This window comes from Calypte anna, chromosome 2 (genome assembly GCF_003957555.1).
Source record: "Calypte anna isolate BGI_N300 chromosome 2, bCalAnn1_v1.p, whole genome shotgun sequence".
Lineage (NCBI taxonomy): Eukaryota > Metazoa > Chordata > Aves > Apodiformes > Trochilidae > Calypte > Calypte anna.
In genome coordinates this window covers 17813189-17917520 of record NC_044245.1, presented here as the reverse complement: position 1 = coordinate 17917520, position 104332 = coordinate 17813189, and the positions used below count along the sequence as shown (strand labels likewise).

General features: G+C 38.7%; 3 protein-coding genes and 1 long non-coding RNA gene across 6 annotated transcripts; 2 read left to right on the top strand and 2 right to left on the bottom strand.

Annotated features, from left to right (window-relative positions):
• The first annotated feature begins 318 nt into the window (after nt 1-318).
• LOC115597852 lies at nt 319-47867 on the top strand. Its single transcript, XR_003987196.1, has 3 exons — nt 319-713; nt 20180-20232; nt 47790-47867. It is a non-coding gene; the product is annotated as an uncharacterized LOC115597852 (long non-coding RNA).
• Nucleotides 27017-69839, bottom strand: PRTFDC1 (phosphoribosyl transferase domain containing 1). Its single transcript, XM_030445024.1, has 9 exons — nt 69741-69839; nt 65578-65684; nt 63170-63353; nt 44249-44314; nt 32454-32471; nt 30576-30658; nt 30120-30166; nt 28210-28286; nt 27017-27593 (listed from the first exon to the last, which is right to left on the bottom strand). Exons 1-9 carry the CDS (start codon nt 69798-69800, stop codon nt 27546-27548), a joined length of 690 nt encoding a protein of 229 aa, XP_030300884.1. The 5' UTR covers nt 69801-69839; the 3' UTR covers nt 27017-27545.
• A 9864-nt stretch (nt 69840-79703) lies between these two features.
• Nucleotides 79704-91435, bottom strand: ENKUR (enkurin, TRPC channel interacting protein). 2 transcript variants are annotated; one of them, XM_008492709.2, is made up of 5 exons: nt 91291-91435; nt 86880-87061; nt 84696-84922; nt 82734-82880; nt 79704-79877 (listed from the first exon to the last, which is right to left on the bottom strand). In XM_008492709.2, exons 1-5 carry the CDS (start codon nt 91368-91370, stop codon nt 79704-79706), a joined length of 810 nt encoding a protein of 269 aa, XP_008490931.1. In that variant the 5' UTR covers nt 91371-91435. The 2 variants fall into 2 exon arrangements, with proteins under 2 accessions (XP_008490931.1, XP_008490932.1); XM_008492710.2 differs by having other exon boundaries at nt 86916-87061.
• A 465-nt stretch (nt 91436-91900) lies between these two features.
• THNSL1 (threonine synthase like 1) lies at nt 91901-100572 on the top strand. 2 transcript variants are annotated; one of them, XM_030446050.1, is made up of 3 exons: nt 91901-92175; nt 93229-93329; nt 93845-100572. In XM_030446050.1, the coding sequence occupies exon 3, from the start codon at nt 93901-93903 to the stop codon at nt 96112-96114; it is 2214 nt and encodes a 737-aa protein (XP_030301910.1). In that variant the 5' UTR covers nt 91901-92175; nt 93229-93329; nt 93845-93900; the 3' UTR covers nt 96115-100572. The 2 variants fall into 2 exon arrangements, with proteins under 2 accessions (XP_030301910.1, XP_030301909.1); XM_030446049.1 differs by having other exon boundaries at nt 91932-92175; nt 93848-96944.
• Nucleotides 100573-104332: the final 3760 nt, after the last annotated feature.

The window sequence follows — 104332 nt, the reverse complement described above, 5'->3', positions numbered from 1 at the left end:
GCCGGCGACCGCTGTAACTGGCCCTGTGCTAGACCTCCTTGTTGTCCGCGGTCTCCGCGGCCAAGCACGGCTCCCCTTTTCCCCCGTTCTGTTAGCCCGCCGCCCCGAGAAGGCCCGACCGTCCGCACCAGCGCTTCACGGCTGCCCCCGCCCCTACAGGAGTGGGGGAGGCCACCCCCGCCAGCCCGGCCGAGACCGCGGCGGGTCCTGGCGCTCTGATCCCCTCTTACTCAGCGGCCCGCGGGGCTCGAGCCCCTCAGCCCCGTGGCTGCGATGAGACCCTCCTGGCGCTAGCAGCTCCCAGTGCTGGGGCCGGCGGGGAATCCGTCCCAGTCCCCTTCACCCGCCTCCAGGCTGGCGGTTTCTGTTCCCTCCAAAAATCCACCCGCCTCTTCAGACGACACCACGAGGGCAGGAACTGGCTCCCGGCTGCTTTCCAGGGCACCCGCCCTGCGGCCGAGGAGCCCCGCGGGGCCCGTACCCCGCCGGAGGCCTCCGCCCGGCAGCACGCCCTGAGGCGGCAGGCGTTGGCCTTTTCGGGATTGGGGAGGGGGGGAGAGCGTGTGAGGGCCACGGAGAAATAATCTCACTTTCCGCTCAAACTCAAAATTTACTGCTCCTGTCTTTCACCTGCACCACCTGGCCTCGTGAGGCCCTGGAAGGATCTGGGACGGGGCCAGGCTGAAATCCTGAGGCCCCACCTCGGCATGTGGGTAGGTTAGTTTTGTTGTCTCAGTGAAGGTGGTAAACGGAAATGTTTTTCTTTGCTTCATCAGTCTTTATTGGAATGTGCAATTTAGGTTTTTTCCCCTTTTCTAAAATGGTTATTTTCAGTATAGGAGCTTGACAAGTAACATTTATCTGAAAGGAAAGGAAGAGAAAGCATTTGTAAGAAGTGGTAAAGGTCTTGTGTGACATGAAAGGTCATATCTTGTTTGTGCTCTCAAAACAATGGTGATGTTATGGGTTGTGGGTTTTTTACTATGCTACTCTAAGTGGTTTCTGAAAAGAGATGACTGGCCTGGTTATCCATCAGCTACTCACATCAGCATCAGGATTGAATATTCAATATATAATTGGGTTAGAGCAAGGCTGGACTAGATGATCTTGAAGGTCTTTCCAGCCTGAGCAATTCTATGAATCTATGATTCATATCCAGAGAAAACAGGGAAAAAGCTTACCTACAGTAGCTGGAGAAGTCTTGAGGTCCAAACGCTGATCCTTATCAACAAAGGTCACACCAGCAAGTTCAAGAGGGTCTCAAAACTTGAGGCTTGTAACACTGACTTAGGTGCTTACCAGCAATTCTGTGTGCTGCCATGGCTTTCAGTAGGCATATGTAGTTGAAAACCTGTATTAGTTTCTGAAAAAATTAGTTCTTCATAAATTTTTAATGTGAAAGACTACTTTGTGACTGCACCTGACCTGGATCACAGGTTATATATGCATATTTTAAGTAAGCATACTGCTCTCCATCTGGCAATCTACAAGATGGTTCTGTCCAGCTTCCTAGTTGTTTCTCACTGTTATACAACAGTTAAAGATTTACTTGCCATCCAGTCCCTCAGCCAACTGTTTTAATGTTGTCTGGTCTGTGGTTGTCAAGAAATTGAAAAGACCAGAATTAAAATCACTTTGGAATTTTGAAAGGTGGAGAAGAGGAACAGTCTGGGCACCTTTCCTGTTTAGAAGCTTTTACCAAACATAACCAAGAAGTGTAGTTGTGTGCTCAGCTGCATATTGCTCACTGTAATGTAGTCATCATGTCAATCTGCAGAACACTGTCAGAAATCTCTGATGTCTTTAAAACCAGTTTCACGTATTGATAATGATAATTAAGAGCCACAGTACTGACTCAAAATTTAAATTAGCATCGTAACTAATATCCCTGTAGAAAACTGTCACATTTTTACAATATCTCAGAGAGATTAAACCACAAGTAGCCTCCGAGTGATCATTAAGTATCTATCAAATCTCTATTTATATCAGCACAACTACATCAGCACAATGACAAATCTTCCATTTTTACTTTTCTTATATTGTAAAACAATTAGAGTAGCTTTAGCTTTCATCTCCCTGTTACGGTCAGAAAATATCACAGAGGAAAATGTGATCCTTGAGTCACAAATTACTTCATAGCATGACTTAGGAAATAGATCTTACTGTTAACTCTGAGAAGGTTTTATGTAATTATCAAAAGAATATTTACACCAGCAAATCTTTATTAAACTGTGTACTTCGTTTTCTTCCTCTTAATCACAGTGTTCTATTTTGTTGTAACAGTTGTTTTTGTTTGGGACACTGGGGTGTTTTTAGGACTTCCATGTGTAAGGCTATGCTGCTGTAATTTTTCATTCTCAATATAGTGTCATAGTTACAACAGAAAAAGTTAAAGGAGAAGGCAAACTTTCAGAAATATGTTGTTATCTTGGATTCTTAAGATGCAAGCAAAAACTCAGAGTGCCTTAACCACTCTTGAAAGTGATTTAATAAAAGAGGTTGCAAAATCAGAATTAGAGTAACAGAACTATAATTTCACTTTCTCACCTTCCAGCCTGAAGGTGTTGACACATTCACTTAGCAGACAGCTGCAGCAGCTTAAAGTGTTAGCACCATCCTACTGTTTATTATCACTCCGTCCTAAAGAGTATCATTCCCACAGGAGAGCTACTGCAGACATCTTTGAGCACATCTCAGCCACGCTAGTGTGAAGTCTAGCAGCTGAATTTAAATTGCTGAGGTAGGTAAAACTAAGCCTGCACTTGCAGTCCAGGGGCTGAGGTGTGCTTAATCATTAGTTTCAAAATTAATTTGACCAGGTAGACTGGAGGACTGAAATTTATTATAGTAAATATGTTTTAGGTACATTCTTCCTTCTCACAGGACCCGAGTTTGGGGAAAAAAGGAAGAGTGACTGGGAGAAAGTATGCCTTCAAGCAAGTAGATGTTTGAACTGGTGTTGGCACTCAGAAATTGTCACTTGTAGGAGCTGTTGAGGCAATTATCATTCTGATAACACTTCCTACCACAGACCCCACCTGCGCAGATCTGACCATCACAGCCTGCTTTGCACGGCCTGTATCAGGCTGAACACAGACACCTCTGGACTCTCCTCTATTTTGGAGGTAGTGAATCCTATATGCTCCCTCAAAGTGTCTGTGAACACCCTGTGAGCACAGACTTTTCAGCGTGCGGCCAGAGAACCAGTTGGCATCAGTCTAACAGCTTCCCTGCACCTGTTGACAGGTGCCCTGCATGAGAGCAGTTCATTAGGTTCTCTCCAGAATGGAAGATCTAGAAGTGGATGACACACATAGTTTTCATTAATTGCTATTTCCAAGATACTACATCTAGTAGACACTAGTGAGGTGTGCATCTTGAGAGCATTAGTGTGTCATTTATGAGCTGGGAACAGTGGTGAGCTTAGGATCACTGATCAGAGATGTCCAGAGATCCTGTGAACAGAGAGGTAGCAACAGAAAGTAGAAGTCTTTGCAAAACTTGGCCATCAAGGCACGAGAAATAAAACAGGACACAAGAGGACTACACTTCACACATTCAGAGAAGGATTAATCATTTGGAGCAAAATTCAGATGAAAAAGAAAATTGATATGCTACAAAAAGAAAAATGTATTGCAGGCATGGAAAAATATATAGCAGAGGCTCCAATCTGAGATATGAGATATTGTCATTAGTGCCTCTGGATAACAAGATGTGCAGAACAGGTACAGGGCAAACCTGCAGGCAAGTATTGGGTTTGAGCAAAGGGGAAGCAGAGTCTCCTGTGAGTGCCTGGGCACTGAGGCAGACCAGAGCCAGCATCATCAGGCTCCCTGAATAGAGGTGAGATGGAGAGAAAGATTTTCTGTAAGACCATAAGTGTGTCACTGCTTACTAGTGTGTCCTCCAGCACTTAGCTGGGCAAAGCAGCCTCTTGCCTTACCCTGTGATCTTCCTTCTTGCCATAGCTGTCAAGTACTCGGGGCAGTGAGACAGTTTGAGTGTGACATTGCATTGATGCATGACAGGTCCAGGGCCATGAGGTGAAGATCACTACCGGGTGTGCTCAGTGAGGCTGTGAGGATTTCTTCCTATACCCTCCTTAGACTTCCCATGTGCATGGGAAGATAGCTTTTCCTTCCATGTAGGAGCTTCTAGGGTGTATATCCTGTTCTGTGCCAGGACAGCTTCAGCACCCCCTGCTTTGAGAACACCTCAGCATCTTTCCAGTAGCATCATAAGACCACAAAACTTATCCCACGAGGTGAGTAATGGCCCCAGTGTCCTGACCTGAAATGTCTGTAGAAATAATCAGGCTGTCCTGTATCAGCTGCAGGATGGAGATTGTAGATGAGAGGAACAGTTGATTTTGGATCAGCTTTCTCTGAGGTTGGAAACTGGGTCTTGCCTTTCAGTGCTACCTGGGAGAGATTTATTTTTAATCCAGAATGGGTGTTGCTGTTGTTCTCCTTAGAGACAGAGGAAAATTGTGTGTGTGTGCCTGTGTCCGTGCATTTGCATACATAAGCCTGCAGTGTCTTTGCAAAGAAGAGGTGTTACGTGACCATCACATCAGAGGAGTATATCTGTGCACACACTGAAGCCCATGGTTTGGAATAGGAGACAGTGAACTGCGTAGTCTCAAAATACTTAGTGGGTTTGAGGGTACTAGCAAAGATTAACATTATAGCTTGGGTGAACTTAAGCACATGTAGTTCTTATCCTGCTGTATTTTAGGTAAAAATGCGCCATTTGTCTTCTGGCAGTCATCTGCTTTTTGGGAACTAGCTTGAAAACAAATGTCTTGGCTGATGTGCCACTCTTCAGTGTAGTCTTCTCAGATAAAGCTGAGGTGTGAAGGGAGAGCTGTGTCTGTAAGTATGTTGCTCCTCATGCACTCAGGATGACAATGTCCAAAGTGCAAAGAGAAACCAGGAGCTGACAGTGAGATGGCTCTTCCTCCTGGACAGAATCACTGATCAAGCAAGGAAGCTGTGTTTGGGTAGGAGGCCCTTTTTCCTCAGAGCAAGGATGACCAAGTAGAGCAGTTGGTTGTTCTTCCATGAGAAAAGTGTCCAAAACAGAGATATTGCTGATGTTTTGTGAATTCACAACCTATTTTGGTGTTATTAATGCTTCTCTGTGTGTCTGCTTATAGTCTCCCTAAGAAAAACATGGAGGTGTTTGTGTGAGGCTGATGCACTACTTTCACAGCATTCAATCTCAGTGGTTCACACCAACCATCCCTGATATTCTGAGTCTGGGGTTTGATACATTTTGGTGTGTTTAGAGTATTAGTATATCAACTCTGACAGCAAACTTGGTACTCTGTAAAGAAATATGAAATTGCTCATGCTTGCAGGAATTTACCATCATCCAGCCAAAGACAAAAATGATTTCAAGAATAATTCAGTGAGCCCAGGGGAATGAGTTGCACTGTAAAATTTAAGCAAGTAGGATTATAGTAGCTAGGAGGAGCCCAGCAGAACTCACTTTACTTTTAAATTGTATTATTCTCAATGAAAAGCCTCTGAAACACCCTGTCGCCATAAGGAAAGCAAAACTCTTGTTTTTCATCTTTTGCTGTTGGAAACTATCACTGTGGAATAACAACTTGTTTCTGAAAATGCCATGCCTGTTTACAGCAAGATTTCTTAATTTTGTAAAGGTCTAGAGGAAAAAGAGTATCACTCCCATCTCATCTGCATTCATTTAAATTATATACACTTTCATTTGTTTTAAATTAGGGAAGTCAGAGTCTAACAGCTAAAGTCATCAGCCTCAGCTCTGCTGAGGGTTTATTCACTTTAGGTCAAACAATATTAACTTGTTTTAGAAAGTCAGCAAGGACCATTAGATGTGTATCATTTTCCCTCAGAAACCCTCTTGTCCCCCACACACAATGTTTAAAGCAGTTCAACACAATAAATATCCAATCTATTTAAAACTGGCCATGACAGAAAAGCTTAAGTGCTTGAACGGCAGAGAAAAGTGAAATTACTATTTGGGTTATCTTAGCTCCTCTACTGAAACAAAAACTCTGGTTCTGTGTCTGGTTCTGTGTTGTTGACTGGGAGGTGATAAATCAGACCTATTTTGCAAAACGTTTAGTTTGACTACTGAACAGAAAATTTAGGTGAAAGTAGTTGGTGATGGATTGACAACAGCGTTATCACTCCTTGCTTTATCACATAGTCAGCAGCTTTATCCACCACTTAGTAAAATGGTGTTTCAGTAGCACACAGGTGCTAACAGTCATCTCCAAAATTCAGGCTACCTATCCCGAATTTCTTTTCATTATCCACAGCTTCCCTCTAGATGGACAAGTGTGACACCTTTCTCCTGAGCCCTGCCATTTAACAGATCTTCCTCTATAGCTGGAGCTGGATTAAGGTAGCTTTCAGGCATTAAGAAAAATCTCAAGGGTAAAAATGATGTATTTTTGTCATATGAATATACTGATTTTGGAACCCTCCCTCATTCCAACAATGACATGCTCCACCCAAAGGCAATGCATCCGTTTCTTTTTTGCCTACCTCATCCAAAGAGCTTTTACTTCACTTTGAGCTCATCAGAGCCTCCCTACCAGATACCCTGCAGAAACCAGGTACTCATCTCTTGCTGCCTTCTAAACCTGACTCCATGTGCTGCTACTTATGCTGACCGACCACTGCTCAGCTCTCTTTTCACTGAAGAGACACAAGAGATGCTCTCTGGGACAGCAGGAGCCATCCAAAGGCCAGAAGGTCTCTAAACCAGTAAGCTGATTAGTGTTTATGGGGACTAGGCTCTGAAAGTGATATTACACTGTTCTGTCCTTTCCCTTTTCTTCTTTTCTTTTCTTTTTTTTTTTTTTTTTTCTTTTCTTCCCACTGCTTTCCCACCACCCATCTTCCTGCTGTGGCTTTTAAAAAGTGAGATAAAAAACGGGGAGACAGTATCCAGGAAAACATGACCCCCCCAAAAAACCCTGTGAGGCAAGCTGCTTTCTATTTATGTCTGTATGGTATGAATTTTCCAGAAGAGGTTGGATTAGGATTATGTGTGGTGTTTTAAGAGCTAAACTGTCACCATAGCTTCCTGGAGTGATATTATAGCAGAAGTATTATAAATTCCATAGCAAGCTACAATACTGCTTCCAGAGAAAGGATTGTATATGAATGCTTCTTTCAAGGAGAATAAAATATTGAATTCATTCTTTTTCAGTGATTTACAAACCTTTTGAACAAATTTCAAATGCTACAGAAGATGCTGGCTGATCAAAGTTAGAGATACTATCTAAAGAAGGATTCTGTTCCAGTTTTAGGGACTGAGAGAGACAACTGTGGAAATTAGGGGTATGTGCAGTTGGGTCAGGTTCAAAGTGGTTCATCTGCCAGTACAAAAAAAAAACCAATGTAGAAATCCAGTCATGTAAATTACTACTAATAACAAACATGAATGCTCATTAATTTTCTGTAAACAGGCTATGTTGTCTGACTATGAAAATGGTAGTATATAAAAAAGAAACATGCTTTGGAATAGACTGAATAAAGCATTTGAATATAACATATTTCTAGTGGGATTAAATTAATTGTTAGCACCCTCCACCTGTTTTTCTCTTTTCAACAGCAGTCTAAGAATTGCAAATCTAGACAAAAATCAATCCAGAAATCAGATCTGCAATATCTTAATTCTGGGAGAAGTCAAAATGAAAGTAATGAGATGAGGAACAAAGCCACGTTTACAGAATATTTTCAGTCCAGTCTTTTGCTGAGACATCCTCAGATGCTGATTTCAGAACTGCTTTCCCAGAAGAAAGCAGCGGCCAAATATTTTAACTCATGAGATATACTTGAACTTTTTGCTGCAGTATTGTGCTGTTTCACAGGCACCAGACTCCAAATGGCTCCATGTGGATGTAAAGTATGTCCACACAAAGGTCATTTGCAGGGTTAGACCAAAGCTTTACAAGGGAGGCAAGGGGAAATAGTCCAAGTTAATTTAATTCTCAAGGCAGTCCTTAAACCCTAAGCAAAATACAGAACAAATTCTGAGCGCAGTAACACAAAGCATTTTTCCTCAAAGGATAGGGATTAAACTTTTTTTGATACAGCAAGAGTAATCATTCCCTTTGATCAGATGGGACTATGCAACTGCGTGACATGAGGGCCACAAGTACTATACACCTGCTATCAAGGTGCCTTAATAACTGCAACTGATTAATATAAAAAAGAACCCTAAAAGGAACACTTTCCTCCTTGATATGCTATATTCCTCTTTGCTCTTCTCATTCCCAGAGCTTTAGAACCAGCTGCAGGAGAGCCAGGTTCTGTTCTAGGTGTAATGCACCAAGCTCCTTTTTTTGAGACATCCTTAAGTTTTAGAGAAATCTTAATGAAAGCCAGAGAAAAAGCAAAGCTTTCCAGCAGTCATAGTTTGTCCAGCTTCACTGTTTACTAAGATTTTTTGTCTTAGTTTATAGCTTCTGTGTTCATCTAATCTGCTCTCCCCTGTTTATTGCTTTTCTTTTACAAAGAAACAGTTGTTAAAACAGTAACAGCACAACAGTTTTCTCAAAATGTAGTCATATTGCCTTTTGGACTGCGGGATAACTTCCCAACCACAAAAGAGTTAAAGAAAAATAAACAGATTACCACAACTTTCTGTATTTCAAAACAGAGGTAAATAACAGCTGTGTAGAGCTCAAGTCCCCTTCCAATTGTTGGTTGCTTTAACAAAGAGGATGAAGCAAGTGGAAACACTGCAGCAGTCATCTTCTGTTTTTTCCTCCTGCAGGATGTTTTCTGATTCCAGCTTGGTGGATTGTGCTCTTTTTGATCATGACAATATTGTTCTTACAAAAACAGGGAGGGCAGAGAGTGAGGCATGCTGCTTGGATCACTGGGAAAGGACTGTCTCCATTAGTGTCTCTTGAAGAGAGCTACCTCAAACATCTTTAGCTACAGCTGGAGCCAAATGGTTATTTCACAGACTGCTGGGTTGCCCTGCCTTTATGCTACTCTGCACTGAGGGAAGGTAGAGAAACAACTGACTTAGCCTGAGGTTATACCTGCTACTGGGACTTGTTGGACTTCATGATCTTAAAGGTCTTTTACAACCCAAACAGTTTTATGGACACTGGCACTTCTGGGCAAGGTGATTTTGCTGGTCTGTGATACCAGTCACTCCTCACAGCATCCTCTGCAGCAGTGTTGTTGGAACACCTTATCACTGTCAAATCTGGCACTTGAGGCAGAGCAGACTGGCAGGCTGCTCTTAAACTGTATCAGAGCTCACTTAGAATCATAAAGTCATAGAATGGTTTAGGTTGAAAGGGACCTTAAAAATTTTCTAGTTCCAACAGCCCTGCATGGGGCTAGATCTCCCTCTTGTCCTGTCCTTGAACTCTTCCAGGAAGGGGTCATCCATAGCTTCCCTGGGCAGCCTGTGCCAGTGTCTCACCACCCTCATAGTGAAAAATTTCTTCTTAATATCTAATCTAAATCTACCCTCTTCCAATTTAAAGCCATTAGCCCTGGTCCTATCACCCCATGTCCTTGCAAAAAGTCCCTTGCCAGCTTTCTTATAGCACCCCTTCAGATACTGGAAGGTGCTCTAAGGTGTCTCCAGAGCCGCCTTTTCTCTAGGCTGAACAACCTGAACATCTCACTCTGTCTTCATAAGATGGCTGCTCCAGCCCTCTTGCCACTCTTCAACAGACAAGGGGTCCACTTAGTAGCTAAATAATTTTTTTATTCTCTCATAAATGCCAGAACCTTAGTCTTGTCATCTATGGTCTAGGCTTGGAGTCTTTACTCATTTTACATTAGCTTCCTCCAAGCTTTTTCAGTCTCTGCTCTGCTTTCCATTGACAATGCATAAGGTGCAGAATCTAAACGTTCCTTAGCATATTGACTGGAAGTGTCTTAATTAAATGGATCTCATACTCCCTTTCTCTTTCTGGCTTTTAATGAAAAGCCTTTCTTTTGGTTCCAATTCAGAGCAGGAGCACTGCTGAAATACTGAAAACATTAATGGATTAGCATAGTGTATGCTGGGTACTCTCTTTTAAAAATATGAATATCTGATGCACATTAGCTCACTGTGAAGATAAGATTAAGGGTCTCTTGTTGCAAATAAAGGTGGTCCACCATGGCCACTGTAGCTAACTGCAGGTGCAAGCAAATCCTTACAGATCTGTCTGCAATAAAACTCCTTCTGAGCAAACAGGGAGTCTGATAATACAACCCCCTAACACTCTGAGGCAAAGGAAATTTTCTGCCTGGCTTGTGCTCTCCAAGACCACTAGGTACTGAGGATGGCATTCATGACATCTGATTTTACCCATCTATGAATTATTAATTTGATTAAGCTAATTAGCTAGGCTCTCTCAGTAGTCCATGAAGATACAGAGAAGCTGACCAGATGTGTTCACACCACTCTTTAAGGTGGCTTGCATCAGTTTCTTAGGTTTATTACTTCACTGACTTCTGGGAGAGCCCAGATTACTGTAATTGTAGTGATATAATACTAGTCCATTTCCTTTTTGTAGAGCCTTATATTGTGAGAAGTACAATAAACATAACACTTTATTCCTGTGTATAAAACAGCATCCCTTTGATGACTAGCAGGGGGGAAGCTCTGTAATTCTGCTATATATAACCCCACGTATACAAATATTAATTATTTCTGTATTAAGAAATAAGTATGACATGCATGAGTTAACAGTAAGGCTTTCAACCAAGTGTGTAGGGGGATTTTTCTCCTGGTAGCATTGCTGTTAGAACTGAGTATATCAGCTGAGACATTTAAATTATGTTAATTTGTTATTTCCTATTATTATTTTGGCTTCTCACTTTATATATTGCCATGCCATTTTGCAGGGTGAGAGCAACAATGTGACTGTGCTACAGGATCTGTATTACTGGAGATTTGCTTTTAGTAAGGAAGGATTTTCTGCTCTGAGCATGGGACCAGGACTTGTATTTTGAAAGCTTCTGTTAAAGTTAATGCTTGATTTTCAGTTTGGTTTCATTCATCGTGTTAGAAAACTTATTAGTCTGTCATGGAGTATACCAGGAATAGTCGTGACTCTGGAAACAATACGCCTACTGCATTTAATTTTTACTGACATAGAAGTTTGATCCATTTAATAGTAATAAAGAAAATAAAGAATTGAGCAGTCATGTCTACTGCCATAAGAAATTATTAGACGATCTTTCACAACTGGCTTGTGTGTAAGTCCAGAGAAAGATAAAATATTAAGACATTATATAATTGACCTCTCTTGAGATGAAGAGTTAAGCATCATGTACTATGTACCAAATGCATTGAAACTTAATTCAAATCTTGCCTTTTCACAGTATGCACTCTAGCAGGATTAGATTAGATTAGGTTTTTTGTTCACTGGAGGTCTGTTCTCTATGTCAACATCATAGAAAGCTTTTCGATACAGGTATTCTCTAAATTATTCTCTAGCAAGGAGTGACTAAATCACCCTGTTCACTGCTGGACAAGGTAATAGTTGGAGATGTGTCCATTTCATGGAACTGAGAGACCCTTCAGCAGTTTATTTTTCAGTCCTTGTTGCTGTAAAATGGCCTTCGGTGTGTGACTGAACTGGGACCACTGCAATTACTCTCCTGATGCTGCCAGCAAACAGCATGAAACAATAACTTTGTTATCCAAGAACTGCCACATTTATCACAGCTGGGATATTAATCCAGAGAACAAATGCAATTTAGGGTTTTATGAGTATGTCCTTAAGGTTGAGTATATGGGAAGGTACACCAGAGGTCTAAGGTGCCATTGACCACTGTTGTGGACTAAAGACTAAGAAAAGGAGTTTTGGAAAGGAGCTGCCACTATAATCAAAAGTAGACTTAATTTTGTGAGTGCTAGCACTGCAGAAACTAAGATTCAGAGACCCGTCTAATACATACGAAAACAATTTGGTACTGAAAAAGGCCTTCAGGAGAAACTGTAATATTTCAAAAGGTGCCAGAAAGTGTAAGCAGCTGGGTACAGCCTCTGTGGATCACTTGGTAGCAGCTCCTGCAAAGAGCTCCAAAGCCTGTGCATCTCTGACTGTATGTTATCCTTTATTTACTTGCCTTTGATGTGAAGAAACAGACTCCCATGGGTTCCTGGTACCAAAATTACAGCTGCACACTCTCTCATTTATAAACCCCTTCAGTTCTTCTGTGACAGCCACTGGAATGGAGCAGTGGTGGGCAAGAGTCCTGCAGCCTACTGACAGCCAACATGCATGAAAGCAGCATGAGGACTGAAAGATAATCTGTACTGGATAATATACTGTTGAATATACTGGGTATTTTCCTTCTTGATTGTAAGAATCCCCTTTTGCATCTTTCTGTGAGGTTGGCATTAAAATGCTCCTGTGTCACAGGACCTGCAAACCCCACAATTTCTTTTTTTTAAAGACACTACATCCTGATAAACAGGATTTCTGGTAGTATAACTATGACAAGGAAGTCAAACAAGCAAGCCATCTCACACAGTCTTGTACTAGCCCATGGGCACATCAGGCTTCATTACTGCTTTCACAAAGCTACAGTGATATGATCTCCACTATAAAGACCTGAGGGCCTTAGGGATATTAGTAATGTGTTAGATACCCTACCCTATGTTCTTTATGAACTTCAGAGGTTTTTTGTAATTTTCATTTTCTGTGGAGAAATCCCTGGGAGCCAATTTCTAGTCATCTAACTGGTCATACATATAACCCATAATTACAGAATCTGTATTCACTGACTGACACAATATTTATTTTACTGACTGTATAACTGGATGGAAGTACATGGCTCCATACTTATTTCAGACTAAAAGCATGCAGTGTTTAGCACTGAACCAGAGAATATCTTTTCCTGTTTTACCTCCAGAGTAGTTCTCTCATGAAGTTCTATTCCTAAACTAGCACATAGATGTCACTTAGAGACAGGTTGTAATGGGAAACATTTGCTGTTTGACTAGATTAGTGCATTTAAATGGATCAGTGATGAGATGCAGATGTAGGGTGGAGGCTCTTTAAAAGCTGCACTTCTCAGTGCCAAATGTAATGAAATACGGATGACTCCCAGCTAACTTATTGTTGATCTTTATATGAGGGGAAATTTTGCAACATGAGTATTTGATACTGTGAAGCCATACTGTGGAAAATCAAAAAAGATGTACAGTGATTAGAAAGATAAGAAAGATAAAGCAAGGAAGCAAAAACTCACAAAATAGGTAAAGTAAATATTAAATGTTCTGGAGACAATCAGAGATGAGTAACAAATTAAAAATGGTAAAACTACTAGCAAAAAAAGAGATTAAAATAATAGAAAGTATAAGAAATAGAAGTAATAAGGAAATCATTAATAAAAGCCTGGGTGCATGCAGAATAACTATTATATAAGAAGAAAATTCCTCAGGAAAAAACTGTAAAGCTGTACAAATTCAGAGTTAAGAAGGCTAGCCTGATTCTGGACTGATAACTTAACCAACCAAGGCAAAATAATTTTTTTTTTTTTTTTTGCTATGCTATACTCACAGATTTTGATTTGAATTGTATTAGTTACCTAAATTTACATATTCAGACATGTAAGAAAAAGGGACTCTTGAAGTAATTCAGATCAATCTTCTTGCTTCCCAAATAATTTCCTTTTCCCCTCTGAATATCTACTACAGCCACTATCAGTTTATTTGCTTTGTCTCTGCCTTGAAGATGGGAAATTCTCAGGCATTTCATGCCAATCCAACAACAGTTCAAAGAAAATGAAGTCTTTTGCCAGCTGAGAACTGCAACACAGCACAGGGAGCTGCTGAGCTGAAAAAGAAATGACACACAAATAAAGCCCCTGACCTGTTGTCCTCTTCTGCAAACTGTAGAAAATGGAAACAATTCTGGAAGTAACATACTTGAAACACTTTTTATCAGAGCTTTAAACTTACAGAAGGTTGTCTGTGTGATTTCCAATAAAATCCTCAAAATGTGACCCAGTTTGGGTTCACCTTTCTTCAGCACTTCAACATGGAAAGACTTCAACTTAAGCATTGCAGTAGAATTCAATTAGCAGTAAAAACATCTGTGTGCGGACAGAAAGGAAAACCATGTGGACTAATGCTGCTAATGGGATAACCTGTGGTGTTATGTAACAGAAGGCTTGAAAAGTGTAAGTGGACAGGAAGGTGGGTCACGTGCAGCTTCTCTGAACTTGCCTCATCACGTTCATTGCTTCTTTTTTCACAACTGTATCAAGGCTGATGTTTTTTGAAAAGTCAGGGCAGCTGGACCACGGGGATTTGCTAAGTGAGTTGTTTTCTTGGCCTGCTGTTTTTGAGAACTGGAAACTTGAATTGCTCATGTGAAACAATATCCTTTTGGGGCCAAATCCTAACTGCATTAACTGTACGTGGAGTTGGACCGTGTCTCACGTGCAGCGGAGTGACCCATGACAACAGAAGCTGTTTCTAGCAAGTAGCTCAAGAAATCAGTGGGCTGTCTATGGCAGTCCCTGTTACAGCGAGGCTGCATAAAGCATTTGGCATTTTAAATTGCTTCAGCTCTGCCATCTAGGGGAGCTCAGCCCAACAAGGTACGTGGTAGAGGAAATAATGAGGAATCGGTCAAAAACAAAGGAGCGTTTTGGCAGAAGGATCCTAGGACAGTCCCCAGCCGGGTCTGTAGTGTGGGGAGGAGGAGGGCCCGTGGGGGACTCCTCTGGTTATGCTAGCAGGTTGGAGCTGTAACATTACCACAACACAGAAAAATGATCAGTTGGAGCCACATTTGCATTTCAACCTGACTGTAATGAGAACACAGTGCAGCTGCAGGTTTGGCAGTCCTGCCTTAACAGACCCTAAACAAGGCATATTATGTAATTTCAGAATGAGAGAAACCGAGACTAAAACCATCTTTTGAAGCCATCTAGTTCGGCCCTTTCCAATTCCAAATGGGTTGTTCCCAGACCTCTGGTTTTTTTGTGATTTATCTGGTCTATTTTAAATTACTCGAAATGGAGTTTCCACCACTTCCCGTGGGAAATTAGTCCATGGTCTGATAGACACGGCCAGGATATTTTCCTGATGTTCAACCTTCAGTGGTTTTTCTTTGTTCAGTTTAATCTCATTACTCCCAGTTATTCCCCATCGGTCAGTGCTAAGCACTCAGCCCCTCTCTTTTGTGTTTACACTTTCACAGTTGTTTTCAGAAAAATCTGGTAGGCTTAATTATATATTCACATTTGCAAATGCAGAGATTAAAAAAATACAAGGAAAGGATAGTACAAGTTCATCTTAAAGGATGTTTTCAAGATGTAATCTACTGTTCACCAAACCTAGTTGAAAGCTGCTCAGGTTTTTTGTAGGGTACAGTGACAAACCTACTGCCTCTTTCCTACCTGTATCAGACCTATGGGAACACAAGTTATGCAAGGTGGGAATAACAGATGGGGAAACTAATATCATGGTTCTATATTAAGAGGACACAGAAGCTAAAGAGTTGCAAGAAAATGTGTTCAGAATAGTGGCATTAAAAAAAGATTACCAAAAATATCTCAATGTGGGTGCTGCACTAGCTCAGCTTAGGAAATACCAGACTGTAGCATGGCAATGAATGCCAGGGAGACAAGACAAAATTTTCACTTGGAAAGAATATGACAGCTCTGAAGTAGAAAGGCTGGTGAATCATAAGCATGGAGAAAGCTCCTGAAATGGTATTTATGGTAAGATGTTTTAGAGGCAAACTACAGAGAGGGAAGAAAGGGTTATTGATCACAGCTATTTCTTGACTTTGCAGAAAATGCTGAAAAGAGAATGTGGATCCCTTAACATCTTGGAAGAAAGATTAAAGATGCAGAAGCTGAAATAGAACTGTGGAAGCAAAATGAAGGAATCAAGAGTAACCGGAACAAATCTCTTGAAAATAGGAGGCAGATGAGAGGAGGGAGCAGTAGTATTTGCTAGAAAGAAATCAGTAGAAGCTTTTGTGGGACCCCTAGGAGATAAATGGGCCTTCCAGAAGCTTGGGCTGACATGCAGCATCAATGGAACAGTCTGTTCCTTGTTAGCCTTCATCATAAGGAAGCTGCTGAGGTAGATGCACTATTCCTCCTGCTTCCCTCACAAGCTCTTGTTTTTAAAATAACTGAGTTTTACAAGTAACAATTTAAAATTACAATTTAGAATTAGAACGATATACTCGTTTTACCTCCAGTTCTGCACTTCATGGAAGTCATGAGCTAAGCACCCTGATTCCGTGTGGCACATGTGGCAGAAGCTAAATCAGAGAAGATCTAGGGCAGAACTGAAGAAAAACTATGAGCAATGATTGTAAATGTTCTGCTTAAGGAACAGACACACAGCAAGGAGGAGAGAGCACCTGGATGGGCGATGGGAGCCAAGGACAGGTTTCTTTATGGCAGGAGAGACTAATGTATCCTTGGGGAACATTTCTGCTTGCACCTGAGATACGCTATTTCCTCTTTCACAGTGAAACCACTGAGGAGACAATGAGAGAACACTTTTATCAGGGGTAATGACTATGATGACTGTGGCATTGACATTATCAAGGGCCACTCAAATCACATGTGCACAAGCTCCACGTTCTTGTTCTTCACACACAACCAAAAACATAAAGAATATTCAGATACTAAGTAGGACAAAAAAACAGTTGTTACAGGCTCAGGCACAACTACTCTGGGACCCTGCATTGCCTTCCAGCCCATCTGGACTGCAGCGAGGTGCAGAAGAGGATTCTCTGGCATATCTTCATGAGCTAAGTGTAAAGTTATTGTTGTTATGTGATGGGCTGGTGATAGAAACTGGATGAACTCGTCTGGAGACAGCAGAATCTCCTTTCAACTAGCTCAGTCCAGATAACACCAAATAGATTGGCCCTAGCCAAAGACATTAAAACCCAGAGCTGTATTTTAAAATGTCTTAATACATCCAGGTTCTGAATTTTAGATGTTTAAATCTGATATTCTCTTTTACTGTAGATAAACTTCTGTAATATGTGTTTAAAAAGAAAATTTCTCTATGATCTCCTGCTTTTTTTCCTTATCTTTTTTACTCTTTTGGGAGATCATAAAGTGAAGCATGGTATGTTTTCAGTTTGACTTTATACGGTGTGGAACAAGCTGAGGGGACTGGTGGCTGGCTGGGATTGCCAGCACTCCATGCAGGAGTAAAGAAGGATTGCAAATTGGCAAATAGGATTTCAAGTTTAACTTTCTGATAAAGAAAATTAATAGAGGGTTATGCTGATACACATAGGGAGATTTTAAGCACTGCCTTAGGAGTTGCTATGTAGGTTTTATTTCATCTGGAAAGCAAGAGTACAAATATAGAAATATTGTACAGCCCAAAATCTAGTGTTCTTTTTTTAATTCTGCATTTTGCAGTGACTCCACCTAAGCCATTTGTCTAGATAGAATTTTGCTGGGCTGTAGTGGTGTGGAATGCAGTTTTACTTAGTTATCCATTTTAAGGATCAGCCTTCAACTCAATAAGATAAGAGAAATGTCAGGACAAAAAGCAAGAATCAGTGATTCACAAGATGTCACATGCTTTGGTTTCTTGACTGCAGTTTCTCAAATGAGAACCACCTGCTCCTGGTAGTAGTGCAGCATCTCTTATTGGAAAGTCAAACAGCTATTTCAGTAGAGTCTGGGGGAAAAAAGCTACAAGAAATAAATTTTGCCAGAACCTTCAGCAGCAGTCCTGTGAGACCAGAAAGGAAGTACAGCTGATCCTTCAGAGTCTGAGAGCCCAGCAAAAGGCTGATGGTTCCAGTGAAATTAAGACAAAGGAGAATTAAAAATACAACAAAAGATGAAGGAAGACAGTAAAAGAAATGTATCCAGGAAAAATGGGGGTGGTATTAGGAAGAGGCCAGAGTGCAGCAAGCAGTGCATGACCTAGCAGTTGATCTGCTGGCCAAGGGGTCAAGCAGCACAGCTGGCCAGTGCTGTGACAAGGGTGTCCCCTCAAGATGATGCCGCTGAACAGGACACTGCCATGTGCAGTGCCACAGCTGGATATGAAAAAGCACAAATACTATGCCTCCTGCAGCAGTTTGTTTTCATTTGTTGTGGCACACTTCCTTATAGCTTGAAAATAAAGCTGATGCATATCTCTAAAATCAGGGACTGTAATTTCTCCAGAAATTACAGAAAATCTAAGATTGTGCTTGCCCACATCACGTATTTGTGCTGTGAAAGCCAGCCTAGTAATATCTGCAAAGAGATAGCTTGTAACACTCTTATCTGGAGAAGCACTTTGCTCTTGGATGTCACTACACTTGGCTGCCCATTTGATTAGATGAACTTCCATGCTGTTCAAGAACAATTTGAAAATATGAATAATAGAAGGAAAGGTGATATCCAGAAAGAGGGAGGAGGGGTAGATTCTGGCCTTGAGTGATATGCAATATTTGGATGGGAGGTGCTGAAAACATTCAACTGCTGCTTTCAAATTTGATTGCAAAGGAATTTAAAGGAATTGTAACTCATATGATATGAAAGCTCAGATGGAACGTCCAGGCATAAACCAAGCCTGTGGTTAGTTTAAACATCTATCATGCTGACCATTTGTAAATCAGGGTCAGGAAACAATGAGAGGGCAGGCGAGTGTTTGAGCTGTTGTTTGCTGACTGGCTGTTCAAAGGAATGCTGGAAGAATGTGCCAAGAATCTGGCTTTGTCAGGAAAAAAAAGATTTTGTTTTTTAAAAGACTGACGGATCTCTAGAGACACAGGTGAAGAAGACTAAAACCAGAATCAAGACTTCTAGTACTTTCTCCAGGTGTTGCAAATAATAAAAAATAGTAGGAGAGGCTCAAGGCATCAGACTGTAATCCTGCATCATGTTGTGCCTGTGTGTGAAACAAGCAGGGAGGGTGGGAGTGAGGTGGGGTTTACAGCATCTTGGCACCAGGCAAGGCCTGTGCAGCAGCCTGCCCAGTTCAGAGCCAGGGAAAGCAAACCCAGGGTTGCTGATGGAACTCTGGATCACAAGGCACTGAGAAAAGCAGAGCAGAGCTGCAGTTCCACTTGCACTGACACTGCCACAGGAATCTGGGCCAGGAACTAAGATAAGGCACACTACTGTCATGCCTAGAAGAGCTCAAAAGATGGAGGATATTTCTTTGAAGCCAGTTGTCCTCACTTTAAGGCTGCTGTATTGTGCCATAAAATGTCACTGCAGTAAGAGTAAGCAATTTCTTGATTGCTGAAATAATTCAGCATTTAAACAGAGCACTGTGATGTGTATCAACACACAAAAGATGCATCAGAAGAAATACAGTGAGTAGACCTGCTGCAGAAAGCACAAGGAAGGGAAAAAAAATAAATTGAACAAGCTGGATGACACCTTTAAAACATACTGGTTGATTTTCAAAATATTCCTCACCCACCCAATTATTTTAGTTGAAGCCATGGGCTGGCAAGGGAATGGTAATTCAGGAAGAGTATTTTTGGACTGTAAAATACACATTTATGGAGCCATCTGGGGCAAGAGTGAGAGCCAGCAGAGAATGAGAAAAACTTGTTCTTCAAAGAAGATGAATAAAGGTAACACTGGCAGTCAGGAGCACAAACCCTCAGGATAAGGGCAGGGATGTTTAAAGAAGTTAACTTGATGGCGTTTTTTATTTAGAGCTTGTTCTCAGTGAAAAGCTAACTCCTACATCTTTACAGTTATAAACTATGGTCCCATCTGCTCCCACATAGAGAGCTCAGCTCTGAAAATACCAGGAGACATTGGCAGGATGCTGGAGCTGACACTGGTAGCTGTTACCATGTTTTCTCTGCCACAAGAGCCTCCCAAGTCCTGAGGAAGCACTGTGCTTTTACATGGTTTAGGGTTTAGGTTGGGGAAGGGTTTCTATTCACAAATTAAAGTGGAAGATGTAGAGGTTCTGTCTGTTCTCTCAGGCTAATTGCTTGTATTCAGGGGTGGATGAAGCTTAGGCAGAGCCTCAAGGAAGGATGCTTTGGCATTTATGAGCAGATGAACTACAAAGCAGAAAAAAGCAGATGTGCTCCATGTTGATTGTTATGATTCATAAACAAGATTTTATATTCTACTTTTTTTTTTTCCTTCTAGAAATGGAACTCATAAGTTTTTATTATGAACTTCAGACAGTCTGTGTAATGAGGGCTGAGAACAGCTGTGATGTGCCTTTCTCTCCTCAGGTAATGAAGATTTACCTCAGCAGCTGTGACTCCACATTGGGAATAGATGTTTGGTGAGTCTTACCACAAACTGCACAAACGTGTTTCCATGCTATTTAGTAATGTGTTGAATGTCATACAAAAGGTTCAACTTCTTGTACTGGACAATATTACAAGCATTCCTATTTTTACACCAATGCCATGCAACTAAAGGAAGCTAAATAATGGACTGTGTGGAATAACATCCACATGGGAAATTATACTGTTTTCATGCTTACACCTATATTAACTAAAAGCTGTGGCTCCAGTCTTGCTAAGACTCAGTAGTGGTGTTCAGTTGGTCTGTGTTTCTCTCTAGGAATGGAGCCCATAGGCTATGGCATTAGTTTGCTATTCAGATACAGAGAACATGCACTCCAGTAGCTTTACACATTTTCCACAATCTATTTTGACTTCACAGAATGTTATTGTCCTCCTGCATAAAGTAATTTACATCTCTCTGAGACTGCTGAAGTTGAGACAGTCTAAACAAAGTCCAGGGGATGGAAAATAGCTACAGTAAGTCTGTGCCCAACTAAAGACTTCAGATCAGCCCTAGGCAGGGCCATGACATGCCTTGACTTCCTTCTTCCCTTCTGCACAGGAAATGTGTTCTTAAATTTGATTCTTTTTCTATAAATAAATGGAATATAATCAGGAAAATACTCACTAGGACTCCAGTTTGTGACCTGTGTGGGGAAAATATCAAAATACTTTGAGGCATATTTTGGCAAGGCTGCTGCAAGGTATGGCTGAGGCCTCACAGATCATGCCAGATCTGACCTGGAGAAACCCTCTCCTGTGCTTGTCTGATTACTGGAGCTAGAAAGACTGCAGCAAAGCAGGGTGGTTGTCGTGCTGGTTTGTGTCTCAATAGCCAGATCCCTCCTCCAGGGCAGCTGCTGCTCCAGGAGCAAACAAACCCACATTTGGGCAAATTCAGTGGCAGACAGAGCCCTTTCTCCTTGCCTTGCAAGCCAGCCAGCTTCTGGACTCTGATACTTTTGGACAGAAAACAGAGATTCTCCCCCCCCCCCCCCCCCCCCCCCACTTAAAAAATATTTGCTACTTTCCTTGAAATCTCTCATGGAAGACCAGTATCTGCCACCCAGCACAGTGTCTCAGTGATTCATGGGATTTGTTTTCTCTAAGGGTTGAGAACTCACCCAGTGTTTGTGCCATGTGTTTGTGCCATGTCTCCAGATTATCCTTCTTCACCTTGCTCCAGCACTTGCTGAACTTCTAAATTTGTTTCTGCCCAACTAAGAGGAATCAGGAGAAATGGAAATAAAGATATAAGGAAGAGGGTAGAGCCTGAAATGAATGAAAGACCTAAAACCCTTAGAAAATAAGACAAAGAGACTGTTAGTAACTGCTATCTGGTCAGATGGAGTAACATAGGTGTCCAGTGTGGTCTCTCACAGAGAGACTCAGAGTGACTTCAGAGAGCTGAGACCTCCTTATACACATCTTAGGCAATAAAGTACTGGAAGCTTAAATTGGGTGTTTGTAATTAAAAGCTTGAATACAGTTATGAGCAACATGTTTTTATGCAAAATGCCTTCTGGGGCAAAATAAACAATTTATCTTAGTATGGATTTCTTTCCCATATGGCACAAATGGGCCCAGGACCAAACAGGCTCTCAGCAGAAAGCCTTCCATCTCTGCACTCATTCAGCAATTCATATTTACCAGTTTCAGTGCCCTTCCTGTACACAATAGGGCATCCATTCCAATCAACATCTGAAGTTAAACTTTTTAATGACACTTCATATTTTTACCCTTCCTGACTTTCTGCTGCTTGTGCTATTTTTTAATATTCACTTACATTTGGTCTGTTCTGTGTCTCTCAGTGCTAGTGTTTATGCCAAGCTATTATTTCCAAAAGCTAAATTTGGAGCAATCTCACCTCCTTCCAAATTTCCTAGGAAAAAGCAGAAATGCGACTACAACAATTCTCATGAAAAAACAAAAAAATAAACCAATTGAACAACACTTGCATGATTCAGAAAGACAAAGATATAGTCATGCCCACATCAAAGAATGACACAATTGTACATGCCTCTCTTTTTCATTCTGATACCTCATGTTTTCATTCCAAGTTACATTATTGCATGTTTTTCTAGTCTACCCAGATTAGGTAAGAAACACATTTGAAAAGGTGTATAATCAACGAAGGAATCAGACAGGCAACCACCCAAGCAGGTGAAATCCCATAAAATTTTCTTGGATGCCTAAGCACCTTCTAAATCTTTCCCTGAATGTTTCAGAACAAGGGCTTACCTTTCCTACCAAAAAACCTACAAAAAAAGTTACAAAAAACTACAGGACTATCGAGAATTTGGCTAAAAGACACCAGGATAGAACACAAGGTAAAAATACGGTATAAATGTAGAAAAACTGAAGAAAAGAGATTAATACTTAAAATAGTTTAGGAAAATGGAAAGTTACCAAGAAAAGGGACTACAAGAAAACAGTGTTTTCTGGTATTAGTTCCAAAACATCTTAGCTAAATTCCAGTGTTTTTTTATGCAAATCCAATAGCTATTAAGGCATCAGATATATCTTCCAACAAGAGTTGTCCCTTGTATAACCTCATGACTTAACAGTACTGACAAGTGTACAAAGCTTTACTAACAGTAAGACCAATGGATTTTGGAACATGCAGTAATGATTTAATGTAATGAAATTTTGCATCATGAATACAAAAGATATTTTCTTGCCATTATCAGAGGCTAAATCATGCAGGTCTAAGAAAAACTGCTAGATCACAATACTGCAAGTTAATTTTTGTATCTTTCTCGTATGGAAAAAAAAAGGGGGAAACCTTTCATGGCACTCCTGAAACACAGTAAAGGTCAGCCTTTGAATGGTATCCAAACCTTTTTCTCTCTTACTATTACAAATAATTTGCTGTACTGCAAACTGCAATAGTTTGTCATTAGTTTGTTGCTCTGTGCAGCAGCAGAAGGAACAAGCCATGACAGCAAAGGATTTAACAGAGTCTTAAGTTTTTGCAGGTTTGGAACCCCCTTCATGTTCCAAAACAACCACTGGCAACAGTGAAAAGTTCATCTGGGGATACATGTGTTCCTGTGAAGGTACAAAGAAACCAAGCACTGGTTTATCCACAGCAAGGAAGGCAGTGTCAGCCAGTGCTTCAGCACAAGTGCAGCTGCCTTCCAGGGGCTTACAGAGCCTCACACAGAACTGATGGTCCCTTTTTGCCCTTCTAAAAATACATGGTCTTCTCCTGGTATTCTGCAAAATACGTGCTTTCTGCAAAATTCAGCTTTCTCTGATAACATTAGCACTCTCCTGTTCCGGTTATCTTTTTTCTCTCATTTATGATAAGTGCAGAATCTTCCTCTTTCACCACCATGGAAGAATCCTGCACCGTAGTTTATTCTTGTGACCAATCTCATGTTGTTGCAGTGTTCTTACTCCTCTGAATGTCCCTGGCAAACAGAGCACTCATTCCTGATGGTAGGAACACTGTTGGTGCAGGTACTGAGATAGCTGCATTTGGCTGACTTCCCAGAGGAAGGCAAATAGCATTAAATGGACAATTGTGAAAGGTGTACGAAATTAAGGACCCAGCTTGGCTTTTCCCTCCACTTTATTCTTTTATTTTGGGAAGGATGAGTAAAATACCCTACACCCTGCTGCTCTCACCTACAAGGTTTCCAATGGGGACCACTGAAATAAGCACAGAGGAGGCTGACATCCTCTTTGGTTATCTTGAGAGCTCTGGTGAGTACAGCTGGAGCCAACTTTTGGAAGACTAAGCTGAGATAACACACATCTACAGAAACCTGTATGTGTAAATTTCTCCCTTCGGTATGAGGAGGAAGAGAATTTAAGTTACCTTTCACAGTACACTTAGATATTGCATTCATCTCTACTCTTTATACATAGACTATTTTTGGAAAACATTAAAAAATAGAAGGGAAAAACATTCCCAAATGTGATGGTTTTACAAAGGGGAAAGGATCCCTCAATCTCTTGCTATGCTACTCTGTAATTTTTTACTTTTGAAATTCTTATTTTTTAAACAAAACTGAAAATTAAACACTTTTAAGTAGGTAGAATCAGTTACAGTCTGCATGCCTGTAAGTTTGATTACCACAGAGGTTTTCACTGCCATTTATCTGGAGAAAAGCAAGATGCAAACATACGCAGTGAAGCTGATTTTGCCTTTCTCTTCTTCAGTCTAAGGAAATATAAAAAAATGTAAAGCATCAATATTTTTATTGAAATAACTGTTATTCTCACCATAGCACAATAATGATGATTCATGATGTAGGTAAATCTGCAAGGTAAGCACTTTACTGTGTATAAACTGTGATGAAACTATAGCTGAATATCGCATATAATTAGTACTACATTTTGGAGGGAAATGTTGGAATTTTACATTACAGAAATTCAGTAATAAAACTTTGAGTAACATAATGTAGTAAGGAAATATAAGACTAGAAAGCAGACACTATTTCTATTTTTTTCAACTATAAATACAAGAATGCAGCAGCTAAGTTAATTGAAAAAAATATTTTGATTAGAGACCCTTTAGACTTATTTAAATTCTGTTTTTTAAGCAGAAACTACTAGATGTTCAGACCATATCTATAGCTTGTAACATGATATCCTTAACGACCAAGTTGCAAGAATGATTTTTTCTACTTTGGCTTTCTCCCCAGAAAATCACTTTCAGATATTTTGGAATTGGACCAGATGCATGCATGAATGAACTAAATAAAGTATAAAACCTGATGGCTGCTAAACATTTATGTAACTTTAAACCATATTTCTGTCCATTTTAATTTAGATTCAACAGGTAGGGAAATGATGCTGGTGTTAAGAATGCAGGTGAAGAAAAACTGAGATAAGAGTGGATGCCCATCAAATACATAAACAGCATGTCCAAAAAAATAATGGATAATAAACTTCTTCAGTAACAGATGTTGCTGAACTGACTTAAAAAAATAAAATAAAATTACATTGCTTTGTGGGCCACAGGATGGAACTGCAACTGAAAAAAATGTTCAGTGGGGTTTTAGTTAAAGTACATTGTGACACAAAATCTCACTATTGCTGAACCAGGAGACAGCTGCAGAAAAATCATGATTTTTTTAAAAGCTTCCAAATGCCCTTTAGGAACTAGGCCCAATATTACTGACATATATGCAGAATTACCTGTTCCCTCAATTACAATAATAGCATTTTGGAATCAGATTATTAAAGTAACTGAAAGCAAATTTTTCATGTGGAAGCAAAGAGTGACAGGGAATAGTGACTGAGACATCCAGACCTGGTAAGATATATTTATAGGTGCAAGATTCACGTATGACATTAGAAGAGAAAAATACCTCTTATTCACAGGATAATTGTACATATGAATTCACTTATTGAAATTTGTATACTTTTTTCACACATTAAAAATATGATAGCAGGAGGAAATAAGAATAAGATGAAGAAATATTCTAGTTCTTCTCTTTTCTGTAACTCAGGACTTTTCTGTTAGGTCTGTAGATTTAAATAATGTGAATCCTCCAATGAAACATATTTAACACAGTCTGATTTATGTGCTTATACAGCACTTCGTTTTTTCACATTAATTTCACACTAATTCACTTGTTACTTTGTTGGTTTTGTTGTTGTTGAATACTGATCATTGTAGCAAGGAAAATTAGATTGTGCCTTTTCAAGAAGAGAAGAAGAAAGGAAATAACCCAGTGGATCTCTTGAACTGAGCCTGGGCCTAATCATGTCTGCCTACACAGTGTGTCAATACTAATAAATCCATAGAAATCAGAAGCATAAGAAAAACTTTAACACTCATAAAAGAAAAGAGAGATTAAACTCTCTTCCCAAGCTTCTTCCAGTGGCCGTGTGGGAGTGCTTTCCTCTCTGAAACAGAAGAAAGTTATTCTATGAGGAAAAGCTTTTCAACAGAACTCTTTTAAAAACAGCTTAAAAGAGTTAAGGAAGAGAGGGCTAAAGCATTTTTCTAGCAAGCACAATAATTCTTTGATCTTACTTCTTCATGTCATTATCATCATGCATTTTATCCAAATAACAATAGCTTATGAGCCACAGGGTACATACATAAGGCATGTTTAGATTACCAGTTCAATGTCTTTTTGAAGTGCTTTTATGGGATGTGAGAAATATGCTGAAGCTGCAAAATAAATAACGGTGTAATGTGAGAAGTATTTTACTGATTCTTTATTAGTTCACAAAACCTGAAGGTAACAACAATTGGCCTTTTACAGTTCAGAGCAAAGCTACTGATACACAGCTATGTACTTGGCATTGGCTTCCCTAAGGAAGCTGTTGAGAACATGAGTTAACTTGTTTTCTGTGGTTTTCTATATATTTTTCTTTTTTTTTTTTTCTAATGTGTCTTTTGCAACAATGTCAGATGTATTCTTACAGGACTACAAATAGTTACAAAACATCTCAACTCATGCTAGAAAAATCAAATTATAACTGAATAAATGCCTGACTAGCATTAAAATTTTGTTGTTAAGGTGATTTAATTAAGAATATATATACAGGAGAAAACTGTTAATTTTTTTATTTGCTCATCTCCTATAGAAGTAAAAGGATATTATACAGAAATGGAAACCTAACTGGCATTGTTTTGTCTTGATTAAAAATCGTCACATTAAACAGTTTAGAACTATGGCTTCATGACATACCAAACCCATGACATCTTCTAATTTCAGATCAATAGTGTCTTGCTAAGGTTCATTTTGTACCAGCACTCTAGTTCAGTCCATTCTGAGAGCTAAAACTTCTGTCTGGAAGAGGCAGTAATGGAATGCTCAAAATCTGTTACCCTAGAACATCCAGCTTCAGATGGAAATTCTGAACTGTGAAATTAAAATAATGTTTTCAATTTGGGGGCAGCAGCATATCTGACCAAGACTAAAGGGATACTGAAGTCAATAAAATTCTGTAAAATAATATTCATGCACAGAATGACACTTTTGAATGATCTCCTGCAACACAGTGAATTGCACTGGGTAGGATGACTGAGTGTGCAAAGTCAAAAAGCACTCACAGTGAGAACTGAGGCAGACAAATTATTATTCAGAAGGCATCTTGTGCAGTAATTTTAATACTTTTAAAAATGTAGTAACTTTTAAAGCCCTCTACTTCATATTTTTTATAAGAGCTCTCACTTCTGTAAATATTAATCAGTATCTCTAGAGTAAACCCCTTATTATACCAAGTTGAAACAAACCCAAGTCAGTTGAACTGCTTGTCTGGGAGATGCTTGAGGGAGCACAGAAAATTTCTCCTTCACTGAGCTAACAAATCTTCAGGTGAGGATGTTACTGCTTCAGACTCTGTATTTTGCTTTGCCGTGATCATTGATAACACATATGTGCTGAAAAAAAAGTAACACTCATTTGAACAGTATAGTTGATTACATTATTAATTATTAATTAATTGTTTAGAAATACTTTGGCTTGACCAATCTGGTGATCTTGTAATTACCCCTTCCTTTCCAGAGACCTAGAACTGAATTTTGATCTCACTTTTTAGCTACAGCAAGTTTCTTCACTTGGAATTCCCAGCTTTGTGGTACCCCTGGGAGTACCAGAGGAAGCAAAGGCAAGGTTTGCACCTTTTTCCCATCATTATCTCACTAAGAAAAGGGGCAGGCAACATAGCAGTAAATTCCCAACCTGTCTGAACTTCATCTGTGTCTCACTTTTTACTGCTGTCCCTGCACACAGTAGGAGTGGTGGGCCCGTGAAGTCCCAGGCTGGCAGAAAATGGTAGAGGTATGACTGTCATACATCAATTAGGGGGAAGAGATGGGAAGGAACTGAGCAGTGACTCCTGTGGATTACTTGAGGTTTTGCAGGGTGTTCTATACTCAGTGAAAGGGTTCCAACCATGACATTAAGGTCCCAGGGAGAACGCAAATTATGGGGTATTTAAGACATTCTAGAAAGTAAAGCAGTGATTTTTTAAAACTATTTTTTAAAGACACTTACATTTAGATCTCTGAAGTGTTCATTGTAGTCCAAGGCATAACCTACCACAAATAAATCTGGAATTTCAAATCCATAATCTGTATTGAGACAGATAACAAACCATTAGTACAAGATCACTGGCAGTTACAGAGCCCTTAAAGTCACGAATTTATTTTGTGACAAGCAAACTACAGATATATGTAGTCAGTTCAGATTATGTTACATTTGACCATGAGAAGTCAAGGTCAGCAGTAGCCCAAATCCCACTAAGAGGTTATTTGTGACAGGGATGTAAAGAGCAGGGAGTTTGAGTACAATTATCAGTGTACAACAGGTACATTGTAGAAGGAAGACAAAATCAAGAGCTGAAAAATTGCTCCTGTGTGGAAGGTTCATTGGTATATGGGTATGATGGCAACTGTCTAGTATCACACTAATGGTGAAAAAAAGAGTAAAATTTTAATTCAGAAGTAACTTTCAGAGGTTTATATATTTCCTTCTGAGAACAACAAAAACTGTTTGGCATATTATGCTACCAAAATATGTCAAACGCTTCTTAAATTAAAGTCCCAACCTCATGAAGACTCATTCCCATACTTGACAAAGTAAATGCATGTAGTGTGGTTGAATCACACAACTCACACTTCACACTAAGCCCTGGCAGGTATCTTTGAGTGTGAAGTTTTGTGCAGCATCAGGTCTAGGTAAAACAAACTAGACTCCATATTGTTCACTTAGTAACTAGAGAAAATCACAACCTGTTGAATGCAAAAATAGGTCAGCATAAAAAAATTACAGGTATTCAAGGAGGGAATTTGTTCATTTGTTAAAAATTGTGGGTAATTGATACTTTGAGATCATAAATTCAGGTAAGTGAGGAAATGACACCACACTGTCAATGATGTACTGGAGTGATCTCAGATGTTTTATAAAATTAATCACACCATGAATAAACAAGGATAAAACCTGTTTCAATTTACAAGTTATTACACGAAAATATTAAGCTATCTTTCATTAAGTAATTTTATTGTATTTTTTCTATGTTCAACACTAGTGAATCCAGTAGAATGTGTACTTTAATTTACTGGATTAAATTCTGTATGTTAAAAATACCACTATGTAAGAAGTTTCACAACCAGCTGTTTTGGCCACAGTTCAGATTATTAAGATAAAATTTCAGGGCCATGTCCATAAAATTTCATATTTTCCCACATCCCAAATCAAGATCTTTCATGCTGCCTCCTGGTACTCACCTCCCTACTGTCCTTCTACCCTTCTACCCAGCTCAGCTGACCAGAGGTTTCTTCAGAGGCAGACAGTTTGCTACAGCTCTATTGACAGCTTCATCATAAGTACCAATAATTCTGAGATAAATGGTGCTGGTGTGGCACAAACAGAACAGCAGGATGGAGTTTAGAAAGACCGATTTAACTTATGGTTTTTGAGGATGGGATTTAATTATAATATCATTGTTTACCCTTTAACCAATAATAATTTTTAAAGAATAATAAAATTGTTACTCTGATAAAAAATGCAAAACTTGTTAATAACTAGGTCACAAAACACCTTTCATGTTCAGATGAAATCCTGCAGCTTCTCCAGTGAGATGCAATGAGAAAGGAAAAGGAACAAATGGACTTTCCCTTTTGCAAGTTTGTCAGAGACAGGAAAAAAATGCTTGTCTTTCATGAATAAAATTAAACACTTTCATTACTTCCTAATAAAGCTAGTATGCTGCAGAAAACATCAGACTATAAGGAAGCTAAGCTTTCCAAACCACAATTACACAAATCCTTCAATTGCATCCCATAGTCCCATGGACCACTGGTATTTTAAGCTTGTAGAAGTCCATAGAAAGATATGTAAGGCAAGTGGTAGAATAATGGTAACTTCTTGTATTGTAAAGTACAGATTTTCACAACAACACTTACAGTCTGGTCTGTACCCATCAGGCTGAGATGTTCTTTTCACCAACAAGCTGTAATTAAAACAAAATAAACCCCATGTAAATGAAGGTATTTAACTGAATACATGAATAAAAACTATTGCCTTTATCAAAAAACTTCCAAGCCATGTGAATCACAGTTCTCATTCTGCTTCTCCTCCCAACAATGTCCTGATGGCAAGGGAGAGGTGGGTGTGTTCCCCTTCGAAGTGCAGCAGTGCCAGTCTTGAAATGGCTGAAGGGTCATTGCCACTGCAGAATAATACAAAAGAATTTCCTCTCCTTTCTTCCACCCTCCTCCTAGTGACTCAGGTAGCTCCCCTGCAGAGCTCCCTTTGCTATCCCACAGCATCAAATTAAAGCAGGATCTCAGGATGAGAACCATTGCTGGGAGATATGTTGGGCTAGACTAATTACTAAGTTTTGTAATCGTTTTACTCACCTTGCCACTTTAATCATTTTTGGCTTGTATTTTTCTATATTATTAAGCAGAACCTTCATAGTCCTTCCAGTTCCAACAATATCCTTAAAAAACACGAAAAATAGAATAAGCAAAAACAAAGGCAAGCTGAAAAGAGGAACTCTGGACAAAGATTGAGCTGTTCCACCTTCTTATTTTGTGGAAATGATGTATTTTTCCCAGTGTACTGTGAGCCACATCCAATAAAGGTAATCAATGAGCTTACACTCTTTGCAGAACACACTTGCTACTCATAAGATCAGCTAGAGGACTGCCCACTTCCTCTTGAAGACATTTATGTTTCTAGTACTTGGGATGCAACACAGGACTGGAGATTACTGGCCACTGCAAGGATGCAGGGATCAAGTTTATGGCAACATCTCTTCATGTCAGGGCTAAATCTGCCTTATTTATTGCTTTACTAGTCCAGCACAAATGTGTATTCTCCAGAGCTACTGTATTCAACCTGATCTTATTGAGATCAGTAGATGCTTGGCTACAAAACTGACTGAGACATGGAGAGCAGCTGTTGATCCTGAACTCTGTGGTCATGGATTTTTCCTTAGCAACACTGTCTTTGCTCCCAATCTATCTAATAGCAATAACAGAATTTGCTGCAGATGGTTCTTTCTGTTACAGCAGTAACATTAGCATTAGCAAATATGGAGCTCCTAGCAGTTATTCAGGTAACCAGCCATCTCTGTGGCTGATGACTTTTCCCCTCCTAAGAAAAAGCATTCTATCATTTATAAATTTCCTTCATTACACTCTCCAGCTTACTTGCCACACAAGCAGACTGGGCCTGAAATGCCAGTCAGGTCCCGGTGTGCTCTATAACCATCCCAGTTGCTTTCCCAACATTTTAAAAGAGTCACCCACATTAATTAAGATAGAATTTGCAGCACAAGTAAGGTGACACATTCTCTTCTTCTACAGCTGAACACTGCTGATTTACACCAGCAACACATCTGTGATAGACCCTCCCCAGGGCACACTGAAGGATGCAGTGCTGATGAGCAGGAGTCATGGGGACTTGAGAGAATGACTGACATTCTCAACCACTGTGTGAACAACCCTGATGTTGTAAAGGTTGTGCAGGGTTATACTATTATTCCAAAATCAAGCAACTGGGAAGCACAGAGCACAGGTCTTATGAGAAGCAGCTGAGGGTTTAGCCTGGAGAAAAGAAGGCTGAGGAGAGATCTTATCACTCTCTGCAACAACCTGAAAGGAGATTATAGTGTTGTGGGTGTCAGTCTCTTGTCCCAAGTAAAAAAGTGGTAATATGGGAGGAAATGGCCTCAAGTTGTGCCAGTGAAGGCTTAGATTGGGTATCAGGACAAATTTCTTCACTGAAAGGGTTGTCAGGCACTGGGACAGGCTGCCCTGGGAAATGGTTGAGTCACCATCCCTGGCGCTATTAAGAGATGCATAGATGTGGTGCTTAGGGACAAGGGTTAGTGGTGGATTTGGCAGTACTAGTTAACAGTTAGACTAGATGATCTTAAAGCTCTTTTCCAACCAAAGTGATTCTATGATTCATTACATTTGATTCATTGTCCTCCAAGGAGCAGAACGACTTGAAGAACAGGAGTTCATGAAACCATAGAAAGAACAAATCAAATGACGCAGAAACAAAGATTCCTGGGTATCACAAGACAAAGGTGGCAGCAATGTAGTTTGATCCATCATGCAATTGTAAAAAGACTGAGAGGTCATGAAGCAAATCAGCCCCTCTCCCTCTTCACCACCTCCCAATTAAAGAAGTGTAAACACAGACAGGTTTTAGAAACTGAACACACCATCACACCTTGATTATGTGGCTTTAGCTAAGTACTGCATGACAAACACCTGACTTACCTCCACAATTAGAACATTCTGAAAGAAACAAACAAAAAGAAACAAAATTACACAATATTCACAAACTTTAAAAAAATATATGAAAAAGTGAAATGAAGATGAGTAGGCCTATGTGTGTTGCATACAACACGACAGGACACAAGGAGTTTCCTGTTTCATTTTTTCTGCCCTGAAAAAGAGCCAGCCTCAAAAGCAAGACTTGTAGTCAGGGGCTACGACTTCATTCAGCTCTGCCTGGATTATCCTCTTTGTGCAAGAATAGATGAAGCTTCAGAAAATAAAATTAGATGGAAAAAATCCAAATGGGATGAGCTTCACTTCATTCCAGTGTATCTAGCTGTGTACTACACTGTACCCTGTAGTTCACTAAAATACTGTTCCCAATGTTAATATGAGACTATGGCAATGTTACACTGAAATAAATGCTCTTGTGTCTGCTCTTGCCACCCAGAAGCCTCAGAGGAGGCCAAGTTGTACCACCCTTTGAAGCACCCTCTTTTTCTTCAAGTACTGCTCCTGAAATCAGAAGTGTTACTTGAAGAGAAGGGCAGGGATCCAGTCAAAAGCAGTGATGTCAAGCCTTAGGACAGCATGATCACACAGGCTACTCTTTTTTGCTGAAATGGTTCACAGTGTTCAAGGAATCACAATATCTAAGGTGACTTCTGTTTTTCTATTAAAAGTAATAGTAAGAATCATTGTTCCTTCTAGAAAAAAACAAAAATCTATTTATTAGTGGGCATTATCATGTCTATTAGAAAGGATGGGTTCTTACAATCATGCATTAAGATCTACTTTCTCAGGTGAAACCTGCAATATCAAGGGGAAAGTTATTTCATAAATATCTCTATATATCTATCTATCTAGCCAGCCATCTTATACGTATTTGCATATTGTACGATCTGCAAAACCTGCAGACAGATAGTTTCACATTCATGCAATATTCACCAGACTATCTTACATTCCATGTCCTTTCTGTCAGGTCTGTTGGCTTTGTTACATGCATAATGTGGAGACTGTCTAACTCCCTTTCCCATCACAGAATCCCAAGGCTGAGAGTTCTGAGAAAAACTCAAACACCATGGAGAAGGAGCACATGAAGGGAGTGTGCTCATAAACAGCAGTTTATGACAGTTTCATTAATTGATATGTAAATATTTTTTAATCTTCAAAACAGAAATTATTACTATAGATTATCCATATTTATATTTATACTGAAGTTCCTCCTAATGATCACAGTGCTTGGTAGGGAGACACAGCATGCTTCATGCATTAACCACTGCAGAAATAAGTTACCACACACTGTATTATACCTCAATCATTCTGAAATGGCAAAACACTTGCTAAAGGTGTGGAGGGAACTCCCGGTACTAATTCAGCAGATGTCAGCAATAGAGATATCACTCCAGAAAGCCACTAATTTAGACTGAGCTCAGATGGAATGTGAATTAATCTTGGAGGGTGGCTCCTTTTTAGTGTTTTCATAACAGGTTTCACTGGTGGTTATCCTGCTTGCCACTCCTGACTTTCAGCCTCTCAGCTGCTGACACAAACAGCTCTGGATCTGAAAAACCTGGTCTTGTGGAGGTAAAAAGTCAAAGGCCTCTTAGCAACAGAAGTCCAAAGACACCTTGCCTCTAGACACTTCTTTCTTCAAGAAATAATGCAAGTATGTCAGTCCTTTAGATATGACAGTGACCCATTGTCTTCAAGGGAGCTACTTGGACCCAAAAAAGATTTGGCTTTTATCAGGATTCCTGGATGAAATCACACCTTGGAAAAACACTTCCAAAGACTAACTCAGGACACCTGGGGCTGAGGCATAAGGAAATCACTTGGTTCAGTCAGTGGACACCTGAAGATTACATACAGGATTTTAACCATCCCCCAGGGAACTTGCACAGCCAATGTAAGTATGTAAATATTTATATGTGTATACATATACATGTACATACATGATATAGGGAGAGAGCAGAAGAGCTGACAAGGGAAGAACTTCACCAGAACTCCTTTAGTACCAGCAAATAGTCAAGGATGACTGCAAGTCACACCCAGCAGGAGAGGCTGACCTGACAACATCAGCTTGATATCCTCACACATTTGGCCAGTTTCATATATATATCTTCATATATTCATATATATATTGCTGCTCTTTATACTGTTGACAAGAACTTTCCTACCCAAGGAAATGCTCAGATCTTCTAGTGACCAGAGCTCTCCAGCAGCCATGGAATGAGATGCAACATACCAAAACTGACAGACAGTAGAGCTGCAAAGTCCTGCATTAGCAGACTGTGTGAGGGTGAAGCAAAGGCCAGGTGCTCCCTGAGCAAAGGGAAGCCATGAGGTGAGTGCAGTAACATGGCCAGCAGTGCAGATGCCTCACCAGCAAGAGCTCAGCCCCACAGTAGAAAGAGAAAGACCCGAGACTTTTTCAACCAAGAGTGCACATTATCAGGTGAGTTCACGGTGATGTGGCATATCTGAAGTCAAGCTGGGATGTCAATCCACATGTTGGGATTGAGTCCAGTGAGAATAAACATGACCAAACACAGCCCACTGATCTCCAGGCAGGTCCACAGTGATGAGACAGGTCTGAGATTAAACTCCCAGCCTTGGGAAATCAGTCTGTCAGTCAGGGTCTGGATCAGCATCTGTAGTAATGTGCAGGCATGGCTGTAGCTGAGCTGAGGATCGATACCCATACAGCATAGCTCAGGCATGGACTAAAAGCTCAGGGTTGAGCTGAGTGAGGCTCCTGTGCCCACAAGCTGGGTAGGGCCCCAGGTGACATGGGTCGTGGCCATTAAAGCCCATTAGTGCGCACACGGCTGTGACAGATCGAGATAAATTCATAGTCCTGGGACATTTCCTTGACAGACAAGTATAGGCCTTTGCTAGGAGAGCTGCTTCATCTATCCAATCCTGAGCAACAATAGGGACTGTCGTGCTTACTCACAAGTGAAAATCATAAAATTAGACAGAATGAAGGGACAGCAGACTCCCTGGCCATGGAATTGGGATTAAACTAATAGAGAGAAGCAGACATTACTAATTAACTTGTGAGAAAAAAATCATGGACATTAGTAGAAAATTGGGCTGAGGAGACCATGAAAGGTCATCACAACTAAACTGTTCACTCAAAGAATGAACTTAAAACTATCCCTCACATATATCTGATCTACCTGTTCTTGAACATGATGAGGACTTCAGAGTTTCCCCAGGCAATGTATCTCAGTGCCTCACTGTCTAAGAGCAAAAATACAGTTAAAAAACTTCTGCTGCTATTTGACCTAAGCCTGTTTTGCAGTAGATCTAGAAAAAAGCTTTACTTTCTTATCTTTTAAATTTCTTCTGTATTTGAAGAGAGATATATTTCCTCAGTTTCCTCTTCATCAGATTAAACAACCCCTGTTTACTCAATATTTTCTCACATGCTGTATTTTCTAGCTTTCTGATCTTTTGTTCTCCTCTAGAATCTGTCTGGTTGGTCAGAATCCTTCTACATATGTTGTGCCCCAAACCAGAGAGATGCCTTTCCCAGTGCTGAGAAGAATAAAAGAAACACTTTGTATACTTTAAAAGTAATCCTCCATTCTATGTGTTCCTGTACATTACATCTTTCATAAAGGTACAGTTGTCTCATGTGCAGCTGCAAGCCACCTATCTCCAGTTCAGATCTGTTGCTTAGTCAGTTCTTCCACACTTTAATTTATGCAAAAGACTGCTTCTGTATAAACACAGAAGTTAGTATTCTTCTTTATTGCTGTGACTTCTCCTCCTTTGACATGAATTATTAAAATAATTTCATAAGATCTTAATGCTATCTTATAGTATTTTTCTGGGTAGTATCACTACCATTAAATGCTAATTCCATCTTTTGAATCATGAATTAAATATTGTGCAGTCCCTGGAGAACATACTTTAATGTACCCAGTCTGACAGTAAAGCATAATTAACTGTTTCTTGAGAACAGCTTTCCAACCAGTTACACATCCATCGAAGAGAAATTTAATCTTGTCTACATTTCCTTATCTCAGATGACTCATATGAAGGAAAGATTAACATGGATCCAGACATGCCTGAAGGGTTTGTCTGGCCACGAGAGTGATAGTCACCTGTGCATGACTTCAGATGAAGTCTAAGATTTCATATCTATTGACTAATTTGAGAAGGAAGGATACTGGTGGGCCCTGAAATCATCTGACCACCATTCTGCCATTCTTGTCTCTTCTCCACAGAGTCCAATAGCTGCAAATTATATGCACTGGGACATTTGGTTCTTTGAAATGAGGCAGTTGTCTAGGTCAGGAAACACAGATTCTCTGTTTTGAATTAAGTACATTCTTAGTATTTCCAAACCATTGAACAGGATTTTCTGTGTTGTGGAGAAATCCTGTATGTATGGACTTTTAAAGCCACTATAAAATACTTAGATATGAGAACACATTGTACAAATAAGGAGGCAGGCATCCTGATCATTTAGAGTGATACATTAATCCTTGTTTTAATTAGGTGGGGTTACTGTGACTCATCATAATTAACTTTCGCTTATGACAAGGCATTCAAAATGATTTGCCATCCTCTGGTACCAGAAACCATCTACCAAAATACTGCATGATGTGCTGGGAAACTGATTTTAATGCTGCCTGTCCTCTAGCTTTCTCCTGTTGAAGCAGGCTACTGATAGAAGAGTCTGGAAAAGGGATGGCATTGCAGGGTACCAGGGAAAAAACTACCAAGTAATGTATTAATACACAGTACCCAAACAAGGTAATGGAGATGTGTAACTAAAACTGTTTGAAATAAATTAGCTTATCCTTGAGCAAATGAGTAGAAGATGATAAAAGAAGAATGCAGTGGATACAGCAAATTGGTACATCATCAGTAAAGTTACCATCATCCTAAATGCACAGCTTGCTGCATCCACCATGTCTTGGGAAAGATTACAGTTACCTCCAAGACCTTATTCAGCTTCACCAGGAAATCCACCTGTGATCTGGTGGTCAGCAGACTGGTGAAACTCATCCATTTGTGGTCCTACAGCAGTGACTGATAGCTGGACAAATGGTAGGAAGATAAAGGACACTGAAGAAAAGATCTTTTTTCAAGTATATGTGTTTGAAGCTCCTGTAAAGCATAGATCAAGACTGTTTTGTCCATTCAGATATATCTGAGGCAACTGAAGAGGAGGAAAAGTAATACAGCCTTCTGGCATGTGTTTGGTATTTTCTGTTTATTTTTGGAGTCTGGGGAACAGGAAATAGGAATATTTACTGACATATTGCTAGATTGAAGATGCCTTAATTTCTGAGTAGAGCAATCATTAATGCAATCCATGAAGTACATTCAGAAATCTAATAATGGTACTAATATATCTTACAGGGAGACACAGAGAAGAGTTAGCTTTTTAATATATGTCCTGAAAAGATTTCTTGTACAGTCAAAATAAAGAAGAGACAGTGGCTTAGCTGTCAAGAGATTGAAACACCTTTTTATAGAGTTGTTGCAAGAGAATCAGCTGCTTTCTTTGCTGATGGATTAGAGGGATGGTTGAGAGCTAATAGATGCTATGACTGTGATTCATCCTGTTTACAGCTGTTTCTACCAGGTAGCTGGCAGGAAGCAGGCTGGTGCAATATAGAGCCACAGAATATCTGAAGTTGGAAGACACCCATAAGGATCATCAAGTCCAACTCCCTGCACCTCACAGTATTACCTAAAACTAAAACATATGACTAAGAGCATCATCCAGACACCCCTTGAACTCTGGTGCCCTGACCACTTTAATGGGGAGCCTGTTACAGTGAAGAACAGTGAAGAACCTTTTCCTAATGTTAAATCTGAACTTCCCCTAATGCAGCTTTATTCCATTCCCCTGTGACCTATTCCTGGTCACCAGAGAGAGATCAGCACCTCCCCTTCTGCTGCCATCCCTAAGGAAGCTGTAGACAGTGATGAGGGCACCTCTCAGCCCTCTGTCCTTCCAGATTAACAAAACAAGTGACATCAGCTGCTCCTCGTAAGTCGAGACCTTTCACCACCTTGGTCACCCTCCTCTGGACACAGGAATAGTTTGATGTCATTCTTGCACTGAGGCACCCAAAACTGGACACAGCACTCAAGGTGGGGCTGCACCAGTTCAGTGCAGAGTGGGACAGTCACCTCCCTTGACCAGCTGTGCTGTGCTTGATGCACCCCAGGACACCCTTGGCCTTTTTGGCTGCCAGGGCACACTGTTTCTTCATATCCAATTTGCCATCAACCAGACCCCCTAGAACTCTCTCTGCAGGGATGCTCTCCAGTCTCTTATCCCCCAGTTTTACTGGAATTACTCTGTCCCAGGAGGAGAACTTGGCACTGGCTCTTGTTAAATTTCATACAGTGTGTGACTACTCAGCTCTCAAGCCTATCCAGATCTCTTTCTAAGGCCTCTCTACCCTCCAGGGAGTACACAGCTCCTCCTGGCTTAATGTCTCTGGCAAAGTTAATAATGCACATTTGATTTCTTCAACCAGATGATTTATAAAAATACTAAGGAGTGCTGCCCCAAAACTGTACTCTGTGTTTTTAAATGCAAAGGGGTTCTGTGAAGTGTAAAGCTCTCCAGTTTTAAGTGATCTGGGTGCATGCAACTTGTGACTCTGCACATGGATATTGACACTGAGCAGAAATTAAACCTGCAGTGTGAACTGCATCTGCACAAAAATAAAACATGCTCTCATATCCTTTTTTAAACAGTAGTGGAAATAGTTCACAGCAGCACGTCTTGGGATACTAGGAAAAAAGCTGGGGATTTTTGACATTAGTACTATGTAAAACCAAGAAGAAATAATTTCTAATCCCTGCATTCTATTTGTCTGTCATGTTACAGAGACACATTTTCACTTTGATAATAAACTTCAGTGAATCTGCAAATTTCAAAAATTTTAATAATGGACTGGAAACACATGAAAGTTCAAAATCTGTACTCTGCTGCTTTTCAAAGCCAGATGAGCTTATGCACAGCAAGAAAGTAGGTTGTTATAATAATACACATAAGAAAAATCCTGACTTGTAATAAGCTGAAAAATACTCTGGCACTGTGTCAATATATTTCTATTATTTACCTTCCCACAGGTCAGTAATAAACAGAACAATGTCAGCTAACAAGACCAAGCAAAGTATTGAGATCATGTATGCCTCCTGCCTGACAGTAGGAAGTGCTATGGAAACAATTTTTCACCTTCCTGGAAAAGAATAACATTTTTTTCTAGATTTTGATGTTATGTTTCACTTAGAAGTTTGGTTTCAAAGGAAGAGCTCCTATGAAACAGCAGTGCTTTGAAATTAGAACTGAATACGAGTTTGAAGGAAAGGCTGTCTTTGAATTCACATAAAATGTAGAATTATAATAAGGTAAAATGCTATAGTGCAAATTTATGAAGGGAAAGTATTTCCTGGAAAGCAGAAATTCTACTTAGAATTTTACTTAGGTAATCAAATAAAAAAACATATTTAATATAATACTACAGCTAAAAGGATAAACACAGCCCTTGCATGTACAGCAAGAAAATCAGGTAGGTACACAAAGGGGATATTTTCTTAAAGATTTCAGCACAGAATCAGTAGCATGCACATTAAAAAATAAAATTAAAAAAAAATCAAGCTGTTAAAAAAATAAACAGGAAGAACTTAAGACTGAGAAATTAAGAACGATTTGAGAGCTGGAAAAAATGCCTTACAGAGTAGTAAAGTCTGTAGCAGGAGGTAATAGTTTTTATTTAATTAACAGCCCAGTTCCCAGTGGGAGAACATTTTTCACAAAAGAACTTTGACCTTTCAGGCCACAGCCTCAAAGAGACCACAAAGTACCTTCAACAGCTGAGCCTGGGAACGAAAATTCAGAACTGCTGTATGCACCAGGAACCATGGACTCAATAAAATACTGGCTTTATGGCACCTTATAATCTTCCACTGCAGCTGACCTTCAACTCATTTATCAGTGTTCCACAGCTGATAATTTGCTTTCTTATTTTAGCTCAGAGGAATTCTTAACATTTTTATCTGCCTTTTTGGTCACAAGGCAGGTGATCATGAAAGGCAATCATTTTTTCCTCCCAAATTCTCTGATTGCCACATTAGGTTAAAAATAAAAGTTTCTCCTAGTCTGTATTTAGCTTGAACTTTGCTGATTCTGTTCAGACCAACAGAAGGATCTGCATGCTTGAAACTCTGTTTCTCTCAACTAAATCAATTATCTTGTATTAATTTCCTGTTATTAATTCTACTTTCAAACCTTGTCTGATTTACAGCCTATAGTATGCAAGTACTTTACAGCTGGCTCCCAGTGTATCAGTTTATTTAAAATAAGCTTAAGTAATGCCTGGGTGATTGGCAAATATGCGACCATATGGCAATATAAATTTGATAATGGCAAGCTGCTCTTTAGTAGGCAAAAGTATTAGAAAAGGTAACAGCAAAAGGCAAAAAGCTATCCAAATTCAGAAGAGAGCACTGGGTTCATCATTTTGGCAGTCGCCTGTTGATGAAATATGCTTAAAGTATAAAGACTTCTCCATCAAGCCTTTAAGTCAAAATAGTTGATAGTTGATAGTTGAATGTGTAGTGTTATACAGTATGATTACGGTATTATTAACTAAACAGGGTTATATTATTTGTTCTTTCACCTCATCTACATAAATTCTCAGTTATGTTGCTTTGAAACACTACCTCATTTTCCGGACACTTATTAATAATGTCTCCATTTTCAAAATTAATTCCTCTTTACAAATATTAATTATAACTTTTACAGTCATTTTTAATTGAATGAGCATTTCAGATTTGAAGTAATTGAAAATTAGGTAGCTGCTTAACTATGGAATGAGCAATTTTGTATTCACCACTTGCGTTACTAGAGGAGAGATTTTTGAAATCATATTTTTTCTGCATAGAAGTGAATTGTTACAAAGCATTAGTCTTAAGCTATACCAGGACTCATTCTTCAAGTACATTTATTAATGATTCATGCCATTGAAATCTTGATTCTTGCCTCTGTGACCTTCTTCACAGATGAAGAATTTCAAATTATAAATTATTTTCTTATGTTAGCAGCTTGGGTCTGTAAGCTAACTGTCATCTCTCAGAATTTTATCTTCTTAATATTTTGCATCCTTATACACTTTTCCCAGGCCTATAATATTTTTCTTCCTTCTCAATACATATTATCCTTAACAGCCTCTTTTTAATTAGCTTTTAATTTTTTTTTTCTTTAAGCTTTCTCACACAAAAAAAATGTTATAGAGGACCATGTTCATGGATATACTCAGTAATCTTTTTTTTTCCCAGTGATAAGAAACACATGGAAATGATTTAGTTACTCACTCAGATTCTAGCCTTATCAAGGTTCCAGGTATTATTACTTAGAGAACTTTAGGATCAACAATTCAGAATCTTTTGTCTGCAGGTTTCAAAACCGTTTACATTATTGATGCTTTTGAACTTTACAGAAACTTTTTGGAAGTTTGATTCTGAACCCATGCTAGCATTTTCCATTGAGAACAACTTCCATGATCACTAAGTTAATGGTACTTAACATGGCATACTAATTTTTCAATATAATTACAATTTTTCTTCATATGTGCTCCAAGCAGGCAGAAGCATCCCACTCACTCAAAATCAGGGAAGTTGAATTCTGTCAGGAAGTCTTCCACTAATCCACTGAGTGACTTAGGATGGTTACTAAAGGCAGCAGCTCTAAAAGCCAGCAGCCAAACTAAGGTGCTAAAAAACACTTCAAGGAAAGATTTACATTGACTGTAGGAGGCTCTGAATCATTCTGCAAAGGCTGATTAGCAAAACGTGCTGAATATTGACACGAATTGCTTAAGTCAACAACAGATGAAGGAGATGGCATCTGTGGACATAAGGCCACTCGTTCGTATATCCAACTTGAGGTGTTTAAGTATGAATTTGTGTCCCATTTTTTCAATCAGTTAAAATAAGTCTTAAGGAAACCCCAGTTCACACGTTGTACTGAAAATGCTATTTACTTATTCATATATCAGCTGTGTCACAGAGAACCACACATACAGACAGCCACCCAATATGCCCTTTCAGCATGTCTGCTCCCCTGGCAGTCCCAGCCCTCCCTTCCTGATCTCCTGCAGCTTCTCCACACCCAGCTTCCAGCACTGGCTCCCTTCCTGACCAGCAGCTGCCTTTGTGCCCAAAACCAGCCCCTTCAAGCCTAACCATGATCCCAACCTCCTTACCCAACAATCCTTAACTCCAGTGCTGTCCAGTCTTCTCCCCAAGTATCTCCTGATCTCCCAACAGCCAACTGTTATGTCCTGTTCCATACCTGGAAACAGGAGGCCTGTGCCAGTGAGAAAAGCTCACTGGGTTCTTCAGTATAAGAAAACAATTTACTTCATTTTTGGAATGAAGCAGAAACTACTTGGGGTGAAATTTTCCTTCCCTCCCATACACCTATGGACGCACACAAATACACAAGTCCTGCAAAAGAAAATAAAGGTTTTCCCCAGTGAATTCAAGTGATACTAGGAAGACCATATCTGGGAAATATATTCACAACTCAAACCATTCCTGGAGAAAATCTGGTGTTGGAAGTTATGGAAAATGGAGCTGGGTTTGGAAGCTTAGGAAGCATTTGGATTATCTGGGAAGGAGACACATTAGGTAAAATGAATAGGTGCACTGCCAGTTCTGCCTGTGAGGTAAAGAAACATGCAAAATCATCAGAGAAGAACAGGTAGTGCCAGTGCTGGGGTATAAGAAAGAAGAGCAACTGAATTAATATTTTCCAAGAACATGATTAATGTTCTAGTGATAACTTGGCAACAAACACCCAGCAGGAATATTTAGGAGTGCAAATTGAGGACAAATGTATCACTAAAATATTCTGAGTAGAAAAGCAATTTTTCATTTAAGCTTTAGTTCCCTCAGAACCCTGTTTAATATTAATGAAATATTTTAAGTGTTTCTCTTATTTTTCTTGCATGCTACAGTAAAACAAAACAGATTAGTTTGCTAGTGCTGGATTTGAGTTCTTTGAAGAAACTGGAATTATTAAGTGCCAGCTAATAGAAAGTAACTGCACATGCAGTACAAATAACAAAATAAGAATTCTGTTGCCTTAATGCATAAGTAAAGAATAAATTTCTGACTATTTTCCACATAGTCCATTTGCCTAATGAAATCAGCCTTCCTTCCTCTTCAAAGCATTGCTTTTCATTAGCATGGTTGGATGAAAATCACCTTTTCACTGACTCAAACCACTGTCTTTCATTACCACAATGTTCAAGCATAGTGCAAAGCAAATTCAGTCACACAGCCAGCCTGATGTTGAAATTAAAAAAAAAATCCTATTTGATTTATCTGACTGAAAGGTTTCTAAACTGAATTTTGAACAGTTAGGAAAATTGTATTAATCTCTTCATATGCTGAATTCAGCAGGCATACTCAGTGTTTGCTTGCACACACCCAGTGAGGGCAGAAAAAGAGAGGCTCTAAGACTTAACCTCAGGGAAAGCATTCCAGCACAGATGTTGCCCACAATCTCACTGATAGCATAGCTACTGCAAAATCCTTACACTATGATGAAGAAGATACATTTTTACCTTTTTGGAAACCTGAAAGCGATGGCATTATAGCAATTTAACAGATTAATAAATTTATTTGATTCCAATATCTGGCAATATTCCAGTATCTGACAGCCCATGTGCAAAATTATACAGCTTTTATTAAGTGTCTTCAGTGGATGTATTTTCTTTCTAAATTTAAAATTAACAAACCTTCCCAGTCAGCTTTGAAAGATCATCTCCTCCCATTATCTGCATATCTTGCATAGACTGATCATTCTGAAAGAAGAAAGACAAAACTTTGAATTTTGATATAACTGTATAAAATAGAAGTATAAACATATTAACTTTTTGTCATCTTTCAGTTTTCATTACCAGCATTTTCCAATGCTCATTAGTACTGGTGTCTTGACAAAACCACGCTCTCACTTGTTCTTGTGGCTTCTACCCTCTCCTGGTTGTATTTAAGCTAACGTCAAACTCCAGGCTTTACTGGACTGGAGTTTCATCTTTCTTCTTAAAATAAAAAATGTTCCCTTGCTTGCTGTTTCCTAATATGACAGGTGTTATGTATTTGCTGCTTTCGCAACAGGAAGACAGGAGCATCTAAACACTTGACCAAACACCTGTAAACACATTCATTTCTTGGAACAGACTAGAAACACAAGCAAAAAGTGCTCACATCTGTCACTCTAACAGAGAGCTCTGCTATTTTTGAAGTATTTTTTTCAGAAGAAAGAAGTTTTTTGCAAAAATTATCACTTGTTATCAAGAAACTTTTCAGTGTGCCACAAAGTTTTAAGAGTTTGGTTTTGCTTTTTCAGCTAATGCAAAGATAAAACCCTTGTGGTCAATTCCATAACATAAAATACTGCCAGTCGGGTCAAACTAAACACCACACCATAGTATGCTTTAAACTTAGTATTGGAAGAGTTCTTCTTTGATAAATTTGTTTTACAGACATTTCTAGAGGAAATTCATTCTAATGGAAAATTCTCAACGAGCTCGAGTTCAAATTTATCAGCAGCACACAAAGTTAAGATCACATAAGGGAGAAATACAGAAGCCCTAATTCTAAGGGAAGACAAGAGAGGCATTAAAGAAGTAGCAAAATAAAAAATACAGTTCTCGCCAGGCTACCTGAACTTTCCAAAGAAAGTAAGAGGAAAAAACTACATATAGTAAATGTGAGGATTTTGCCAAGTTGGTGCATGTACTAATCTAATCTCCCTGTCCACAGGAAGACAGTGTTAGTCCAACTTCAGTAACAGCTTCAGAACCACACCGTGACACTGTAGTTTTCTAGTAACATCAGGGAGCTTTGTGATTACAGTCAACACAGTCAACAAACAAAAAAGCAATACTTGAATGCTTTGCTTTTAGTTGATAAATCAGCACTCTGAACCAATTATTTTTCTTTGCCATAAACAACGGGACACCAGGGGATACACAGTAGATGAGGATTTACTGGGCTAAGGGGTTCATAGCTCCTCTCCTTCCCCTCAAGGAGCATCACCAGCAGAGGAGGCACAGACACACACACACACTCACCCTGCCATGCAGCATGGCTGCAGCTGCACGGCTGGAAACCACATCTGCCCACGCTCACAACCCAGGTGGCAGAGATCCAGGGACTTCCAAGGCACCTTTGCAGCCACTTCATCACAAGCAAACTGACAACCTCAGGAACTATTCGTGGCCCCCATGGGAATGGATTGTCTAAATTAGTATAGCCTTCGCAGGTAACTTTAAGTAAAGGTTGCAGAGTTGCCCAGATGGCAATTTCTCAGGTTTGCTTTCTGCAGGCTCACCAGAAGCCTCCCCTTTTACTCAGACTCCCCCAAAAACTCTCACACCCCAGCTTTGTCAGAAGTCCTCAGCAGATATTGTTTTAAAAGACGGGTTTTAGACCTGCCTCCACTTCTTCTGCACTGGATCTACGAGCTTTAGATCCTTTTCATGCTGCTCTGATTTGTTTCCTGGGAAACAGAATTAGAGCAGGAATGAAGGTTACATCCCATATGCTGTCTAATGTAAGTTTCAACATTTCTCTTATTTTGCTAAAGAAAAACAAAGTAAAAAAAAAAATTCCACAAAACCAAACAAACAACCAAAACCAAACAAAAAGCCAACCAAAAAGAAATTAAACAAGCAAACAAACAAAACCCAAAAAAAACTACCACCAAAAAAACAAACCACAAAACACACCCAAAACAAGTGACTGATTTCTCAGAAGATTATTTTAAAGCTTAAAAAAACAGTAGAGATAGAGAAGATTTTAAGTTGAGGCTTAAAAGCACAAGTCTTTTGTTGTAAAGCAAGACAGATCCCTCTTAGAAGTCTGGAAAATATTCAGGACATGAGTATAAAAAGCAGATAGTTGTTAGTATCTATCATGGCATGTGTAACCAGGGCAGTGACAAAATATTTTTTAATTTCCAAGTGAGAAAGACTGGAATTTCAGCAACAATACATGAATTACTGAAGGGGCAGTGTGCACTTAGTTGCTAGAAGAAAAATAAAGGGGAAAAGAAAAATAAAAGATAATAGTGAGGTGCAATGATTAATGAATTTCTTTATTTTTAGCTAACAGTAAATGAATAAATCTCTTTTAGCAGTCTTCACAGCAGCACTGTTTCATCTGCATTTGGTATTTCTGGCTCCAGCTGAAAGGAAGATACTGAAATAGCATCTTCACTGCTGGCACAAAGTTAAGCAAACAAACGCCATTGAGAGCTGGGGGCTCAGAGCATCCCATCAATCTGTGCATTCACACACTGGCTGTGGTGACACAACTGCACACAGCTATGAAAATCCTTGTGTTCTGACTGGAAAACAATCACTGTCAGAGGACAGGGACAAGTATTAACTATGCCTAAAAAATATATAGAAGACTGCATCTCAGAACCCACCAGCCAAGTTGCTTTCAAGAAATTAAAAAAAAATTTACTTGTATAATGCAATCCCATCTAAAAAAAAAATCAGATCACTGATTTTAATGCCATGTATAACTGTATCTACATTTATCAGTTAAGTCATTGTAAGATACATATCTGCCAAACAGCAAGACACAACACCACAATGTCACATTACCACAATCATAATGTTCGTTACGGTTGCCATAGGAACTTAATTCTTTTTTTTCTGAGTTCTCCATTTATAATCTCAAAATAAGACTGCACTAAATGTTAAGTATAAAGTACAATAAATGTCAGGAAAGAAAAAAAAACATAGTACTGTTTCATTCAATACCAGTTACTGTCAATTCAGAACTTTTAGTTTAATTTTCATTGTCTCAAGCCATTCAGAACTTCCTTTTTCCCTGCGGGAGTTGTTCAGTGCCTTCACAAAACTGATACAATCAAATCCCCAGGACTTATAAATGCAGAAACATGAATTAAAGTTTCACTTTCTGTCTCCTACAGTTCCTCAACGTTTGTTTTCTAACATCCCTAAAACCTATAAACACTATTTTTGCTGTTAAATGATTGACACCAAATGTAATGTTGCAGATAGAGACTCATAAAAATCCCACAGTGTTTTTAATGCAACATAAAATTTATTGAAGCTGTTTTTAACAAGACATGATGTGTTTTGTTGCATCCCAAGCTATATTTAATACTACATTTCTGAATTTTTTTCTGTGTTTAATCAATCTGCATTGTGCAGGATAAATCTCAGTTTCTTTTTTTTTACTTGCTGTGCTGTGCTTTTTCACCTGTTCGTCTTTATTTTATAATCTTACTTCATTCAGACTTTGTCAAGATACATCTTCAGATCCTATGAATAATTGATGAATGAAAGCAAGAATGTTGTTATTTCCACCTCTATCCTTCATGGCATGCAAGATAAAATTTTGACTTTCTATATTGATTGTAACTATAGATATTTAAGTTCCATCTATACTAAGTCATGTTATTTGAACTGGGTGGGGCACAGAATTATTATTATCTTACATCTCCTGAGATCAACACTTGGACATAGCTCAAGTTACAAGTGAAATGAGTTGGGTGGTCTCAGAAAAAACAGCATTGCTCATCTGCAAATTACACCAAACTGTGAACATCTGTTACTCTTCTAAAGAAACAGAATCTGGAGTACATTAATATTGTGCTCACTCAAACAAAGATTGTTCAACCATGGAAAAAAAAGTAGCTCTAACATAACAGTTTAAATTCATAACTAAATTGTGAACTATGAGCACTAGGTCATTACCACATATTTATTTATTTACTATAGTTTGCCTAGTTTATATGGAATTCACTGGGGGAAAAAAAGCAACTGCCTTTTTCTCCCAAAATTCATCAGGGAAATTCTTAAGAAAGAAGGATGCTTAGGTGATACAGCAGATCTGCTAACCTCAGGATTGCCATATAGACAGCTCTCACTTTGCACCATCATCCTATCTCCTAAAACTGGGTTTTCCAGGAATGTTCTGACCAACAAGAAGCAACTGACAGATGATCACTCAGTTGTCCCTTGGAATATCAAGTTGTTGAATACAGAGCATCTGTAAGGCTTCCTTTATCCTTCCCTACCACGGCCAACTAAAATGGTTAGGATAGAACTACTGCTTGTGAGGCTTCTGACTTATACCCACAATTGACATAGCCTGAAAAGCAAGAGTCCAGCACCACCTCAATAGGAGGCATGGTGCAACATATCCACTAAAGCAGAGTATAGTTCAGTCTCCACATTTACTTTGGCCTCACCTTTTTATTTTACATTAACTGCATGTGATTGATGCTGCTTCTGTTCTCAGATGGTGACCCATGACCTTGCAATGTCTTCAATAAAGGCAGAACAACTCAGTTCCTAATTTAATAATCTGAACATTAAGACATCTAAATCTATGAATCCTGAGCTTCCTTCATTATCAGTGGGGAAAACAAGATAGATCACATCCATCATCTGCTTCACCATATAAGAAATCTACAGAAATTACTTACACCTAGACATCTGAGAAATCTGAAGTAAGGTAAAATGAATCCCAGATTAAGAGATGAGATCAATATTTTCTTCCTAAAAAAGCCTCACTGAGGACACAGAAAGAAATTTTCAATATCATTTACCACAGGCACATAAGAAGCAATGAGTTAACTATTTTCCACTAGTAACATCCTGAGCTATCCAGTTAGGCTCCATCTCACAGAAACATTTAACACAATTCCCTTCTCTGCCACTCCAGGATAATTTGCTTGCATGTTTTCTCAAAAGTTTCATTTTAATCTGGGTGAAATATACATGAGGAGAGATTTCAAAAGATACAACCAATCTAATATGTCTTCTGATTTTTGTAATGAAAAAAATATTAACAATCAACCTTTGCAGAGTTTTTGCAAAAAACATTACACTGGGGGGTTAATAGGCCTCTACACTCTCAGCTTCTTGAAGCAGAAATACAGATTTATCTATAGGGTTTACCTACTGAATAATGAAAACAACTGGATTTCAGGGGGGATGGAGTCTTAATGAGCCTAAATAAAACAAGAACTTGCATTTCATACTGGAGGAAGGATAGTGAGTGGGTGAGCTATACTAATAGTAACTTTGAAGGAGATCTGAACAGATATATTTTGAATGGCACTGAAGGGACAAGGTTAATGGTATTAAAAGCCAAAGAGATGACAGACAAGTTCCAAGATAATGAATTATGAGGATTTCAACAGAATTCTTGGTAGTTTATACTGTAAAGAAAAGCTGAGAGTTCAGGACATCACACAGACAAAAGTGACTTATGAAATGGATATATGTTTTTATGATACATGGTTGCAATTCACTGCTGCAAAAGAAACTGAAAATCACAGAAAACCTAAACAGAGCTGTACACTATGGCATACAAATTAAGAGAGATACATTTTTCAGTTGAGAAAAAATACAATGAGAAGATGAAAGCAGAGCAGATATGACAAACATTGCTTTCCAGTTAATACCTTTCAAAAGTGAAACCACTGAAGCAATGTCTTGTACACACTTTTAAACAGAAAATCATTACTTCTTTGTGACTTAGCTGTGACAAACTGATTCATAATGTAACCAAGCTTTCTGCATTAAAAAAAATAGCATTACAGAAAATAACTGCAGGTATTGGCAGAGCTTAGATATGTGTATCTGCAATTACAAAGACTTCTGCTTTGAAATTACATACTGTTCAATAATTATAATATCTTTTGCTATATGACCATGCTTTGCCATCTCAGTCATGAACATAATAATTAAAATGAAAATCTTTATATTCCAGTTTGGATGCTGACAACTTGGTGTGAAACCTAATTGCTTTGCTCTGCCTTCTGAGAAGTACTTCAATATATGAATATGATGGTTGAGGAAGTGTCAGTATGGCATCCACATCATCTATTAACCTATTTTGACTACTAGGTAAAGCCAAACTGACATATAAAGTATAGGCTATGAAATTATCCCCACTATATCAGTAAGAAAATCCATGAAGTGGTGATAGATAAGATACCATACTTACAAGCAACATACACTTGAGCTGACACAATTTTTTTTTTATCTCTGAATAACAACAGAACAAAGGACCCCAAGACTGTAGGTCAAGCTGTCATGGTTTTTAGAGCAGGGAACAAGAAGGACTATCCATTCAGAGGACAACTAGTAAGTACTGCTAAACTGGAAATCTGTGCAAATGAACAGGAATGATGCAGATCACTTCCCTGTAAAGACTGCAAAGCATGCCTTCCCCTCCTCAGAAACAAATGTATACCAACCACCAAAAGGCAGACTACAACCTCCAGGGCACACCCACATTCAAAATAACCAAGTGCCAGGTCACTGATATATTTGTAGGACCTTGAAAACCTTGCAAACAAGCCAACAATGCTAAACTAACTGGAAATCAAATGTAAACTGGCATACACCCACTATCAGGACAGCACCTACCCTTCAGGGACAACAAAAGTACATTTGCAAATCCTCATGGTTTCATGTGCCTCTGTTAGCTTTGGAGTTGAGGCTACAATGCCTCCCTGAGCTGCTTCCTAACAACACCCCTGACTATCATGGGCCAAAATTTGTGTCATTGCTATTGTCAGCATAACCTGAGATAGGAAATTTTAAACTGATATAAGTATATCTATCTGAGCCCCAGTTACTACAGCTTAAGGCATGTTTTACATCTCTGTGGTTAGATCTACAGTATACCTAATTTGAAGATTTCACTTCTTTTTGATTCTTTTTCTTCCTTGTTATTCTTTAACAAAAAAATTCCATTGCACAGGTCTGGAAGTGCTTCAAATTCAAGCTAGTTCATCCAGTTCCAGGGAAGGCCAGAGTTCTGCAATGAGGAAGTTGGCTTTGGACAGAGAAACACAGACAATGAACTCACTGACAGCAAGGTACTCATCATCACCTGGCCTGTGGTAAACTGTATGTTTCTTTCCTGCTGTAAAAGCAAGGCAAATCCTTCAGCTTAAACAACTCTCAGGGTAACAGTCAGTTATTAGACTTAATAAACACGATTGTTTACAATCATCTGTTCACACATACAGTGATTTCTTATGTACCAGGAATCATGCATGCCTTCTCTGTGTTTAACCCAAAGAAGATAAGGTATCTTGAAACAGATACTAGAAAATCCATCCTCTGTGAGAGTTGCTTCTATGGAGATGCTCTGGTATCAAATGAAGCACAAATTGCTATTGAAGCTTTCCCCTTTTTGGTGAAGGCATTTGGAATTGATCTCTCTTGTGTGTATACTCAGGCATCAACAAAGGTGAACATGCAATGTTAATGCAGTTAACACTGGTAAATACAGATTATACCTGCAACTAAGAGCATACTTGCTAAGGCAAGTATTAGCAGCTGTAAATTCTTGACACTTATTCTGCTGGAAGCATGTGTGCCACACTATTTCTACCTAAGTTCTGTAGATATACAGAATACAGATATTTTAAAAATTTCCAAATAAAGAAAATTTTCTAACAACATGACTGCAAACATGATCTACCCCTGTAGTTTTATTGTGGGTAAACATTTCTTTAAATTATCAAAACAAATATGATTTCACTTTTATTGGCATAAACATGAAGCAACTCTACAGGACAAAGGCCAATCTGTTGTAAATTGCAGCAGAACTTAAACCAGTTAACTTGGCTAGTAAGGATTATAGACAATAATATTTCAAAATTTTCTTTCTGGTTTAACATAAGTTTTATATATTTAAGTATTATTGATTCAATGTGTTACTGTGAAAAATAAGGGTTTAAGATTGTAATTTATTGTTCTGTTGAGTGTATCTTTCAATTTGATAATGTTTGCTTGGGCTGTTTGTTGAGGTAGCACGTTGTATCCTGTTGTTTTGGGGTCTATGTTTAAGCGTACTTATAAAGGAAGAAAAGTCAGAAAAATAGGAGGGGCTGACCGCAGGGCCCGCGAAACATGAAACTGTTTCCCTCAGCAACAGGACGACCTCGAAACAAGAACCAATGCTGGGAGAGCCCGCAAAAGGAAAACCAATGCTAAACTGATAAGAGACTGAGAGGAAGGGGTTTACGAAAAGTATAAAAGAACCAGTTTTTCATTGCTGAACTTGCAAGCCGGTGGTGGAGCTACGGCTCCTGTGAAAAATAAGGGTTTAAAATTGTAGTTTATTGTTTTGTTGAGTGTATCTTTCAATTTAATAATGTTTGGTCAGTTTGTTGAGATAGCATGTTGTATCCTGTTGTTTTGGGGTGTATGTTTAAGACTACTTATAAGGAAGAAAAGCCAGAAAAACAGGAGGAGGGGCCGACCGCGGGGGCCCGCGAAACAGGGACGTCAGGTGCCCATTCCCCTCAGCAGCAGAATGAAGCCCGCGAAACGTGAAACCATTCCCCTCAGCAACAGAACGAAGCCCACGAAGCAAGAACCAATGCTGGGAGAGCCCGCAAAATGAAAACCAATGATAAACTGATAAGAGACTGAGGGAAAGGGCTTTATGAAAAGTATAAAGGGCCGGTTTTACCTTATTGAAGGTGCGAGCCGGTGGTGGGGCTACGGCTCCCCGGCCGCCCAGCGTGCTGCAGCACGCTTCTTTACTTATATCTCTCAATAAAAAGTTTTACTGTTGAAACATCGAGTCAGCGTTTTTAACAGTTACTTTGTTTAAAAATGAGACAGTAAGACTGCAGCACCACTTAAAATCATATGGCACAAACAGCACCTGTACACTTAAAAAGATGTGCAAGAAATGAAATAATGTGTGATACCAATGTGTTGCATCATATATATAAGAAACATAATACATAAATATATATATACCCAAGATAATATATAATATCAATATGCATATATAAAAAACTATATATAGTTTCATAACTATATATAATACATATATTATAAAAACTCCTGTCCCTTGAGGGGTTCTGCAAGAACAAGAGAAAATGGCTTTCCCTAGACTAAGCACAAAGTACTAACCTTCTGACCTGACTATCAGCAGTTCCTAGGACTTGGTGATAAAAGGAATGTAGGAGAAGAATCTTCATATTTGTCAAATAGCTACAGGCTGAGAAAACAGATAACAGAGGTGTAAGCAAGTTCACAGATGATGATACTAATAAAAACCTCAAACGCTCCAGCCCCTTCCAGCAATCTGAAGTCTGTTTTACCACTGACCCTCATAACTTGGTAGTGCTCCCTTTAATACCACTACGTTCAGTCCCCTAACTAGTCACAACTTGGAAACTTTTGGTAACAAACATATCCTTGTGAGTTTTCTTGCAAGGTTATTTTATGCTATCCTTCCTCTATTTAAATATTCTAACTTCTGTCTATGAAATGAATCAAAAGAATACTACATTGGTCACACAAGAACTGCAGTAATAGAGTATTGCTTGTTGTTGCTATATTCCTTTAAAGTAATTTTTTTTGGTTTATGCCTTACAGCACCTTTGGGGTGTGTCACTGCATGAACATCATTTAAGAGGTGCCAGTAACACAGAGTTATAGAATTCCTGGGAAAATTAGAAGCCTCCAGCTTCTTTTAATTAATTTTGCCCCATTTCAGATCTAAATATAAAAAAATAACCCCAAAACCCAACACACTAAATGTTTTTATTAGCATCCAAATAAGAAATCAAGGTGATATTTTTCCAATGCATAAATATGTCACAGTACTTTCAAACTCTGCAGGTCTTCTATGTACAACAGGATTAGGAACCATTATGTTCTGGACCGCTCTTACACGTAGGAGCCTATCTCCATGTCACTACAGAAATCTGTGAAGCAGACTGAAAATACAGTCTCTTGTAATGATGACATACAGTATTGCTGCAAATGCCATAATTCAGTAGTAACTTGCTGTATTTTTGGCAGAATATGAAACAAAATATTTTACAAAGACTAAACTTCTTTAGGCTTTGTAACAAACCTCTGCTTTACAACAAATATGCAATGGAACTTTAGAATCTGACTCTCTGAAAAGATGACCTCTTGAGTGCTTTTAATGAAATCCCTTGATTCTTTTTACTTCTTCTAAAGCTGATCAATTTTTAAAACACCCACAGTGTCTCCAATGTTGAGATGTTCCAGAAACCCGGATTGCTTAGAAATGCCAAAGATTTAAACTCATGAAAAAAGCTTATCAAAAAATCTCAAGAAAAATGAACTTGAGATCTAAAACTCCATTTATACACATTAACTGCACCCTCCATAACATACTGCCAATGAAAAAATATTTTTCAAATGGGAAAACATTTTTCAAAAGAAAACATTACAACTTGTTAAAAAAATGCAACCCTTGAGGAGACAGATTTCTTCAGAAAGATTAGAAAATACCTCTTGTGGACTTTGCATTAGATCTGAAGTCCAGCATAACAGAGTATCAACCCACAATACAGGAAAATTGTAAAATTTTCTCAGAACAAAGAATTCCAGAGCTGAAAATCACAAATTGGTATAAAAGATAATACCTAAGCAGGGAACAATAGATGGAAATTAAAAGTATCTTGACAAGACAAGTAATTACTTGCTTTAATATGCCCCATAAATGCCTTAAAGCAACATACTGATATTGCTCAGAACCACTCTGCCTTCACTGCCACATCTGTTCTCATTCAGTCCCCATGGCAATCAGGCCACTTCCTACTCAATTCTCCCCCGGCTGAGCTGTTTGGTTCCCCAAAATCTTTCATACGTGAGTCACTGAAACACTTACTCATACTTAAAACAAATCACTAAGAATTCAGATGGTGCTAACATATTTAAGTGGTGTGTAGGTGTGTTATCTGATGCATCCAGTTACAGAAATTACCCCTCTATGAGTAAGTTTTACATTACAGATAAACTTGATAAACTGACTGTATGATAGGCTTTTTATGACCTTTCCTGAACTATGCCCACAGGTTGATGCCTACTTATATGATTAGTAACACTTCAAGCCCCTAAATGCTGTCCAACAGGAAAATACTGTACTTTTTATTTAAAATTACTTAAATCAGAAGCATTTTTTTACTCCTTGCACTCAAGGCAACCTTGAGCAAGTGACAAGTTCAAGCTCTTGTATTTCACAGCTCTGCCCTCATGTTAAATGGAAGCTGCAGATGTCTGGAAAGGAGAGCATCTGCCTCCAGACCCAAGAAGTTTCACAACACTGAATTTTAAGGTTACATTTTATCACACATCGTACAGCCTTCTACAGTTTGCCCTAGAACACCACAAAAAGTAGGCTGGTTCACAAAACTAATTAGGCTTGAAATATCCATGCTCCCTCTGGTACCTCTGAGGAGCATCTCTCTGACAAGAGGGGAGTTTGAGGCTTGGTAATGAGGATCTTGACTACTTTTTCCAGCAGACTTCTTTTTCCAGCAAGAGCTTTGCTGAGTACACAGGTTACACAAGCTGTCTTCAGCTGCTTGTAACTCTCACTCTGGTAAAGGCTACGAGCAGGATGAGATGCGTGTGTGCACCAGGTCAATAAAAATTAATCCAGCAAGCTGAAGCTGTTCAAATAGAAAATGTCATGTAAGTGGTCTCATCTGGGCTGAGACAGGTTAGGAAGTCCTCAGAAGCAGCTGTGCTGGCCAGTAAGAATGTCAGGAGTTTTCAGACCAAACCACTATTTTTATCTAATGCACAGAGGAATTTGGCAGGAGGGTTTATTCTCAAAGTTGCCTGAATCATGCTGTAGATGAAGGTACAGCCTAATATCACCAGCCACAGTTTAACCAATAAGCCTGACATTCTTCCCATTACATTCTTGTAAATTTCTTCAAAAGATCAGCTAGTTGCAAGAATAAGCTTCCAGGACAACTTCTGCTCCTAGAACATATTCAGCTGTTTCTCTGAAAAGCCTCAGTGTCTCTGAGGCTGGCATTTTGCAGTAAGACATTACTGCATGTGGAAATGTTTTTTGTTTCTTTAATGAAAAAAAAAATCTAATTTTTAAAAGGTCTAAATGCTTAGAAAATTAACAGTAAGAAGCACTGTGATTTGTAGCATCTCCAAACATTCTACTCACACAAAATATGATGTTACCACTTCTCCTAACCTTAACTATCTCTGGCCTTATTAAGTTTCAAGAAATAACTGGAGTCAGATACAAGGATAGCATCACTGTCTGCTTAAGACTTGGGAGTATCTTTGGCTTGGAACAGTAAAGGATCTTCCACTCATTTTAGCATGGTTGAGCACTTCACAGTTTTCCCTCAAAAAGCCACATGAAAAGGTCATTTTATCCATTCACAACATGGAATAGTACACGGAGATAAAATCCCTGTGGCAATTCTAGGAGTAGATTTCTAGTCCCAAACCTCTCATTCTCAGCTTGCCCATAAAACATCTATTTGGCAGCACTCTTTAAAATCTCTAGAATACATTTCTTAGAACAGCAATAGCTTTAAAGTCTACATCCTTGACACTGGTGGTTTCTGTGGACTAAAATGTCATATTTTTGTTGCCTGTTAGCTTCTGAAAGTGTATCACACTGAAAAATTCTCTATACAGGTGTGCACTGTCTACAGTGCTGATTGTAAGCCATGCCTCTGAAAAAGAAGCGTACAGTTCAGTTTTGTAATGCCTAGTACATGCACAACCTCTATCCAAAATAAATACATAGACTACATTTTGCCTACACTGGAAATACTTAGTTGCATGTCAAATTGATAACTCACAGATAATCTGGAATTAAATCCTGTGAAATTATTGCAGAATTTGGCCTTAAAGTTGATAGGAATTCATTCTACCATGACGGCTGCAGTCTGTAATACTTCCAAGGCTACTCAGCATCCAGACAATGACATGTTGAACAACTAAATTGTGTGCATGAAGTAAAGCAAAGGTAACACACAAACTGCCCAACAGAAAACCTATAAATACAAAATCTAATCTGGATCCTCTTTCATGTCAGGATGCATATTCATCTCAGGAGGTCATATGCTATGTTTTCATGACACATAGGCACAGAGATAAACAATCATTGTAACACTGGTGTGGAGTCAGGATATAGATATGAATCATTAAATGCACGCAATACACGGAGTAGTTTCTTTTGTGCTGTTAAATTAATAAAACCACTTTAAAGTTACTTGCTTGTTAGGGTCAGGATTACAACATACTGTTGTAAAGTTCATGCTGATGTTAAAAAAACAAATTTCATACAGTAAAATTATACTGAATGCGAATAGTTATTATGCAGAGTGGGAATGTACATTTTACACTGCTCTCTGCTCTGATTATAGTCTGATGCCTCATGCTGTTGTGTTTTTTTAAGATGTAGGTATTTAGTAACAGCGTATGAGAAGTAAACCTACACAGCAGAGAAACAAATTATTTACTACATTTACCAAGAGACTTTCAATTTACTCATTATAAAATCCCTGTTCCCTTATTCCTACAGAATATTTAGCAAAACTGTTTACTGAGGTGGCTTTATATAGCCAAAACATTCAGATTTCTAGTAAACAATGCTTGTTTTGTTGCTTGTTTTGAGAATTTTGCAGCACTGGTGGTCTTGTTTATGCCAAGACTAATAAAAAACAGTTGTAAATATATTTCAAACAACTGGATGCTGAAGAGGAAACAGATCATATCATTAAATACGTGACCAGACCAGTGATACCATTGTACATGGATTAAAATTCAGAGGTCACATTTTTTTATTAGTTATGTTCTGGAAACCATAAATTATGTATTCCTTTTAATTAATGACATTAATTGACCAAATCCACATAATCTTCTAGATTTCCCCAAGCAACTAGCGAGCAACATTCCTTTGAAGCTGATTCATATTTTTCAGGATGATTTTCAACAATATCTTCTTGACATCAGAAGATAAAAAATGCTTTTCTAGAATAAGGAAGCTGATCAATATTCTGTAATAATCTGTGTCCAAAATGGAATTGACAGCTGTGATGTATAATATGATATCAACGACTCATGTACTACCCTCTTTCAGAAGAGCACTGCACAATTTCACAGAATCATAGAATGCTGTGGGTTGGAAGAACAGGTAGCAATGTATGTAGAAAGCACACTGGTCTGCCTCATAAAAGTATGTTTCCTCACTTCCACCTACCCCTACCATGTCAACAATCACTCTTAGTATGATTCTTTCCATTTTTAGCTTTAATCATCTGTATGCTGAAGAAGTCTTAATTCACACACATTTACTTTCTCTTCTACTGATAGGTTGCTGAGAACTTCCAAGGTAAGGCTACAGACTTTGCATACTCCCCCTACTTTTCCAATTAATTTTGCCAATTGAAATTTCAAACTTGAATTTTTGTTTTAAAAATGTCATTTGACATACCCATGGACTGGGGTTAGGTGATCTTTTAGTAGGAGATTAGATTTGTAAGCCAGAACATCCTCTTCTGTTTCAAATACTAATTGAACCTTTTCCCTTATCAGCCAGCCTGTCCTAAATTGTCTCTTCCACACTGAACAAAGAGAAGCTATAATTATTGTTTGTGACCAGACTTCTGCTATGCTTCTCACAGTATGGTTTTTTACCAAAAATATCCCATGTGGTCCTTTTCATCATGACATCCGCATCCTTCTGTTCATTTGTTTGCTCTCTCTTTTGGTTGTTCCTCAAACATTCTTTCTGATGTATCCATGCTAAAGTTATCAGTGTAACAAACATATTGCAGAATTTCTGGATTCATTTCTGACCTCTCCTGGTGGTGTCTTCTCCTTAGATGGCATACCCAACCCCAACTTCTTTCTCCATTACTTTCCATTCTTGACTCTGGCCTACCATATTTCTGAAAACAATTTTTAATTACTCTATCAATATGAAAATCTTGATTCTTTTGAACTTCAGAGCTCTGATTCCCCATGGATAATAAATTACTCAGGAAAAATTTGAGTATGGTGACAATTTAATATATTAAATTTTAATAATCCAGTTTTAAACTCTGCAGTCAATCCCACTATTTCTAATTTATGTTCTATTAAAATCCAGTGTCTTAGAACTTAAAATCTAAGAAGCTGATACATTACATAACATCTTAGGTTGGTGTTTAGAGAATTAATTGTCTTCCCCTAAAACTTGTCATGCAGCTTTCTGTACCTGAACCATATTTCATATGAGGATGACTTTAATGTTGCCTTGCCAGCCCACTGTACTTACTTCCTCACTACTCAATTTCATTTAATTAGGAGGATGTTTTCTCTTTTCTGCCTCCTAAAACTCAAAGCTGCTGCTTCTTATTCAGATTTCCATCACTGGATTTTATTTTCCTCTCAACCTATTTGCTTACCCTTAAGTCTAGATGGTACTTCCATGTCTGTCTGTTTCTAACATCATATTTCTGACTCTCACCTTGGTGCTTTCTTTTAATTTGCTCACTATGCTAGGTGCATACAAAGTCATCATACAGCCTCTAATCAAATCCCAACTTAAATAATGTCCTTGTTTTCATCTAATTTAAATATGCAAAATTAAAATGAGAACAAATACATCATACCACCTCTAAGTCTACAAGAAATGGCACTCTCCAAAGATTGTATTTCTATGGAGAGAAACTACTCATGTATCTTCCAGCCATAATTCTCTTCCACGTCATAATTATTTTTAGTATCAGTCTTACTGATTAAGAAGCCTTTAAAATCTGAGTTATAACAATGTTACCAAGTGTCTCTCTGTAAATGGTATACTTCTCAATTTACATATATAAACTTTGTTTACAACCAAGCACATCTATTTTTTTCTTTAATGATCTACACAGTTGGATTCCACTTTGTTTCCTCTAAAAATAATAATTGAATGGCACTTTCCTACATTACCTGTATATATTGTAAATTCAGTAATCTGACATGCCATTTAGAGATAATGAAACAAGACAATACTTGTAGAACATAGGAAAATTTCTCATAAAAATATCCAGGCTTAGGCACATATGTCAATACTTTGCAAACCAGATAAAACCATCCTTATTAACATACAGAGAAACTGAAAGTACTATGCTTTTCTTTTAAAAAAATCAATTAAATTGTATGAAGAAGTCTAAAAAAATTTACATGCCAAACTTTCAGCTACTTAATATGAAAGCAGATCTTAGCATACTGATTGTCTAAATTCTGAAATATGATGACAGCTTTTGAAAAACACAGGGGCATGTAGAGACTTTTTGCAATATTTGCAATCTGCAATTATCTCTGCATGCCAGGCATCAAAGTACAACATTTTCCACTAATACTTTGCAGTTAAGATGTACTTTTGCTGATGCCAAGATCTGGCTTTGGGTCACAGTTCCATCCCATTTTTCCTACATGATTACACCAAGAAATTCCACTTTAATTACAACCTCTGCAAATCAACTAACCTTTCAGTATTGAAGTTGGAATGAGACAATTACAAAATCCCATGAGTCTGAGCTGAAATTAGTTGTTGGATTTAAACAGCTGGAGGGGAAAGGGAGACATATCTGAAGGAAGTGTATTGAGACCAGCAGGACTCCCTTTAAGAGAGAAATAGAGAACAGTTAGTAAAAAGAAGCAGGATAAATAATGTGAGTAGAACAGTGTCTGTACAATGAAAAGGGGATAAAAAGAGAGCAGTAATAAGTCTTACTAGAAAGTGCAACAGAAAAGGCAAAGAGAAGCAAAGGAGTGGGACCGGTGATGCTCCAAGACTTCATGTAGAGTCTTCTCTCTAAAAATGTAATAATTTGCCCCTAATTAAAGTGTTAAACACTGTGAGAGGTATTTTATTACAGATTAAACTGACATGGGGGGAGTCTCATTTAAGGCTGGGATAAAGAGTAATAATTTAAATTAGTAGTAGAGAGTTGCTCAAGTGTTCTGACCACGACTGTTGACGAGTACATTCTCTAATACCTGCAATTGGACAGGACACAACAATAACTCAAAATGCAAAGGATGGCCAGGACTGGTACTGGTACTTCAGTCAGCACTGCATTCATGCATATCTCTTGGAATGAATCTACCAATATTAATATATCTTCTAACTTAGGCTGCAAAGTCATTCAGCTTCTCAAGGCCAGGCAGATCTCATGCACTGTTCCATGCACTAAATCAAGGACAGCTTCATGTTCTAAAAACTTTACAAGTGTTTGGAAGCACTTACAAGAAAAAAAAAGGATTTATTTTCTAAAAGCTAGATGCAAGCACTAGCTCTAGGGAAGGCATTACCTTCCTGCTAAAGCATGAGGCTAAAATCCAAAACATGCACAGCCACCAAATGCCAGGATCATCTAAGTCTTAGTCTTGATAATTGCATCCTTGCATAACAACATCTGTATTGCAGTATCAGGCTGATGTAACATGCTTTTACTTTATTTCCTAAGAAACTCTGCGAACATTTCTACACCACTGCAGCATGAGTCTCCTGCCACTTATTCATTATGAGTTAGTACGGCTAATTAGAGTTGACCTGCCACGAAGGAAAGTAGTTTTAGAACCAGGGTATCTTCATACTGGATAAGAGATAACCCAATAAGAAAAACGTGCACTAACTATATGCCAAGTGAAAAATAAAAAACAATTTAACTAATGCCACTATACAACAAGAGTATTATTGAAGTGCTATCATTACTACACACACAAAAAAATTGAGTGCAATTTCCATGTGCCTTTATGCGAGACAAACATTATAGTTACTTTATCAATTGGTTTTGTAGTACTGCTAACTAGCTAGAAATTGTGTAATACTAGTATTGCACATGTCCTTCACAGACCTAATTCTTGAAAGAGAAGTTCCAAGACCAAATCCTAACCAAATGGCTACAAAAGGCTCTCATCCACTTCTCTTTCATGACGGAACAAATTCAGACTTGATTTGTGAAAGTTAAGAAAGGGTTATGATCACTGGGGTCAGAACAACATGCCAACCAAACAGCCTCTGCCTGGGGAAAGGATGTAGCATTACTGTGGGAACTGGACTCAGCAAATTGCATTTGTGCTCAGAGAAAAACTGTATAATGACTCCATTTATATACTGTACGTACTCAGATATTTCTAGGACAACTTACTTCTAGAAATGCTCTCCTTATGGCATGAGAACTACAAGGTGAAATATAAATGTATATCTTATGCAGATAGAAATTGTAATTGTGCATCCTAAAAAAGGCAGTTCATCTCACTGTCATTGCCTCACTGAAACAAATTGATCACTATTGCATAATTTCCTCTGAAGATAACAGGAAGTCTTGATCCTTACTTCAACATTGGATTTGGTTCAATGGCTTATTTCATTTTCTTATAAAATACTATCATCATCTAGCAGTATATTTTGCTACTATGTTATGCAGATGAAAGCATTTCATTTACTTAGCATTAAACATTTAGAATAAGACATCTGCAGTCATGCCAAACTATGTGGGGGTGGAAAAGGAAGTAACATCAAATAAGCTTGACAGAACTGTTGAGAATTTTGGGAACAAACAAAATGCCAACATTTTGCATGACGGAAGCTTAAATAATTTTCTGTCCAAAGGAGAAAACAGACTACCAAAAAACCTAGAACTTGAGGATGCTTCATATATTAATTCATACTATCCATAAAGTATAGAGAAACATGAGCTAGTATTTTGAAAGAAAAACTCATTTTTTTCAAACAAAAGTATTTTTCATGCTGTTTTATATACTTTGGGGGTGAATTCCCATTTACAAAACCCCAATATTTATTATGAACATACAATCCAAATCTACATAAATAAGTTGTTGACTTACGTGGTAACTTTTCAGCCTAACAAAATCGACTTTCATGGAGATAAACCTTTCTGAATTTCTGCTGAGATTTTTAATGTGCTCCACAAGGTCAGCACAGAACTTGTAGCCACCTTTGAGGACACACAGAACCACAATATCATTGTCTCCAATGTCTTGCACAATATCTTTGGCCAATCGTTCTGTCCTGGGGCAAAAAAAAATTAAGGATAAAATAACATTAGAGGCAGAATCTCTAAGTTCATGGTATACTTTCCATGTAGTTACAGAGAATCGTGATGGTGAGCACACAGCTTGACTGCAAAGTCTGTCTTGACTGAGTTTGGATCAGTAGGCAGATAGAGTGATGGATGCAAGACACAAAGCATGAGAATCAAATTGATTAACCTTGAATGCCACAAAGCAACACTTAAATTTTCAAGGTAAAAATAACACTAATGCTTACTGTAAGGAGCTCTGTTTTTTAAAGAACAAGGTAGATGGCATTTCTAAATCTAAAATGGGGTATCAGGTAATTTGTAGGTGTAAGGATTATATTAGCAGAAAACTGAACAATGTAACTTGATGTTCTGAGGAAACAGCTGAACGCATTGTTGCTGTAAACACTTTCTCTGGAAAATTCTTTGATAGCTCTTTGAATTCAGTCAGCAGTTTCTGTCACAGTGGGCTTCTTGACAGGATGCAATTTATTAAATGATCCTATAGACTATCCCATGTCTTTAATGGTTACATTTTTTGTATTTTTTTTCTCTACCCACTGTAATAATAGAATCCCTTTGCCACTGCATAAATACACTGGACTTCAGTGAAACCTGTATGTGTGCATGTACTAGAGAAGAATAAACTCTAAAATAAAGATAATATACTGGTTATGAGCAAAAGCTGTCACTTCATTTTCACATTTTGTATTTGTAGTGCTCAACTAAATTCCATATAGCAGTTATTAGTATTTTTTAGATCTCAAATACATCACTAGATCGTCTTGTTTGGCCTCAAATATTTAATTCCTCTTACTGATGTAAGAATGAAGATCAGTAAAAGACTAACTTACTTAAGATTAGTAAAATAGTCTTTTATCAAGTCCAAGCTTAATTGTGACAACCTCTCATTAAGAAGAACCATTTGTCTGGTGATTTTAATTTTTTTTATCATCTTCTTCAGATTGTTTGAGGAGCTGAAATTTCAAAAAATAGCAAAGACCTCTTTGGATTTTAAAAGAGTATGAACTCCAGCATAGACAAAATAAACTAATTTCAATTTTAAAATAAAATCATACCAATTTTTAGCATAAACTTAATTGCTATCAATTGACAAGAGAATTTCCTGAGCCTTCTTCCTACATGAAAATTTTGCATGATCACATCTGTGTCATTTTTCTTTAGAACAGAATCACTGCTTTGTGCTGGAGTAAAAGAAAACAGTGATATTCGTTCTTCTGGAGTACAAAAAACACCAGAGTTCAATGCTTACTTCAAACAAATTTATATCAATTTTCTTTGAGACATGAAATTGTAAAGCATTTATTTAAAAAAGAGATATTAAAAGTCAATTGAACATAACCAAAGGTGATAAAAAACTGAGCACAACGGTAACAGAAAAGCCAACAAAAGAAAGCTTATGCTTAAAAACAAATACAGGAATCATTAGTCTTCCTTATGATGCATGTTTACAATCTTCTTTCAAGGAGTTCCAGCAATTTCAGTACTTGCAACTGGCTGCTTAAATGTGGTAGGTGGAAAGCTGCAGGCAGAAAATGTCCCATGAAATTCCATTCAGATATTCCAAATAAACACAACGGCGAAAATTACCATTTCCAATTTGTAACTTTGTCACCAGATTTTCAACAGAATGTCAAAATAGTACCTGAACATGAACACTGAGCTGGAATAATACCATGAGTACCAAAGCACCATTAAATGCCTACACTAAGGGCACATGGGAAAAAGGAATAACCAGGCTTTCCCACTGCCACCCTCCAAACCTACCATCTGTACCCACACAGCCCATGACACTCTTCTGGCTGTGTGGAATGGCAGAAGTCATTGGTGCAGCTGGGTCAACTGGCATTAATGATTTCTGCTAGGGAGTGGCAAAAGTTATATGTAAATGAATGCAGGTTGGTTTTTTTGCCAATGCCAATTTCTTCTTTTTGTAAGGCCCCTGTCTCATTCAATACCCAAACAGAAAACGGGTGAAAAAAATTAGGGATTTGCAAAAGCAACTTCAAGTCTAGCATTTCCTAACCTTCAAGCATTTTTTACTTTTCAAATTAATAAAGTATTTTTATAATTGCTAATATAGTATTTTAGAAGAAATTTTATATACATACTGTCTGTAGATGACAGGCCTTATAAAAAAGAATACAACCACTGACAAAAGAATTTATTTAGTAAAATTCAAACTACACATACCTGTCAACAATAATGCCATGAGGTATGAGCACATATTCCAGATCTCCGTAGTAGTGCTGAGGATAAGTGAACAAATCCAGACTGTATCCAGGCCAATTGTCTGAAATCTGAACATCAAATAGTACTGCTCAGAATACTTCATGGTGTTTGACAATATGCAACTGGTACAAAATCAGTGTTCCTGTACACTTCACTGGCTGAATTAATAGTACATCATACCATCTTCCAGTTATAATTTATAATTTCACTTTTTCTGTTAATTACTTTGCTTCTCAGTATATTTCAGAAATCAAATGTTACAGTTTTTCCCCACAGACCATGGTAGATTTCACCTGAAATTATAAACAATTAGAGAGAAAGTTTAATATTAAACTAGCAGCTAGTCTAACATTCGTATTTCTTTCAAACTTGAAATGCAAATGTAAGATTACCAGTAAAACGGGACTCTCCAGTAGGAGATTCAGACAGTGAGATTAAAAGTCATTAAATCATTTTAAAACTGCAAATTTCTCATTTAGAGGTGTTTTAATGTTGCACATAAGAAACAGCAAAGAAACTTCTACATAAGAACCAGCAGACAGGGAGAAGAAATTACATGGTTCACGGGTGGTATCTGTATAAATCAGTGGAAGATTGTACTTCTTGTCAAAAGTGAAGTTCTTAATTAAGTTACCCAAGATAAATTATTACAATATATTCACATCCCACCTCACTATCAGCTAGTCTCTAAATTCATAAATTTACAGTAAAATGTTTCACATGTTTAATATGCATTTGTTTCATAATTGTAAGAATACAACTAGGAGATGCCACAGCATATAATTGCAGTAGAGATGAAGTAAGGCAAAAATCAATCAACAGATAAAGGCTTTAGCAAGCTATGAAGATACAGTCACCAGCAGAAGAACTAAACAAACTCCAAAATAACAACTTTCACAATTCCTTACAAAAGACAAGATCTGCAGGTCCATGAGGTATCTCAGAATCATTGTGAAACTTTGCTTCAATATTAGTTCAGGGTAAAAAGTGACACCTAACAGGTTTCTTTACAAACATGTTTCTCAAGTCACATATTGTCTTTCTTCTTTTTGCAGCTTGACCACATGAACCTTGAGTTGAGGAATAAATGTTGAGAAGCTTGCCTTTGTGTCGTGAACATCTTAAGGGCATTTCTGCTAAATATAGCCTTTAGAGGACCATCAGTGAAAGTAAGCCCAGCTCACGGTTTCCTGTAGAAGATCAATAACCTGTGTCTCACAAATATCCAGGCTAACATGGCATATTTCGTGTTAAGCTGTTCCTTCACATCCAATCTTTTTGAACTTGACCATGCTGTACCAAAACAGTGTTCTGATTCATGGATTTTTTTTGGTTGGGGTTTTTCTACATTGACAGCTACAGACACACTGACTGCCATATTTTCTTACCTGCCCAATAGTTTCTGTATTAAAAAACATATTTGTTGGTAACTGCTACTGAACATTTGCCCATATAAAGCATGACATGATCACTGAAATTACTGAAAGCTTTTCCCCTGACTTACACAAGTGTTGAAACTACACAAAGAAAAAATTTACTCAGATATGTCCCTCATTCTTATAGAAACAGATTATAAATATCCTCCCTGGTGAGATTTTTTAATTAGAGGCAAATCTTGCTCCAAAAACACTGCTGTAGGAGTCCTGGGAAGCCTGCTTTCCCTTCTTCATTATCAGTACATAAGGGTGACTGACACTTTTTAAACATTTTGTAGCAATGAACTGTCTGGTATGGTTTTGTTCAAAAGCATTTTAACATAAAACAATTTCTGATAGTGCTTTAAATCACATAAGTACTATAAACACCCACTAAGAATCTGTCAGTATTCCTTACTTCTGCATTCTCATCAAATTGCACGTTTTCAGTGTGATACAGAATATCAAACTAAATGGATGAAAACTGATTCAGAATTCATACAAACCAATTGCTTTTACTTAGGTTACAATAACCTGTTTATGAAACATGAACAGGATGAAATTTTTACTCTCCTATCAGTCCTTGTAGTTCTCTTCAATAAAAGAACTCCATCACCTTAAATAATACAGAAGTTCTAATTTACAAGTGACCACTAGCATTTGACACATAAGTTAAATTCACATTCTCTAACTCATAATTTTTCTATTATAAGGCCATTTCATATTCTTCTTTACTATGAGCAGGCCATTTCCAATTATAAAGCCTAGATACTCTCACTTACCCTAAAGCTATTAACACTGTTATGCTGTAAGACCACTTCCAAGTAACTGTAAATTTTTACGAATTTAAAAACCAAGATAGTGTGATTATCCTCAGTCTCATAGCTAAGCATCAAAAGAATATTTGCCCCAAATAAAAGACAACTTCTATTACTTCTATTTACTTCTAGCTTTATGCTTTAAAAATATGAAGGAAATATTTGTGATAGTTTCAATAAAATACAGTATTCAACTGTATTAATAAATGTATTAGATACATTGATATATAACTGTGCAAAAGAAAGTCCTACAGTGAAAGAGCTATTTTTAAAGTTTGGGATTGGCTTGTCAAAGCAGCCCAGCAGAAATTCTTCAGTATGTCTTCAAAAAGCTGATGTCAATGTATACAAAAAGGAACACAAATACATGGCAGTATCAGAAGACATTCCCTTGAGGCATCAGTAGTAAGATGGAGACATTCAACCACAACACCTTGGAAGAACATTGCTAGTTTTGTTGCCTGGCAAGGTGGGTACACGTGTTTGAGCACAGCACTTGCCTCAAAACAACAACAATCTGGATCCTGCTTTGATATAAAGAAGTGAGTATCAAGCAAAGTCCAGCTTTTGGAAACTTAAATCATAGTGCACTGGCCTTACTTTTGGTTGTTTTTAGGGGGTTGGAGGGCGCTGGAGAACGGATGTACCTACTAGTGTGTACCAAGCAGAAGAAATAACATCAGTACAGCAGAACCTCGTTGTGAGCACTCATCTCCCCCTTTACAATATCCTCACGTTGCTTTGGCTCTTAGCACGGTCATCCTTTGTTAAAATGCCATTTGTTACACAGGTGTCAGGTGAAGTGATGATGCAGGGTGGTTTCAGCCAGAGCTGGAACACACCGCGGTGTGGGGTTCTCTGGAAGGGGGGTGGAAGGGACCCAACCGCTGCCTACAGAGCTCTCAGCTCTGCTCCACCATTTGCGCAGCTGTTCTGCAACTCGGTTAAAATTCCAACACCGCAATAAATACGTTTAAAACATGTTCTTATGAACACACCGAAGGTGGTGGCAGTGATGATATTTACATCACAGAAGAATCTGTTTTGGCTTTTTTCCGTCAGAATAAGGAGCATATTCCCTCATTTTTGCATAATTTATTCAAGCCCACAGGTACTCCAAACCCACTGCCAAAGTTTGGGCTTTTTCCTACCACAGAACAGGAGGAAGCCCAATGGCATGCTTTCACAACCCACACAGATCCCAAAAATCCTGGGGGAGTCGGGTACGCCGAGATCCCTGGGGAATGCCGGGGGATCCCGACCTAAGTTCCTCAACCTAATGAAACGCACAGCCGGAGCCGCCCCTCGGGGTAATTCAGGACCGCATTTCCAGGGAGGACACCAAAAGCCCGGTGAAGCTTGGGGAGCCGGCCGGCCAGCCTGCCTCTGGCCCGGGGACCCCAACATGCACCTTCCCGCTGCAGCCCAGCCCAGCCCGGCCCGGGCCGGTCCGCTCCGGCAGCCCCAGCAGGCTGTGGCGGGAGGCACCGCAAGCGAGGGGCTGAAAGATGGGTGAGGAAAGGCGGCCCCAATGCCGCCTCAGGGTGCCCGGACCCAGCGGGGACCCTCACCGGGCGGCTCCGCGGACGGGAAGGACGTGAGGAGACCGGCGGGGGCCGGCAGCGACCCAAAGGATGAGGCCAGGCAGAAAAGAGAGGCAGAGAGAGGAGCGGTACCGGCCCGGCCGCAAAGAACCGAGCAGGCGCGGGGGGTCAGGCACAAAGCGCTGTAGGAGCGACAGCCGCGGGGCAGCCACGCAGCAGGCGGGCGGTGCAGGACCTGCGGCAGCGCATGGCGGCGGAGGACGGGAAGAAGCAGCGGGGAAGCGGGGTGGGGAGACCGCGCACCGCGTGGGGCCAGAGGCCGGGACCCGCCAACGCTTTGCATTTACCACAACGCCGCGGCCTCCAGCGCTTCGCGCCGCCCCGCTGCCGCCTCCTTGCTCAGCCATCTTCCTGCGCGCCCGCCCGAGGGGCTGCGGTGGGGCGGGGCCGGGCGAGTGGGTCTGGAGCCGCGGCGGGGGCCGGGCTGCGGCCGAGGAAGGTGGCGAGGAGTCCGGTGCCCGCCGAGCTACGGAGTGCCCGAGGGGGCTGGCCTCGGGGCGGGAAGATGCAGCCCTGATTATGGGGCCGGTCCCCCGCCTCGCTGGGCAGCCAGAGCCTGCGATGTGCCCGCCGGCGGCCAGGGCTCACCGAACAGGAGCTCATCAGCTTTTCTGAGGCCGTGACACGACGGGATTCATTGCTCCAGATCCGCAACGCATAAGCTACACCGTATGAGGAGTCACGGGGTGGGAGTTCAGGGAGCTCTGCGGAGGGCACAGCCTTGCTGTGAGGGGGGGTACGAGGTGGAACCAGCATCAGGTGTGGGTGCGGCTGGAAGGCAGCGCCAGTGACAGGCTGGGAACGTGCTGGAAAGGTTTGGACAGGGCTAGGGAAGAGGCCTGGGCTGAGTAGGTTGCTGGATAGTCATACTGGTGTGGTTTAAACTGACAAGTTTTGCATTATGCTCTTGGGAGAAAAAAGGATGCCACCAAGCAAACTTCCAAAAGTTCATTCATCTTGCTTCCTATCCTTGACGACTTATGAACTGGTGAGCCTTCTTCCCCACTGCTGTGTACATAGTGGAGCACGCTGTGTCTTGCTATGTCCTGCACCTTTAGCCCACCACCGTGTTGCTCACGCTGCCTGTTTAGTAGAACAGACACGGAACCATACAGCCTCCTGCTGTTCCCCTTCCAATTCTCTTAAAATTATTAATACTTTGCTCTCCCAGCCTCCCAGATGAGAAGGAGCTGGTTTCTTCTCTTGGGTTGCTCTCATCGTTTACATTCCTGTGTAAGAAGTTAAAATTTGGACTTGCATTATTTTTGTATCCTATCTAGGAATCTAACAGCTTCTTAGTACATTGTGGGTAAAGTCACAGCTTTTCACTTTCTTAAAAGTGAAAAATAGTTATGCTTTCTGGTATCAGGTCATTAACTATAGAACTGGTAGAATTATGCCATTTCTATACTAAAAAATATTGAAGAAAGAAAAAGTTTGTTTTAGGGGAAACCTGGGCATAATGGAATATATTTAGTGATGCCTGAGCGGCTCTTAGCAACCAAGAAGACATTTCAGTTCCGTTTCTAGAGTGCAGTCATTGAGACTTGCAGGTCACAAGTCCTAACAGATGAATCCAGAGAACACTGTGGGTTTGTCTACAACAGGAGTTTGGTGTCCAGCATAAGCTGGTTTTTTAGGTGTGTCTTCTTAGTGCAATTACACCACCAATTCAAACCTGGTGAAGTACTAAAGCAACTGAAAATTACCTTGTGATAAATGCTTTGTTTCTTACAGGAAGCCAGATCTGTTCACTTTATTGGGCATTAAGGAACTATACTTGGAAGAGTGAGCGCTACAATTGAGTGTCTGAAAGCAGAACAGGTTTACAAAGTAACAGAGGCCTACTGCGAAGTGATGGCTTCAAATGAAGGCTGAGGTATGCCGAAAAAAAATAGCTCCTGTTCACAGCGTTGTAAAATGAACTTAAGAAAAAGTGGTGATTTTGATAAACAGCACATACAAACTTGTACAAAGCTACACAAAGGAAAAATATTTTTTGTAAAATATATAGGAGATTTTCATAATGGGCCAAATCTCTAAATACGTCTCCATTTCATTTGCATATCAACATTTCACACAACTATTGAGAAAGAAAGTCTAATGTTTCATCTAAACTTTGAGGTTAAATGCTACGGATTTGTACCCAAAATCACTTTTCAAGATTTGAAGATTCTTCTTGTTTAGGGGTGGGCAAGAACCCCTTCTAGAATCCACATTGGCCCTAAAGCTGATGCAATCTGATTCACGTACTGCCCATCTTACAGGTAAAGCTGCTGTTGCATGAACATCACAGAACTGGGCTCTGTTCTGAAGATACTAGGATTGCAGCTAGAAACTCAGATAAATGTTGCCACTCTGTATGAGTGCAAGTTTCTTCTACTTCTTGGACCAGTTGTGTTACTATCACAGAGTTTTCTGTAATTTTAAACTGCATTCTTTATCAGAGGACTGCAATACAAGAGATTGTTCTAACTACATCATAGACAAAAGCTTAACAGTTTGCAAAAGATTAACAGGAACAAGTTACTAAAAAATAAATTCCTCTGTCATTGTGCTGAAAAACTTAAGCAGGAAATGCTTGTTCTTCCCATCAAAGTTGGATAACTGTGCTTTGTCAAGCCTTTCTTTTGGTATTCTCTTCCAGCAATTTTACAAGGCTCACTTAAGAAGTGTAATGAAGTGTCATTTCTTGTTAATAGCAACAAATAAAAGTATGGAAATGAAAAACTAGAGATTTCACTGGAATACAGTTTGAAGGGTGGTGCTGCTATCAGCTCACAAAATTGCTCTTCTCTGCATAAGGTTTTTTCATAGGCATAAGGTTTAATTTTTTTGTTTTTGTTACTTTTGTTGCAAATGAAACATTCACGCTTCTGTAAACACACAGAGATAATAGAAAACAGAATTAATGAGGTTCTTTGTGCGTTATGGAAATGCAGCTGGTAGGGATTTCGCTATGGAGCTATAGGTACTTACTGAATGTTTACATTGTTCTACATGGTGTAGAATTAATTTACAGCAGATTTTCAAAACCTTTTTCAATTGGGTCCAAAATACAATTATTTAAAAGATGATATTAGGGCCTTAACTGTGAAAAACTGCGTAAAGAATGTTCCTGTTATCCTTGTCCAGTTGTTTGTTTATAAACTAAAAATAGGAGGAAAAGAATAAACACTTTTAGATATACAACCATGGGAAATGATCAAAGAGGGAAATAACAAAGAAAATAGGGTAGATCATACTAACAAGTAGGTCTGGACACATAGCCAAAAGACATAAAGGAGCAGATGGAAGAAGCGACACACAGAGAAACGAAGCAGATTTAAGACTTCCATGTAAATCCCTTGTGAATGTATTTCTATCTTGGGCCTGTAGAGTTTGAACTTTATAATTTCAGTTACACATCTTTTCCCTTCTTACCCTGTTACTGATACAAGCAGAACATATAGAACAGCCTTTCTCAACTCTAATGTAAAGAAATAGAAGGTTAGGGGCAGGAAAATATCAAGAAAGCAGTCCAAGGCAAACATTATCACGGAATTACCTGTTAGCCTTTGCAACACTATTATGTTTTCTCCTCTCAAGAAGCTATAACAACCATTTGACAACTCAGTTTAATATCCAAACAGCAAAATAGACAAGAAAAGCATGAAAATACAGAATATTTCAAGAGTTACGGCTTACATAGGTAGAGGCTTGCCAATTAGGGGTTGAAGTAAGAGCTCTTATTCTGGTTCTGCCTGCTGCTGCAGCTTTTCTATGAACAGCAGAACTGTAAACAATCTTATCAAGCACAAACCTACATTTTTTAGTGTTTATAAGGCAAGTGACAATCCCCCTCCTCCTTCCCCCCAGGTTGTTGCAGGGAAAGAAATTTTGATGTAAAATGGTGACAGAAGAGAATAATGAAAACAGAAGTTTAGCATATGCACTACTGTAGGGCATGGTGAAAGCCATTTTAAAATATTTTCATATCCAGTTTTAACATATTCCAGAATTTTGAATTCTTCTGCATTACCTGAGGCAGTTCCCCAGTCCATAGGGTGCCTGTTGAAAGCCCTGAGTGCAACAGAACATATTTGCCAGACAGTGTTACAGACATCCCGGAGAACATGAAGCAGTATTTCAAACCATTCCCTAACATTCAAGAACCCAGGGACATCATAGGAAAAGCTGTGCAACTAGGCAGAGCAAGGTAGTATCCTACAATGTTCTGTAGTCTTCGTCCCCTCTGTGACTACTGCACCATCACAGGAGGTGGAGCAGCAGTGCAAGCTGGCATCTAGCTTGTCCACCTTCAATTTCAGCAGAATTAGCACCCTGGCAAAGTGAAAGTTCAGTTTTAAAGCAAGTGCATCATTTAAGATCCACTCAGAAGCTCAGAAAATTTAGCTGATTTAGCTTAGTTTATAAGACTCTACAAGACTGATTCTGCAAGACTGACTTATGCTTTGAAAATTACCTATAGTAATTGGCTATCAAGAAAATGGCTAAACGCTGCCATTCAAGATGTTAGTCTGTTTTTTAAAATTATGACCTTTGAATCAGTGTTAGGTACTGATAGAACTGACAAAATTTTGGCCTTTGACTTACTTGGTCTATGATAAATATCTTTAATACAAAGCTACATTTTTGTTTGTTATTAATCTCACTGTGCCAGACTAAAGCAGCAAGCACTTCACTCTGCAATTTCCTGGCTCCTGAAGATACTCTTCCTGCTTTTCAGGTTCATGCTATTAATATAGAGTTCTTTATTACTGAAATAAATGCAAACAAAAATTTCCTCTTGTCCTTTAATAGTAGAATAAACTTTATCTCCCTCATAATATTATGGAAATATTTCTCCTAACCAGTTTTTGAAAAATACTGACTTTTGCATGATAAAGCATTATTTTCAAGAAAAGATGCTCACATCATATCCTATGACAAATAAATCATGCACGACCATGAAAATTAGCCAGGAAATTATTTCTCTCTATATATATATATTTATGTATATATAGTGGGTCACACCCAATGTAATGAATTTAACTGTTAGACTTCTGTTTTCTTTTCAGAGAAGATTGTTCACTTGGCTTCATTCCTCTTTTTACCGTTTTTTTTTAAATAAATACAGCAAATCTGAGAAAATCTGCAAACCAAAAGAGCTCCGAGTGTTTTAAGAGTAAACAAAAAACAGCTTAAGGACTTTTTTTTCCAAAAATAGCTCAGTCATCTTCGATGTAATTATGTGTAATTCACAGCTTGCCTAGAATAAACAGTGCAGTAACAAAAAGTATATTGAGAAGCAGAATCTGGTCCAGCAAGTTCTCCTGTAGGCAGGCATGCTAAATGCTCATGGCCCAACAACCTGTGAGCTCTCTTGCTGCACAGGCTGACCTGCTCCCTGAGGGTGCTGGAATGCTGGATTTGGACCATTTGCTAATGATATTGTTTGTGCAAAAGATGCATCATTCTCCTGAGCAAACAGTAAAATGTGGTGTTTCTTCATTGGGCAGTGCTTGGGGCCACATGCTGAACACTACTGAATTTTTTTCCTCTGAAAAGAGAATTATTATCTTGCTTCCTCAGCCTTAATATGGCCCTTAACACCTCAAGGGAAAACTTCTAGAGGTACTTGTCTGTTTTTACAGCAGCTCTGGGAATTAAGAGGATCGAGTCACCTGAACTGTCCATAGAGGGCTCTCACCTAGCAAGTGTAAATTAACCATTAATTTAATTAAGTTTGAATCACCAGTTCAAAGTATAGCTTCTGACTTTAGGCACGCATATTCTGTATTTAAAACATATGGGCTCAAATTGCAAAAGTCAGGAGACCCAAAAATGAGAAATGCAGTATTAAAGGCTACCAGTGGAAAAGCCAGGTAGAAGTAATTTACCATTGCATTTCAAAAACCTTTATGACAAAGACATGAATAAATCATACTGCTCCAGGGAATATGTTAAGTGCTTTAAATCTCATTTCTCTTCCTTCAAGTCCTCCTTCCAGTTGCTGAAACAAATGAGATGAGAGTTCTTGGAAAACAGCTCCTCTTAGTAAACAACTTGAATCTGTTCCCTTTATTGCATGGTCTTAATTCACCCCCATATGATCATATTTATTATTATTACGATAAACACATAGGAGCTCTACTTACAGACAATAATTATGTGTCAGACCCTAAACAAAGAGAGAAAAAGATGATCTACTCCACAGATAATTTACAATCTAACAACTGGCAACAGTGCCAGGGGAGTTCAAGGAAACTGTACAGGTTGGTGAAATAAATACTGATCTCAGCTCACCACCAGCTCAGCTGTTGTTAAATTTTTGGTGGGCACTATTGCAAAGAACATTTGAAGAAGGATTGGAATACAAAATCTTTTCCAGTATTTGCATGTTTGTGTGAATTTCTCCACACAGTGAAGTCAATGTGGGGAACCATGGAATAACGCATTAACAACACAAGCTACTTCTGTGACTGAACAGAATTTCATCCTCACAGCAACATCCACAAGACCAGCTGACAGAAATATAATCTACTATTTCACCCTGCCCGCTCAACTACAACCATTTGATGGAGGTACAGTCTAGAAAAACAAGGATGTTTTTTATAACTTTGTGAAACAGAATTCACATTTACCTTAGCATCCTGTAAACAGTAAAGAAGAAAAAAATACAATCAAGAAACACATCTCACCTTGGATTCTCACCATAATGCCACAGCTTAGTCCTGAACTTACTCAAATTTATTTACATAACATGACATAACAGATAGGAGATGGAACAAGATCGACGCAGAATAAAAAAATAAAATACAATATAGGCATTCAGCAGTCACATATGCATGACTACATCAGATGTCCACTCATGGGGCAAAATGGGTGATCCTCCTTAGCTTGGTCAGGCTTAGTACACCTCTAGTTACTGGGGTGGATGATCCCAATCAGCTGTGGGGCTCAGCAGCTGGCTGCCTTGACTATGGGAAATGTCAGGGAACCTTAATAGTAGGTTTTGCCACTATCTCTCCTGTAATTATATTATTAATAGTATAAGCATCATAAAGCTGAGGATGAAAGTGTTGACTAGGACTAGCATTTATCTAGGACTCCCATTAATCTGCATATATGTGAATTTCTCTTATCTGAAAGATGTCTAACTTCATTAGGGCTGAAATTGTTAGGCATGTTGTTTTCCCTGAAACATATGAAACATATGCCAGTGAAAGGGCTAGAGTTTAGATTTGTGGCACAGTGATCAGTGCCACAGTTTATGACGCAGATTTTCACAAAAATACGCAAAGGGCCAGATCATGCCCTCTTATTATAAAAGCCACCCCTGGAGACTAAGGCAAACAAAATTGGTAAGGAAATTTTTCATATATTATTTCTCACACAGAATTGTGCCCTTACTGTTTCATGAGGGAAATCAGACTACCCTTTTGCAAGAAAGACTTCGAGCAAGTGTCCCAGACTTAGTCCCCAGGAATGCATGCAGAGCCCAAGAAGCTTTGGAACCAGCCACATGGAGCCCATATGCTCCCATCAGATTTTGATGCTTGCTCGGGGCAGTTCTATCAGAGGCAAACAATCAGAAACTCCCTGTTTGTGACGATGCCATATCTGATCCCTTCCTTCCTGGATATAAATAGTTTCATTCTGAGGAACAGCCAGTGAGATATTTATCATAATTCTATGTTGCTATTTTTAAAAAATATATACACAGTTTTGTCATGCACATCTTCCAACAGGAAATATTTCCATGTTGTAGCTACGAAACTCTTTACTGACCAATAGAACATTCATCCCCATTCAGCATGTGGGTTTTTTTAAGGGCTATTCAATTTAATATGGACCATTAAAAAATGCCAGATTGATAACTATGAAGGACTAGCAGCATTTTGACAATTTTCTTTCTCATTATTTCATAATCAGTAACTGACTAGTGAATTCAGAGAATGTTTCAAATGGTAATACTACTTTTTAGCCTGTGGACAGACTTGTTTCTGTTAATATTTAATATCTTTTATAAAGGATACAATTCTATCAGAATGATTGAGATTACTCACTTTTTTGCTTTAGTTGGGCTGGCGCTACATATTAGTTGAATCATGAACATTACACCTCCAATTACAAGCATTTCCTGAACATATAAGTACAGAGTTACATTACTTAGATTCTGTAGATTTATTTTGTCGGAATTCTTCCCAGAGAGAGTTAAAAGGTGAGTATGTTATCCTCATGTGTGCATTTTCAAATATTTTAATTATAATGTATTATTTCCAGAATCAGAAGTGTTGCTAGGTCACATGGAACACAGATCAAAATAGAAGAAACAAGTTATAACCTCCCCACCAGGTGACAGAAACTATTCATATGTGTCAAAAGGGGAACCTCCCATGTGGCAGCAGAGCTACCTGCAAAGCCACATGAGGTTTATGCACAAAACCCTACAGTACTGTTGAAAGGCACTAGTGACAGCCCAATCTGCTACAGGAGTGCTCCAGCATTAGTCTCTCCCTCTTCTGTTAAGCAGGAATACTTTTTCACGCCATCCTGTTCACCTCCTAATTCCCCAATTATATACTAATATCCTTCTGACAATTTTTAAAAGCAATTATATATACTGATATACTATATGAATACTGATGAATGAGGAATGTTTCCAAATGTGACCTACTTGCTTCTCACAAATGCTGGGACAGGCCATCAGCTACTCTGCATTTCTATAGAGTTAGCACTTATGGTAAATGGAAGAAACAAATACAGATCCTCAACCTAACACAGCCAAATGGTCTATGAGTAACTAAAAGCTAAGACTGAGGCAGTGGGAACACAAGCTGTCTTGAAGTCAAACCCAGTTTTTTATTTTAAGCCACAAGAAACAGCCATGTCTGATTATATCGCATTTCTTAAGAAAGGCATCTTGTTCTTCACTAGGAGATAATGTGACGTGCTATTAAGTGCTTACCATTGCTGTGGTTTTGTTAAAATACACAGTAGAAGTCATTCCTTGGAGTAAACAGTATATGAAATTCATATTCAACAAAACCACAGCTTTCTTCTAACTTGTGTCTTTCAAAAATAAACACGACTGCTTAATAAGTTAAAAAGAACAAAATACACATTCCTGCTCACCCACACTTTCCTAGTGCATGCCACAGACAAGCTTAAGATGCGTAAGAAATGCCTAGAATCCCTGTGAGGTCTTCAAAGCCATTCCAACACAGATTTATGAAAGGAACTTAGTGTATGTGGAAATTTGGCTTTTAATAATAGGTCATCTGAAATTTTTTGCTTCATCCTCTGCTGGTGTCAGATGATGTCCCAGCAACTCCTGTTGGTAATGAGTGATACCATACAGAAAAAGCTGTGTGTAAAAGTAGTAGGAAAGAAGTAGGAAAGAAAAACAATTTTTCTTTTTATACAAATAGTCAAAGTATAGTGTGCTGATAAAATTTCTGCCTAGGTCTTGGACTCACATGCTAGAATATTGCTTTCATTCTAACATTACACACAACAAAACACATTTTTCTACTTCAGTTGTAGATTTACAATAGTTATTTGAAAATTATTTACACATAAAGCACACAGCAAGATATGTGTGGTATCTGTATTTTATCTCAATTACTCAAGCAATTTAGTGAAATGCACAGCTAAAGCTTCTGCTCAGGGTAATTCAGGACCATATTTCCACAGTGGAAGCCAAAAGCCCAGAGAAGCTGGCTTCTACTATAAAAATTTGTTTTGCTAACAAAAATGGGTACACAAATGTTATGCAGAAGCCAAGCTTTCTAGAAATACAAGTGCTCAAGCTTTTAAATAAAGTGCAGCAGCTCTTTAATAACTAGTCCAGAAGCCATCCCACACTGAAGTTATGTTTACCAAGCTGTCTTCAGTAGACAATTGTTTCACTTTGTTTTGGCTGTGCAAGGAAAGATTTGCTCCAAATACATGAAACAGTAATTTTTAATGCTTTTGTTGTACAATGTAGCAGTTAATAAAAATTACAAAGAATAATTAATTAAATTCGTGTTTTAATACTCAAACTTTTATTAAGATTTTAATTTCAAAACATTTTCTGAATTATACAGGTGAGAGCCCTATGTAATACCTTTTGTAAGAAGCTACAAACATATTAGTTGAGTATTTCCTTCTGAATAGTTGGCGGTGTCAGTTTCTTCTGAGAATTTATGGAGGTGCTTCTTGGAGATGTAGGGATAAAGAAAAAGAAAAGGAGGAAAGAGGAAGTATCTGAAAAACAGTCCTTACTCATTTGCAATGTAGATAACTTTGTGCTTCTCAATTGTTTGTATGTCATGCTCCAGTTGTTTCATTTGTGTCTCCAGCTTTTCTTTGTGCAGCCTCTTGGGTATGGAGTCTATTTTCACTGGAAGACACTGAAATTCACGATACACTTCCTCCCAGTTCTTTTTCAGCCCCTAGTGCCATTACATAAAAAGGAAATAGATGAGAAAACCTTGCTTCATGAAGAATAATATGAGCAAAAAGTACTTAGGGGTTTTTGTTACTATTGCATTTGATGTCATTGCAATGTTAAAATAATAAATATTGCATAATGTTTAATCATTTTAATTGGAGCAAATGAATTAAATGCTTCAAAGCAATAAAATAATTTTTATGTATTCTGATGCAATATGAGTGATCTTTACAAACTGTGCCTTGGAGAGAAAAATGTACAGTTTTTAAGAGGCAACAACATAATAATTAAAATAGCCAATGAAGGATGAGCTACAAAAAGGCTAAGCTAAAAATAGTATGTCAATGTATCAGTTCTCTAGCCTACCAGGAACTCAAGGAAACTTGTACACTTCATTTCCAGTCCTCGGTATCTTCAAGAAAAATTGCACAAGGTAAATGACAAATGACTCTTCCTTATTCCATATGATATTTTCTGTGATTTTAATGATCTACAGGTAGCAACTTTGACTGCTCCACTATATCTAATGCTGCTATGCTCACTGAGGAACTCCTAGAATTTATAAAAGCTGACTCCAAACTCAGAGATCCCACAACACTTTAACTTCTATGAACTCCTTTGAAAAAATTCTAGTTAATTATTTTCCCTCTCATCTACACTTACAATAACATCTAAGTAAGAAAAACATACTTTTAATATTAACTAATATTTTACTGATTCAAAGCAGTGTATTTATTCCATAGCAATTTGTCCTTTTTGCATATTCCTAGTAAGCACCTAAGAATAATCCATGAGGGTTATTCCAGCAATTTTTGTATACAAATATCTACATAAATTAAAAACCCTACTTCAATGTGTGAAACTTAGAGCAACAAGGATATTTGCTTACTGTGTTGTAGTGCTATTCTTCTGTACAATCCAAGGCTGTAAAGAACTTAAATAAAGCTCCCAGTCTACTAGGAGTCAGGTATAGTTCACAAATACATAGTAATGAAAGTAATGGAATGGAATAATAGTAATAGTAATAGTAATAGTAATAGTAATAGTAATAGTAATAGTAATGGAATTCTATTTCCAAAAATTTCATAGAAAAGTCACTCATAGCTTTTGTTTAATAATTCTTCTTTGTGTACATTAGTACAAACTAGTTTGGAAATCATGAAAACCAGTGAATTTTGGAGCATGCAATCATCACAATTTACTCTATTCCTACAGAGGGCAGAGATTAGAAGCAGATCATGACTCCCTCCATAAAAACCTCCCTCTCAGCTCCTCAACAGCAATGTAATATACTGACCAGTACTGCTATGGGCTAGATCACAAACTGAACAGCTAACTCTATATGAGGAATTCTAGTACATGCTGGATCAAATATATACTGCATTTACCAACATTCCCTTCTATTCTCATAGAATCCCATGCAAAGTAAGCATAACAGAGGGTTCAAAAATGTTGGCACAAATTATTTCCTCTTGTTTTGTAAGTTCATGAAGTCTGATTTTGTTCTCAGACTTGTATTGCCACGTATTCTTTCAGATCAGATATTACATATGTGTTCACTGGCAATGTCAATTATTTTATGAGAATTCCCAAATGTCTACAGCTGAGCACTGGGTAGAAGCCACATATCCTAGAGGCACTGATTTCTCCTGATAGTATATAAGTAATCCAGTTCATGAAAGTGTAAACTTAAAAAAGAAAATTGAATTTTTAAAACATAGAACACAAATTTAATCAAACTAAATGCAAAACTGTGAGGAGCTGGATTCACATTCCTTTTTGCACATATATTTTTGTTGCACAGTTAACTTGCTGGCCCATCAGCTTCTTCCATGCCTTTCCCACAATAAAAATATCTTGATCATCACCCTTGCTGTTATGTTCTTTATATTGCTGTCAGTGCAATACCCTCACCTCTCTCCTTCACTCCTTCCTAACTTTTGCTGCTTGCTGCATAACCACTGTGCTACTTATTTTGGAATTTCTGATTAACCAATTAATCTTTGCAAGTGAGTTAGACAACGTGTTTTCTGTCCAAATGTTCTACTGGCTTTTTGTGGGAAATTACCATCTTGGGCATGCCCATCCATTTGCTAATCTGTTTCAGGTGGCTGCTAAAACAATTAAGGGTCTGGTATCACAGTAATGTAAGCCTCTTTTTTATAGGAAATACAACTAAAATGTGGTCAATATGAAATTCCAGTTCAAGGACAGGACATAGTTTTAAAATGTCTTTGTTCTGCTCTACTTTTAATGGCATTATCTTACTTCTCTTTAGAAACTCTTGTGCACTAAAACCACTAGAAAATATATCATCCAAAATGGCCTGGTAAAATACAATTTTTCCAGTCATAGTTCTACAAATATATTGCAATTTATTTCTGTTTCCTGTTTTTTCCACATTTTAAAGCATGACTTTATGCGTTAGAACATGAGGTCACAATTGTGAAGACAGAAACTGCCAATGAAAGTGGCAATGTTATGCACCCAGAAAAAAATTCTATTTTTCCATGATTCACAAGCAGAGAGTCAGAATTCTCACTGAATTCACATATGTGACTTTCTACATTCCTATGAACTTTCACTGACATTTCAGTGAAGTTTCACTGAAATAAAGGGAGACAGGAACCTAACAGAATTGAAATACTTGTATAACTGAGCTAAAACCAGCTAGAGCAAATCAGTTTACAACTGTTCTACAGCTCCACCTAGTGAAAAAGTACCTGTCATTTTTATCTTGGCAAAAAACGTAGTATCCTTGTATTATTTGTATCGACTTACGTTACCTTATTATGTACCTTCTATACATAATTACACTAAATTGTTGTTACTAATTACACTAAATCAAAATATGCACCTCCAGAAGACGTTTCCTTTCTTCATCAGATAGCACTTTCATGGCTTTTTTCTTGAGATGCTCCAAGACACTGGCCTCATATTCTTTCTGAGCTTTCTTCATTTCTTCCTTTCTCTCTGTTAAATACTTTGGTGTAACACCATAATCCTATACGAGTAAGGAATAAGTTTCTTATATGTGCTTTTAAGGAGAAAGCAAAGACATACCTGTCATCTATAATATATTACATTTACAAAGACATCTCGAAACCTAATTTTGTGTCACTGTACAGTAAAATCTTAAACCACAGTGTTATTAGAAGTATCAAACATGATTTTCTTCATATCCTGAGCAAAACATATAAACAATTCCCTTCAATTAATTTTTGCAACCTTGGAAGAAAACAGAATCCAGAAAGCAAAACATCTATAAATAATAACTGATAGTTGAGTGAGGAGTTTGGAACCCATTAATGACAGCAAGCTATTTTACAGGTTTATATGGTATCAGATTCTACATTTTGAAATACATTCCTTAGATCCTTTCTTTGGAAGGTCTTCTTGTATTCTGATTTTTGCTGAATATTTTGTGCCACAGAAGAGAGTGAACAGTGCATGAAAATTAGGTTATATAGGCATGCTAAACTATCCCATCCTGGATGTGGCAGATTTGTGCTTCTGGAAGGAAAAATAATTTCTTAGTATCTCAGATGTACTTGGAGAACACATCTATTTTGCCTTATCCTTTGTAAAATGAATCCTACCTAGCTCTGCCGGAAGGTACCAGAGTCTTCCTTCTATCAAATGCTAAATGATTTTCAAATGTTCAGTGTTGAGTAGCACTATGACTAGCCTTGTTTATATATATTTTAGCCACACAAAGATACTGCAAGGGATGCAGGTCACATTTTTGCATTTTCTCTGTCATCAGTAACGTTACATGTCATACTTCTTTTTGCATAGTTCTCTGTCATGAGCTACCTGTTCAGATAAGCCAGATGCCTGATACATCATTTTCCCAGATAGTGGAATGAATTGTCCTTGTGCTTGGAGAAGGTTGTCCTTAAAAGGCATGCCAGCTCTCTCAAGCTCCTTTGCTTTTCAGAGCTATCTCCCTACAAGGTCCTACCTACTAGCTCCATGCATAACCTTATTTTTGCTCTCCTGAATTCCAGGGTTGGTACATTACCACCTGCCTCCTGGAGGAGAAGGGGATCTTGAACTACTTTATGGCCTGTGCAACCAGGATTGCTACTGATTATTACACCTCTGATCAGTTCTTCCTCATTTGTAAGTAGCAGAAAGAGAAGAGTGTGACCACTGGTTGGCTCAACCACCATCTGTGTTAAGAAGCCATCACTGACATACTTGAAGAAACTTTTTGGATTGATTTCCTCCCACTGTCTTGCCCTTTCAGCAGATATTGAGGAGGGTGAAGTCTTCTGTGAGAAGCTGCACTGTGATCTGAATATTGCCTCAAGTTGCTTAAAGAGATTTCATCATTTTCCTCACCTGATTGGATAGTCCACAGCAAACACCATTTTCACACTTAATGGCCTTGCCTCTGATCCTGGCCCACAACCTCAGCCATCCTGTTGCAAAGCTCACTGAACAGCTCCTTCATCCAAAGGGATCATCCCCTGTTTGTCTTTCCTCAAGAACCAGCATGCATTCTTCACAGAACTCCATTTGTCTCATTAGATATTCCCAGGGTTCCCAATGCAATACATATGCTATTGCTGTAGCAGCATCATTCTGCCAATTTTTTTTTTTCTGACAGCGTAAGCATGTGAATACAGAGCAAAGGCAAGGCACAACTTCTGTGCCAGCAATCTCTCCTTGATGAATATCAAAAGGTTTACCACAAAGAGCACTGGGATCTTAACCTCTCAAAAAGAATCATAAACATTTCATAGGAGAATGCAATAGAGAATCTAGAATAGCATTACTACTAGTACTTCCATTGTAATTTAATAAAACTTACCTTTTTTTTAAGGTATTTTGGAACAAGTCCCGAAGTTTCAAGCAGATATTTATCTCCCTGTCTGCTATCAACATAAAGAGGTTGAGGCTTTTTAGGCAATCTCGTGATAGCAGCAACTGCATTTGTATTTATAAAATTCTTTTTACTCTGAATTCCCATAACTGGGTGATCTGTCCTCCGTGGCACTGATAATGCAGGCAATTTCTTACTATCCTGTTCTATTTTTCCTGTGAATTGAGCATGTAAACATACTCATCAATAACCATTAAGAGCTTGCAATGTAATATTAATGCATTTTTCAAAAGGGAAAAATATGTAAAAAGTTACATAAAGTTACAGAAACCAACCGTAACCACAACGAAAGAATTGACTGGGAATGTACTATGATGGCAATGAGTATTAACAATGTTTCAGAACCTAGGAAATACTGCACTGTTTTACATGGCTTTTCCTTATAATATGCTACTCATTTCCTCTTACCTGCAGAAGTGTAGGACATTTTTCTAATGTAATTAAAAGTTCTTTTACTAGACATGCCAGTTTTCAGGGCCCTTAGGCATTAATGGCCCAGCCTAATCTCACCTGGGGCACCCATCCCACACCCTTGGGCTCAGGAACCCATTTCAGCTCAGCTCTGTGCTGTCAGTGCCTGGGTGAGCTCTGTCAGCTCTGCCTGCCCCCAGACTTATTCTTGCAGAGCAATGTGGAATCAGTGGATGGCCCTAGCTCATTACCCCATCTTGCCTGATGGTTAGGAGGCCACTGATAGGACACATTTTCATCACACACCCCGACTCTGCTTGTCTGCCTCTGGTATGGTGGGACTGCACAAGTTGGTGAGGTCATGGAGGGCCTCACTTTCTGGCTCACCTCCTCTGAGGGGTAACTCCTGCTCTTGCTGCTCTCTAACACTTACAAACAAGTTCTCACAATCTTTTCTCTAAAGATTCAATAAACTCTTCATTTTAGTGTAATCTTTTCTGCAAATCACCAACAGAAAGTCAGTAGTTTCCTGAATAGTATCTCTTCAGGTGAGTGAGAAAAGACAACTCACTTTCCATTGTATCTCCCACTAGATGTAAGTCTAAGTCACATTATCATAGACAGTGATTTAATTTGGGTTGTCTGAGTTCATGTTCTTCTTTGGAAGAAAACTACTGTAATGTCACATGTGATAGAGCTCATTCCTATCACAGTTGGTTTCCTGATACTGACCCCATGAACCAATGTTTCCCTGGATTTTGTTTTTACAACCTGATAGCTTGCCATAACTTAGTATTGTAGAACACACAGGCTATTCAAATCCCTATTTCTCTTAGGATGTTCTCTTGGAAAGACCTCTGAAGTTTCTCAGTGAGCACTGTCTCATCCTTACCTGCAGTTCACTGCTGCTCACTTGCTATTTAGGGAGCTTGCACTTCTAAAGCCAGCAAACACGTTTGGTTAAAATGAATGCCAGAGCCCAGCAAGACAACAAAAAACTCAGCTGACAGGAAACATACCTCGTGTAAGGATGTGGTGAGTAAACAGACTCTAAAAAAATTACACTATCCCAAACTTTAGGGGAAAAAAATAATCCTTCTGTCATTGCAATCTATTTTTTAACTAGTTTAACACCCAGCTTTGAATGTGGCAAAACTACCATAAACACAATGCCATAATCCCACTTAGACAACTGCTAACTGGCTAAGTTCCAACTGATGAAAGTGCCATGCTTTCAAAGGGGTGATAAGCCACTGGTGATAAGCCAGTGTAACTTCTCTGAGGTAGGGATGAAATTCCATCCAACAAAGGCACAAGAGTTTATTAATTACACTAATATTAATGATTAGCTGCAGAAAAGAACTATGTAGACATCTAAACTGCATAATTACAAACTGAAGTATCAGCAGGACACAATATACCACCAACACAACTTCAACATATTAATATCTGCAACCAAAAAAGATATAATTTTTCTTTATGCTTCAGGTGGTTTTGCACAACGATAGTAAATAGTTATTGCACTTTCTAATCACATATATAATGTCCTTGTTCCCTGTTCTATTTATTATACAATAAGTAAGAAACATTATAGCAAAACAGATGAATAATCTTGGTATCATAGATATTCTAAAAGGAAAAATGGAAAATGTACCAGCTTACTTTCAACAGTAATATTATCAACTTTAAAATTTTTAAAACTACACTGCATTTCATATATTTCATGTCTACACTTACTTTCTTGTAGCTTTGGTTCCTTTGAATGTTTCTGCAGAAAGTTTTTTGGAGATGGCACTGCAACTTTTGCTGGTCCCATAGTTTTCCACTGAGCTTTATTTTGCTTTGCTTCATGTTTTACGGATGGTCTAAATATGGATATATACCTTAGACATAAAAAACAAACATAAGGAAGTTACAGGTCAGAAAATTGAGAGTACTTCTTTAGATAATATATATTTTTGCAGTAGTTAATGCCAAAAGCCTCAATTATTTTGCTTTGTACTCTCTCCAAATAAAGGCCATCATAGATACCACCTATGTTCTAAAGCTAAGCCCAGCTCTGCACTGACAAGTTGTATTTCTGATTCTGAAGTTAGCTTGTTCTTTCCTTTTTCTCTTTTGTCTCCAATGTCAGTATTATCACAGTTTGGGAAACAGTTCCTAAATGCACTGTTCATATAAATGATGAACACAGTCACTTGGAAAATTAACAAAACCTGTATTTTGAAATTCAACTGTTTGCATGAATTCACTATTTTTATGAGGTTGTGCATTACACAATTTAGTATTTCTTTTTTTATTATCTCCATTTTAAAAAGGTTTGGTTTTTTTATCATGGCTATTTGTTCTGTTCAAAAAGGCATCCCAAATATGCAGCTGTTGCGTATCTTTAGGAAAATTGTTAATAATGAACCTATTTTGGTAGATTTTCCATATTTCTTATTCTGTAGTATGGGAAAGATGCAAATGCTAAGACAGCTCGGCTGTTTCAGAAGCTGCAGCTGCAGTACATTACAGGGCCTTACATATCAATCAAACACATTTAAGAAAAAGATTAACTGGCTTCAAAAATATGAGATCTGTATTGATAATGAGAACATTCACTGATTCATTCTGTGGAACATATTTTAGAGGTATGTAAAACCTCATGCTTCAGAAAAAATGTCAAACATAGTTGAGAGTCTGACATATCTTTGATCATCTGTTTATCTTATTACTGTCCACTGTATCACTGTCTCAGTGTTCCTCTTGATCCATCTGTTATAGACTGTTACAAGAGATTAGATGAGATGGATGGCTGCTCCAAAATAGCACAGCAAACTGTGTATTTCTTGTCTGACACAGATCCAAGCTATGATCCTGAACTATTGTAATAAGCGGTGGTTGGCACTCACTGAAATGGCTGCTGTGAAAATCAGTAAGGGCTCAGACATGGAAAGCTGCATGCACACAGTATGCACATGTTGTTGTTTTGGAATAAGGCTGCATATGGCACTGCAATTTCTGCTTTTTTTTTCTGTCACACATTGGACAGTTTTAAGACTCATCTTGACAGGGTGCTGGGCCACCTCATTTAAACTATATTTTTACCTAGAAAGGTTGGACCAGATGATCCTTGAGGTCACTTCCAACCTGATGTTCTGTGATTAATCAGAAGGACTCAGAGATGTTCTCCAGAAGAAGCCAATTACTTACTGTCCATTAGCTGGTTAACAGCATCTTGCTTCTATCTGAAGGACTGAGCTATCACAGATGTTTTCCTGAAGGAGCAGAACTCCCTGCTCCTGAAGCTAAGGCTATCTAATGGTATCTTTTAAAATCTGTCCATCTTTAGGTGGCATGTTATGTTAATTCACGACAGACAAAAACTGAACAAGAGTTGTGCTTTTCTTTCACAGAAAAGAAGTATTTATGGAAACACTGTACCATGTTTTCAGGTGAGGAAAAGAAGAGCAAAATATTACATACAATGCAATCTATTTTATGGAAATACCGAAATAGGATGAAAGGCAGGATGTAAAGCTGGGCCAGGGAATGGGAGTCATAGTAGCAACATTGATAAAAGCTTTTGGATATGAGATGCAAATGTACAATACATGTATTTGTAGTTGATTATAACATGAGAAAATGCAAGAGGACTTTATTAAAAACATGGAGTTATTCTGCTTTCTGGACATTTGGTCTCCAAAATCAGAAAGAGGACTATGTGCATAAGATTATACATAATTCCAGAAATATCTCTAATTATAAAGAATGTTGGGGTTTTGTTCGGGTTTTTTTGTTTGTTTTTTCCAGTTAAATCAATAGCAAACAGACACAGACATGGCACAATCCCACCACATTCAGAAGTTACTGCATTCCTCACCTAGGAGTGGTAGGAGACACACAGGAGAGAAATGCAGTGACTTTATGTGGAGTACGACCTAGTAGGGTTCACATATCTTGGAATGAGAAAGTGAATGAGATGGTATTGAGTTTGTTACATACTGGCATAAGGTAAAAATGTATTTTGACACATTTAGACAGCATAGGCATTCCTTTGGACAAAGAGATGCAGCTGTTTTATCTTTTCAGTGACTTCTCAGGCCAAGATAGTGGCTCAGTGCTGTCACATCAATACCACAGGATTAGGGATGGTTGCAAGGAATAAAACATGGCTATGTGGGACTTCAGAATCTTCATCCATTTGTCATTTGGCAAGGCAAAAATATGGACAATGTCAGAAAACGTTATTCCTTAGATGTCATTGTGGGACATTGAAGGTGGGGAAAATGAGGATGTTTGCCTTGGTTTCATGAATAGTACCTGGTCAGTTGTCCTGTTTTGAGTCAGGATGGAAACAATTTTTTGTAGTTTTACTTTTCAGCTAAGTCTCATCTAAATAATAGCACTTGCTGACATTAACAGCATGTTTTTCAGTCAGTGTCTGCTTCTGGGACTGATAACATTTGATATTTATAGTCACTGCTGAAGAATAGCATGCAGAACCAAGGCCACTGTTTGGTTATGAAAAATATCATAAGCTCCAGAAATAAACAGAAGGAAAGGGATCACAACTGTGACCTTCCTCTAGGGTGGAGCAGACCAGAGAGATGACCAAAACTGACCAACTGAAGCATGCCATCCCATACATGTCATTTCTGGTATAGATCTGAGGGATCAAAATGGTCAAGCTCTCTTTGTCCATGCCCAGAGGCCTTAAAAGCCTCTGTCTGTTTGCCTGCCATCAATCCCAGTCCATGTGTTCCTGAATCTGTGTATTCTTGCACTCAGCTCCTATCTCCAGTAGCCCAGTCTGTGCCTTTTCCAGGGCCTGCCCTGCAGCCTCAGTGGTGACTTGAGTATTAAGTGGGGCATGATATTGCCTTTGTATATATTTGAATATATTTGTACATATTTTTCATCATTACTGCTTCATTAAAGCTGTGGAGTTTAGTTTCCAATCCGTAAGTCCCTTTCCCTAATTCTCTTCCCTTTCCCTTCCTGAGAAAGGAGAGGGGTTAACAGAGAGCATCTGTCAGTCTTTAATGCCAGCCCAGCATTAGACCTCAGTTAAGAGTGAAATGCATATGATCTAATGTGGAAAAAAACAACAATAAAAGTACCCGAGATTTCATATGTATTGATTAAAACAGGTCAGCCAGGATCGACACTGTTGTTACCAGGTGGATATTTGGCATATTGTGAACAAAGCAGGAAGTGGGGTGACAACAGAAGTAATGAGATCAGAAGGGGATTTATCAGATTGCATCTAACCTAAGGAATCCCTTGCCTAAACTGAACCTGATGGTCATGAAGTATCCAAATCACTGAATGGTATTAAGCCAGGAATGGATTTAGTGTGCTGCATGCCTTGCCATACTGTCATTTCACTTTCTTCTGTCTGCCAAAGGTATCTCTCATCCACACTGGAAACAAAAAAAGATGTATGATCTCTTTTTACATGCAAAAGGTTCAGAAATAGGGCTCTCCTAATTCTGAACCCTTTTACCTAAAAAGAAATAACTATCTTTCTTCTAAAGAGTAACACTAAAATTTTTACTCATTTTAAAGCTATTGAGTTATGACCTACATTAACCTTTCACTGGAAGTGCTAACTGTAATAGCTTTTGTACATATACAATAATAGGAACCTGAAAAGCAACATGTATATGTCTGCATAGTTATAAAACATGAAGTTTAAAAAAAAAAAAGTCAAAGGAATATAAAGTAGGAGACCAAAAGGCATTTTTCATTAAAGAAAAGCAAAGGAAAAATGTCGGAAGCCACACCTGACATGAAAAGAACGAAGTGTAGCTGAGAAAAAATTTAAGACTCATTAACTTTTCAGCAGCTCACTGAAAACTGATTGTAAGTGCAAATAACAAACGCAGAGTGTAATTCCTCTGTGTGGAAAGCGTGCGTTCTAAGTGCTTTGTCAATGAACAAGACGGTATTGAAGATACCAAAATGTGTCATGGAGCAGGCTGTAAACCCTCAGATGTTACCTTGTGACACAGGAGGAGCAATCTCTAGGGATTTTTTTTTTTTTTTGGTCCTGTTACTCTCAAGATGTATCGCCTTGCCAGAATCGGTGACCGTATCTGCAAGGCTCACTGTCACACCCACGTACCTGGGAGGTTTGACAGGCTTTTGCTCCAGCGGGGGCAGGAGGCTATACACGTTGTCCGGAGCGCACTGCGGCGTCGTCATCCTCCAGCCGAGGGGCCCGGGAAGCGCCCTCCTCCCTCATGCACCCCGGATGCAGCAAAGCGCCCACTGGGCTGAGGGGACCTTGCGTTTCCTACCTCTTCTCAGCTCCTGCTCCCACCCCTCCTCGGTCCACTTTAGCGAACGGCTCCCACCCACCCTCCTTCCCTCTCTCCCTCCGGCCGCTGCCTCCCCGCCCGCCCGCTCAGCCGTCTCCCTGTTGTCTCCGCGGTCACTATGGAAACGCGTTGCTGGGTAACAGACCCGCCAGGGGCGGAACCGCCGCCACCCGACTTCCGCATCCCCCCGGTGGCCGCGTGCCGGCGCCACGGTTCGGAGCCCGCCCGGGCGGCGCATGCGCAGTTGGCGGAGCCGAACCCCCCTCCGGGGGGTGGCGCCGGGCGCGGGGCTGCGCGTGCGTGGCCGCTGTGGGCGGAGCCGCGAGGGGGCGGGGCGGGTGAGGGCGGGGGCGCGTGGGGCGCGCGCGCTAACGGGCGGCAGCTGCTCCCGCGCCCCTCCCCCCCTGGTACGTGCGCGCGTGCCGTGCTGAGGGCGGCGGCGGGCGCGGGGAGGCGGAGCGGGCCGAACCGGACCCAACACAACCCAACCCAACCCAGTCCCGGGGACAAGGCAGCGAGGGGCTGTGGGTGCTACCGGTGGGAGGGGGCAGCCCGGGCTGTGCTGGCCGGGTGGGCAGGCGCGAATGAGGCGGTACCGTGTACTCGGCGTGGCCCAGTCCTGCCCGGCCCGGCCTCCTCTCTCCTCCCCCCGGCCCTCCGGGACCTTTAGGCGGTAGCGCCGCCGTGAGGTGGGAACCTTCGCAGGGTCGTGGTCTGTGGGGTGATCGCAAGGAAGTTGGGGTTGAAGTTGAATGGTTGGGATTTTATTTTTTTATTTCTTCATAAAAGCTGCGAGAAAAGTCAGGTGGGAGCTGCCCTGGGCCAGCAGCCTTGGAGTACAGTTATCAGTCTTGACATAAGCTCAGGAGTTTGACAGCTGCCAAGTGCTGCTGGCTTGCTCAATGACTGAATTTCAGCCGTGCGTTTTATTGTTGCACTTTTGTGTAGCAAAGTTCAGGTTTTGCAGTAATTCTCGCACTCAGCAGTGGTTGTCAAAGCTGTGGGTATTTGCTGATGATCCGTGGGTGCTGTCAGCAGCCCAGCTGAGGGGTCATGGTCAAGTGCCAAAAGATTTCAGGGGTGTATGGGTGCAAGCTCTGCTTCCAAAAAAAAAAACCAAAAAACCAATCCAAACTGTCTTCTAGGTAAATTAACTAGATCTAAATCTGGATGAAATACACTGATAAATACAAAGGATATAAATTATAATTTGAACTGTTCACATGATGATGATTTGCCAACTGAGTAAAAAATGATTGAATTTTTTTAGTTGTATTCTGTGGTTCCAAGCTTCTATGCAAGGTACAGAACTTAATTAAACTGAAATAGATTAAAGCAATTGACCAACTGGATATAAAAATTCCCTACAAATTCTTGCACTAGGTTAACCAGTTGATTTCAAGCAATACCATTTACTGCTTATGACTTCGTGTGAACATGGTAAGCTTATAACTACAGAAATAATGATTTAATTCCTTTCTTGTCTGCATCTGTAATTTGAAGTATTATTACTGAGATAAAGTAATCCAGATGTTAATGTCCAGCAGCTCTGCACAAACCAAGTGCTGCAATTCATGCCGATACTGGTGTTGGTTTCTCTAAGCAAACAAAATTCTGTGTTGGGAGCTTCTAGCTCAATATTTGGAGAGCCAGCTTTCGTACTGTTTTTTGGTGTTTTGTTTTGGGTTTGTTTGTCTGGCTAGAGTGTCTTTGTGATGTGCTTTCTCTCTCTCATTTTACAGAAACTACACTCAATACAGTTCTATTACAGGAGTTCTTGGTTTGCCATCCCTTCAGAAGAGAACTGGATGCAATTCTTCCAGCCTTGCTGTTGCACAAGTTTGTAAGTTTTCTGTGTATTTAAATAGGTCTTACATTTGGGGGTTTTAGGTAGAAAATGTAAGAATATGGGCATCTTGAGAGGTGGAAAAAAAGCATATTTCATTAATATTTTGAATTCAAGAAAGTAATTTAATCTTCATTATTTGTAAACATGTACTTTAAATCTACTACAGGACAAACTAATTAGTTTTGAATTCCTATATTATTTGCAAATATTATTTGCAAATGGTTTTGTTGTATTAGATTTGGATGATTTTGTTTTCCTGAGGACATGGACCATTTCAAGTAGGATTTGTCCATGGAAGTGAATTGGAACTATCCAGGGAAGGGGTATTTGTGTTATTCTGAAAAATACCTACCAGGAAGTGATGAAGGCATAACTAGATTTATGTTTGAATTCTTCTTGTTCTGAATTTCATATCCTTTAGGTTGTTGTTGGTTTTTTTCCCTAGATGTTTGCAGAAGGACTAATTACTCTTTTATGGGTTTTTGGTTTTTTTTTTTTTCTTTTTGAAGCAGTTAAGTGAAGTGCCAAGGTGGCTTGAAAAAAGACAAGAACAACCCAGCAGAAGATGTTCAGTTTTGTTCAGTATCGACCTTTGGGACTCATAACCCAGAACATTCTGTGTTTAAAACTCACGCTTTCAAGACCTGTTGCATTTGCACAGATATGGAAATCATGGCTTTCGAGCTGTTCCCTTGTTGGAAACAAAAATATTATCCTGATGGGACCTCCTGGTGCTGGGAAAACAACAGTTGGGAGAATAGTAGGTCAGAAACTTGGTTGCCCTGTCATAGACATAGATGACGATGTCCTTGAAACAACCTGGAATATGAGTGTGTCGGGAAAACTGCAGGATGTTGGTAATGAGCAATTTTTAGAGGAGGAAGGAAAAGCCCTGTTGAGGTTTTCAGCATCTGGAAGTGTCATTTCCCTTACTGGGTCCAATCCAATGCACGCTGCTGGCATGCAGCATATGAAGAAAAACGGCATAGTTGTGTATCTGGATGTGCCCACAGCAGTCATTATGAGCAGGCTGGAATCAATGAAAGTGGATCGCATTGTGGGGCAGTCTCCTGGTCTTTCTCTCAAGGACATTCTTCAGTTTAGGAAGCAGTTCTACAAAAGGTGGTATGACATCCGTGTTCTTTGTGGAGGGGATATTGCAGCAGAGGTTGTAGCAGAAAAGGTACTTGATGCTGTGAAGAGATACCAAAACTCAGAACTAGAAACTTTCGTTTCAACTAGGTCTAGCAAGTGTGAAAGGAGCACGGGAAAAATCTCACATAAATATTTCAGTGATGTTGTTACTGAGGGCTTAGCCCCTGATGGAGGACTCTTTGTTCCTGAGAGAGGCCTTCCAAAATTCACTGCTGGAGAATGGCAGTTGCTAATAGAAGCAACTTACACTGAAAGAGCCCAGGTGATACTGGAAAAATGCATCCATCCTGCAGATATTCCTGCTTCTAAGCTGGCAGAAATTATTGGAACTGCATATGGGGAAAACTTTACTTGTCCAAAAATTGCCCCAGTTAGGCATCTGGTGGGCAATCAGTTTCTGCTGGAGTTATTTCATGGACCAACAGCATCATTTAAGGATTTTGCATTACAGATGATGCCACATATATTTGCATACTGCATTCCCAGAAGCTGCAACTACTTGGTTCTGGTAGCTACTTCTGGTGACACAGGAAGTGCTGTCCTAGATGGCTTTAGTCGTCTCCATGACACTGACAAACAGAGAATTGCTGTCATTAATTTTTTTCCTGAGGATGGAGTAAGCCCAATTCAAAAATCACAGATGATTTGCTGTCAGAAAGAAAATGCCTGGTCAATAGGTGTCAAATCTGATTTTGATTTTTGCCAGACAGCTATAAAGCAAATCTTTACTAATTCTGATTATACTGGCTTTCTTACAGTAGAATATGGAACAGCTTTAGCTGCAGCAAACTCCATAAACTGGGCACGACTGCTTCCTCAGATAGTTTATCATGCCTCTGCATACCTGGATCTTGTTCATCAAGGTATTATTCCTTTTGGAAGCCCTGTAGATGTTTGCATTCCTACAGGAAACTTTGGCAACATATTAGCTGCTTTGTATGCTAAAATGATGGGAATTCCTATTAGAAAATGTATTTGTGCTTCCAATGAAAACAATGTTTTGACTGACTTTATACAAACAGGTGTTTATGATTTGAGGGGAAGGAAATTAATTCCCACTTTTTCACCAGCAGTAGATATTTTGAAGTCCTCCAATCTTGAGCGATACTTGCACCTGATTGCTAATGAGGATGGACAACTGGTAACACAGTTTTATAGCCAGCTGGAAAATCAGGGCCACTTCCAGCTACAGAATGATCTACTTGAAAAACTTCAGCAGGACTTGGTGGCTGGGTGGTGCTCTGAGGAGGACTGTCTGGCTGCCATTCACTCTGTATACAGTACTACAGGGTATATTTTGGATACACACACAGCTGTTGCTAAAGTAGTTGCTGATCGATTACAAGATAGAACTTGCCCAATTATTATTTCATCTACAGCTCATTATTCTAAGTTTGCACCTGCTATCTTGAGGGCCTTGAGGATTGCAGAAATAAACCAGAATCCATTAAGTCAGCTTCACTTGCTGAGTTCTTACAGTCCTCTGCCTCCAGTCCACTGGGGCCTTTTAGAGACCCTGAAAAAGAAGGGGAATGAGGATCACCAAGTCTGTGATGCTGATATGAGTGTGCTGATGTCCCATATAGAAACCTTAATTCAAAATCATTTTATGAAAGTTTTCTGAGCAACTGATCAAACATCCACTGTGTCAATTGTGATATCTTCCTAATTATCTGCATGTTTTTTTAAACTCATAAACCAGGCTGTGTTCAGTCCACAGTACAACATAGGCAGTTTTATACTCAAATTGTCAGGTTTTCAACAGTATTTGTAAGTAATGCATGACTAGTAGTGGTGGGAGGTGGTGAACCAATAGTATAAAAGAGTAGAATACTTTTTTGCAGGTTGTACATAGCAGAGCCAGCAGTAGTATTTTGGCAGTGCCTTCTCCTTTGTAAGCCTGAAGTGTTCTCTGTGGAAGGAGGAAGATAATGAAGTCTGGCCTTTCTGAAACTGCTAGCTCTTGCTTTGTTGCAAGAACGAGGCCATAATTTGGTCTATGGGTGATGAAACTTTTACCTCACTTCACTTAGAGCACTGAAACATAATAAGGTAGTGTAATGATGTTTGTATGTTAATAATGAGGGTTGATTTCACTACAACAAATCAAGTATGCTTGTATTATTAGTCCTTCAACCATTCAGTATAGTGGTATGTTTTCTTCTTGTATAATGTTTGGCCAGCATTTCTGTAAAAAAAGAATCTGGTTATTTTGTTTTTCAGGACTTCTTTTTCCTCCTGGCTCTTTTCCTGTGTAAAATAGAACCCTTAATTCTGTATTTTTAAGAATTTTTGAAATGTGACTCTTCCTCCTATGTATTTTAGTGTCTTTCCTAGGTCTTTTCTACTTGAACATTCAATTTCGAATCCCTTAATAATAATATAGAAGAATTTGCTAGTACTAGTAGAGGTCTCCTTAATTAACAACCAGTCTTCACCATTTATTTACATGAATTTCTTGCATTCTAAGTTTTTAGAATGCACGTTTTACTTTAGAAGCCGTATAGCTTTCTTGTTCTAATTACTTCTGTTTTCATGTTTTACTTAATTTCCTTGACATTCTATTCTGTTCATACGCTGTGTGATTTGGTATAAGACAGTATCTTCCTTAAGTGCTTGGCATCTCATCAAAGAAAGTGAAGGATGAATTCCAATGTCTGGAAAGTGTGATAACATCAGAGGTACTAATTGTGTAACCTCAGATCTATGTTAGCAGTCTGGTTTTAGTAATGTCAGACTCTATATTGTTTTTTTGCAACAGAAAAGATAGAGCAAGTTTCCCTACGACATCATGTGGTTATGGACAAACATACTGTGCTAACTGGAGATTATATTTGGCAAGGTGTAAAATATAGCTACATTACACACTAAGAGTAATGATAAAATGTTGTATTTGCAAGTTTTGTATGACACATAGCTACAGGTAAAGAGCTAAGACTCACCAGATGTGAGGATGTGTAGTTACAGGAGGTTGTGGTTCTCACCAGGATTCAAATAGGGAAGGTTTTGGCAAGAGAGGTGGTAATTGATAACATTTTTTTCCTCTTTGAGAGGCAGTATCTCCTAAATGTCAGGACTCACTTGGAACTTTGTACTGTTGCCATATCCCTCAGCTGCCTATGGGTGTCTGCTTGTACTTTTGCCTGTTGGAGATGAAGAAGACACCATCTACCAAACTGTTTTAACAAATTGACAGTGTGCATTTGTCACAATGAATACATTATACAATCATGTTTAATGTGGCTGATAACAAAAGTGTGACACGAGCTTTTTAGATTCTGACATTCTTGGATGCCTTTTTAAGACCTTTTGTAGTTCCTTGCCCTGCTCAATCCTTGTTGACTGTTTCAACAGTAAGTTTGGAAAATAAATTTTTCTTTTCACAGCATCATAATACAGCCCAGGCTGGAAGAGGCCTCAAAACATCATCTGGCCCAGTGTTTCCTGGGGAGGGGAGGCCAGATGAGATTATCCAGCATGCTGCCTATTCACTTCTTAAAAACCTCCTGTGCTGGGAGGTGCCATGTCACTGAGGAGGTTGTTCCTGTGATTGAGTGTTTTCACTGTGACAGCTTTTCCTGGGACAACTTGTACCCATTTTCCCTTGTCATCTCCATGTGAAGAGAGAGCCTCTGGCCCTTTAGCCACCTTTTAAGAACTGGAAAACTGTAATGAGATGCCCCCCATAGGCCTTCTATTTTCCAGGGTGAAAAAACCTAACTCATTCAGTCTCTCCTATAGGACAGAAGAATTCTCATTTTCCAGACACAGCACAAGAAACATTTTAAATTTGTAATAATAGAAAAGATATTATCCAAGTTCTGTAAAAAAAAGTTACGTAAGAATACTGCCAAAAAAAAGAAGTGTTGCTTTTGTAGGTGGTAAATGCACATCCATCCTGTATTTCTATATATTCCAATCTGACCCTCACAGTAAAAATTGTAATCCTGTCACTGGATGTGCTTAGCACAAAGTCAGAAAAATAAACTTTCAAAGCAAACCAAAACAAAAAACCCCAAGCAAACCTCACTGTGCCTGGACTGAATTACTGGAAGGAGAACAGATTGCAGCGTAAAGACTGGAAATCCTGCAGTGCCCGGTTCTGTGGAACTTAATGCCATTGGACATTGTAGGACTAATGTCCCATGCATATACTTGATAGAAATGTCTACAAAAAAGAGAGCTTTCACAGAAAGCACCTAAAAGAAAAAAGATGAAATTGCGAAGATCAGATTATAAGCCACCATGCTACCTTCAGTTAGCTGAGCATCAGGTAACAGTCAGAACTAAACTAACAGATGATTTATTTGGCATGACTCAGTATTTTAAAGTTCATGGCAGTAACTGAAGCTTGGTTTGAAGGAGGAAGTATTAGTAAAATCTCTAGTTGCTATTTTGATATCACATGAACAATTATAGCAGTTGATATGAATTGAATAAGTCAAAAAAAAAGAGCCCATTCTTCGCTATGAGCTTTTAATGTGTACTTAAGGCTGTGGTTAAAAAGCACTTAAATATTAGTACATTTCTTGGAATGTCTAAAGGCTTTTGCCATACATTGTTTACTCATTTTTAAAATAATTGATTTTTTTACTTTTAGAACTTCAGTGAACTGTTTATGTGCACTATATCTGGTTGTGGATTCTAGTAATGGGCACTCTAAAATGATGCAGTAGTGTCGTGATCCTGTATGTACACAGTATTTGTGACCAAACTCTGAAGCTGTGTTGTGGTAGCCACAATATACAACCTTCTGGCTTGCCTTGTCCTGCTGGGTTTGGAGGAATGAAAGGAATCTTAATTTCCAGCATGGTTGATGCTACAGTTGGTTGAAGGGGGATAAGGTAGTGAGGAAAGCAGTTCCTCTGCCCTCCCAGCCCAGCTTTTCTAAATGTCAGTCAGCAAAATACTGTGATTCAGCAAACGCTGTGTTACTGTAATTGCACTTTTTTTCCCCCACTATCAGTATTATGAAAGATTCAAAGGTCATTAATGATAAAAAATGGATACAAGTGCTGGGGTTTTTTTGTCTGTTGCAGACATTGTGCAGCGTTTTCATGCAATATTTTGTATTAACTCATTAAGGCAAAAATGGTGTGCTAATGATGTACAAAAGAAAATCCACATTATGTTGATTAGTGGGATTCTTTAGGCTATTTAGATTTGGTGTATACACAGTTTACTCCTGACTATCTAAAGATAGGATGTTGCCTTCTATATTGGTATCAGCCAGGCTTACAGAGAGTGTGAGCATTCATATATACACAACTCCACTAGCTTTGTTGACCTGGAGTAATAGCATAATCTTTAATTAAGCTGTTATTCTTCTGCATAGATAAAACTTTGCTGGACACTGATACTCCATGAAGAACCTTAAGGTTAAATGTAACAAATGTAAGGACAAATGTAATTTGTCTATAGTTACACTTTTTATTATAGGAATATTTATATAGAAAATACTTTATTTTGCTTACAGCCTTAAGCAACTGCTCAATAATTGCCATTAGTCACAATCCTGCTTCTCAGGATGACAGAGAGTGATTTGAGCTAAACAGGGAATAAAGGAGATGGGGATGAGTTCAGAAGGTAATTATGTTTCTATAGTATCTTACAATTTAGAAAGAATTGCAGTTTATGTTTTTGAGGTGATGGACTATTTTAGCAGAACTCTAAAGGGAAGATTCTTGGTTTTTAAGAAGTCAATTTTGCTCGAGGGGCACTGAGAACACACATTGTTATTAAGGGTATCATGTTTGGCATGCCTGAAATATTGATTAGTTACTTGTATCCACTGTATTTTTTCTAAATAAATACTGGGGGATCCACTCTGTAACACAGTATTTGCAAATATGTTTGTAAATCCTTCCTAATGTGATATAAAGAAAATCCAATTAAAGAACTTGTTTCAAAATTTGATATTCTTAAGTCTTCAAAGACATGTTCCATCCTGTGTTTACTTGAAAATTAGATGTATAGTAAATGATCTAGTAATTCACTTTGCTGAGATTAGCTGATGTTAGTGAGACAGTTTGTATCATCCTGAAAGGAAAGTGTGTATAAACAAATAAACCCACATCAAAACCAGCAAATGTGTGTACACTCTGTTCATGTTTTACCAGGGATTTGTATGGGCAGTCTGTATCCTGAGGAGTTAGTATGGAAAAGGAAGCCTCAGAGTTTCATCTTTTTATGCTTAACTCAGTGGAGGGGTGAACTAGTGGTCTGTTAACAGTCATGGAGCAACTTTGGTTCATTAGAAATGTAATTTCAGGATCATGGGCTTAAAAATTACTTGAAACAGCAACAAGAAATAAGTAGTTAATTTCAGTGATTTCTTGTGAACAAGCAGTTAGTTCTGTACGTATATTAGGGGCTTGAGGTGGTTTTAAATGTTATTTTGTTTTTTTCACAGTAATCATAAATGTGATCAGCACACTAACCAGAAACAGAAAGCTTTTACTTTGTCAGTTTTTCAGAATGCAGCAATTTAAGACATCCATTTTGGTCTTGCTTTCCAACTTAGGAATAACTTCTGAAGGTCTCCTAGCATGAAAGTAGATGTAAGCTGTTTGTGCCATTTACTCCAGAAGACTTGATTCCTTAGTAACTGTTTAAGGTGGCTTCTGGCTACTTCATTGACAGCTCAAGAAATAAAATGGGTAACATGAAAATTGTTCAGCAGAATTAAGGAAACACCTGATGGATTTGCTTACGTACAGGATCTTATAAAATTTAACCAAGCAGAAAAACCAGTCTTTTCCCTGTGCAACACAGGAACACCTTTTTCATTTAAAGTTCATCTCAAACTTGACAAAATCAGTTGTATTACATGGGCATTGTTGCTCTAGCATTTTATTTAGATACTTCATCATGGGTATTTGAAATGCCCTTAGATTTTATAGTTTATTTTAAATAAGTCATTGCTATAAAGACATGCAGTGTATCACCCTTAAAGTTCATCGTGATGCTAATTGAGTCCAAACCTGAAAGCTCTCAAATTGTAAATCTGAAAGGGTGGTGTGACTGAAGAGATTTATTAAATGAGTTCACCTGTGATTTGGCTCTTAACCATGAGTTTGTTAAGAACACAGAAGGAAATGTAATAATGACTGCACAAATCCATGGATGCCACTTAAACCAAATAAAATTAATTACTTGGTTGGGAGCAGTGAGCAATCTGTGTTTCACTGTGGCCTAAAATAGACCTGAGTCTCTAGGAGCAGAGGTTGGATTCCATACCAGTTGGAACAATTTGCTGAAGAAATGCTGACTTTGAGCTGAGGTTAAGATGATGTGTGTCCTCAACAGAAATTTTTGGCATGTCTTGTGTCAAGATCAGTGTGGTCATCAGGTTTAGGAAAGTAATATTCCTGTCTATATTTAACTTCGGTGTAACTGTGTAGAAGAATACTATACCCAGCTCCAATAGTCAGTTTCCACTAATGCTGGTAAATTGGACAGAAAAGAGTCATGACAGCAAGAAAAGCATTAAAAAGAAGTTATGATAAGAGAGTCTCAAGCAGAATCTACTTAGTTTAGTAAAAGGAGAGCTAGGCTTAAGAACCACCTTTGGAGCAAAAATTTGATAAAGTCAAGTTCTGTTCCATGTAGCAGAGAACGACCCAGCACTTGCTCAACTTTTAAGCAGAAGTTGGACACGTTACAAGAGAGAAAGGCACCTAACAGAATGGAAAGGGTTTCTCTGATCCGGATGGGTTAGATGATTTCCTGAATAGATGTGATATGATGTGATTTGATATGATGTGATATGATGGGATGTGATATGATGTGGTGTGATAGAGAACTCAGGTGAATCAGATCCATGATATGCAAGTAGTTTATCTAAACAATCATAGCAGTCCCTGTTTGGCTGCCCCAGGAACAACTTGTATGCTATCGAAAGTATGAACAGTATTTCACAGGTCTGAGTGCTAGAGGTTGTGAACTTATTTTGGAGCTGCAGCAGTGTTATCAGTGCACAGAACTAAATAGGCTACTGGATATGTTCAGCCCTGTTATTTCTGTCTCTAGAGAATTGCAAATGGACTACTAATGCACACCCTGGCTTGACTCATGGCCATTAGGATAGGGCTCATTAGTTTTAAATTTCATTATACAATATGTGTTGTAATGGTTTGGGCAATATATACTTTCATTATGAAAATGAGGTGAACATACACAGCTGGAAAGTGCCAATGCAAATGTCAGCTGTACTGAATGTAGCTAACTCGTTTTCCTAAGCTTCTAAAAGATAGAGATCTTCTAAAGCTTATTAGATGCCTTGGGACCTTTTCTTTCCATTTGTTTACCTGGCATTTTTTTTCTGCTTTCATGTACAAGTTGCAATCCAATGACCATTTTCAAGTCATTTTTGGCTCCTAAAATCCTTCTAACACTAGCTGAAAAATCCGATGTTTCCTTTTATAGATAACCTTGACGTTTGATACACCAACCAAAGATGCTCCATAAAGCTGAGAGAAGATCAAATGTGCCCATAGTGTTCTCTCTGCAACACATTTTGAGAAAAATGTACTTTCTATACATTTTAGGTTGATTCACTAAATTGCATCTAAATATGGTAGGCATTTAGTGGACTTTTTTACTAAGTACATGTGGCAATCAGGTTCTCTTTAAAATGCTAATAAATGCATCCCATCTAATGAAACTATTGCTCCCTGCATAATTAATTAGCATGGTGTACAGATGAGGATGGCAAAGTCATATTCAGAGCTGCTTTTGTTCAGAATGGTTGATAAAAGAATGCTATTCAGTTCTGAAGAGTAACACATGAATAGCTCATTTTTGTAAAAACAGTATTTTGCAAGTAAAAAATTAGTTAAAATTACCTTGAAACGTTGTTATGTACAGCTTTTAACCACAAGATGGCATTCCTAACAGTTTTCTAGACATGAAAGAATTTCTTGCAGTTTTTGAAGGGCTCTAAATGAAAAAATGTCGTAAGCATTTGTAATGGTATATGAGCTTGTTTTAATTTTTATAAAATGTAACTATCAGAAATTTAAGTAAGAAACCATAATGTTAATTACATTAATACTCATTGCTATGTGGAGTACCCAGAAATATGGGATGCTTCTATGTCAGTGAAACACTGCATTAATTGATGGCATTATATGCTGCTGAAGACTTTTCAACTCCAAATCTTGAATCAATTTTTCTTTAATATAGGAATCTGAAGTTTAAAAGCTCAGTTCTTTCATATTTAAATCAAGAGCACAAATAATACCATGGTCTTATTTATAAAACCCAAGTGTATGGGGTTTTGAATATGATGCATCATGTGGAGCTTGTAGTGAATTTTGAAACAAAGAAGATAAGATAACACTATTTGCAGGAAAAGGACAATATAAATAATATGTCTTGTGCAGAAGAGGATTTTCAAAGCTTAATGCTAAAAAATGAGCCAGCAACACTTTTTCAAATGACTGTCAGCCAGGTAGATAACTGGGCCCTGCTTTCTTTTAGGCTTTATACCTTTTTCAATTTCTTGTAACCTTTGCATGCTAAAATCAAATACCTTGTTGCTCTTTTTACTTAAATGCAAACAGGAAGGGAGCATAATGCAACCTACTAAACCAATACATGTCCAACAGATTTTATGTAACAGAGACATACATATTATAGTTGTGTGGGGTTTTTTTCCCCATGGTTAAGGTACTGATCTTGTTAATTTGCTTATTTTGTTGACTCTCTAAGATCAGAGCTGAGCTAAGTAATAATTAAAAAAAAAAATCATAGTAAGTTTGTCTAATGTTAAGTTGTTAATTTTTTTTCAAGTCAACATAAAGGATTATGACTGACTTCTCTTCTCTTCTCTTCTCTTC

Excerpts from the sequence above, each read along its gene's own strand:
- PRTFDC1 (XM_030445024.1), bottom strand. The coding sequence starts at position 69,800 with ATGGCTGAGCAAGGAGGCGGCAGCGGGGCGGCGCGAAGCGCTGGAGGC. Across the intron at positions 63,354-65,577 it reads CATGGCATTATTGTTGACAG|GACAGAACGATTGGCCAAAG; the intron begins GTATGTGTAGTT and ends TTTTTGCCCCAG. Across the intron at positions 28,287-30,119 it reads TGATGGGTACAGACCAGACT|ATTATGGATTTGAAATTCCA; the intron begins GTAAGTGTTGTT and ends GTCTCAATACAG.
- ENKUR (XM_008492709.2), bottom strand. The coding sequence starts at position 91,370 with ATGACGACGCCGCAGTGCGCTCCGGACAACGTGTATAGCCTCCTGCCC. Across the intron at positions 87,062-91,290 it reads AAGCCTGTCAAACCTCCCAG|GTATATATCCATATTTAGAC; the intron begins GTACGTGGGTGT and ends TTTATGTCTAAG. Across the intron at positions 84,923-86,879 it reads AATATATGAAATGCAGTGTA|GAAAAATAGAACAGGATAGT; the intron begins GTTTTAAAAATT and ends CTCAATTCACAG.
- THNSL1 (XM_030446050.1), top strand. The coding sequence starts at position 93,901 with ATGTTCAGTTTTGTTCAGTATCGACCTTTGGGACTCATAACCCAGAAC.